The sequence below is a fragment of the Solanum lycopersicum genome, chromosome 3 (genome assembly GCF_036512215.1).
Source record: "Solanum lycopersicum chromosome 3, SLM_r2.1".
Lineage (NCBI taxonomy): Eukaryota > Viridiplantae > Streptophyta > Magnoliopsida > Solanales > Solanaceae > Solanum > Solanum lycopersicum.
The window spans coordinates 3414498-3558676 of record NC_090802.1 but is presented as its reverse complement, the minus strand read 5'-3'; the positions used below and the strand labels follow the sequence as shown (position 1 = coordinate 3558676).

Below are 144179 nucleotides of genomic sequence, written 5' to 3'. Positions count from 1 at the left end.
CAACCGTTCCCAATATAACACTACTAGTACTATAAGTAAATCACTATCTTGGCTCATTTTTCTATCTTGCAAAAAAAAACACACACCAAAAAAAAAAAAAAAAACTTTAGCCATGACAAAGGAGGAAATTGCCACTACAAATGTGAACATCTTGAAAAAATCAAATGTGAAGCCACAAAAACCACTAGGGAAAAAAGAATGTCAATTAGTAACATTTGATTTACCTTACTTAGCTTTTTATTATAACCAAAAGTTGATGGTTTACAAGTTAGGGGTTGAAAGCTTTGAGGAAACAGTAGAAAAATTGAAAGATGGTTTGGCTTTAGCGTTGGAAGATTTTTATCAACTTGCTGGAAAATTGGGAAAAGATGATGAAGGAGTATTTAAGGTGGAATATGATGATGATATGGATGGAGTTGAGGTAATTGTGGCTGAGGCTCAAGAAATTCAAGTTGCTAATCTTACTGATCATCATGAAGGGATCAATAAATTCCAAGATTTGATACCTTATAACAAAATCTTGAATTTAGAAGGGCTTCATAGGCCTCTACTCGCCGTACAGGTAAAAAAAATATATATTTATACAATCTAATCATACGTAACTTAGTACTAATGAAAGTAACAATTAATCTGTTAATGATACAAGTAAAAAAATATATTTATACAATCAGATCGTACTGACTTAGTAATGATGAAAGTGATAATTAATCTTGTTAATTATAACATGTAATTGCATTATAACTTTATTACTCCTAATTTATTATTATTTATAACTATTTTTTTTTTGTGAATTGAGTTTCAGCTAGCTAGTCACGTCTACGTTACATTTATTAATGCACTTTTATTAGTTCGGCTGTGACAGAAAATTAGTTGTGGGGTATTTAGTATGGTTTTTGAAAAATAGGTTATTCGGTTTATTTTTATTTGATTATAATTGGATTTTGACATATTTATTAAATAAAAAATAATAATTAAAATGATTATTTAGTCATATTATTTTTATTAATTAATATTTAGTATTAGATATTGAAAAAATAATTACTCTCTCCGTTCAGAAATATTCGTCATGTTGAGTTTATAGAAAGTTAATTTGATTAATTTTCAAAGGTAAATTAAATCACATTAATTCGATATTTTAAACAAAAAAATTAGATAGTTTAAAACTATATGAAAAATACTATAAATTACAATTTCTTTTTCATATTCATATAATTAAAAGATGCATATTAAAATGTTAGTCAAAGTTTTTATAGTTTAACTCTAAAAATAAAAATCATAACAAACAATACCGAACTAAGAGAGTAATAGTAAAGGTAAAATAAGATTTTAAAAAATCTTTTTTAATATATTAAAAATCAAGTGAATTATTACTTTTGAAATAGTAAAAATGTCTTGATTTTCTAAAATTAAATTTAAATTAATCATAAGATAATCGATACGGAATTAATTTTTTTTTGTCTCCTGGTCCAAACAAATAATCATATTCCATAGGATCTCACATGGTATGTTAGCCCATTTTTTTGCTACATTAACATGCACTTTTTGTACAAATCGAACCTCACCATTTCACTTGCCGGTCTGTCTAAGTATATAGGAATGTCTATCCTCGTGTACAAAAAGTTATGGTTTATGTCCTCCTTCTATAAATTATATTTAGAATCGTCATCATCGTGGGTATATTTTTATTTTTTTTTATAAAATAAAAAAAGCTGTCCACAAATGGATGTACCAAATCTTACTTAGTACTAATTCTTGTAGTTAATTTTTAGAAACATACATTATATTGCTACTTTGGTTTCACCGTTGTTTGTTGTAATCTGATCTAACTCTATAAGTAATCTATCCTATTATTAAGATTACCAATTTAGAGTTATATGCTTCTTTGATGTATAATTTTTTTTGTCATTTTGTGTTGCATTTAATTTCAACTGAAAAAAATAGTTACGTAGTTAGGAGTAATTTATTAGTTGGACCCCATTCATCACTCTATTATTTTTGACAGCTCACCAAGCTTAAAGACGGGCTGGCAATGGGATTAGCATTTAATCATGCTGTGCTGGACGGTACTTCCACGTGGCACTTCATGACTTCCTGGGCCCAGCTTTGTAGTGGGGCCACCTCCATCTCGGTCCCACCTTTCCTCGAAAGAACTAAAGCTCGTGACACTCGAGTCAAACTCAACCTATCTAAGCCATCCGACGCGCCGGAACATGCCAAGTCGGAAACGAACGGCGACGTTAGCGCCAGCGTGGATCCACCTATGCGTGACAGGGTGTTCAAGTTTTCCGAATCAGCAATTGATCAAATCAAGTCAAAAGTCAATACTAACCCAGGAGAAGGCGCAAATAATACGACGCCGTTCTCTACTTTCCAATCCCTCTCCGCGCACGTGTGGCTAGCTGTCACGCGTGCGAGGCAGCTCAAACCGGAGGAATACACGGTTTACACCGTGTTCGCTGATTGCCGTAAAAGAGTCGATCCGCCGATGCCGGAGAGTTACTTCGGAAACCTAATTCAGGCGATTTTCACTGTAACGGCGGCGGGATTGCTGCTATCGAATCCGATTGAGTTTGCGGCAGGGATGATTCAGCAAGCCATAGCGAAGCACGATGCGAAGGCGATTGAAGAAAGGAACAAGGAATGGGAGAGTAGTCCGAAGATATTTGCGTACAAAGATGCCGGAGTGAACTGTGTGGCGGTGGGGAGTTCGCCGAGGTTTAAGGTGTATGAGGTTGATTTTGGATGGGGAAAAGCGGAGATCGTGAGGAGTGGGTTGAACAATAGATTTGACGGGATGGTGTATTTGTATCCAGAGAAAAATGGAGGAAGAGGAATTGATGTGGAGATTAGCTTGGAAGCAAATGCCATGGAGAGGTTGGAGAAGGATAAGGAGTTTCTTATGGAAGCTTAATCCATTTGCTTTTGCTTAATTGTGTTATGTTTTTTGTTGTTTGAGTTTAATTATTATTGTTTTACCATGTGGTATGTTTCTGGTTTTTTTTTTTTTTCTTCTCTGTGGTATAAAGGAATAATGTTCCTTAATGTATATCATGTGTTTGATGATTTTGTTTTTTACAAATAGTCAAAAATCAAAATAGAGGTGACTACAAAATATGTACTATATCTTCTGTTTTTTTTTTTTAAAAAAAAATAAATGACTATATAATAAAAAAATATGAAAAAGGGTTAAAAATATCTTTAACTATATCCTTACTGTACTATAGGGTTAAAAATACATTTCTCACTAATGGAATCTGTTAAACATTATTTGGATGTCACATGGCATGCCATACAAGACAATAGAGTTGCATTAATGCTACATAGACTAATAAACTTTTCCCTAATTTCTCCCAATTTTCTCCATTTCCTTTAGAATTTAAAAACGATTTCAATAAAAAAACATGATAACTTTTTCCCTCATTTCACCATTTCCTTAGAGACGATTTTGTGGTTAAGGTTCAAAGTACATAACTTCTTAATTCTAATTTTGGTTTTATGTCATAACAGTGGTCACTCAACCCATCCATGAACAACCATTCAATAAAAATAGTTTTCTTTCAAATGGAATTGGAATGAAGCAAAGTAAATAAACAAAGTAGTGCCTTGATTCAAGTAGTATTTCTGATGCCGTGTACCATAATGTCACCACCTGAAACAGTGAAGTCTGCTGTTGGAAGTCAAAAGAAACAAGCTCAAAAGGGTTAACGATATGCGAGAAATAGAGAAATGAGAGAAAGGGGTTCTATGTTTTTTAGTGATATCGTTTATAAATTCTAAGGGAAATGGAGAAAATTCGAGGAAATTAGGGATAAGTTTATTAGCCTACGTGGCATGAGTGAAACTCTATTGGCTTAAATGGCATCCAAGTGGCGTTTAACAAATTCTGTTAATGAGAAGGGTGTTTTCTATACTTTGATAGAAAGCGTATACTTAAGCCGAAATATAGTTGAAAGGCATATTTAAGCTATTTTCAGATAGTTCAAGATATTTTTAACCCTTTTCGGAAAAAATATAATCACATATGAATACATTATAAGAAATTTGACGAACAACGAAAAAGCAATAAAAATATTTTCATATCTGAAAAAATAATTACACGGTGCAAAATCAAGATGAAATTATCACGATCTAAAAATTAAAGATCGTGATAACATTTATCTGCAAACATACTGATACTCTAAAAATATTTTATCTATTTGCGAGTTCAATTATTATTTTCTCTTCTTCTTTTGATCTAGTTATCTCTCCGACTTTACGGCATAACATCTACTTATATATATGTATTTGTATTTGATGCAAATATATTGACACTAACGGTGTATTTAAGTTGAAAAAAACATTTCTTAAAATAAAAAAAAAATTAGAATCTTCAACTAAAATAAGTCATTATTAAAATTAATTTACTTAAATAGTATATTTTTATTTTTTCTTTACGAAATTGATATAAACGTGAAGTTTTAGTTTTATTTAATTGAAAAAAATAATTGACAAAAAGATGGACGGATAACTTTAACTTAAGCCAAATATAAAATATTACAAAAATGTTCCCATGAGTTCAACTGTTACGAGGTACATCTTAGAGAATGACCAATGAACAATACAAAACCAAATCTTATGTTGTGCATCCACTAATAAAAAAGAAGTCTCACACGACTCGTGTCAATTGGGTATATAATACGGGAGAGAGTTAGCGTTAACATAATCAGTATCGACTATCGCGTGTGAGTATAATCTTTAGTTTATACAATACAACAGAGGAGGAATAATTAAGTACAACACTATTCAATGGCTCTAATGTACAAAATTGTTACTCCGAAGCAGAACAGTCCAAGTTCATCAAGCATTTTAAGAATAACACTACAAATATTCAATGATTTTAAGAACAAGACCTATGTCTCACTTTCGGGATTCGTGGAAGAAGAGATCATCGAGGCAGCTTCTCCAGGAGCTTCTGGGGTGTAATGCAGTTACAGAAAACATCAGAACAGAGGAAGAGAGAGAGAGAGGGAGAGAGCATACTGTGTGCACAAATTACTAACCTTGCGACTGGCTTTCAGCATTTGAGGGGCTTTGTTGGGAAGAAGACAGATTCTGCTGAGCAGCTGCCTTTGAAAGATCTTCAGTTGAGTATGCTCCATCTGCTGAAGAAGCACTATCTGCTATTTTAGAACAATACCAGTTAGTTCCCTATGGATAAAGAAAACAACCAATCAGGTCGAAAAGTTTGGAAGTGCCTCCTGTGAATAGAATAGAATAGAATATCAGCTCTGGTTGCACAACACAACTAGTATTAATGTTAATAAAGAAATAGATTTCTGAGTCTAATTCAACCTCAAAAGCTAGGACATGAGGGAGAACTGCCCAAGACCAACTAAGTAGTCCATGTTACCGTCCCACAAACAATGTGGGACTCCAACCCACCCCACTACCACATGCCCAGGACCGGACGTGTGGACCGTGAATAATATAAGACTGGGTTTTGGGGGGGGGGGGGGGGGGGAGGGGGGGAACATTGGAAACAATAAAAAGGATGAGCGTCACACTGATACCATAATAAAGAAATGGACCTTGAGCCTAACTCAGCTTCAAAAGTATGCTCATGAAATGGAGGGTTACCCAAGACCTTATAAGAAGTCTGTGATCTCATCCTACAAATGATATGGGACTCCAACAAATGTACACCCTGCTTTTGTAACAAAATATTAATGGTAAACGAGAAAAGAATTCAAGCAGTGGATCTATCATTGTACTATTGAGGCAATAAGTATCTAAATCGAACTAGACCACTTTTGGGCAACTCCAATAAGAGCACAGCAAGAGAGACCAGGTTTTGTGACTTCACCAATTTAAGAGATGGCTTAGCAAATAGGTGTTTTCTATGTCCGCATATTACTAACCTTGCGACAGGCTTTGGGTATTGAAGGGGATTTGCTCGGGCGTAGATGTCTCACTCTGCTTCTGAGCGGCAGCTTTTAGCTGTTCCTCACTGATCTTCAAGTACTCTTCAGTTGAGTATGCTCTATCTGAGGAAGAAGAATTATCTGCTACTTCTGAAACATTAACACTGATTAGTTCCTTAAGGATGAATAACAGAATAAAATAACAATTGGATCAAAATGTTCTAAAATGCATCCCATGAATAGAATGTGTCATAACAGCTCGAGTGGATCTGCGGAAAACACCTAGTAGAAATGCACCCTGCTTCATACCATGATGGTAAAGGTTAAAAAAACTCAAGAAGTGGATTGCTTCTTCTGCTAATGAGAGCAACAAATATCCAAATAGAAGAAGAGCACTTTTGTGCAGTCCAATCAGGAGCTAAGAAAAATCAGGCATCTTGAGTTCAGCAATTTAAGAGATGGAAAATGGTTGCTACAGAGTAGCTAAATGAACGGTTATCTGAACTTTATTTTGTATATCTACTTACCTTGTGACACGGTTTGGGATTCAGACCGACTTTCAAGTAAGGCTGCAAGGTCTTTCTCTGCTTGCTTTTCAGCATCAGCGATTCTCATCATCCTTTCCAAGTCGTCTTCAGCTGTGGAAGCTAATTTTGGTGATGGAGAACCATCTGCCAATTTTGTAAGAGTTATATAGTGACACTCTTTACAGGATAGGTAACTATTCAGTCTGCTAACACAAATGAGCATGGGAAAGTGATTTGCTTCTTCAATGATGTAATGCTAAAAATAATAATTGCAGAAGACGACTATGGATAATAGTAGGTAAAAATGGTCCAAGATAAGGGACCAAAAAACGACTTATCGATTTGCAATAGTGGATATCTTGCAGGTACTAAGCAGCAACAACCATGGATTGGAAGGCTAGAATATATGATTGAAAAGGCCCTAGATAAGGAATAAATATTCTTGCAATTTTGGGCCTTCCGCTATACTAAAAAGCAATGAGCAGTGATTATGTCATTAGGAGGTAGAAATGCAAACATGAATGCACGGTTGTCCTTCCTCTAGTTATCAGATGTAAACATTTCTTCAGCAAAAACATGTTTCATGCTAGTCTTGCGCTCTAAATAGCTAAAATTTCCTCCAAATTCAGTTCTTCCTAGATAATCTTCTCCACAAAGGAACATAGCCGGTTATCGCACATTTTGATGATACGGCATCTTTTGAAATTTGCTTTTACTTCAGATAATTCACAAACATCAAACAGTTTTGAACATCTCTGATTATAGACGGTGAGTTTTCAAGTGTTTCATATAAATTCAGAAGAACTAAATTTGAATCCTCGAAAGGGCAATGTCTGTAATGAGCCCAAGGTTTCCATGAACTCTCCACGCACCTCTTAACATTTTGTACATGTACAACAAAAACTTGACTTCTGTCCCTCTCAAACACATGCCCGCTGTACAGAATTTCTTTAAACCAAGCGGTTATCCACAAAGTGCAATGAATGTAAAAGTAAGATTCAACACAATAGATTGAAAATTCAAGGAGTCCAGAGCATGTTCACCTTGTCACCATTCTATGGCCTACATTAATGTGGGTACAAATATGAACAAAAATGAGAGACCTTTATTATTTTTTGCTAAAGCCTGTCAGAGTGTTAAGCTCACAAGTGTCTTGTCAGTGTATGTCCAAAAGAGTGTGAGATGTTCTCATATAACTATTCTTAACAGTATGAATAGCATGCCTGAATCTAACTAAGGTTCGTGTTGGGGAAGATTTGGATCAAAAGAAAGAGGGTTTCAAGTTGTAATCTGATGAAATTGACATTGGAATTTCGATCTAATTCAAAGAGAAAGATCAGTAGTCTGGGTTAAAGACATAAACAGACTAATGGTATCCTTATGATTAAGGAGAAGAAGGTCCACCTCCAATGGGAAATCAAATAATGAAGGGAAAAAAGACATACACGCCAAGAAACTTCATTGTCAGACCGAACTTCTTTCACAATAGACACTCCAAAATTCGAGAACCCTAGAAAGTAATAGAAGTGCAGTTTTTTCTTAATCTATGCAAAAGGCAAACACATACTCGTCATGCACCTAGGTGGATTCATCATACCTTTGCTTTTCAATTTCAGTTTGGCCTTTTAAAGATCTTTCAATCCTACATCTTTGTCGACTAGACTACACTGAAAGTCACACTTAACATGGTGTGTTGATGTTAACTTTGGGTCAAACCTGCATGATTTTCTCCTAGAGACCTCACACCATTAATAGTATCTCTACACCTTATATATAACTTCTTTTTATCAATTTCCAATATGGGACTTTATTCGCTCACCCAATTATGCACTAACCTAGAGCTTCATTGTGAGCCACCTAATTAACTAACTATTTATCTACCAGAACCCACTACTGTTTCTCTTTGTGTGGATCTCCAAGGTACGGCCAAAGGTAGTAAACTGGCCCCTAAACACTCAACGGGAGTATACCAGCACATTCAACTCCGTCACTCAGTTGGGCTTTGTTTCTTAGTTCTCCAGGCAGCAATATGAGAGTTATCTTCATCATCTCCATACCCATTTCTTCAAACCATCAGCTCCTACACAATTGGGTGAGTTAAATAGGTCCAATTGAAATCATTACACGGTGTGATGTTCCACTTCCGCAAAGCCTTTACGATTTTCTCTAAAAGACCTCACACCAGGAAGAGTAACCCTATACATTATATGTAGTTTCTTTTTCTTATAGCAATGCTAAAGTGGTCTCCGTATGACCTATAGGTCACGGGTTCGAGTCGTGGAAGCAGCCACTAATGCTTGCATCAGGTTAGAATGTCTACATCACACCCCTTGGGGTGCAGCCTTCCCCAGAACCTGCTTTGTACACCGGGCTGCCCTTTTTTTCTTTTTTCTTATAACTTCCATTTTGAGAATTTGTTTGCACACCCAACAATGCAACAAAAATTATTACCGTGATTACTTTAGTTTCCTGCTTGTGAAAAGAAAGCTCAAAACCAAGCAAAAACTTCTGTAATGTCAATTGTTTGCAAGTCAACCAATTTTTAAGTTTCTTAGATAAAAAACGTATTAATTTATATGGATGAAAGTCAGAGATTATAGTACCAAAATCAATTCTTGAGAAACTACATGAAAGACCACGTCACCTAGGGTAGCTTTTAGAACAGCGCTGATTTTGATGGTTAAGGTCTTGGTAAGATTGGTTGTGGTTCTGATCAGCATTCACTTGCAAAAGATGTGCAAACACCAACAGTTCTTCAATTTGATAATACACTCATACACTTGGTTTTTTCTATAAGGCATTGATATAACCTCTGAACCATTAATATGATAATTAAAATGTCCAAGAAGTTAAGGACTGTTTGAATTAATGAAAAAAAACATACAATTAATTTTAGGAAACACAAATGGTATAAAGATGACTCACTGGGATCAGCCACTGAATTTTTATAGCTGCTATCTGATGAAGGACTCATGGTGCTAGAATTTCTTGTGTCTTGGACTGAACCTTTTATGTCATCAAGGCCAATCTCTCGTTCAAGTGTGCTCTTGAATTCCCTTGAAACATCCTTCATGCAGAAGACAAGAGCGCCATGAGAATCCAAAACATGCTTGTAGAATAAAGGAAACAAATAAACTTCGACAAATGTCACAGTCACACAGACCTACCTGAAGTTCTCTGATAGTAGGTTGAAATTCGCGCAAAGTTTTTCCCAGGTTACGAGCAACCTGACATGCAGAAAATCTTAAATTGAAAGATGATAAGTCAAGGTTTATGTTGTCAATAGATATTATAGTTGAATGAGACATGCTAGGTTCTCCTACTGAGATAACAACTAGTAGTACGACCAGGGTTTTCATTTACATTGTTATACTTGAACCCAACCTAAGGATTTGAAGTTTATAACTTCAAAATCTTCAAACTTTAGCTGCAGAACCAAAGTAGAAAGCATCAGTAGAATGTGATTTTTGCAGCGAAAATGGGACCAACAAAAGAGAGGCACATGATGCTCATACGAACATGCATGTATTCACTTTATAGCCTATACTGCTTATTTGTGTGGCCAGCCAGCCAGTCATTAACTAGTACCATCTAAGGGATTTCAGAGACTGATACCATCGAGAAGGTGCTGCATCAGTATTCACTTTACTCAGCATGCCAAGGAAGGCGCCAATCAGCAGGATTATTTTTCTTTTTCCAAAAAATTATGAGGACAGATGGATTGCCCAAAGATCCCTGAAACAATTATTCCCAGACTTATATACACTAAGCTTTCAACAAAATGCAACTGTGGCTGAAATGTGGACAGGACAGGGGTGGAACTTACATCTTAGGAGGAATCTAAATGATTGGGAGATGGGGAACATAGTGGCCTTCCATGATACAATGGCACAATTTAGTAATCTGACTAGGGAAGAAGACAAGGTTGTGTGGAAGATTGGCAGCAAAGAGGTTTCAAGTGTCAAGTCAGCTTACAAAGATCTCAATCATTCAAATTCAAATGACAGGATGGAGCTCTGGCATGGCAGATGATATCGAGACCTATAATCCCATACAAGGTAAATTTTTTGACATGGTTACTAGCAAAGGAAGCAGTGCTGACACAAGAAAATATAAAGAAGAGGAAGTTCCAACTATGCTCAAGATGCTATTTGTGTGAGGAACAGGCAGAGACAGTCAACCATCTCTTTTTGCATTGCAAATGGACAGATCAATTATGGAGAATATTCAGCAGCCTTAGGAAGATCACTTGGGTGAAACCAAGAAACATAGCACAACTCCTTAATTCTTGGATCAATATAGGCAATACTAGAATTAAGGAGGAGAGAGGGAGGATTGTCAAAGCTTGTATATGGTGGACAGCGTGGAAAGAAAAGGATCAAAGATGTTTTGAGGGCAAGAAGAACAATTTGCAGAATTTCAAGATGAATTGTATAGCTCTTTATTATTTTTGGTGTAAACAGAAAGTATTCTCCAGCGTTACCACAAAGAACTTCATCTCACTAGTTGAGTAACTTAAGTTAACTAGAGAGCCATGCCCATACCTAGGTTACAGAAAAAGCAAGCCTTCAGAATCCTAAGGGTAAAATGCTTGGAGATTCAAAGCAATTGGCAGCAATAGCACAAGACCTCATCATTAGATACCCATTAACCTCTTGACTGAGGTACTACGGGTGTCTACTTTCTGACTACTTGTATTCGCTCTTTTAGCACTCACTGAAATCCCACCCCATCCAGTAAACGCTGGCTTATCACTTCACCTGTAGCGATCACTGTCCCGAATGGGCAAGTGCTGTAAAAAGCCTATATGCAGTCATGATCTTAGGTGCATCTACCACTGCAACCCGTCTTAGTTTAGATGCTAGACCGCCCCTCCTAATCTTAAGCACATGAAAGGTCATTTATCTAATAACCGAGGCATATACGAAGAATTTTATAGGCATTTACACCAGAGAATATATTAACTACCAAGGAAGGTCCACTCCCTCCCTCCAAAACTAACAGACTTCCTACCCTCTTCTATGATGATATATTTTACCTCCCTTATATGTTACAGTCACCCCACCCCCCTCTTTTCCTCCCCAAATTAATTCAACGACTTCTTGCAGTAGTATAAGATAATATAAAACTCAGTTGAGGTGTTTCTAATCCTTCCATAAAGATCTAGCATTTGAAACTCACTCAAGCTAAGTGCATCTAAAAGACTAAAACTATCTAGCAATTTGAAGACATAATTTTCACATGACTAAATTCCAAATAAGCCTGAGGATTTTGAATGTAAGCAATCTAAGTAGTAGCTGTTAAACATTTTGTATCACGTCTAATTAGCTTTCATATTAGTGATAGAAATCATCTGCACAATTACATCTACAGTATGAGACTGCAAACTTGTTCCCTGGGAGCTCAATAGAAAGTAACTTAACCATAGTTTAAATTTATGTCATGCTATCAATTAGCCTGAGAGTTCATGTCGTAGACTCTCTGCTTTGAATAATTCAGCTGGCAAAAAAAAAAAACATCTTCCTGATTAATACTGTGATCTATGAGAAGAATAGAGTTGACTTAAGACTATTCTAAAAGAACTAAAATGGAATCAATGCCAGATATTTATGTACAAGGAAGAAGGCAAAACATACCTCAGCAAGACCTTTTGGGCCAAAAACTAGCAAAGCTACAACCCCAATCACTAGTGCCTCAGGTGCACCAACTCCAAATAAAGATGCATATACACCTTTTCCTTTGTTCTTTCTACTTCTTCCTGTAAACCAACCAATCACTTCAAGAATCAAATAAAGCAAATGCCAATTTGGCATTAAAAACAGGTGAATCAGCAAAGACCCATTAAAGAAAAAGTACCAATTTTTACTGAAAATTGAGATTTTGAAATACTCAGCTGCTTCAGTCCATTCCAAGAAGAGAGACCCGAGTAAGGAATCCATTTAAAGAAGTGAACTTTGGGGTTGTGGGTAACTGAAATGGAAGAAAATGAAAGGGCAGTCACAGAAACTCTTCTACTACTAGCTAGTGAAGAAGAAGAAGATGATAATGCAGAAGCCATGAGAGAACTGGTGGTCATTGAATCAAATTCAGCTAGCCTACATTCATATTGCTTTCTTCTCCATTGGTCTTGCAGATATATTGGTCTCACAAAGAAAATGGACCGACTCATGTTAATTTGGGCCATAAAGCCCTATTTTCTTTGATCATTTTCCTACGACTGTTTTCAATTTTGTTTGAATCAAATCTAATCGTGGAATGATAGATATTCTGTAAAATTAATTTAAAATAAAAGTCGATCGGAACATCACGAATGCATCGAGCAAAGGTGCGTGTCATATGAGAGAATTTATTATTTTTTTTCCACTGAATTGTTTGCAGATATTTTTTAGATTAAATTTTACTGTGTATCACATTGTGACTCGCTCTTTTCACCAAATCCAATATTGTCACACAAAATGTGTATAATGAATAATAAAAGTTCTACCAATTAATTTGATTTTGTATGTGATTTATGATGTATAATAAAAGTTCTACCAATTGATTTGGTTTGTATGTGATGAAGCCTATAACAAATCATGTCAATGGCAGTAGAATGTAAAATTGAATAGCTTTTAAATATAGAAATATGCCAATTTGTTTGAAATAGGCTAATTATAAGAAAAAATGCAGAAACCTTTTTTGGGCCTGGCAATTATATATAGAGAAAATCAGATAATGGCAAATGACAGAAATCGGCATACTTTTAATATAAAATTACAATTTTTTCCTTATAAGTTTATACCTACAAAAGTCCCTCAAATTGATACAATAATATAAGTGCTGATAACATTAATCTGATGCGCAAGATACACTAAAGGTAAAGTAAGATACATTATAATTTATCCATGATACACTAATCTGATGTACATTTTATATATGATACATTAATTTAATGCGCGAAATACATTAATTTGATGCGATGATACATTAATGTGATGCGTCAAAATGAGAGATTTTGAGAATTCGTAAAACTAATAAAAAATTATAGTAATAAGAGAACTTAAATGTGATTTTCCGTCATTTTTCCTAAAATAAAATATCCAAAAAGTTCAATTATCAAACAGAGCTACTATTGTACTGGCTTCATTTCTTCTATTGGTCTTGGGTACATTGGTCCTCTTAATGCGAGAAAAATGGGCCGAAATTTTAGTTTGGGCCACAAAGCCCAAATTTCTTCGTTCATATATGGGAAAATTAGAGGGAAACCAAGTAATATCCCATAAAAGTAAATAATTACAAATATATATCGTTTTAGATTCATATCCCACTAAATAATTACACTATATCTCTAATGAGTGGCGGATTCAGAATTTAGAGTTTGTGGGTGTCAAATAGATTTATCAATTCCAACTTCTAAAATCAGTTTTTGTGTAAAACTCACTCGTATTTCAATGAAAAAAAAGTCATTTTTGAATAAATTACAACATAGACAATAGACTGAATCTTTCTCCACGCTATACTCCAACCATTTATAAAATATGGACCTTGAAATCATCTTTTACAAAATTGAGCATTCTTTTTCCAATTTCAGTTGGAGGATATGAATCCATTTTAGGTTGACAAGGCTCTTTTTGAATATAATATTGAAAACTTCATCATTTATTCGAGGGTTATAGTGAGCAATTGGTACTCTTTTTCTTGGATCGACTTTAAGTGAATCCAAATTAAGGTCATCTATAAGATGAGAAGGATTGACATTCGAACTAGAACTTGCTTGAGATTGATTAAAATTCACAAGAAACTTCTTCATCTCAATCGACAAAATTAGAACACTTTTCTACAAAAAAATAAATTCAATTTTAGCTCACAATTAATTCAAATTTAATAGGATAAGTCATAGTTAATTTAAATTAACATGGTTCATATTACACAATTTTTAACCAACAATGTCTTACAAGTTACAATGTTCATTAGAAATTCAGAATATCAAAGTAAAATCAAAACTTATGTTTATTATGAAATCAATCATCACTCATTAAAACTTAAAAGAACTCAAGAAATAAAAATAAAAAAATCTTTTAAAAAATAGAATTACAAACTTACAATCTATAAAAGATTGTGGATGAATGGAGAAACGTGAAAATAATATCACCCAAACAGCGGGCGGCAAAGTGACCTGGCTCGGGTATCAGAATGGACAATGAACATATGGAGAAGTTGAATTTGGAGAAAGAAGGGTTTGCTAAAAGTTGAAGAGAAAGAGAACACCTTTTTTTAATGTTTAATCAAATAAAAGAAAAGTCAAAGAACTAGTAGTGATATTAAGGTCTTATTTGTTTCTACTAAGATTAAGACGTCTGAATTTGAATTTGAATGCGCATTTAAATATTAAAATGTGCATTAAGATCTAGATGTATAAATCTGAATAAACATCTGAATATTAAAATATTGTCTCTGAATCCGAACACTAAATTATTAGGACAATTTATTTTCAATATATGAATGCACATATTAAATTAAACGTTATATCAATAAAATATTATCAAAACCTTGTTAGTAAAATAATTTTTTTTATATAAAATAATATTTTGAACTTTTTTTTTACCGTAACAAGGTAATATGATTTATCTTTTAAGAACTCAACATCAAGTTACATCATTAATATGATTATTTTTTGCACTCAAATACTTTGAGAATCTAATATAATGCAATTTAAAATAGTTTATATAGAGTAGTAAATATATAGTTTAGGAAAATATTTTATTTTATTTTATTTTAAAAAATTATTATTGTTATCGATCAAATAACTAATACTTTCTTATTTTTTGAAACAGTGCTAAATATTATATCATGGGAGTGCTTATCAATTAAAATATTGATTAATTTTTGAAAGTAAAAAATGTATATTAAGTTAATATGAATAAAAGAAATTATTATGGCAAGCATGTAATTAAATATTAAATAAATAAGAAAATAACTTTTATGAGTTGTTGTGATTTAGTTGAATTAAGATAAGAGACTTATTTTTTAGTATGAATAGTGTTAAGGGTGTGTTACAGATCTGATTCATTCAGATATATCCAGACCCATTAAGAGGCTTATAAGAAAATAAAACAAACGAACTTAATGAACTGAATCTGAATAATTAAAATTCAGTTCTTAAAAACAAACACACTTAATGAGGCAAATCTGAATGATTAAGATTCAAACTCCATCAAGTGCAAACAAATGAGGTCTAACATAATATAATATTGTTTTGTCGATATTTATGATAATATTTTTAAATCATAATTTATAATTTAATTTAATAATTATAAAAAAAATAAAAAAGTGGCTGACCCAGCAAGCGTGTAGCCCACGTACTTGTGGGTTGGGCCGACCATTTTTTGGCCCACACAAAAAATGGGCTAGCCCAGCCTGGCCCGTAAAATGTCAAAGCCTGTATGGATTAGCCCGGATGGGGTGGGCTAGCCCATATTGATAGCTCTACAAAGAACTAATAATTTAATTTGAGTCAATAAAAATTATTTTTTTAAAAAAAAAGGAAAAAAGCAAACGGGAATCGAACCCTACATCAGGGTTCATGAGTTGCCCTTCTACCATGGCAGCACGAGCGTGTTTTGGTCTATGGGTGGTATGCTATATATTTATATAAATCTTATATATATAGAATTTTCGTCGAAGATCGTGGGTGGCGTGGCACCCCCACACCCCTTAGTAGGTCCGCCCCTGTCTCTAATTAATTTCACTTAACTAATACTAAACCAATATCATCGCTTCACTGATACTAAATCAATATCATATACTATATTGGTATCATTAAGATTGATTATTTCGCTTGATTGATACTCTCTCTCTCTCTCTCTCTCTCTATATATATATATATATATATATATATATATATAAAGAGAGAGAGAGAGAGAGAGAGAGAGAGAGAGAACTGTACCGGTATCATTAAGGTTTCTTGTTAAAAAATTACTCATAAGTCAATAATACCACAACATTATAATGATACCAATACCATATATAATTTATTGATTTAGTATCAGTTAAGCGAAAATATCACCCTTAATAATACTAATATAGTATATAATATGATTTAATATCGGTTAATGATACATCACTGCACATTAGGATACAAGGTTAGCGATGTATCAGAGAGGGGATAGGTAATTCGGTTATTTCACTGAACTTTCGAATATATAGTCAGACATCCTGATACATAGGTGAGGGATGTATCAAAAAAGAGGGGAGGAATGTATCCAAAAGGGATGGGACGTATCATCGAGAGGAGAGTGATATACCAGAGAGAGAATTTTGATTATTTTTTTAAAATGATAAGAAATTTTAGAAATTATAAAAAAAATGAAATGTGTATTTATTTTATACTTCTTTTTTTATAAAAAATAAATAAATACTATTACAACCCCACCTACGTAGATGATGATTAGAATCAACCCATGTGACACCAGCTATAAAATAGTACTACTACCATACATAAGCATTTAGTCAAATGAAATTAAAGGCATTATAACTCTAAGCCACTGGGTAAAACTTTGATACACGTGCAACCATTTAATTTTATATTACTATGCTTTAAATAAATTGATCATTTAATTAATCAAATTAAAATATGCTATAAGTATTCACAAATAGCCACTATAATAAATTTAATTATGTTTATAGCTATAGTTTAAATATTTATGGGTTGTGGATACAGTTTAAGCGGCATAGTTTGTATGATTCGTGGGTTTGCATAGTTTGTGCATGGGATTGTATAATTGAGTTATTTTTGTATAAACTTGAAATAACGAATTTATACAAATACAAATATCTGACATTTAAACAGTAATTATACAAACTCGAAATTTCTGCCCACATAATGATCACAAATGAAATTAACAAAAATTATAACTATGATGAGTAATTAATTAATATATGTTTGCTTAACCATATAATTTTTCCTTCAAACTTAATTTATACTATTAGATAAGAAAATAATTTGTGAAGAAAAAAATTATCAGATTAATCAAAGTAAAATAATTCCAACTTAATTAGTGTATCCTTACTTTTTAGTCGAGTGTTGTTGAAAATTGAAATATATCAATTTCTTTTAATATTCTTTCATATTCATATTTCAAAGTGAAGCGTAAATTGAATACATATAGGAGGAAGACACGATACGTAATTGTAATGGAGAACTAAAAAGATTAAAATATCTTCTAAAGCTATAAAACAGATACGTTGAAACGAAGTTTTAACTAAACTAAGTCATTATATAAAGTCATTCACCAAAATAATATGTTTTTTCTAAAATTTTACAAAACTAGTATAAACGTATTCCACAGTAACATTTTAGGATATATTTTATTTTTTAAAAGTTGATGGCGTCAGATTGATATACGTTACTCACAGTAACGTTTTACTCCTAAAACGTTATTACTGAAAATAACGTTTTAAAAGTAAAACGTTACTTAAAGTGACGTATATCAACCTAATGCTGTTAGTTTTTAAAAAATAAAATATACCCTAAAACGTTACCATGAAATACGTTTATACTAGTTTTGTAAAATTTTAGAAAAATGTATTACTTTGGTAAATTGTTTTATATAATGACTTAGTTTGGTTAAAAATTCCAAATCTCATTTCTAATATAAACAAATTATATTCATCTTTAAGAAATTACTTCTTTTTCATATATAATGAGATAGAAATCTAAAGCAAATACTAATAGGATTATAAAATCATTATCTTAAACATGACATATAGTTTGATGATTTTTCAAAAGTTATAAAGTTATTAAAAATCAAGTAGCTAGACTTTTAAGGTACAATGCATCTAACACATGAATGAGTGTTAGAGCAAATAAAGAAAAGCATGACATTCCAAATATCTTAACTGTTGACAGAGAAGAAGGGATTGTTATTTCCTATTTATGTGATGTTTTTGGTAGGGATACCTTTAATTTACTCTTTATGTACCCTTCACAATTTTTTTATAAAATAAAGGAAAAAGGATCTGATATACCTTTTAATTTTGTTATTTGGAGCGGATATATCACTCGTTATGAAAGTGGCTCATATATGCTCTTACCGTTATACGAACGGCTCACATATACCCCTGTCGTTACAAAATGAGCTCACATATTATATTTATTATTTTTAATTTTTTTTAAAATTGTTTAGGGGTATATATGATTCTTCAATCAAAATTCAAGGTATATTTTAATTTTTTTAATACATAAATTATTTTTTGACTTCTTTTATTATAATTATTTGAGTTTCTTATTCTTATTTTGTTTTTTTCTTTCATTCCTTTGTTTAAAGAAACAAAATTTAAACTATTTTTTTTGTCTATATTGTAATTTGATTTTTGTATTGGAAGAAAAAAATTTGGTCATCTACAATAAGTTTTACAAGAATATTAGTGAAACATAAATAAATTTGATTATCAAAATAATAATTCTAAATTAGTCATTGAAACAAAAAGAAAGTCAAAAAAATATGTTTGACGAGGATTAAATTTACTCATATGGGATTATATATTGTAGAAAAAAATAATAAAAAGTTAGATTAAAATTATCTTTTTTTCATTTCCGTTAGAAGAAAAGGGTATATGTGAGCCATTTGTTTATAAGTAAAGGTATATATTTGTCACTTTTATAACAAGGGATATATCAGCTCCAAATAACAAAGATGAAAGCTATATCAGATCCTTTTTCCTAAAACAAATTAAGCAAGATGGTCTACTCTAATTCGATTTCAAAAGATTAACTTATAAGGTGAGAATTATTAAATATGATAAGAAAAAACCAAGTATTTTATCTACGGACAGCGTGGGGCTACTATCACACTACTAAAAAAAATTGGTCAAATATGAAGGACATGGTCGTTTTTTAAAAAATAAATATATATTTGTTTACAATTCAACCACCTATGCTCTTTGATAAAATATTTTCTATCGTTTTTATATGTAATTTTACACTTAGAAACCCGAAAATCCGATAGGACGATTGTGAATTTTTACTTTTTATTTTAAAGAAAGTTACTATTTTAAACTAAACTCTATTTGTTGGTGTAGACAGTGAAATTTTATTGATAAATTCATATTAAATTTTGAATTAAATCTATAAATTTCTTATATATTGACCAAGTCAAATTATTGGTTAATAAAATCGGATTAATATTTGAGTCAAAACATATTACTTAAATAAAGTTCAAATTATATTTGAATCAATCCATTAAGTTGACAAGACGAATCCAAATCAAGTTCTTCAAGCCCAAGCCCCCTGAAATTACTTGTAGACCAAGATACCTCAAAACCCTAGCTTACACCTATATAAAGGGGTCCTCATGAGACCAAAAGAAGAAGGAAGAAAAAGAAGAAGACACACACAAATACATAGAGAATCATTGCTCTTCGTGAGTCTTTAAAGTCTTCACCTCTAAGTGTTGAGCCGCAAGTATTTCATCAAATCAAGAACATCTGCGAAGGAAGAGAAGAATTATGAGATTACATATCTTTTCTTAAGAATTTTATAAAGATTGTAACCTTCGCATAAATTCAAATAGAAATACTATTATTTGCTTGCTATTTTTCTTTTTTATTTGCTAAATTTAAAAAAACTTTTGACGCATTTCTCACTAGTTTTGTTAGTAACATATTTGCATGCCAAAGATTGGATATATGGAGCATGAGCAACATTACATTAGGGTTCAGCGGGTAAGTCAATAATTGAGATGGATTTGATCACGATATCAAAATAAGAAATTGACATAGGGCAAGCTTAATTTAACCCTAAATAGATATCTTGTGAGGTGAAAATTCATAAAAATCGTGTATAATTTACTTAAATCTTTTTCAAATACATATATCCTCTTTACTTAAAATATCTTGATAAACTTGAAGTGGCTCCACACGCTTATTATAACTATGTCTTTCGACATTATGAAGATGACTAATCGAACTAATGATGATAGACAAGTAGCAACAAAAAATTTGCTCTAAAGAAATAGAGGATCATGAAGTTAAACTTCACATGATCATGTTAGCAAGTAACTACAACAAAATGTCCAATAAAACACAAAGGTTGAATGTGCTCTTGTCATAATACATCTATAGTTAAACCGTATAAATTGGTGCTTAGTACTCTCGATTCGATAAAGACATATATTTTAAATCATGAGATCGCTGATCAAAATTATCCGAAATCATATAAGCAGATCAAATCTCATCCCACGAATTAACATATATCATGAAATCGCTGATCAAAATTATCCAAAATCATATAAGGAGATCAAATCTCATCCCACGAATTAACAACGTGGCAAACTCAGTAACTTCAACATGTAATAGATATAAAACGTACAAGTTTGCAATTTCTTTCCACACAATTGATATATACAGTAACAACTTTATAATAATTGAATTGAAACTCTGAATTGTTATATATTGATAATGATAGAATCACATATATGTACTTTAATACATTTGATGTTTGCATGTGTATGGTGAGAGTGGAGTAGAAGACAATTTGAAGTAGAAATTTAAAGTGGGATGAATGAGGACAAACACATAAGGTAATGGCAAGTTGTTGACAAATGTTTTAAAGGGATAAATTATGAATTGTAGATAGTAGTAGAAATGTACACGAAAGGGGTTTAATTGGGAGGATCTAACGGCCACCTACTTGGAACATGTGATATGTTGGGCTAAACTTTAGTGTTGTAGGACCATTTACCCATACTCCCAAACTCCAAAACCACACACCAAAAAAGCTTTTAATCGAACTGATATGAATATCGAACATCAGATAAAAGAAAAAGATATAACTTAGCTTTTAAAACATATGTGATCGCGCTTAACTAAAATCAATTATACTTACGAAAGATTAAAAAAAAATTATTTATCAATTGATTATTATTTTGATGGACAACTATATATATCACGTAAAAGTTTTCGCGATAAAGCTAAGATAGTTGACAATATGATAGGCTAGTTTTCTTGAGGATACATGGAGTCCCAATATTGCAATTGGTGGTGGCATGTCTTCTTCACTTGTTGTCATGGACCCCCATCTAGCTATTTAACCCTATTAATTTTTATAGCCTTTTTTATCACTTAGCTTTCTAACCATCAAAATTAGGTCTTGCTTGAAATCTTGATCATCCTTTCTTTTCACGACATAGTGTCCGCCGGGTGCTCGAGCACTCAGTAATTTCGTTACGAAATATATATATCTCTGTAGAAATTGATAGGTATTTGTATAAAATTAACATAGAGCACCTAATGAATAAATCATATAGTTGGCCCAATGGTTCTAGGATGGGTACTTAAGACTTTTTTAATGTTGTTGTACCAAGGTTCGGATCTCATTGTTAACACATATTTTTTATAGTTTCACTTAGAGCACCCACAACCTTAAAATCCTTGATCCGCCACTGTTTTCACGTTAGGGTAGGGGCAAATCCAATGTTTCCATACTATAAAATCTTTTAATCTAAAAGTTATATAATATATTATTACGATACCAAAAAAAAAATGTTTAGTTAATGTTACCTGATAATGCAAAAATAATTTAGATTGCGAGTTTAAGTAACATAAACTCATAAATCTTATTATAAAAATAAAACATATTTAAGTTATATTCATCAATAGTATAACAAGTTTCTTGCACTATTAACTTGTTATAATGGGTTGCTTACCGTTTGTTTTAAGCTATTAACCAATATTTTAACTTTGAAATAGCAATTACCTTTTAATTATCACTCCTTTTCACCTTAATTGGGTAGGGCCAAATTCAATTTTCCCATACTAGTAGACACAACAAATACATAAAAAAAAAAAAAAAAAAAAAAAAAAAACTTTCCTTATAAAGTCATATAATTTTAACGATACCAATCCACATAATTTAAACTCTCAAAATCATTTACTTAGCATCTAGATCTACTTATATAATAGTGAAATTGTATTGACAGTGGAGAATCAGAATTTTTATTTAGAGGATTTAAAATATGAAAAGAAATTAAAAAACATCAAATTATAAAAGTCAAATATAGTACAGCATTTACTGTATATAACTAAAATAATATTTTTAATCATATATAAATAATACTCCATCTATCTCTTTTTACTTGTCATTTTTGAACTGACATACCTATTAAAAAAATAATTAATGACGTAGTGAATTTACTATTTTACCCCTATTAATTATGAAGATGAAAAGTTTTATATTTTTCAAAGTAATTAGTCATTTAATTGAGAGTATAATAGGTTTAAAAAAATTATCATTTTTTGATTTGTTAAAATAGATGAATAAATAGGGTCAACTATTTTTAAAAATAGACAAGTAAAAAAGGAACGAAGAAAGTATAATTTTTAGTTGATATAAACTCTGCAACTCTAGATTGAGCGTGAAAAGGCGAGAAGTGAAAGGAACCAAAAAAGAGTGAATAATTATTGACTTACTATTGATGTTGAAGTGGATTCACACTTCGTAATTTCCCACGTATGACGGTTTTGCCTAATTCTTCTTTATCTATGTTAATTATTAATTAACAATCATTATCTTCATCATTAAACAAAAAAGATTTGGTTAAACATGAAAAAGGCTATAATAACTATAATGTAAAGCTAATTAACTTCTTATATGGGAAAAAAAAAAGGTTAATGTAAAAAGTTAAGCATAAAGTTATTAGGAGTACTCCTTAATTAAGAAGCTTTTGCTTTCACAAGGAAAAAGGCAAATTGGTACTGTTTTTTTTTTCTTTTTTCATGAAAAAAGAATAATAAATACGTAAATTACTTTAAAAAGTGGGGGAGAATTTATTTTTATTTAATTTAGAAGAAAAAAAAAAAGGTCATTGTCCTAAACAGGAAGAGGCAAGCACACGAGGGCCTCCAAAAAGAACCAAAATTAAAAAAAAAAAAACAAAAGATGGGTGGTTCCCCGCACGTGTATTTAGCTTCCGTTATAATTATCTCGATTAAGTTATTTCGTAATTATAATTTTGATTTCTCTCGATCAAGATAAATTTAAATTAATTATATACGTGATATAAATAGTTGAAACATATTATCATATGTTTTAAGTTAAATTATAGTGTATTTTATTTATTTATGTTGTTAATATTTTCTTGTAAATAATTTATATTTGAAAATAATATTTTTTTTTTAATTCGAGGTCTCGTGTTCGAGCCCTAAGTATAAAAAAATCTTTCTGAATTAATCGAATTTTAATGCAGGCATCAAACACTGGGCGAAAAACTAATAACAAATTCTAAATTCTCGAATATTTTGATTATAAATTATGATTCATAGTGTTTAGATATATTTCTATAAATATTGTATATTTCAATTTAGAAAAATAAAAATATTGATATGGAATTTATATTAAAACAAGTTAACTCTTTGTTATAGCAATTGATATTATGTTAGTGGTAGATAATGATTGAATATTTTATTATAAAACTCGACTAATCAAGCATATTATAAGGAACAATCCAATAACTATAACATCACAAATTATAATTCCAATTTTTATCGAATCTTTATATTCAATTATGCCCTTTTTTTACTCTTTTAGTTACTAGTTTACTACAGTATAAATGATAAAAGAGAGGAAAAAATGCTTATTAAGCAATTAAGATTGAATAAAGTGCTTATATCCTTTTATTGGCGCATATTGTTCATGGAGATATTCTAAAAGTGAGTTGGCTAAAAATATTCCCAGTGTGTTACTGTCGTAATTTTTAATAATTCAAATTTTCTTTTATTTAATTTTTAAGATTAAATTATTATTTTTCATTATCTTGAATTGTTTTTAAAAATTACAAATACACTGTTATATACGAGAAAATTATTGAAAATAATTTTAAATTTAATGCGAATAATTAATTTTATATATAAACTATTGATCCTTTACATGATCAATTAGACTTAAATATACCTCAATCATGTATACTCATAAATTCTCGTCATGCTCATTTTTTATTAAGAGTCTTATACTCCTGCTACTTATTATATATGGCATGTTACATATTGAAAATGTTCTGAGTTTAGTTAATGGATAATTCAGAAACTAAACTAATAATTCGTGTTAAGTTAAAAATTGTCTTCAATACTTCTCTCTATTAAAATATAACACTAAAATAATTAAAATTCTCTCTTAAGACTGAAGAGTTAGGAAGGAAAAAAAATACGGATAATGCGCAAGTATCCTCTCAATCTATGTCCGAAATCTCAGATACACACTTATACTATACTAAGGTCCTATTACCCCCATGAATGTATTTTATTAATAATTTTCTACCCCTTTTAAGCCTACGTGACACAATCTTGTGGGCCCAATGTTGGTTGCCTTTTTTTTCAAGCTAGTGCTTCGTAGGCCGAAAAGGGATAGAAAATTACATATAAAATAAGTTCAGGGGTAATAGGACCTTAGTATAGTATAAGTGTGTCACTGAAATTTCGGACATAGGTTGAGGGGATACTTGTGTATTTTTTTTTAAAAATATAATATATAAATATACCTCTTTTAATTTAATTTCAACGAATTATGTATTCATCGGTTAAAATATAATAAAAATACATAAATTACTTACAAATGTTCTCCTACGTAACAAATCACATGAGATTTGTTACATAAACATGTATATTTATTCGTTCATATTTAAAATTAAAGTACGTAAATATTAATCGAATGCGTTTGCCAAAAAAAAAAAAGAAAATTAGAGAGTTAACAACAACTCAGAGATCACGACGGTCACGTGATCCAATTGAAAAACATCACGCGGTGGCACACTCTTCTGTCACCAAAAACAACATCCCCTTCCTTAAATGCGCATCCCTGGCGTCAGTTTAGCCATTAATAGCCAAACCTATTCTATCTTACGCCGCTTACACAAAATGGCACCTCATTAAATTCAACCACAAACCAAGGTCATTTCCGTCATTCCACCCCTTCACTAATAATTCCAACATTATCCACCCCCATCTTATACGTAATATAATACCACAGATCTTTGCTTTAATGTTATTTTTGACCCCACTTTCCCTACATAATTACAAAATAACAGCTAGAGAAGAGTTTTTAATTTTATTTTTTTAAAAAAAAATAAATTAAACTTTTCCTCTTTCCTTCTTCTTATTAATATAATAAATAAATCGCTGTCTTTTCTCGATTATTGTGTTTCTTCTTCTTCGAATGTCTCCTGATTTCTTTCTTAATTAAAAAAAAAAACTCCGGCGGTTCAGTTACCGGAAAATCTATAATTCTTCGCCGGAGAACAGAATTTGTATTTTTTAAAAAATTGTAGTTTTTTTTTTTCAAGGATGAGTAGCGTACAGAATACTGTAGATACTGTAAATGCTGCCGCTTCGGCTATAGTTAATGCAGAGAGTAGAGTTCAACCGTCTACAGTTCAGGTATATATATAATAATTATGTACTCTGTTTGTTTCCATACTATGTACTGTAACTTGTAATTATAGCTAAAAGGTAAAAAAAAAAATTGAGTTAATTTTTGTGCTGTATTTTTTTTTTTAATAATGATTTGATGCAAATTTCATGTTTTTGTGAAGTTGAAGGTATATGCTTCTTCTTTTTTTTAAAAAAAATAAAATTAAAACTAGTGTGTTTCTATTTGTGGACTGGATTGGAGATTTGGTGGTGTGACGGTTATCAGCTAAGATGATCGGAAATCATGAAACGAAGGGGAAAAAAGGAACAGATCGGGGAAGCTGTGTGAAGAAATGATTTATTTATGATAGGGAATTGTAGTTGTGCGTTGTGATGGAAGATCGTTTCGCGGTGATTCGATATGTAAAATTCAGTCCATTGTTGTGAATTTTGCTTCATCTGTAAATCTGTGACCTAGAAAAGTAGGTCTATTTGTTGAAAAGGTGATTTAGAGGATAGACAAACATGTTGAGGGAAAAGCTAGAGGGGTTGAATTTTGCTACAATCCTCGGGCTTTTAGGGAGTTGATTTCTCGTATGGTTGCTCAACTGATAGTTATTATCTCAAAAAGTGACCAACTTTGTTGATTAAAATTGGAATCAAGAAGAAAGGTGACTTTTTGAGGTAATAGTTATTAGTTGAATGGCTATTTGAGAAATTAACTCGGCTTTTTTGGATGTGGATTGGGTAAGATTAAGAAGTACTTTTATCACTTTTTAGCTAGGATCAACTTGTGGGTTGTGTAGAGAAGGGTGAAGACTTTTTCAGCATCTGGGTCCAGTTTTGGTGTCTTCTTTTTTCTCTATCTTGATAATAACTTTTAAGCAATAAGCAGTTCTCTTTTCGCCTCCGTAATTCTTGGTTTGTGACCTATTATGTGATCATCTGTAGTGCTGGATCATGTGATATAGATCAGTCAACAAGGGGAGCAGTGCCATGAAAAGAACATAGTATCCAACTGAAACAGCATATTTTCAAACCTGGCTTTAATAGAAGAATTGTTTGGATAAAAGAGAATTCTCTTTGATTCCATAGTTGTTTAACAGGACTTGCTGCCCTTTGAAAATAAGTCACTGATTGGAATTTGATTATTACTCTGATAATGAAATCATGTCTTTTAGCCTGGAGGATATTATAGGGGCTGCCATTGTAACTTCCAGGGAGAAGAAGTTGAAATCTACAGGCTATGTCTGTAACATAGGAGGAAGATTGAGGAATGACGAAGTAATTGTCTGCATCACTAGGTTTAATACAATTTTTTCGGAAAATAGTGAATAGGACCTGCATCATTACATTCTATTACATTAAATAATTCACTGTGAGTCTTTCTTAAAGTTTCAATTAAAGATATATAGTCATACTTGTAGTCTACTCCTATCTTTCTGATATGTAACCCAGCTTTTGGGATTAGAAACGGCCAATAGAAAATGAGAGTTTGCATAAGAAATATCTTGAAGCCGTGAGACTAAATAATGGGTAATCGTGGTCGGAGCATAGTAGTTGTATTCGAGTCAGTGTAGAGAAGTAGTAGGTTAGGATTTTCCTTGGAACTAAACTACTTTGACAATATAGCAGTTCTCTGAATGTTGTACAGTAACCACCTCTTCCTGTTCCACAATTATGATACCCCACATAGTTATAATTGGTTATTGTCTTGAAGCCATATTTATATTCTGAATCCATGCTGAAAGTTCGATTGATCTTTTATCTTGTGGGTGTTAGTAAACTCTATTCCATGTGGTTGTGCATTTAGGCAGCATTCAGCTGAGAAGTTGGTGCTCCAGTTTTCCTTCAAGAGTTCTTCCTACGGCTAAAGGTCTCTATGTTGCTAGAAAATTGGAACTGAAATACCAGCAAAAGTATAGAGTGACTTATCCTTCTACATAAATAAATAAAAATAAAAACTTATCCTTGTACACTTGCCAGATTGGCCTTTGCATATGCACTTTTTATTCGTGTTTCTTATTTATACAAGTTATGATTAGGAAAATGAGGCTGCATCGTTGTGAAAATGGTTGCACTCAAGTTGTGTCATACAACATCAACGTGCATAGTGTTTTTGAGAAGGGCGAGTACCTCTGCACCATAGCTTGTTTTGAGCTATGAGAACAAGAAGTAATCATTGATGTCATTTCTGATGTCCAAAGGATGTATTTGTTTGAAAATACTAGCTCTACCCATGTAATGTATGAAATTGCCAAAAAGTAGTAAAAGAGGGTGTTGATAGTTATAGATTGAGCAGTGTGAAATTTATAGAACGTCAAGTTTGAAATTTTTCTTGCATTCTCTTCACTTGCTTTCTCATTTTGGGTTAACTGACATGGATTGGCATGGATCTTACTCTGCTTGTTATAATGCTGAGTCGTACAGTTATCTAAATGTGTAAAATTGTGCACATAATTCTCCTTTGAGGATTTATTATTCACTAACTTTTAACTTTTTGGTTCCAGAAGAGAAGATGGGGAAGCTGCTGGAGTCTATACTGGTGTTTTGGTTCTCACAAGCACAGCAAAAGAATTGGTCATGCCGTCCTTGTTCCTGAACCTGTAGCACCTGGACCTGCTGTTCCAGTTACTGAAAATCCAAACCACTCAGCCACCATTGTAATTCCTTTTATAGCTCCTCCTTCTTCTCCTGCATCCTTTCTTCCGTCTGATCCTCCTTCTGCTACCCAGTCACCCGCTGGATTACTCTCTCTCAAAGCCCTCTCTATCAATGCATATTCTCCCGGTGGGACTGCGTCTATTTTTGCAATTGGTCCCTATGCTCATGAAACACAGTTAGTTTCCCCACCTGTTTTCTCAACCTTCACTACTGAACCATCTACTGCTAATTTTACTCCCCCACCTGAGCCGGTGCATATGACAACTCCACCTTCACCAGAAGTGCCTTTTGCGCAGCTTTTGACATCATCACTGGCCCGCAACAGAAGATATAGTGGGTCCAATTATAAGTTCCCGCTGTCCCAGTATGAGTTTGTGCCTTATCAAGATCCAGGAAGTCCAGGTAGTAATCTAATATCTCCTGGTTCAGTAGTATCAAATTCTGGCACCTCCTCACCTTTCCCTGGAAAATGCCCTATTATTGAGTTTCGCAAGGGGGAACCTCCGAAATTTCTTGGTTATGAACATTTCTCCACTCGCAAATGGGGTTCAAGGGTTGGCTCAGGATCATTAACTCCAAGTGGCTGGGGCTCTAGGCTAGGGTCTGGAACTTTGACTCCGAACGGTGGAATTTCAAGGCTAGGTTCTGGTACTGTGACTCCAAATGGTGGGGAACCTCCTTCCCGAGATAGTTATCTATTGGAGAACCAAATCTCCGAGGTAGCATCTCTTGCCAATTCTGATAATGGTTCTGAAATTGGGGAAGCTGTAATTGATCACAGAGTTTCATTTGAACTAACTGAAGAAGATGTCCCGAGTTGTAGAGAAAAGGAGCCCGTCATGTCGCATTCTCAACCAACTCTTCCAATGGATGTGTCCAATTTGTTAGCCAGTGAAATGAGAAGTGGTAGCTCTATGGCCGAAGAAAAAACCTATGGATCGCCTAGGAAAGCTTCAGAAAGTGGGGAAGATGAATGCCATAGAAAGCACCGGAATATCACCTTTGGCTCAAGCAAAGATTTTGATTTTGACAATGTGAAAATAGAAGTCTTGGAGAAGGACAGTATTGACTGTGAATGGTGGACAAGTGACAAGGCTGCTGTGAAGGAATCAGGTATTCAAAACAACTGGACTTTCTTTCCTGTGTTGCAACCAGGAGTCAGCTAATATCTTGAGACTAAAGGTTAAAAATCAACGTTAAAACGCACCGACGTTACTGCTTCTGGTAATATATATATTATATATATAAGCAAGCTGGGAATGCAATTTTCAGGCATAGAAATCTAATTGCAGCAAACTTAGCTTTAAAACTGAAGAGTTGGACAGACTTGTGCAGTAATTGGTGTTTAATTTGGTGCTCAGATAGTTGGTCGGTCGCCTGAAAATATTCCTTTGAATAAAGGACTTTTGTATACACCATAGAATATGTTTTGAAAAAGAGATGTAAATGATATTATTATTTCTTAAAAATGAGAATTTCTCACTTGTTTATGGTATCAAAGTAGTTAAGCAATGATTGGTGGTAATCTACTACTTACTACGTTGGTGTTTTAACTTGGGTCTCCCATCTTTTTGAACAAGTTACACACACTTGGTTAATAATAAATTGGGACACCAACAATATTGATAGCAACGTTGGTCCTCTCCTTTGCACAACCAAGTTGTCATGTCATCTACCCAGCCTCAAAAACTCTTTGTTCATCTACTTATGTTCCTCCTCGATCACCTGAACAACTATGTGAACTAGAACATGAAGATGAAATCTCTCAGCTTTGACACCTTCAGCCCCTTCTCCGTTCTCCAAGCTCCGCGGTCTAGTGATTCAACCCAACTAGCAAATAACTTCCCAAGTCCCTAGAGAATCTCATCTTTTCTGAGTATGTTCATCCAGACTTTGAATTTTGGGTTCTTTTCTGCTTCGTTTCTGTGGTAGCTTCCCTTCCATGACGAGGGTTGGCCAAGTCTCTTTTGAGTTTCTCCGCTTCAACTGAGAAGTAGGAGTCTCTCTATGAAAAATAAATAAATACATGATATGCCTAAATGCATGGTGAAAAACGACTTTCAGGTGCAATTGCTACCCAGATACCCTGAGTAAGGGCTACATAACAAGGGGCCATGTAAATGGAAACACATTCAGGAATAATTTGAGAAGATGAATGTTTTACCTCACACCTTTAATAACAGGGGACAAGCATGAAGCAACCAACAATACCATCTCAGACGGTACACTAATTAATGTAAAGGAGGTTACATGAAAGCTACGAACCACTAACTACTGAAGTCCAATATAGATAGATGAAAGGGTACAAAATCTCCAGTAAACGCATTAGCAAATGCAGGTAAAATCTGAAGCATAAAGTAAGATGTAGTTACAGCCGTTCATGAGATTCTCTGCAATTGTACAATTTACTAGACCATAGAGCTGAATATGGAAACATTGTTTTCTCTGTGTGGCGCATAGCATAGTGAATACCAAAAGAAGAGGACCTTACTTCAACGAGGATCATCGTGCAACCTTGCCACCCATCAAAGATAAAATGCTCAGATGCTCCTGTGCCGAGGAATGATAGTGCAACTACTCTGTATTTATGGTCATTTTGCACAGTGCATATGTATTCATCTGGCCCGTCTCCTTTCCCTAGATTTGTCTCTATCATGATCATCTCTCTCCCTGCTTCCACTCTTCCTTCCCCTATCACGACGCTTTTCTCTATCACTATCGCGGTCTCTGCTGGATGATTTCCACTGAGGGCTTCCACTTCTGCTCCTACTGCGCTGCCGCTTCCTTGAAGCTTCACGAGCATCGTCTCTTTTCTCTCTCCTCTCCGAAGATGACCTGCCTCCTGTTTTTATGAAAGCAGAAATATGAGACGATTTGAATACAGAAAAAAGAAATCAATAACTTAAGGTAAGATTGTTATTGTTGTAATAAAAGCTGCCTATCCAGTATCCTGCTCAACCAGATATCTAAGTCTTTTTTACTTTCTTTTTTAATAACCGACAAATCTCCAAGAACCAGCTAGCAAAAGTATAATACTCAGCGGATATAGGCCCACGCCTCTACCCTTCTCTACTTGAACACCAAATAGTCTCATCAAAGCTCGGGCTCGTGACATGCACCTAATCCATACAACAAGTCACCACTAAACCTAATCTTTTTGGAGCACAAGATACATAATCTTCACGTCAATATGATGATGACCAACTCTATCCAGCAATATGTGATTCATCTTATAGATGCTGAGAAAAAATGTTGTTAAAAGGACATTGCATCTAAAACATAATACTGTGACAGCTAAATCCTCACCAAAGTGCTTAAATGTGTGATATTATTTTCCTCGTTACATTACAAATTCTTGTACTAACGTCTAACAGAAACAGTTTCGGAAAAAATAGTCTAATAAGAAGCAGCTTAGTAACCTATGATCCAGAGAATGTCCTCATAGTGTTGTTTAAAGCAGTAAATATTAATTTTTTGAAACTGAAAGCAGTAAATATTAATATGAGCATATAAAACCAAACTGCTTCAGCTATTCTTTACTATAAAATGAAATATACATCGACAAAGGATCTGAGAACTGATTAAAGCAAAAAAATTCTACGAAAAAAACATTGAAAACAAAAAAGATAGGATTGAAGTATGATACAGCAGTATAAAGCTAAGATTTGACCTGCACATGCAATTAAATACACATTACTGCTGTTTATCAGCACTAAATGTTGATCTATTGGATTTAATTTTAAATAAATACACGGACATGTCAAACTACTGACAGGTTTAGAGCTTTACCTTTTTTTGATGTATCTTCGCTGAAATTCAATAAACCATATTCAGATTGTAGGCATTGCCGATGGATTTCAACTTTCCTCTCAATTTCATCCGGATTTTTTATTCCTTGTTCTTCAAGAGATTCACGATATTCAATCAATGCAACCTCAAGACGCCTCAGCTTTTGCCTGATAAATTAGTTATGGACCACCAATCAAAATCCAAACAGGAGAAAAACTGAGGAGAGCAAATTGAAAGCAAAAGATTGCACGCATGAGGCATAGAATCCCACAAAAATTTGAAACAGAAAGAGAATCTGCAGTATGGAAATAGGAAGTATCCTACGCTCCCAGCATTTGGCATATTAACATCCCTAATCCTAAGAATATTATAGAAGTCAACATGCAGAGTCTTTCATTTCGTAAAAGTGCACCCTCGTATCTTTCCACAGGAAATATAATAAAATCATAATGAAGAAACAAGAAATCCATTTGCTGGCCTTGAGAGGGTGGGGAGGTATGAAATTGTTTCTTGTTTTCTGGCAGATCAAACTAGAGTAGTTTCTAACTTTTAAAAAATTATCCTTCAATAATTTGAGATAAAAGTTAGCATGGTTGTTAAATGGATGAAAAAACAATAAGTAAAACCTATCTTTGGAAATAATCCCACAAGGAATGCTCAACTTCCCATACCTCAACTCTTCGTTCATTCCACTTTCCGGGTATGCTGAATTGCCTGTGTCCGTTGTAAGCTCTGCATCCTTGATCTTGCTAAGCCCATCACCAGCATTCTCACTTCCAGAAGATGAATATGTCAACCCCAGGTCCCTAGAACTTCTCTTTTGTTCATCATCACTTTCATCATCCTCTCTGGCCCATTTAGATGTAGGCAAAATTGTCTCACTTTTGCCGTCACTGGAGAAGTCAATTGAATTATAGTGTGGAGCAGAATTTATTTGGTGTGAAGATACAGACTCTCTTTGTTTGAGTTGTACGTCATAATCCATTTGACTGTTCCGTTCGGAAGGAGCCATCCTGTCCAACTCAAGGTTGCTATCTTTCCGAGTACTGGGAAACCTAGCAGAACTTGAATGGCTCGCAAATTTCAAATCTTCATCTAGTTCATGACCCCTCTGCTTTTCAGCTTCTTCCAGATAAAGTAACCGAGCAACCATCATTTCCCTACCACCTACGATAGATAAACCATTGTGCCTGCATCGTCTTTCTAGCTCCGTAAGTGGAAGGCTCAACAGTTCCTTCATCGCAGCTCCTTTGCCAATTGCCAAAGCACCATCTGGGTTAACTTTGCCGCCATCACCTGCATCATCAGAGCTGGTCCTTTGCTCCACGTCAGGTGCATCACCACACAGAGAATGGAAGGGGGTCACACCAGAGTTCCCGGTTCGAAGAAAGGTAGCTCGTAAACCATTGACATAGGCATCCGAAAACAAAAACCAATCAGCCCATACTTGAAGCACTTTCAGAACTCTCTCCTGTAACATGCAAGGAAAAATTAACCACACATTAAAGAGGAGCAAAAAAAGGATACAAAAGATGTAGCAAGTGCAAGTCAAATGTAGGTGACAGGCACAATTACTTTAAGTGCCTCGGCAGTAATTCGCCCTGTTATACTTCGATATAGATCATTGAAGCTTTCCATTATGTCTGGTAAAGAGGCTTCGAATTTGGTGCGATAAGCAGATGCATTCTTCACAGGAGCGCTACTATTATGAAGAATATCAGAGACAAGCATGAGCCTAGAAACTTTTGTTGGTATTGGAGTTTCCTTTAGTGTCAACGACTCTGTCAAAACTTCAACAACCTGCAAATTATAATCAGCAGTGCAACTGTGTTGGAAGAACCATCCGAAGTATACATGTAACAGATCATGCCAAAACAAGTGCAAAGGGGCAACGAGAAGCATTATGAACATTGACACAACACAATGCAAAATCAGCAATTTTGCCTCTGAAAAGTTAAATATGAAAGAAGAGCTTCATACACAAGTGAGCTATTCGACTGCTGCATGAAACCAGCTTAAAGTTACCTCTCCAGCAGCATCAGCGTTGTCCAAAGAAAAACCCATTGCTTCTTTTATTTGACTTCTTTCTAGTGTCAATGAACGGAGCATATCCTCAAATTCATCCCTCTGAGCATCAGTCAATGTCCGTTCAACATCCACTCGCTGAACAAGGTATAGTAGAAACATCATTTACAAAGAAACTTTTAATCAAGTTCCAAAGTCAAAATCCAAACTCTTAAATGCCTTAGAACAGAAAGCTAATCAAAAGGGCATACCCTGCTTCTTCCAGCAGCATATGTGCTCCCAGCTTCTTTTTCATGATCAGCTCCTTTCGGTGTTGGTAGAGAGGGTGGTATCCACCTGCATATGTGAATTTGTTATATTTGAAGAAAGAGCACTATATCAAGGAAACTTCTAAAAAGGCTGCATCAAAGCCTTGCAGAACTCAGCAGCCTTTGCAAAAATTGAATGATAAATTATATTTAGATGATTTCATTCTTTCACAGCAAACATTAACTCAGGGAAATATCGGTAGAAGCTTCCTAAGAAACTGAGTCAATAAGTGTTGCATTCAGGAACTGATATGCACATGCATCAAATATCTGACAGCAAGAGGAAAGGTAAATATGGAATTTGTAGTGAAAGATGATATAAGTTGGAACAATGCCTTACCTCCCACTACCAGTTATCATGATGAAAGGGACTGTCCTCCACCGTTGAAGAGTATCTCCCTGTTATTTTAAAATAAGGAAAGAAAACTTTATCAGTGAGGAAATAAAAGCATAAGAGGACAAAATGTCCCAATTCCTGCAAAGGGTATCAAATGAAGTATTTCACTGATTGATTATATCACAAGTACAATTAGTCGTATTGCTTTGCATAACATGGAAAGCAAAACAATAATTGACAAGAACAAAATTCTCGTCAGTTACAATTACATGAAACTATTGGCTCTTGCCATTGAAACATTGTTTGAAGTATCCACGTGGATTGTAGAAGTGGTCGATGGGGTTATGTCACGAGTACTATTAACTCCATTTAACAGGAAGAAATAATTGCAGTAACATTCATCCAGACTTTACTGCAGCAGCAAATTACCTGAGCAAAAGAATAGAGCCTCCAAACATAGTAAGTATGCTCCTTCGAGCCAAGCTCAAACAAGAAACTGAAGAGAGGATTTCCACGGCCTCGCTCCATTATGGCTTGTTCAAAAGCACAACCTCCGTCGAGAACACACAGAGCCATTGTATCAATAACATGGCGCAGATGATCATCCTCTGGTGGAATAACCATAATATCAGGTACATTTGGAGTGAGAACCTGCAGAACAAAAAAAACATCATATGAAATAGGAGAACGGTGCTTAATAATCATCTTCATTATAGATTGGAGATACTCAAGAATACTACATGTTTACAAAAGGACGCATCAGAAGACAGGCTGATTGTTATATCAGTCAAGTTTTTCTAGCTAACTTAAGGCCCTACAACTTATCAGAATATCTATTTTTCTGAAACTGAACTTATCAGAATATCTATTGAGAGTTGTATGTACCATCCCAACATATTGCCTCTCTTTACAAACTCTTTTTTCTAAAATAAAAGGTAATTGTTATATCGAAATAGCACTAGGAAAGTGCTTCAAAAAGTATGTACATCAGTAGTCGAGAAACAATGGTGAACTATTGTACCAACCTGTGTATGGTGGTCAATTTGGAGAGAAAGAAACTATAGGTGTTTTGAAAACATTTTAACACAATACAGAAAGTTAAAGAAAACTGCATGAACACTTTGTTTTTGGGTGTAAAGAAGATGGTATAGAAGACGTGGAACAGTTAGTAGATCTTTTAAGATTGGTAATTGCAGCAACTGGTTTGTAACTTTTTGGAGGTAGCCAACATACCCTTAATGCTGAAGAATACAACTATACCTTTTTCAAAAATAAAAGTATGTACATCAATAGTCAGCTTCCAAATGAAAAGCTGAATGTTCCTATTTATACAACCTAAGACATGGTTGTGATTGGTCCAAAGGGCAGGTCACAGACAGATCTCAGTTATCAAAAAAAGAAAAAAAAACTCATGCATGTAATCTATACTTTGAACCTTAAACATACTATTCCTTCATCAGACTTATTTCTCTATATCACATATATAAGCACTTTCTTGAAATGTACTATCTTCTTTTCATGCCTTGGAAATCTTAGGGAAGTCAAGGTCCACATCACACTTAACCTACTTCTCTGTCTAAACTGCTCTATTTCCATATCAAATACTCATGACGAGAATATACACTCAAGCATTTACTTTAATAAAAAGAGTACTCCCTAGTTCAACATAATGTATATACTAAGAAAACTTTCTTCTGATATCTTTTTAGTACAGTTCTATTCCTTGTTTGGTTACTAAAGGCCCGTTTGACCATAAATTTTCCAAATAATATTTGAAAAAAATTTGGCAAATAATGTTTGTCCATACAATTTGCCATTATTTGGCAAATATTTTTGGTAAATATCCCAAATTTCCAAATACTAGTTTTTTCTAGTATTTGGGCCAAATCTCATTATTTGGGATATTTTGAAAATTAAAATTTTACCCCAATCTTTTATCTTTTACAAAAACACCCTCTCTAGTAGTTGATTGCGTTGTATTACATAATTTTTTACGTGAATACCAAAATAGTGATGAAATATTTAGTGAATATATTAAATAACGATATGATTGTTGATGAAAATTATTAAAAATTAGCTCTAGGTAATAAAGTCATGTGCTTTGTCTACTTCACAATGTAAGAAATAATTTTTGTTGCACTCACTCCAAATTACCACATTGCTTTAGTGTCATAGACACTATTAGTTATTGTTGTAACGAACATCCAATTGACTTATAATACAAACTTTTAGTTAGTTTTGATAGTTTTTAAAACTTGTGTGTATAAATCCTATTTTTCTAAAAAGGTGAAATATATTTCCCAAATTCTATGGCCAAACACATGGTGAAATTTCACCCAAATTTTCACTCAAATAATATTTACCAAAAATATTTGGAAATCTATGGCCAAACACTAGCTAATTCTGGGATAAGTTAATACCAGGATTTGTTGGTAGTACCAGAATAAGTTATCCCTGGCACAGGATGGAAAAATATTGTTGGGATCAGTTATCCGGGATAAACAATGAAAATGACTAAAACACTCCCCTCAAACCCTTTCTACTAAATAAGGTAGAGTGTGTTTTTGTAACAGGAAACTTCTTAGAAATTATGCAATCCATGTTAATACAACAAACCAATCATGACACTAATATCAGTATAACTAATCCCAACATAAGTAATCCCAGCATAACTAATCTTAGCATAACATGTCTTCAAACCAAACGACCCCTTTATGAATACATATATAATATAACTTGTTTAGAAAGATAAATTTCAATATGCATGTGTGCCCACAAAAAGATGAACTTTTGTTGAGATTTTGTTCTTTTAAGATGTTTCTTAATTGAGTGCAAATGCAATATCACTTAACATAAATTATACAAAAATCTCAATAGTTCAGAAGACTAAAAATTTGAAGTAACAAGAGAAAAAGGTATAGAAGTAAGATGCTGGAAGTAAAATAGATTAAAAGCTGAAACTTAATTTCTTCGAATTGAAGGATAAGAAGAATTCTTTAACTATTTGATATCATCAAAATGTTATACTTTATAAATTCTAATAAGATATTTTAAGACCACACAAGTGCAGGGATACTACATAGTATTTAATAGTTGATACACATTTTTTAGGCAGAAGTCAGAAGGAGGGCAAATCTGTATCATTTCAAATAGGTTAAGGGATTTTTGACTCAATAAGTGGAAGGAAGGCTTTTTTGACCCAATAGGTGAAAAGGAGGACAAATTTGATCCAATAGGTGCAAGGCCTCATTTTTGAACCATTTCTAATATGTTAAGGGCATTTTTGACCCTTCTCCGTTTCGTACAATAAAATGTCAATCATACTAAATTCATTTTTTTAAAATGTAGTACGGTATTTCATTAAAAAGCATCTAGCAAGAACTACAGAATAGACAAAACGGTTAACAGAGGGCCTAAGCAAAAGGTGTTAGCTCCTTTATAATCTTCAAACTAGTGCTAAAGACTAGAGTTAACAAAGTCAAGATACTGTTCAGTGCTAAATACAGGAGTTAAATTAACCCAACTGAATAGAGCATAGGTAAACATTTAGCTTTGAGAGAGTGGTTTGGAGTTCAGATCCCATCAGAAGCATATACGGTTCCTTTCAGTCCATAAACACCAAAAAATAACTCCAGGGATCATCCCTTCACCTCTTGAAGGCCACTCATATGGAATGGGAAAGAAATTTCTTAATCTCCTATTATTGCAGTCCTGTAAACTTTTCTTATAAGCATGTGATTTCCTGGCTTTCTCATCGCAGATGGTCAAACACTATAGAATCCCTGTTAGTTACCATTCTCAAGTAAATGTTTCCTCTGGAGTGGCTCCAGCACGCCACTTGTCTTCCCAAAACCGAATACCCATGCTATTATCAATCGTGAATCCTCGACTGTAAAAATTTGTTCTTCCACAAACTAACTTCATTAGAGTTTGTCACATCTCCAGAGGACCATCAATTCTCTAAGAATCCATATTTAACAGTTATCAAGTTTCTGATCAATACATTCTTCTCCTAGGAAAATCTCCATGACTGCTTTTCACACAAATTTCATATCGAACATTGATAATCTTTGTATCCCTCTTCCCCGATTTTGTGTCCATTAATTGCATCCAATTTTCGAAATGATACTCTTTCACCCCCTCCTTTTCTTCCCACGGTAAATCCCTCATAATTTTTTCTAGTCTACCTAATGATGTACATGAACATTAGCAACAAAAAGAGGCCAACAAATTATCCACAGATTCTTGGAATTTAGATCATTCACCACACACGAGTTTTTTGCCGCATAAATTGTTTAAATGAGTTAAAAACAAGCCTAAAAATGTATACTGAGAATTTCTGAACTAAAAGAAGTAAATTCAGACTTGGTACAAATAAAATTCATGTGTTCACCTAAAAATAAAAATGATGAGCATAAATTGGCAGATTGGTCAAAAACTCAAAATCCCTCCTACTCATAGCACCCTACAACAGAATTGTTCACTGCTACACACAACTTCCTTCTAAAGTTGCACATATTTTGTACACTCTCCTCCATGTTTCTTGCCAAATAGTAAATACAGATCAATCCTCTTTGAGGTAATAAAATCCCGGGTTTCCTCTTCATACCGTCTCCTTTTTTATTCAAATAATAATCCATACCAAGTAAAATGCCTATTTTATAGATAAAGTATAAGTCAAAAATTATTATTTAAAAACAAAGCTGACAAGAACCATCTTAAATCTAACTCCAATAGACCTAAACTCTCTGAACATTTTGCTTCACTATTATGATATCTTTCACTAACACGGTAAAGAAGAGCTATAGAGATCTGATAATTATCCCAACAAAGAAAGAACGAACGAGGAAATATAGAAAGATCAACTAATCATCATACCAACTCAGAATTCTGGCCTGGAACAGTTGTAACTGGAGGACCTGATGGACCCGATAAGATAACAGTTGCACCCTGAAAAGCAAGAAGATAGATCTCTTGAATAAGTACATGAGCATAAGCTGATATCATAAAGAGAAACCGGGAGGTGACAATAAAAAGCATCTCTAGCTTGCTGAACTACAGCTATAACAGAAGACTATTACATGGGAAACATTTCCAAGGAAAAGGGTGAGATACACCACTACAGGATGTCTATACATATCAAACCAACAAATAAAGATGCAAGACACAACTTACTCCAACATGAACACATGCTTCAAACTATTGTCTTTGTTTATAACATTTATTCAACTGATCATACAATATTTTAACATACATAACTCATCAAACCATTCACTCTATCACTTACTGATTATTAATACAAAAACTCCTCGACTCGACCATTTATCAAATTCTTAACATGTATATAACAGAGCATTGTACTTAAAATAATAGACAAACCTCCTTACTCCTGATAGCCATATGTCCTGGAGGAGGAGCAGGGAGTGCTTGAGAAGGCAGAGAGACAGATTTACCCCACCCAATCTTCAACTCATATTCATAAACAATAACTCCTGGATAAGAATAACATGGTTTAGATAACAAAAATACATTCTTGCAAAAGATACAAAATGTTAAGCAATAGAGCGAGTACACACGGAATGAGTACACATGCTAGCATCCACATGCTCACGACTAATTAATTTCCAACTTCATACCAAAATGTACATAGGCCATGGAAAAGACACTTCTGCAATGAGTACATAGCTGAAACTAGAGGAGGCACCACCTAAGAAGCAAAGTTATTAAAGGCTCAGTTGAGGCGCTAATGCCTGAAGCTCAGTGAAAGGCAAGTTACGTGCTTTGCCACACTTGGGTGGTGTTTTAGTCTCAATCCTCACATGCTAAGACATACACCTCACACTATGACTTTGCCTAAAACAGGACAGCACTTTAGTTTATAGCTGGTAAACTAATTTATTAACTGTTCAAAAAGGTTCTGAACAAATATTTAGTGATCAGCAATTAGTTATTATAAATTTCGTACAAGAAAGCTAACCATACAAGTTAAACTACATTTTTTCCTTCTAAATCAGAATAAAATGGTTTTTAAACTTTGGACATGATTTTTACTTCCTATGTTTTGCTTAATTATAGCTTTTTCAATTATTTAGTCCAAATAATCATTGTTCGTGTTTGTAGATCTTTTTCCTTATATTATATACATATTTCTAGTTCTCTCTTCACAAGCGCTTCTTCATTAAAGTTGATACTTAGCTTGTGCTTTGCACCTATAATTGCAACAAACTTTAGTGCTTAGCTTTTTTAATATACATATAGTGGTGTCTGGGTCAGCTTGCGCGCACCTAAACTTCTGCAGTTCTCTTTTGACTACTTCGTGAAGAAGACAATCGACAAAACAAAGAATGTAGAATCACTGATCAAAACCTTGTTCCTTGTGAATATCCTTCTATTAAAAATGTATATCTCAAACAAATAAGGAATCAGAATAGACACAGAAAAAGGAGAGGAAACCCAAGAAAAGGACAGGGATGGAGACAGTCAACTAGAACAAATAAGATCAGCAACATTTGTTTGCATGTTTGAATACAGAATATAACAGCCTTTGGCTACAGAATTTTCTTCCTTTTCCGCTTCATACATTTACGCATAGTAGACTCCACATGTATGTTTTTCTTTTTCTTTACAGTTCGAAATCTTTCTTTTGCGGCAGGGTTTGAACCGCGACATGAGCCTACTGTACACATCACATGTAGCGGTCTTACCACTAGAACAAAGCCTTGGGAGCAACTCCGCGTGTATGTTTTTTAACAGACATATATCCTATTTAACTACTTACTGTCATCCTGATGCTACTGACCACTTGACATTGAGGATCCTATAACTCTGTACTTTAAAAAAAAAACCATACATAATGTCAACTTGGTCAATCACTAAGAACCTAATGAACAATTCCTAAGCGGCTGGAGGGAAAGAAAAAAGAAAAGGAGGGGACCTCAATAGAAGTGCTCTACAAAGAGCAAGACAATCACACTCATCAGATAAAAAAGAACAGATCAAGAAATAAATTACATTCAAATCAAGAAGCTGAAGCTAACCTTCCATCTCATCTTTTGCAGCCTGAGCATCAGCTCTATTCATGAAAGCTACAAAACCGCAATTCCTCTGTCGCCTTCTTTCCTCTTCAGTCCTTGGCCACATTATTTTTACACTTGCAATGGGGCCAAATCTCCCAAATGTGCGCAAAAGAAAATTCTCATCAACCTGCAAATAAATAAAATAAATAGGTATCAAACAAAAGAAACAGCTAAAGCAAAAAAACAATGATCTCAAAATAAAAAACAAGAACCTTACCTGAGGTGATAGATTTCCTACGTAGAGATTTGTCGTTTGTGGGTCTCCATCATCAAATGATCCAGGCCTTCCACTAGGATCAAAGTCATCGGGCAGTTCATCAAACCGACTAGATGGCTGAGGAAAGAGTAAGGTTTAAGGATATACAAATATCATCATTATGACACAACAAGATGCCATATCAAACCTCCATTTGGTTAGACATAACATATTTTAAATCACTACTTTTCCAAGTAAATTGACAAATGATCATTTCCTAAAACATTTTCATGTGTAGACCAGAATTAGACATTTGAGCCATGTTCTGATAGTAGAGGGCTGGGATAGGCCTTTGGGGTGTTTAGTGATCCAATGAGTAGCAGAGCAAGGAGTCTTATATTTTTGTGGATGAAAATGATACAGTTAAAGTAAGGATCATCAAAGATGTAATTGTCTTCCTCCATATAACATATCCATAAAGGAAAATCATCTTTGGATGCGCACAGGGTAACATAAAGGAAAATTCATCTTAAGATGGCCAAATCCCTGAATGCATGAAAGGATTGTTTTATGTTTTAGATGCCAGATGTTAAGAAAGGGAAATGGATTATAGATGCAAATAGTATGATAAATTGTGATAATGTGATAATATCATAGAAGTTCATAATTGTTGAAGTGTTGCTCTAGTTCAGAGAAAATTGATCGTGCTCACTCATAGCACATCAGCAATTACAACAAGATGTGTACATGTAAAACTCAATGCAAATCTTGTGTACCTACTCTAGAAGGGGTAAAGTAATCTTCTAAGTAATGTATTTAACTTCTCCAGTTCCCACAAAAGATTCAGATCCAAATATCATCGAGAGAACATGATGTAACAAACTGTATACAACTTTTTTAATGCATCCAACACTCCTTAAGTTTTAACGCATTCATACTAAATAGAAGCTATTACAACATACGTTATCACGTCTTTTTTCAAATCTCCTCGGATCTGATTCATGAATTCAAGCATAGAAACAGAAGATTAAAACAAATAATCTGAACATTTTTTCTTTGCTAATCATAAATCCACTTACAGCAGAATTTTCAGTATGACGATCACGCCACTGTTCACGGTCTTGGTTACGCCTTTCCCTCATTTCTTGCTCATGTTTCAGTTCCTCCATAAAATTATCAATGTTCCTAGCCTTGCCCTTCTCTTTTTCCCTCGGCTTGTCCTCCTTCTGCTAGAAGTAACCAACATATTTAGAAATCAACTATATACGTTTACAACTCTTGCACCAAAGAGATTTCAAACACCCACACCCACTAACCTTCTTCTCATGATCTCTGCCCTTAGTTGCCATAGGAGGTGGTAAGAAAGAAGGCACATACCTGCAGTTCACAAGATACATTCCAGAATCTTTGCTACCAATAATCTTATCCACGGTGACAGGACCAATAATTTAAAAGGGGAAGAAGGTAAGAGATAAAGGATCAAGGAGACGTGTTATAAGCTGAATTGTACATATATACAAGTAAACTGTAAGTAGCACCACATGATTACCACCCATGAGTAAGTACTATTTGTCTATACAGAGCAGCAACAAAGACGAGTAAACCATTAACGACACATTAATTTGCACCAATATAACCCCAATTAAAGAATAAAGAAGCCAGTGACCAGCACATCTAGTAACAAGCAAAACCTCTTTTAATCAATTCACTATGTTGCTTCTTATGGGCATAGAAAATTTATTGTTTTTTAACCTATTCTCAGATGTAGGGATATATTATCTTCCCTCACTACAGAATTTGTTTAAAAATCGTTCACTGAGTATTTAGGTAGATAGCAAAACCTACCACAGGGTCCAATGGGAACAATAAGGACAACATGGAAATGCCTCCAACTTTAGTAGTTAGTTAGCCTTCTCAGAAGAAATACACAGTGAATGCTATACTACACCTAAGTGACCATTTTGTAGCCAGACAAGGAACCAAATTATAGCAAAATGAACTCAAAATGGGACTAGATTTCAGATGCTAATTTGCTCATTTTGATACTAGTTTGAGTGTAAAAGGACATCAATGCAAGGTTACAGAACCATGGAATAAAGTTTTAAAAGACCATAATGTATTTCTGCGGAAGTAGAAATATGTGCAACCAGGTTTGATCTAGGAATGAACCCCCACCCCCCAACAAACTTCCCATGAAGTTAGAGGTCCGTATCTAACTAGAGATTACAGAAGTGGAAAAAGACGAAACAATTGTGGAGAAGGCATCAGGTAGAATGGAACAAGTTTGGATGTTCTATTATGACGGGTAAGTGGACGGCAAAAGCTGGAAAAATGATTTTCAACGTGTTGGTGAATTATCCAAAAGGAAGCTTAATTCTTGAATCCATTGATATGAGTGACTCATCCAATGATTCCATCAAAATGTTTTCCTTGTTTCAGAACACTATAGAGAAGGTCAGAGAAAAGAAAGTTGTTCAAGTTGTTACAAACAACACAAATGAAAATGCAAAAGCAGGTGATATGTTGAATTCAATGTTCTTGTTCATATATCAGACTCCATGTGCAGCTCATGGTATATATTTGATGTTTGGGAATATTTTCAAAAAAAAAACCTCTACAGGGTACATTTTTACATTGTTCAAAGGCCTTCATTATTAAATATGAGGATATCAACAAAACAAAAGAACTTGGTGAAACCAGGCAAGACTATATTTGTTGTTGTTTTCTTGACCTTTGATAGTATGCACATGCAAAAGGACAATTTGAGAAGCTTGTTCATTTCAGAAGAAGAATAAATTAGCAAAAGAGTCATGGGGAAAGAAGTTGCACGCATAACTGTTTCTTATTGAGTAATGTTTTTTATGCTCTTAAAATTGGTGGTCCCTTGATTAAAGTACTTTGTTTGGTGGATGGAGAGCAAAACCACCAATGGGCTATCTTTATAAAGCTACAGATAGGGCAAAGAGGCTACTCTCAAGCGTCACTTCTTGACAAGCAAAAGTATGTTAAAGTATTTGAGATCATTGATAAAAAGTTGATTGGATCAACTTCATCAATCTTTGCATGCAGCTGAAAATATTTGAGCCCATCAATATCATTTTTTATTTTTTATTTTTTATGACAAGGGAAACCCGCAGCCGCTACCTTTTGGGTCTGCACGGGCTAAAACCCGCTCCTATAAAATAACTAGCAAACCATACAGGAGAGGTAACCCACGCTAAGAAAGTCCGGTGTGACGAGCTTGACCCATAAGGCAAACCCCTAGCTTTCATTGGCAAGGGATTTGAAACTTGAGACCTCTATCATGGAAGTCCCAAGCCCAAACCACTGGGTCACCCCGAAGGCTCGAGCCCATCACTATTATGATAACTATAAGAAGGATTTACACAAGTATGGAAGAGATTCCATGGTTATGTTAGTAAGTCGGTCACCGATAAAGATGTGCAAGATACAATGGCACATCAGATTAGTACTTACAAGCTATGTTGCTCGGACTCTAGAGTTACAAAAGCTCTTCACCAAAGTTCTAAGTCTACCTTTTAGTTCATCTGGATGTGAGGAGAACTGGAGTATGTTTAGACAGGTAAGAACTAAGAAGAAAGATTTAGTATATTAGGATAAATTAAATTATCTCCACAACTTATCTGCAGATTCATACCAAGAAGAGGAATACACTAACCCTAAAGTACCTTAACAAGCTAGTGTTTATAAATACAATAGAACATTGAGTCGTCATTACAACATTTGTAATGTAATTAATACAATTGTTTTGGATAGTATTGATGATGCTAATGAATGGTTGACACGAGTCCCTCAAAATCATAGAGATGAAGCAATTTTTTAGGGAGATTCTAATTTCACTTGGAATGTTGTTGTGAAGGCAAGTGAGTAGGGGAGAACCATTATGGTTTAAGGGGGCATAACTCAAGCTTAGATAAGAGAAGAAAATAACTAGCTATAAGTTTATCCCTAGAAGATGAAGTTGAAGAAGATGATGATCAAGATAATGATAATAGTATAATACAATATTTTGACAACCTTGTAGAAATAGAAGAATCAGAATTAGATTTTGATCCATTAATAGCTTTGATTTAGTTTGTCCTATGGTCTGTGGAGGATTTGGTGATATCTACTTTTTAGTTTTAAATTTGAACTTTTGTTTGTAAATATAGTCTCTATTTATTTTGGCTTTTTTCTTTTAATTGTGTTTCACTTCAACAAAGCAAGGGCATTGGTCTTTTTCTCGATTTACGCTCTTACAAACACTGGGGAGATAGAGGGTCACCTTACCTTAGAGCCCTGAGAAAACTCTAACAGGTGTCTCATTTATCAAGATAGAGAATCTTACTGTTGATATACAAAATTTTATCCACTTTCTCCATCTATATTTGAAACCCGTGTTTTCTAATAGTCCATCAAGAAATCCCAATTAACATGATTATAGACTCTCTCTAACTCAAAATAAAACCTTGATCATTATGTCTTCTTCTAGATACAAAGCCTCATCCGCTATGAGTTTTATACATCTTTTATTTGACTTTCTTTGAAGAAAGTCATCTTGTTCATTTCCACCAGCTTGCTAACTACTTGTTTTAGTCTTGACGCCAACAACTTTCCTATAATTTTGTAAATGCTCCTAATTAGACTAATTGGCCTAATCTTTCAACACTTTCACTATGAACTATTTGTCAATCAATGCACTATAAGTGGTACTTACACATTTAACAAAATATTCATGCTCGTGAAAGTGATCTCAAGCTATCATTACTACTTCCTTGATCAGCATCCAGTCTAATGCCTTATTGCTTCCACTATGAGTCTATTCATAAGCTCTTTGGAGTAATTCGCTTTCCTCTCAATCTAGACATGGACATGCAATTCATCGCTCCCCAATTTGGTCTCTGGTTTTGGGTTTCAAAGTATAAAGACTTGTAGAATTATTTCATGTAATCATCATTCGGCTCTTCTTCTCCTTTTTATTTGATAACCGAGAAATCCCTCAGTGACCCGCCACCTTTTGGACCAATCACAGCCTTCAAACTCGGTGGATAATGGGCCCGCCCCTCTACCTTCTCCACTTAAAAATTGGGCTTCGCTTTGCATGGTATGGGGCTTGAACCGCGACCTAAGTCACAAATCCTCCACTTTTGCCACTCGAGCTAGGCCTTGGGGGCTACAACATCATTTTAAGATCGCATTGGAGATGTTATTATTTCTTTTTTTAAAAAAAAAACTAGCAATGTTATATTCCTACACATCAAGGTATGTTGGAGATCTCCAAAAAGGTAGCAACAAGCTGAAGTAAGTCTATATCAAGACAAACCAGTTAACACTTTTTTTTTTGAAACTGGTAACTTAAACAAACCAGTAACAATAAGACCCGCAAAAGCACGTATACCTTCCTCAATTGACAAAATGTTTTGCTACACACTTGAACAATAGGGTTATGCTTAATAATAAACTTGTTGGAGAGATACAACAAAGGTATCTAATTTTATCAGAGGTTGAATAGGTCTAAAATAAAAAATAGAAAGATGATCATCAAATTTTTGTTGATATTATCTGTATGTAAATTTCCAGTGTGATCAAACTCCTAATGTGTTCGCTCAAGGAAACTTAGTGACCCCCATCTATAGTTGACTTTTTCATAAGATATTGCCATATAGCAGATAATGGAGGCACCAAGCTCCCTCTCCATATACACATAGTACCAACATAATTTATCATTTGAAGGTAAGCCAAAGGTAGACTGAAATCAAATATCTAAAGAGACTAACTGACACATAACAATCTGGAAACATATAAAAGCCTAATAAGAACAGTGATGATCATGATGAAAAACTTGGTATTCAGTATCCTAAATTACAGTAACATTGCAACATGGTCAATCAAAAGCATTAGTTTACCTACTTCCCTTCTTTAAACCTGACCCCTCATCTTTAGAATTTCCACCTGCCATCCTCGAATGAATAGAAAAGGTCCATATGTTTAATAATTTGTTCATATAATTAAAAAAAGTCATATTTTATTTGTAAGAATTAATAAAACAAGAATCAAAGAAAGACGAATATCAAACATATATAGATTCTTGCAATGAACGGACCTTGAGAATCCATCTTCAATTTATCATTTGGATTGATGGTTCCTCCTCTAACAAATGCCTTAGAACCTGGTGTATTGTCCGCTTGGAACGATTCCACAAACTCTTGATACAGACGAGCTGTTTCATCTTCTGCCCTCTGCCAGTACAAGACATACATAGTGAGCTAAATGGGTAAGCGCCCATCTCCACAGAAAACAAAAATTGCTAAAGTTCATACCTTTTTCTTTGCCTCTTCCTCTTCTCTGTGCTTCTGGAAAGGGGTCTTCTTCCGAGCACTCATCTTCTCACCAGATACTACTCCTTCAATTGGAAAACAGAAATTCGGGTTTCGGTTCAGAAAAACATCAATGAACAAAGTATCAATCAAGCAATTAACTTGAATGGCACCCCTTTTGTTCTTCCAGAGTTTTTCTTTGATGAGATTTGTTCTTCAAAAGTTTCTACTAACCACAACAAGGGTTCTTCACCAGAGAACGGCTCAACCCTAGTGGCTTTAGGCCCCAAAAAAAAAAAAAACAAGTCCTCAAAATGTTTTTTTGTTTATTTTTTGGTCTCTCTCCTTTTTTTTCTTTAATATTCGATTAAATTTTACTTATCCTGATTAATTCTACGAAATATATGAAAGAACATCTTGGATATTTTAGGCATGTATTTTCAAGATTTTACTATTTGAATAAAATACAATTGATGTGATTATAATTAAAAGTTAGAGTAAATTTAATTGTATTTATTTTTTAATCTTGTTTTAGCATTAGTTTTATAAGATTGTCTTTTATTTTTTGGGTGTTTTCGTGATTATTCAAGCTCAAATCAATCAGATTTATGTAATAGAGATTTTATAACTTTGATTGTCTTCTAAAATTTAGTTATTGATGATTTAAATTTATGTTTAGAATTAAAAGTGTTATAACATATTATACAAGTGAAAATAATATTTTATTTAGCATAATCAATCATGTAAAGTTTTAAGAATATATCCTAATCAGTCTAAATTTGTTAAGTTTTATTTGAAGGGCACTTAAACTTTGCATTGACCTAATTATCTCCTTTGACTTGATAATTTGATAGTCACACTTCATATATCTTTAATAGGTCATGAATGTGTGACACATTCATTGTCATATATTTTTCTTTTTTGATTAAAAGGGATTTATTTATATAACAAACTAAGTAGTTGTTACATAGGAAATGCTTGCATTATCTGTTGCTTAGCGACTAAGCATATTAGCATCTAGGTTAGTTAGATGATGGTTTGTGATCGTTCCCTCTATATAAGGGTCATACTAGTGGCTATCACATTATAATTCAAAATACTTAGATAACCCATTATTGCTAGATTAATACAACTTAATAAATAGAGTTTTCTAGTTATATATCCTCTAAGAGAGTCATATCGCGTAATTGCTTTTGTTCATGACGGAGGTACCATCAAAAACTTCATTTTGGGACCTTCAATCGCTAATATGTGAGCCATGTTATTCCCTTCACGATAGTTGTGTTCGATTTGGAAATTTCCAACCTCCTCAAAGCAGACTTGCATTCATTAACAATATTAGTAAACAGAGGCAGGAGAGAGTTAACCATTTTAATCACCTCAGACGTATCTGTTTCAATCTCAGTAATGTGAAGGTTGTGCTCAATAACTAGCACCAAGCCTTGGTGGAGAGCTTGCAACTCCATACGGGTGTCGTTTATATCAATATTGTGCTTATAAAAATCATCAATCCAAGTGTTTCTAGTATTTCATAAAACATCACTTGTGCCATTATAAACTGACATGGGCTTGAAAGCTCCATTAATGTTGAATTTGATGTCGTCATCATAAGGTGGATACCATTTATCCATGACATTAATATTACTATTTTCCTCTTTTTTAGATTCCGTTGAGTACATGAATTCAAGTTTCGGACATTAGGTTAGGGATGTGGATAGGTCTAGAGGAGTTATTGAAAACGTTATGATTGTCGTTAAGTCAGATATGCCAAAGGATAAAAAGGTTTTCAGGTGAGAAGGAGACTTTCCAAGTTAGGGTTTCTCTCTCTAAGTCGGGTAAGCTAAAGAGGACCTAAGAAGGGAGAGACAATATTGAGGGATGACCAAAAGGTTGAATCAATGGGGCAATTAAGAAAAACATGTAACATTTTCTTCCTCTAGCCCCAACATATTATTCGATGAAGGAGAGAGTAACTCAGCAAGCAATTGTAATAACATTTCCAAAGGAAAATTTTTATTTTCCTAAGCGTATGATTTTTTTCCAGACCAGTTGCACTCTTCATGAGTCTTGTGATGTGGAAATATAATTTTATAAGTCGAGAAAGTGGAGAAAGTGTCATTAGTATGATTTTAAGGTTATTGGTGCTTCTATCAGACATAATACTATTGGTAATAGCATTAGTGAATACAAATGAAATATCATCGAGAATCCATGTATCGTTGGTAAAAACATCCCTAACCTTTTTGGTAAGGTCAGTCTTATTGATGGGATCATAAAATAAGGATCTATGATCATTGATATGAGAAATCTAATTAAATTTTCAAATGTTTAATACTTTGGTCATTAAACAAGTTTACAGATGTCTCGATCCTCTTTCACATTTTTCAAATAAAGGAGCAATTTGATATATTGCCGGAAGATCATATATGGCATACGACACTAAATTTTGAGGACAAATTTTAGAGAAGATAATCATAAATTTGGTTCAATTGATAGTTTGACACGAGAAGGAGCCAAAATTTAAAGATTGAATAAATAAGGTTTTAATCAAATATTTTATGTATTTAATTTGATCCAAAAAATGCACAATTGTATATAAAAAATGCACAATTTTTTCTTTTGTAGGAAACACCCGTTCGAACTTCACTATTTTAGATGAATCTTCTCTTAATTTGGAGATACCTACTTTCATGGTGAAGAAGAAACAACAATCTTAATACTTCAATCTCCAAAGAATTGACGTTGGTGGCAGGGAGGAGATAATCCACGAAGAATAGGAAGCCAAAGAACTAAGAAGATGAATTTACCGACAACTTTATAATCTTTCTTTTTCAAATTTTCTTCATAATTTACCTCAATTTTTATAATTTATACAAATCAAGCTTTCGATTTACTCAAAAACAAAAATTAAATACGTAATTTTATTTATACATAATTTACAATTGAGAAAAATAAAAAAATAAATTCAATTCCTTGTTCATCAAGATAGAAATGTTGATTTTTTTTTCTTAACCCATTTTATCAAGTTGGTTTCCAACAATATATATATTAATGATAAATTTCAAACATCTAATCCTCTTTTGTATTTTTAGCTATCACTAAATGAAGCTTTGATATTATTTTAATTGTGAAAAATAATAGATGATAATAAAATGAAGAAGAGCATAAAAAGTAAATAATAAATAAATTTAAATAGAAAATACACATATTAAACATGTGTTGGTACGTGTTTTACTTTACACAATAAATCTGAATATAACATTTTAGGGTGATCTTAATTTCATTTTGAAATAGTTCAAGAAGGTAATATGATTACTATAAAATATAAGTGTGTATCTCATATACATCAAGTTAAAATTAGATATAATTTGTTCTAGATACATATTCTCTAAGTGGTTCACATGTATCTGACTCTATTCTCTCTTACCTTTCCCCTATATTCTCTAAGTTAAAATTAGATATAATTTGTTGTAGTGTATCTTATAGCAAAAATACATATATATATAGATATAATTGACTTAAAACTATTAATTGATGAGACAATATGTAATTATTTCAAATTAAAAATGTTTGTCTAATTAAATAATTTTTCCTACAATTTTTTAGAGCAAAAATCTGAAGTGATTTAACCACTTACAATTTATCAACATAAACAATTATTAGGCATTTCTACACTTAATAAGTTAATTTACTACCAAATAAATATGTATAACTTATTTTAGATAAATTTTATAAAATTATTCAGCTAACACCACTTAGAAAATAATTTTATGGATAAATATTTGGAACTTGGGCACACGACACAAAATGAAATTTTCGTCACTAGTATATCATGAGAAAAAAGACTTTATGACACTTAAATTCTTTTTTAGAACAAAAAGTGCATTTTACAATATATAAATGATAACTTACCTAAACATGCTATATTAATAAAATATTTATCATTCATACCAATAACATTTATAATATAGTTTCAATATATATCGCAAAAAATAATTTATAAAATTATATAAATATAATTTATTGATAAATAATATATTTATCACATATTTTAATACATATATAATAAACATAATATTCAAAACACTAATAATATATCTATATTGCATAGTTTTAATACATAATGCATATTTATTATAGTATTGCTAGATAATATTAGAAATAGTAATAAATTAAAAACATTCACTAAATTAATAATTATTTATTAAAAAGATAAAAATAACACTACACACACATTTAAGATGTTAAATATCAAGTTATAAACAAACTTTTTAATAATAAACTACTTATAGCATATTATTATCATGTTATAGCATATCAAGAAATAATATATTATTCTCATTAATTTTTTAAAATAATAATTAACTTATTTAAATAATTCAATTACCATATTTAAACCAATGTAGTTAATTAAATTTATTATTTTAAGTTACCTTTTTTAAACAAAACTCTTAATTAATGTAATTTAAATTAAATATTATATAGTTACCTTTTTTAAGATAACTACAAAATAATAGGGATTTTATCAAAATCTAAAAAAATTACAGTTTTATTTTTAAAACGGTAAAACGTTATCTAAAAAAAAAAATTATATTCCCCAAATTTTTGTTCTTCCCCAACTCTTTTCAAAATCATTACATCTGCACGCCTATCAAAACTTTTCACCAAATTCGCACGCCTAAATTGTTACTTTCACCAAATTTTCTCTCAAAATAACTTCTCTCTTAACAGTCTTCTTCAAGAATTCTCAAATATTTGCATTCAAATCTTCATTTTTAGCACTCAAATCTTCAACTCTTGCGATAAACAAGCCGTACAATGTCGAAAATAGGCAACGAAACCCAGAGAAAAAGTAGAAGATTGAATGAAGAAGCAAGCTCAGACGATTTTCATGCTCCATCTTTCAAAATTTTATCACAAACACAATTTCAATCTCATCTGTTAAAGTTAAATCTAGATCAGGGAAATCAACAATAGAAAAAAAAACAAACAAACATCCAAAGGAAAACGAGAAGAAGAGAAAAGGGAAATAAAAGAAAAAAGTAGATGAATCTGAGAAAAGGACGAAAGAAAGAGGAAAGAAAAGGAAAGGAAAAGAAATCGAGGAATCATCAAATTCTGAATCTGATTTTGTGGAAGAGTTGATAAAATCAAAATCCAAAAAATCAAGAGCATCTGAAATCGGTACTTTACATTTACAAGAAGAAGAAGAAACAGTTAAACCCAAAAAAAGTTCAAAGGTTAGTAAAAGTTAATTTTTTAAAACTTTTTTATGTTCTGTTATTTTTATTTTCTGTTATTTGGGTATAAAATAGTTAAAATATAAATTTTGTGTAAATAAATAATGTATGAATTGTGTATGATTCACTGTATGAAATTTTTGTGTAAATAAATAATGTATTTTTTATGTATGATTCACTGTATGAATTTGTATGATTTATATATGAGTTGAGTTTTTAGTATTGTATATTATAATTATATACGAATATTGTATGATTTAATATTGTATGATTTGTGAATATATAATTGGATTACAACAAAGTATGATTTTTGATAAATAATAATGTATTAATGTTGTATGATTTTGTGTATAAAATAATTACTATATTTCATTATAGGAATGTATGCATTAATGTATTAACTTTGTATGCTATGTGTATGAAATGCTATATTGTCTATTACAATATCAGTGTATGAATAATGTATTAGTGTTGTATGTCGCATATTTTTTACTATTATTAAAAGTATTAAAGCTGTATATTTTTTATGTTCTGATTTTGATGTATGAATTAATGTAGTGGTACTGTTTGAGTAGTAGTTTATAGTTTAAAAGTCATAAATTGTTATTTTTAAAAAAATTAAATATGTATTAATATTGTATGCATTGTGTATGAACTGATGTACAATTTTTGTATGCATTGTGTATGAACTGATGTACAATTTTTGTATGCTTTGTGTATGAATTGAATTGAATGTCCATTTAACATACCAGTATATATATGATTTTATATGACATTATATAGTTTGATAAATGTATTAATTTAATTTACCAATTTTATAGGAGAAGAAGATACAAATACATTTGTCTTCATGTATTAACATGAATGTGTTTGCGGATCTGTTGACCTTCCTAGGTCAAGACAAGTTTCAACAATTCTTACAAGAAACACTGTTGTGAATTTTTTTATGATTTGCATGACATAAAAATCCAATGTCAGATGTTACGACATATATTTCTTCTTGAAACTAAAAATGACAGGGATGACATGTTTGTTGTGAATGTAAATGGTACAAAATTACATTTTGGGTTGAAAGAATTTGTTGCTGTAACCGGTCTAAAATGTGGACCAATTTCTGATTTTGTATCTGTACCTATCAAAATAATTCATACAAACTTCATACACATTTAATATATCATTCACTGACATATACACTATTTCAATTAAACAAAAAGAATATAGTTTCTATACAAAATTTATACAAAATATATATTATAATTTCAACAGAAACATATATTGTAAGTTTAACAAAATATAGATTTTCATACACAATTAATACAAGTTTCTTATAAATTTCATACACAATTAATACAATTTTCATACTTCACCGGTACACAGAATTATATCTTCTTACTTTTTGAATATTATCTGAGTATGTTTTACCATTAAATACAAATTTTATATAATTTTCAGACATTATTTATACATTTGTAATACTTCACCTGTACAAAGAATTATATCTAATTATTATTTATCCAGTTAATAAATGTACGTTTTTCTATTTTCTTCACAAATCAACTTACACGCGAATCTTCAATTTAATTACAACTCAAACACATTTATATTTACTTATCGTTTTTCAAAATGTCATACGTAACTTGATTGTTTATCCAAAAAAAAGAACATACAAACTATATTTTAGATCTAACAATAATAAAAAAAAAATCGAACACTTTTATACATGTACAAAACAATAAATATAATTAAAACCAACAATTCATAATTAAAACAACAAATTATAACAAAAATCAATATGATAAATTTCACTTTCCACCATGTTTTATTAATATCGACACATTGTTCTCCATCAAATCAAATCAAATCAAATTGTTTTCAACGCCAAAATTTATTCAACTACTAATAAAAAATGAAAGTAAAATCTGCAAATCTCAAAAAGATTGTGAAATTTTGGAAAACAAAATGACATGTACGTTCATGCCAATTTGGTAGAGCTTTTCAAGGAATTAAATCAAAAATTAATATCATTTAAACTAATTTGAGAGAATTAAGGCAACTGACTAATCTAAAAAAATTTAAAATCCATTAAAACGTGCTAATTATTAACAGTAATTAATAATTATATTTAATTTATTTAATAAAAGATCTCATTTTCCATTATTAATTTGTCTGTTTTTTTAATTTAGTTTTTATTTTAACAACTCTTTTTAATAATTTAAAATTAACATTATATATTTTTTTAGAATGCTATAACTTGAGATATTAAATGTTATACAAATGAAATTCAAACTGTAGTGCTATAACTTGAGAATATTATTATAAAAAATGCTATATACCTAATTTACACATTAAAAAGTGCTCACCCAGGTAATTTTTTCATATATAAATTAAGATTAAATCACATTTCATCATCAATCCAGGATTGGCCCATTATGAAAGCATATTGATTCGATTAAAAGGAGCCCATTAAGCTTCATATTTACGGCCCAAGCCCAACTGAGCAACCAAGTATTTCCTCTCGCAAAACCCTAAACCCTGATTAGCAGTATAAAATATCCGATAGACTGCAACTTCGATACTCAGCATTAGGGTTTTAGAGCTCTACTTGATAACTCTTCTCTGCTTCCATCAATATCCAGCAGCAGCAGCCATGGTTGCACCAACTAGAGGTATGAATATCTGGTTTTACGTAATTACTTCTAATGCTTGATTGTATGAATTGTGTTGAAATAAAGTTTTACTCAGCAGTGACAATAGTAGTTGTGCTTGTTTTAATATATGGTTTGTTTACTGACATTTGCAGGTCGTGGTGGTGGTGGATTCAGGGGAGGTAGAGGAGATGGAGGAGGAAGAGGAGGGCGAGGTGGTAGAGGTGGTTTCAGTGGTGGAAGAGGGGGTTTTGGAAGTGGAGGAAGTGGGATGAAGCGAGGAGGAGGTAGAGGAGGTAGAGGAGACAGAGGTGGAAGAGGTGGAGGAAGGGGACGTGGAGGAATGAAGGGTGGTAGTAAGGTTGTGGTCGAGCCTCATAGACATGGGGGCGTGTTCATTGCTAAGGGAAAAGAAGATGCTCTTTGTACTAAGAATTTGGTACCCGGTGAAGCTGTCTACAATGAAAAGAGAATTTCTGTTCAGGTGATAACCTTTTCTTATATCTTTAGGTTAAGACTTTTTACTGTTCTGTGTCTTTTTATGACTCTTGGTACCAAATGCTGGCAAGGTTCAGTCTTTCTTGTATGTGCATAGCTTAGTGCTAGGAACCTTTTTATTAAGTGGATCTAAAAGTGAGGTTTTGTTCATATAAATTACATTCAAAGTTATTTAAATGCAAGTTTATCTAATAGATGTATGTAGTTTATCCAAGTGTTGTTGTTCTTGCTCGTTTTTGAAAGAGCAAGAAATTTGAACAACTATAATGATTCTGTTACTGCGCTCATATTCCCGCTACATTGTGTTCTGTTGCGATTATCGTCCTTAATATATCCATAAAGTATAAACTTGTTAACTTCTGTATGTCAGAACAACTCAATAGCAGATTTTGTTTAATGCACAAGATTATTGACTTGTGTATTTGTTGTATTCTTAGAATGAAGATGGAACAAAGGTCGAATACAGAGTGTGGAATCCTTTCCGTTCTAAGTTAGCAGCTGCAATTCTTGGAGGAGTTGATGATATTTGGATTGTAAGTTTGTCTCCTGAGTCCTGTCAAATCATGAGCTTTAAAGTAGTTTTCTCTGTTTTGAGAATAACACACATTCTTTTTATGTTGAATTTCTTCCAGAAACCAGGTGCCCGTGTCCTTTACTTGGGTGCTGCTTCAGGAACAACAGTATCTCATGTCTCAGACCTTGTTGGTCCTGTAAGTATTTTTGTATGTGAGTCAGATCATATTTAGTGTTGATGGCAGTGCTGGTTTTTGATTAGATGCTCATTTCTTTGCAGGAAGGGGTTGTATATGCTGTTGAATTTTCTCACAGAAGTGGAAGGGACTTGGTGAACATGGCTAAGAAACGTACTAATGTTATTCCCATTATTGAGGATGCTAGACACCCAGCCAAATACAGAATGTTGGTTGGAATGGTGGATGTGATATTTTCTGATGTTGCTCAACCTGATCAGGTCTGACCCTTTATGACTGTTGATATCTAATAGTATTTTGCTGTGGCATGTGTTTTCTGAGACCATTTTCTGTCTATGGTAGTGGGTTTTATATCTCATTTACTTGATTACTTGATATCGACTTAATATCTTTTCTTTAATGAAACAATTATACTGCCCATCTCTTTGGTTGGGTCTTGTATTTCAGATTGTGATTGTCTACATTATGCAATGGCCTTCAACGAACCTGTGCTATTGTTGACTGGTTCTGTTTTTAGTGCCTTTTTTTATATTTCTAACTTCAATCCTCCCCCCAAATTTTTGATGTTTTTTTTAATGTTTTCTTGAACTTAATTTCCCCCAACTTTTAGATGTTTATCTTCATGTTTTCTGAGAAGTTCAAACCTTTTGAAAATGCTTCTCTGTCAATGCGATTTCTTTTCCTTTTGGTTCCACATTGAACTGATAAGCAGATGATGATTTACTCGGATTCCCCTTCAAGACTTCATGGATGATGTTAAACCGAGTTACTGATGCTGTCTTATTTATTTGAATTTTGAAATTTTAGCTTCAACTTTAATTACTTTCTTTGTTCTCCAATTTTCTTTCCATGGATCTTTTGTTTCTATTTGAATTAGATGAAACAGTACAATATTTTAGTTTTTCTTTTGCAAGACCTTTTCTGATCCTAAGTTCTTTTTTAAACATCACCTAATATTATCTTTTTTTCTTAAACCTATTTACTTTCCATTTTATGAGAAGAGTTACTTTGAATATGTAGTCTTTGTGGCTAGTCAAGTACTGTGCAGATATTTTATTCTAAAACAGGAGGGTTTGTCTGTGGCTCTCTTGGAGTTGATTTCATTGTTGTCCGGCAGTACAGTAGTATGTTGTGTATTGATTATATTGCACTGTTTAAATAAGTTTTGTTGTTAACAGGCAAGAATTTTAGCTCTGAATGCATCATACTTCTTGAAAGCTGGTGGTCACTTTGTTATCTCAATCAAGGTTTGTAGCCACTGCTCTATAATTGTTAAGCTGATGCAAAGATACTGTTGGAAGCATTAATTTTAGCTCGGGTATAGAGCCGTTGGGGTTTTAGCTCTTTCTTCTCTGTATTGTTTACATGGCTCCCCTGTATTTTTCCAGGCAAACTGTATTGATTCAACAGTACCAGCTGAAGCTGTGTTTGCTCAGGAAGTGAAGAAGCTACAAGCGGAGCAATTTAAACCAGTGGAGCAGGTTACTCTTGAACCATTTGAAAGAGACCACGCTTGTGTTGTTGGTGCCTATCGTGTACCAAAGAAGCAAAAGGCTGCTGCCTAGAAAATTTAAGCTTATGATTTTTGTTAGTCAATGTTTTTTCTAGGAGGTTTGTTACAAACTGTGACGACACTTGTTATATTTGATGGAAGTGTAATGGATTTTTGATTCTCTTATGTTATTGTTTATATATTTTGGTTCTCTTTTTATTCAGTACCTGTGGGGATTGACTAGGCTTTGTCAATGGTTCAGTTGGTCAAAAAGACGTACTCAAAATTGTGGCCATCTAATTAGTTTCTCTTTGCTATATCAAGTCCAACAAATTGTCAATGATGCTCTTCTTTCTACCTAAATTTGCGGCTTCTTTTCATTAAAGATATGCTTATTTTATAGCCTCTTATTATATGCGTTCCATTTTTTTTTTATCTTTGCGAAATGTAAATAAAACTAAAAGTATAATTTTAATTTCTATTATATGTTCATGTTTTCAAGAATGTAAACTGAGTGTCAAATTGACTAATCAATTATGTCTGATTAATAAATGATATGAATTAGTACTCTGTTAACTTCAAAATCAGAAAAAGAAGTTTAGAGACCAGAAAAAAAATACTTCTGATGTATTCATAAACAGTGTTTGTATTCGAAAACATTACAAAAAATGTGAAATATTTTCATCCTTCAACAACTAACTACACTAGAAAACTGATCAATGCTCATCTCGCGCTTCCTTTTGAAACCTTCTTTTCCGGTCTCATCATACTGTCCCCGAAATGTTTTGCCTGTGGTATTATGTGCAGGATAATAAGCAGCAACTCCCCAGTTCATGTTTACAACATCAACATCACATGGTTTCTTCCTTTTCTTCTGTTGTAACTCATCGACAGATGACTCCCCTGAAGTCTTTGTGGTCACCTTCACAAGATCTTGAACTCGAGGAAGAGGATCACTAACCCCATGCTCTGAACTACTGTTACTGGACTCCGACAACATTCTGTTCACTGTTCTCCTTAGAGTGAGATTAGGCAAGAGCGCATCAACAACTACATTTCTAGCCCCACAAACACAACTAGAGTTACACACAATATGATTCCTAATGCATTCGTCACAAAAACTACTGAAACAACATTTGCTTGCTATAACTGCATCTTTCATCATTTCTTTACACAATGGGCAATACAGCTCTCGTGGTATATCTCTAAAGGAACTCTTCGTTGAAGAAGAGGATGCAGACGACAAACCTTCAACACCCTTTGAAGATACACCAGCCTCATTATGCTTCAAAACTCCAACACTGCCACTGCCACTGCCACTTGGGGCTGGAGGCTTCACTTTCTTCATGTCATACCTGGGGTCACCATTTGTAGGGCAGTGCTGAATATAATGTCCAGGCACATTGCATCGATGACACACGTATCGAATAGGTGGTTTTTTCCATTCCGTTTCACCTGGACCAAAACCATAGCCATTAGAGAAGTGTTCAATGGCTGGTGTAGCAATTGAACTCTTGATCTTAGTGTCCTCATCATGTTTTGATTGAACAGGCAATATTTTTGGAATTGCATATACATCATCCCCAAAATCATCACATACAAAATCTAGACAACGAACAGACTCATGACTCTCCTCTTCATACACTTGCTTTGATTCAGTAAGAGATGGAATTACTATGGGCAAGAGAGGTGGCCCAGGAACACGACGAATCAAAACGCTAGTATTTTTAGCAATCAAAGCCTTTTCATCAACATATTGTTCGTTACTTTGTGAATTGGTAATAAGAAGATCGAAATCCTTACCTCTACCATAACGCTTCGATTCAAATATTTTTAATTTCAAATCCCAAACAGAGATAAATGGACGGACAATCGGAATAGAATCAAAACGCTTTGAACTTTTATACTTGAAATAAATTGCCATTACTGAATAACAATTCTATCAAATATACAACACAGTAACAGATCTAATCAACTATTGAATACAAAACAGAGAGTAAATTTGTACCAAAACAACACTAAACAAGCTAAATCAAAGAATCTTCAAACAGGCTTCAAATCGGCACTTTGCAGCTAGGGTTTCAAATCCGGACGGACGAACGAACAACCACGAAAACGCCGATGGTTCAAGACGGCGATTGAATCAACCACTGGTTCTTCAAAATCAGGAAAACATGATCGGATTTGAAATGGCGATTACGAGCAGCAGGAACCCTAGAGCAGATTGAAATTGCTAACGGAGAAAAAATTGCGAATTAAAGGAAGTTTTTTTTTAGGTTTATATAGATTTTCGGAAGGTGACTTAGCGTCAAAGAAAACAAATCCTTTACCAATTCCAACCGACTAAGATTTCCTTATTTTAGTTATTAATTATTCCTCTTTTTTCATTTTTTATACGAATTTTTACGTGGCAATTTAATAGTTGAAAATATCCTTATATTTATATGCCTAGAAATCTAAACAATCCTCGTAATTTAAGTTAAGCTTGGATTTAATGTGTTTGTTTATAGTTTTATTAAGTCTTTCAGTGTTTACAAGCTAACAACATGATTAGTTATGTAGGTGAGCTTAATGGGAGAAACGAGCAAAAAAAATGACAATGAGATACACAAAAGATTCTAGTCGAAAAAAAGCAAGGAAGAAGGTTGAAGAAATGTCACTTAAGCATCTCTGTATCCACTCCGTGTAGCAAAGAGGAATTATAATTTCGCTTGTGAATTCAAATTCTAGGAATTATAAATAATATTGATTAAATGATTCCTGATAAAAGTTGCAGCCCTGAACTTTACTCAATCACTCTTTCATTAACCCTTGAAATTGAGTCGCGTTTGTTACATTGTTCCTTACAACTTAAGAATTAGAAACTAAATTACTTTTAAAATTTTGAATACACTTGTGTTTTGAAAGTTAGAGAAATTGAGTGATTTTAAGCGTAAGTTTCTGTGGGCACAATATTCGGCTTTTAGAAAAAATCACTTTAATACTTAAACGATTACATGTATTTGCGTGTGCGATTTGAGCGCAACAAATTTTTGGATCACGACGCGCCAATCCTCCCCTTGAAAACTATTTTATTTTTCTTCCTTCTCACACGCATAAATGAGAGTGCATACATCAACATCTAAGAAGTAAGAAGGTTTAGACTACCAAATTACCAAATTAAGCCAACCTAAAATTTAGCTAGACATTAACCAAAACTAGACAATTTATAAGAGTTTCAACTATTCTACCTATAAATAGCATAATAACTTTTTAAATTGTCGTAATTTAACTAATCAAAATCAATGTAATTATATGTTTTTTATAATAGTCATGGAAGTACTCTTTTTATTTAAACAATTTTATCCTTTGTCCTTTGAGCATTTGTATTTGCAAAAATAAGTTATATTCGATTCTAAGTAATTGTTTTACATTCGTGATTATTATCAGAACAACTTATTTGTTTCCGTAATCACTTGAGCTATAGAAAACCAATTTCTTACCTTCACAATATAGAAAAAAGCTAGTTTTATATATTAAACCTCTAAAACTCTACACGTGAAATTACACCGAATATATTATTGTTGTCAAGAAAGGGGAAGGTTTACACCTAATTCATTGCCCCAAAAGAATGACACAAGTTATTTGAAAGGATATCTCTTAGTTGAATCAATTTTATATTTGAAAAATGGAGTTTGCGAATCAAAAGTGTGAGGATGGTGAAAGAGCAAAACAAACAAACATATTAGCCTAATGTTCTAAATTGCAGCTACATTCCTATTAAAACTAATAGCCCCAACTCACAAGTCACAATGTTAGAGTAAATACTAGCCTGGTCTAGTTGTCATTAACTGGTTAACAAAAAAACAAAGATAAAGACTCTTCATCCTCTGAAGTCACTGCAAAATCTCACTCTTATGGTAAGGCTTTCGTAGGCTCTGGAATAAGACTTTCCTCAGCTTCAAAGTCTTGACCTCCCCACTTGCGTAGGCGCTCTGCCGATTGCTCAACCTGCAGTTCATTTTTTCTATTATTACACATGACAGACTTCATCATACCGAAACACAATCTGCAACAAAATAAGTGCAACTAGTTTTGCTTCGTCTGCAACTTTTTTCAAAGAGAAGAGGAGAAATAGAAAATTCACCCTCTGTGCAGTGACTTTCAAACAAAATTCTTACGCTACGAGATAATCATTTTACAGAGGACGTGCATCTAATACCAAGCACAATTTTTTGGAGTTTAGTTAGAGAAAATCATCAACTGTTTAACTTACCTCTTTATTCCAATCAATTCTATAGAGTACAAAGGAGAGTAGCAGTGTCTGCAAAGCAAGTCCTGCTATCATTCCTGCCCATAGTCCCTGCAAGATAAATTCATAATTGGGATAAGTTAAATTTCTATCATAATTATTTTAGGTTCAAAAAGTTATGAGATGCTAAAACAAGGTGTTTCCTATAATAAGATGCTTATAAATGTCGAGTGAGATTAAAATTTGATGTATTTGTCATATGTAACTATCGGAACGAGAGTTTATTTACCACGACTCCATAGTCAGCCACATAACCAAGCAAATATCCCAGAGGAATACCAAAAACATAGTAGGATCCTAGATTGATATAGGCCACTAAACCTTGCCATCCACCTCCTATAGCAACACCTGTAAAACAATATATTTGCCACAATAAGGACTACAAAGACGAACACACTTCTAACCATAGAAACAGTGAAGTTGGAATAAAAGCAATACCTGATATTACAGGTTGAACACTGTTAAGAAGCATGGTTATTCCAAGAAGCCAAGCAAGATCTGCAACGGCTTGTTGCAAATCCTTGCTGTTTGTGAAAAAAATAGCTAGATGATTTTTTACGGCCAGTACAATTATCATGCAGAGTATCCCAATGAGGAGTGACTGAAACACTGTGATATATACACTATATTTGGTAGCCCAGGGATGACCTAGCCCAAGCTCATTAGAGACTCGAATACTGAGAGAGAGACAATGCATTAAAACAAACCCCAAAAATAAATGTAGTACATTTTGCCACAAGCTTTTAGACTTAATTACCTTATGGCAGCATTGATTCCAATAAACACCATCTCTTCCCATCCATCAACATTCATACTGAAAGACGAAAAGAAAGAGAACAAAAAGATTGATGCATGTTTAATAAAAGTAGTACAACATTTTCATCTTATTGAAATCTGTACACTAAACCACAAACTTAGCACAAGACAGTTAAACTTAGAATTCTTTCTATTCTCTAAATAAAGTGCCTGTTGATAAAAGTTGATGCTTCACTGTCAGTGAGTGTTAAAATTTATTTGAATGGGCTTAATCATTGAGAGGTTAATGTCGATAAACAAATGCAAAAATGAACTTTTACCCATCTGTCTAAGTCTTGTTAGACAGAGTTCTCGGCACATTGGTTAAACAGGCGATCTACACACAAGTTGGCTTTACACTGCCATTGTAAAAGAAAAGAGAAAAAGGACACAAATTCACCAAATAGAGAGGGATCCAACAGCAATAACTGCATCCTTGAGATGTCCAGTGAGTATAATAATACTCATCATGTACCACATTTCAAGGCATAACATGACAGCTGAAGCAACTGAGAGTCTAACAAATGCCCAAATCTCATTTAATGCCGACAAAGACCATCCCGTCCATGCATCCTTACACCAACCAACCACGTAAATAAATTGAGCTATTGCGTCCGCCCAGCCCGTAATATTAAATGCTAATGCAGCCCCATCTGTACCCAACTTGAATACATATATGAACAGCCATAGCAGAAGAGCATGGAGTAAGAGATCCACAAAACCAATCCAAGCCACCACACGAACTTTACTTTGGGCTTGGAGAAATTTTGAAGTGGGAATAGTGACCGCCAGTGAATACAACTCGGGAATTGACAACAGGACAAATTTCCCAGCAAGAACAGCCATTTCATGTTCTTGGCCTAAGAACTTAAGCAGCGGAGTTGCAAAAATATACATTGGCAACAGAAGGAATGTACTAAACAACAGAATAACCATCGACCGTTATGTGTAAATCCCAAGCATATGTATTTGCCCAGCACCAAATGCCTGTCCACACAGTGTCTCCAGCGCACTCCCCATGCCCAACTACACAAATTTTACCACAAATTCCCAAATAAGAAACTAGAATTACAGAATAATCAGTAGTAGCAAAGGAAAAACAGAAATACGATCCATGAAGCCGAAAGAGAATTGTTAAATTTTCTCAAATATTAACTCAAGTTGAATAAATTAGGAACCAAAGTGACTTTATATTGTTTCGTATTACACACACTCATTCAATTATACCGCTACATCTTAGAAAATCATTATTGCCGGAAAATTCACCGGAAATTGTTGTGAGCATGCATTTTAATTTCTAATTTATATAATCAACAATGAAAGTTGGATCGAGCAGATAATATATGAGAAGTTACGAACCATGAAGCCAAAAGAGAAAGTACCAATAACGTTTTGAGCAACAGAAATAGCAGAGAGCTCAACAGCACCAAGATGACCACAAAAAGCAACGGTAATGGAGTAGGTCCCGTATTGACAAAGGACATTGAAAGCAATTGGGCCTCCAATCTCCCATAGCTTCACTGTCTCGATCCAGAATACAATCCACCGTTCTTTCAGGTCTTTAACCGGTCGGTAATCACCGTCGTGACCAACAAGCCGGTTGTGGTAGCCGGAGAAGTCATGCAGAAATGGCGTTTCCATTACTTGGACGTTACGTTTTGCTTGTATTATATGTCATATTCAGCATTAAAGTGTTGAATTGTAACAAAGACGGAAGTTAATAGTACAAAAAAAGGCAACAAAAATATGTCAAAATAATTTATTTTTATAAAATATAATCGGTGGCGAAAAATGCTCCGCGCCTTCTTTACTTTGGTTTGGTTGTTTTGAAGTACTGGTTTCTTCTTTTTTTTTTCATTTTTCTCGAGTCAGATTGACTTATTTTAAATATTTAATCATTAAAATTAGTTTTGAATAAAATAGAAGATATTTTAAAAAATATATGAAATTTTTATACTTATTTTATAGAGTTTGAAAATGTGCAATAAATAAAAATATGATAAAATGTTCATATGTGTTTTAAATAGTTGTTTAGTCCTAACGATATGGAATTCAGCAAAGTTTGCTCCATGTTAAACATTATCCTTAAAAGTATTTCACTCGATATAAATATATCTTCTGTGATTTAATAAGTTTTTCAAATACCAAACAAAAAGCTAGAATTTAAATTAAATAGAAAGAAAATTAAGTACCAAAGAACGTTTAAGAGAGATGGAAGAAACTCAATTGAGAAATGGTGTTTAAATAATGGACAATCAGGGTCGCTTGGTGTGAGAGAATAAAAATAAATAATGATGAGATAAGAAAATTACTATTGATGGGATCAAGTTTCTGTTTCTTGTTTGGTTGTCATGTTTGAGATAACTTATCCAACCATTTATATCATACTTATGAGATAAGTTATCTCAGGATAGCTAATCCCATAATAATTTATCTTGAAATAGCTTATTTTCAATCAAACGACCCGTTAAAGGATAAAATATAAACGACGTTAATACAATCTTTTCTTAAAAGGCTATTCAACTGTAGAATCAAATTGTCTGTGATTTACAATAATTTCCCCTGTAATGTCAATACGCAAAATGTTAATTTGTTATGGCAAATGTAATAAGTCCTTCGCAGGCTCTGAATTAAGAGTTTTTTCAGCTTCTAAGTTTTGACCACCCCACCGGCGTAGGCGCTCTGCCGATTGCTCAACCTGCATATTTAAATTTTCATATTTATTACTACATACTGTTTTGCAATGAACTTTTTTTAAAAAAAATTAAAAAAATTGAACATAAAAACAAAATATCATTTCAGTTACCTCTTTGTTCCAATCAATTCTATAGATTACGAATGAAAGTATCAGTGTTTGCAAGGCAAGTCCTGCTATCATTCCTCCCCATAGACCCTGCTAGGTAAAAGTTTCTGTCAAAGTAAAAAAAAGTTGCATTGTGAGATATTAAAACAAAGTGGTTATTTACCACGACGCCAAAGTTAGCGACATAACCAAGCGCACATCCAAGAGGAATACCAAAAACGTAGTAGCATCCCAAATTGATATAAGCCACTGAACTTTGCCATCCACCTCCAATAGCAACACCTGCAAAACAATGTTAATAAGGGTTTAACACACACTTTTAACCATAGAAATAGTAAAAGCGAAATAAAAGCAAGACCTGATATTACAGGCTGAACACTATTAAGAACCATGGTTATTCCGAGAAGCCAAGCAAGGTCAGCAACGGCTCGTTGCAGATCCTTGCTATTTGTGAAAAGAACGGATAGATGATTTCTTACTACCAGTACTGATATCATGCAGAGTATTCCAATGAGGAGTGATTGGAACATTGTGATATATACACTATATTTCGTAGCCCTGGGGTGCCCTTGCCCGAGCTCATTTGAGACGCGAACACTGAGACAGAGAAAATGCATTAAAACAAACTCCGAAACATATGAAGTACATTTTTCTACAAGAATTTAGACTTAAATTACCTTATGGCAGCATTGATTCCAATGAACAACATTACTTCCCATCCATCAATATTCATGCTGAAAGACAAAAAAAAAAAGAACCGATACATGCTTGATGAAGGAGCTGAAGACATTTAATATCATCTATGCACATGACAATTTAGGCGACAATAAAAACTCACCAAATAGAGAGGGATCCAACACCAATAACCGCATCCTTGAGATGTCCGGTGAGGACAATAATACTCATCATGTACCAGGTTTCAAGGCATAACATAACAGCTGAGGCGATCGAGAGTCTAACAAATGCCCAAATCTCATTCAATGCCGACAAAGACCATCCCGTCCATCCATCTTTACACCAAACTATCACGTACACAAATTGAGCTATTGCATTGGCCCAACCTGTAATATTAAAGACTAACGCTGCCCCGTTTATGCCCAAGTTGAATACATATATGAACAACCATAGCAGAAAGGCATGGAGTAAAAGAACCACAAAACCAATACAAGCCAGCACACCAACTTTACTCTGTGATTGCAGAAATTTCGAGGCCGGAATAGCAACTGCCAGTGAAAATAACTCAGGGATTGACAACAGAGCAAATTTCCCAGCAATAACAGCCATTTCATGTTCTTGGCCAAAAAGTTCAAGTAACGGAGTTGCAAATATATAAATTGGTAATAGAAGGAATGTACTGAACAATAGAATAACCATCGACCGTTGTGTGTAAATTCCAAGCATATGAATTTGCCCAGCACCAAATGCCTGTCCACACAGTGTCTCCAGAGCACTCCCCATGCCCAACTGCACAAATTTTACAACAAATTTCACTTTATTTGAAAATCAAGTATTTGATAGTGAAAATTTTCAAATTTTGCAAAAACTTAATCAAACACAATTCTATGTTCAACTCTAACTTCAAAAGTTTCCAATAAAGTGAAAAGACTATTAATAATAATATGTAGTAGCTCGTATACAATCTATAACATAATATACCTTAGATATATATTACTACTTTTTTGTGTTTGGTAGAAAATATTTTCTAATTTTCTCATGTTTGGTTGAGTTAGAGGACTTAAATGTTTATCAAATCAACTTATTTTCTTCAAAATTAAGGAAAATGATTCATCTCCAAAAAAATTTAATAATAAGGAAAACATTGTACAACTTATTTTCAACCGCACACCTCAACTTTCCTCCCTAAGTCAAGTTTTGGGTATTGATTTCTGATACAAATTTGGAATCAAACTCATGATTCTTGAATTTTGGCCTCAAATGGAGTCTCAAATCGGATTAGATCCCGTTTTGGGTGTCGAGTCCCAGGTCAGGATTTGAGGTCTAATCCTAGTTCATATATCTAGGTCGAGTCTTGAGTCAGGTGTCAGGTTGGAGTTTTTGAGTTGGGTGTCAGAGTCGTAGTCAAGGTCGGGTCCCATGTTATATCTCAGGTTCGAGTCATAAAGAGATAGTTAGGTCAATGTTGAGGTCATATATTGAGGTAGCATTTCTGTTCCGAATTCGAGTCCCTGATATAATCTCGAGGTCATGTCTCGATTCAGAAATCAGGTTTTAGTCAGAGGCAGGTCCCATGTTGGGTGTAGGTATCGAGTCTCAGTTCGTAAGGCGAGTCTTAGGTCAAGAGTTGAGGTTGGCTCCAGGTCGAATGTCAGGTTCGGGATCCGAATTGATTGTCAGGGTGGTGGAGCTCAGATCCAAGTTCGGACGTCGAGGTTGGGTCATAGATCGAGAGTTGAGGTTAGATCTTAATTTGAAAGTTGGGTCCTACATCAAGTGTCGAAATTGAGTCCCGAGTCGGGTGTTGAGTTGGGTCTCTATTTGGAAATTATGTCATACATCGAGTTTCTAGGTCAAGTCTTGATTTAAAAATTAGGTCCCGGTTCAAAATTCGATCTTGGATCGGGTCTTGATTTGAAAGTTGAATCCCATGCCGAATGTCGAGGTTAGAGTCGGGTTCAGAAGTTCAGTGTTGGGTCCAAAATTGGGGTCGAATCCTAGGTCAGGTGTTGAGATCAGATCTTGAATCAATCCTTGCGGTCAGATGTGGATGTTAGAGGAGTTGGGTTTAAGGAACAAGACAATTGTTAATGTCGGTGGCAGATCAGAGTCAAGGTAAAATCCTTGGTCGGATCCTAGTTCAGTTATCGGGGCACAATCGAGAGTCGAGGTCAAGTCCTGGGTCACATCTTAGTGTTGGATCCTGGATCGATCGTCGGGGTCATGTTCTAAGTTCAAGTATCCGAGTTCATTCTCGGGTTAGAGTCTATTTTCCAAAAAAAATATTTTCTACTTTCTAGCAAAAAATAGAAGATATTTTCTAAAAAATATTTTTCATTCACCAACTAAATAATTAAAAATATTTTTCACTCACTAATGAGAAAATAAGTTAAAACCAACTTATTTTTCCAATATTATCTAGGAAAACATTTACCTTTTATACCAAACATTTGATTGCATGTATCATGCAAGTTATTTAAGTTTGCTACTTTTTAAAAGTTGAAACATTAGTCATATTTAGTGGATCAACATAAAATGGATAATAATTCAACCCATCCATATTTGATATGGGTAAAAATGAATTGGGTAATAAATGAGTTGGGTAAAATACTAGTTTACTCATATTTTCATGAGTAAATAGTACTCTACTTAAGAATTCAACATGGAGAAAATATTTTAGTCTTTTTTCAGATAAAAAATATTGAAAATGCTTCATTTAATTTTATTCTATCATAAAAGTAAAAAAAAAACTTAAATTTTTTTTTGGGTTGGGAGAGGGGGTAGGGTGAAAAAATAAAATTTTGAAATTAAAAATATTTTTTAAAAACAAACTTAAATTTTTTTTTTGGGGAATGAGGGGGCTGTTAGGGGGTGGGTAGGTGGGCGGGGGTTCAAGTATAGGGATGAAATTTGAAAGTTCAAAATATTTTTTAAAAATTAACTTAAATATTTCTTTTTTGGGGGTCGAGGCTAGTAAGGGGTGGAGGAGCAGGTCAAGGGTAGGGATGAAAATGTTTTCCTCAAACCAAACACACCCTAAAACATGTTTAACGCACTTTAAGCAATGTTTACTTATTTTTACACTATTCTTTCTTATTCGATATAAAATTAGACAAATAAAAAACAAAAGTAATTTCCATTTAAACCAAGAGAGGCAAAAAGTAATAAACAAAAAAATGTAACTTTCATGTCGAAGCAATAGAGAATAGGAACGAACCATGAAGCCAAAAGAGAAAGTTCCAATGACATTTTGAGCAATAGAAATAGCAGAGAGCTGAAGAGCACCAATATGACCACAAAAAGCAACGGTAATTGAGTAAATTCCGTATTGGCAAAGAATATTGAAAGCAATTGGGCCTCCAATCTTCCATAGCTTCACTGTCTCAATCCAAAATATGATCCACCATTGTTTCAGTCCGTTAACGGGTCGATAGTCGCCGTCATTGCCGATGAGCTGGTGGTGGTGATCGGCGGAGACCACCATCGCTTCCATGTATATATATATATATTTATATGGGTGGAGAAATAACATTTCTCGTTTCTACTTATATTGTTTATGTTTTCATCATCTTTTAATAAAAGTAGACAAAGCTTTAAAAGTAAAATAACACAACTAGTACGAAAAAATTTCACAAGTTTGAATTAGGTATACTAATATACTCCATTAGTTTAGCCTATGTACAGACGTGTGTGTCGTGCTAATTATAAAATAGTATGTAGTATATAAAATGTTTGTTGTTAAATTCGTCTCATTTAATGTGACATCTTTTTCAGAGTTCGAGATTCAAACAAGTCTATCTTTGATCGTAAATTTTTTCATAGATATTTTAAACATTTTGAATTATCAATTATTGTGAGTTATAGTATTTCTTTTTACGTAATTTACAAATATATGAATTTCATTTCAAAAAAAATTGAAGATTCCATGCGCAAATTTTTCGTCAAATTCAAACTGTTTGACTCTCGAAAAATGAAAAGTGCCGCATAAATTGAGAAAGATGAAGTATAAATTTTGTATAAATTACATAAACTAATAGTGTTAAGAGCTACTCCAATTATTTTTTTTTCTTTTTTTTTCAAATTACAAATTATGGATTTTGGATACGTTAGCAGATATCCGAATACAAATTATGGATTTTGGATACGTTAGCAGATGTTGAATAATATTTTTTAAATTATATTGATACAATTATTAATAAATTCATTATTTTTTGAGATACAAATGAAACTCTATTTTCTATGTATTATTTAAACACAAAAATACATTATCTAGAGTATAACAATTTAGCGTGTAGCTACAAACATAAAAAAAAAGATTTTCTCATTCATATTCTTTTGAGTTTTGATGAATACGTTACAATATGTGAAGAAGATTTTCAATTAGAAAATATTTGTTATTGTTTATATTTTAATTATTGTTATTTTGCTGTTTTTAATCATTTTTTGTTGTTTCTGTGTGGCTGTCTTTGGTTTATTTTTTGTTATGTTGTTCTATCAATTGTTGTTGTTTTGTTATTATTATTGCTGCTTTAATTTGTGTATGTCCTTATTGTTTATTTCTTTTTCTTTTTTCTATCAATTATTGCTACCTTTTTAGAATATTTTTTTAAAAAATAATAATTGTGTGTAACACAATGAACTTCATTGTTTGTCCAGATTAGGGGTGTGTATTCGGCTTTTCGATTTGGTTTTGTACTATTCGATTGAAATTCTCGGTTTTTTATTTTGAAGAAGTGTAACTCAATTCGAACCAAAATAAATTTGATTTGGTTTGATTTTTCTCTTTTTGGTTTGAGTTTTTCGATTTGGTTGATCGTTTATGTCAATAATTAGAAACATTACAAAGTTATATTGAAAATTTAAATATATATATATATATATATATATATATATATATTAATATTAAATTTCTTAAATATACTTTTTGATATAAATCACAAGTAAAACGTAAAACATAATACTTAAAAGTATATCAATTATAAACATAAGAAAATAAACTAAAATCATAATGAAAATAACTAAAAAGGAGCAAAAGTGGTCACACACAGGTTTTTCTATTATCATTTTTCTAAATCCGAAACAAACCAAATATCCAAACAAGGTAAATTATAAATTCAAAATCAAATCCAAAATCCAAAAAAATAATTCAAACTAGAATTTAATTTAATTTAGTTAAATTTTTTAATTTAATCCAAATAATGCACATCCCTAGTCCGAACAGCCTGTTTTAAGACATACTTTTGGATGATTTTTTCATTTTACATTATTATATGAATAATACACGAATCATTACATCAGCTGACAAATGAAAAAAAAATCATTGATTTTTGAGGCCTTTACATATTAAAAGACATAAATTTTATTTTAAGTTCTCATGGATTTTGCATTACAAATTAAAAATTACGGAACTAAAAATTGGTTTATGAAGAAATTTTTGTCTGACTTTTAAGGTTTTTCCATGTGTATTAAGACATACTTTTTTGAGTTATAATATATATCATTTGTTTTGATTTATATTTGTTTATTACAAATATTTTTATAAAGAATTGTTTAATCACGTCATATGAAATTGAAATTTTATGTAGATATGTGTTTTAGACTTTCATATGACATTTTTTTTATAAATATAAAAATTTCATTAATTGTAAAATTACTAAAATTATTTTGATGTTTACAATCTTACTAAATAAGTAAAAGTTTATAAAATCACATAATACATTATCACAAAGCTCTTTAAACATTGATTTGAATGAAGCGGTAATGAATTTAATGAAAAATAAGAAAATTGGTAAATTAAGAATTGATTTGAAATAAAAATAAATTTTAGCGAAAATAATTGTTATATCAGACATAAATAATTTAAAAAGTAATGATATGAACTGTAAATTTTATTTATAGATGAAATAAATGGCTAGTAAATTTAGATAAATTAAATATGTTATTTTTACAAAATATATACTTCTGAGTCAATTTTTGTATTTGAAAAAAAATTTCAAGTTATAATTTTTAGAGAATTTAAAATATCATGAGATAATGTCAACATAAAATAGCACGCTACAAATAATATTTCATCTCACTATATGAAATTACCTGATCAAATGCCTATTTAGTATTTTTACGCATACCCAAAGTTGCTTCCCAATTCCAAAAAAAAAAAAAAAAAGTTGCTTCCCAAGAAAAATATTTGAAAGAAATTTGAACATTTAATTTATTATTCATTATTCCGCTCTTTGTCCGGTATTGTTTGTAATGGTTTCTATTTTTAGAGTTAAATTATAAAATTTTTGATTAATATTTTAAGATGCATTTTTTCATCATATCAATATGAAAAAGTTGTAATTTATAGTAATTTCATATAGTTTTAGAACATCTAATTTTTTTGTTTAAAATATCGAATTAATGTGATCTAATTTACCTTTGAAAATTAGTCAAATTGACTTTCGATAAGCATAACATGACAAACATTTCTGAACGAACGGAGTATTGTTTATTCATATTATTGCCGAATGACAAACAATATTTGACCGTTTCTCAGGTTAATACGTTAGTTTATTTTTCGTATATTTCATGTTTATTACATTTTTGCAATATTTTGTTAGATCCTTCTCAATTGAATAAAAAAATTCAATCGAACTCATCGTTGTGTACACTACTCAAAAGTGTCTTCATAACACTTGGTTAATGGCTCAGAATTGAAACAAAAGCTCAATTAAGATTTTAGAGTTTCCAAAAAATACAAATTTAGAGTTGTTTTTCTTTAGATAAGAGTGATTATAATTGTTGTCTCAGTCCTTCACATAATTTTTATGTTTTGGTTGTAAATATACACTTTGAAATCATGCCTAAACCTTTTATCATAATGTGTTAAAAGAAGAAGATAAAGAGGTTTTCTGCAACAGGAAAGAAAATAGGAGCAACAAAGGTGTGAATTAACATCATGTTTAAATGTAATGTTACAAACTCAAAAGAGATAACAAAGGGAAGAGTAAGTGCACAACAACATACATCTTAGCCTACCGCTCTAAATCGCAGCTACGTTACTATTAAAACTAACAGTACTCCCAACTCACGATGTTAAGAGTATCTTTAGCCTGATCACCTACAAAATCAATTCACCTTTTTGATTCATATTTTACCCGTGTACGACTAATAATTTCCCCTTTGGCCTAGCTGTCATCCACCGTGGCATCTAACATGGATTTAGGCTCCACGTCTTACAACACGTAGATCCTATCCAAAAATCATCATTTGATATCACCACAAAATGTTTCTTTTATGGTAAGTCCTTCGTAGGCTCTGAAATAAGAGTTTTCTCAGATTCAAAGTCTTGACCTCCCCACTTGCGTAGGCGCTCTGCAGACTGCTCAACCTGCATTTCATTTTCTTATTATTACACATGACTTAATCATATCGAAAGGAAAGGGAAGGGAAGGTTCAACAAAATCTGTAACAAAATCTGTAACAAACTAAGAATTTAACTAGTATTGTTTCGTCTGTAATTTTCAAAGAAAGAGGAACGGATAATTTTATTTGTAACCAGAATGTTTCACTTACCTCTTTATTCCAATCGATTCTATAGAGTACAAATGAGAGAAGCAGTGTCTGCAAAGCAAGTCCTGCAATCATTCCTCCCCATAGTCCCTGCAAGACAATTAAAAAGTATGAGATACTAAAAGGAAGAGTTTCCTATAGAAGATGCCTCAAAATGTGGAGTGAAATTAAAAATTGTAACTTTCAAAATGGAAGTTTAATTACCATGACGCCAAAGTTAGCGACATAACCAAGTGTATATCCTAGAGGAATACCAAAAACATAGTAAGATCCCAAATTGATATATGCGACTAAACCTTGCCATCCACCTCCAATAGCAACACCTGCAAAACATTACTTGCCACAATAAGGACTACAAAGACGAACACACTTTAAACATAGAAACAGTAAAAATGGAATAAAAGCAACACCTGATATTACAGGCTGAACACTGTTAAGAACCATGGTTATTCCAAGAAGCCAAGCAAGGTCAGCAACGGCTCGTTGCAAATCCCTGCTGTTTGTGTAAAGAATGGCCAGATGATTTCTTACTGCTAGTACTGATATCATGCAGAATATCCCAATGAGGAGTGATTGAAACACTGCGATATATACACTGTATTTGGTCGCCCTGGGACGCCCTAACCCAAGCTCATTTGAGACTCGTACGCTGAGAGAGCAATGATGCATTAAAACAAACTCAAAAACAAATAGAGTACATTTTTCCACAAGAACTTAGACTTAATTACCTTATGGCAGCATTGATTCCTATGAACAACATTGCTTCCCATCCATCAATATTCATGCTGAAACACAAAACAGAAAGACAAAGGTTCGATTGATTCATGATAAAGGAGCTTTTCATCTCATCAAAAGCTATGCACAAAACCGCAAACTTTGTACATGACAATCTAATTTACAAATTCAATCAATTACACATTCCAGCTTAGAATTCAGTACTTTAAGTAAACTAAATCTTGATAAAGATGTAGGTCCAGCTAACTATTCTGTCCTAAAATTGTCAATTACAGATGAAAAAGAACAATGATAACCAAATACAAAATGAATTTTGTTATCTCGCTAAGCCTTGTTAGACAGAGCACTTGATACATGTGCTAATGAGAAGACAACAGGTGAGTTGCATGCAAGTTGGCTGGACACTACCATTATAAAAGAAAAGAAAAAGAAAGACGCAAAACTCACCAAATAGAGAGGGATCCAACAGCAATAACTGCATCCTTGAGTTGTCCGGTGAGAACAATAATACTCATCATGTACCAGATTTCAAGGCATAACATAACAGCCGAGGCAACCGAGAGTCTAACAAATGCCCAAATCTCATTCAATGCTGACAAAGACCATCCCGTCCATCCATCCTTACACCAAACTACCACGTAGACAAATTGAGCTATTGCATTGGCCCAACCTGTAATATTAAAGACTAACGCAGCCCCATTTATACCCAAGTTGAACACATATAAGAACAACCATAGCAGAAAGGCATGGAGTAAAAGAACCACAAAACCAATACAAGCCAGCACACCAACTTTACTCTGTGCTTGAAGAAATTTCGAGGTGGGAATACCAACCGCCAGTGAAAACAACTCAGGGATTGAAAACAGGGCAAATTTCCCAGCAAGAACAGCCATATCATGTTCTTGGCCTAAAAGCTTAAGCAGTGGAGTTGCAAAAATATAAATTGGCAACAAAAACAATGTACTAAACAATAGAATAACCATAGACCGTTGTGCGTAAATCCCAAGCATATGTATTTGCCCAGCACCAAATGCCTGTCCACACAGCGTCTCCAGAGCACTCCCCATGCCCAACTACACAAAATTTTATTTGAATATCAATGTTCGGCTATATGAAAATTTCAGATGATAATAGCTAGTATATTACTTTTCTTAGAGCATATTTGAAATAGTACATCCAAATTCTAAATATTCAGTACAACAAACACAATTCCAACTCAAAAGATAATACCAAATAAAGTAAAAAAGAAAAACATTTTCACTAGCAAAACTCCCAGAGCAACAGAGAGAATACAAACCATGAAGCCGAAAGAGAAAGTTCCAACGACATTTAGAGCAACAGAAACGGCAGAGAGCTGAACAGCACCAAGATGACCACAAAAAGCTACGGTAATTGAGTAGATCCCATACTGACAAAGAATATTGAAAGCAATTGGACCTCCAATCTCCCATAACTTCACTGTCTCGATCCAGAATACAGCCCTCCATTCTTTCAGTGCATTAATGGGTCGATAGTCGCCGTCAGCTCCAATGAGCTGCTGCTGATTGTCGACGCCGGACAGCAACGGCGATTCCATTTACCGCCGATTATGCTCCGACTTACTGTATTATATCAAAAAATCTCATACACAAACTATTAAAAAGTAAAATAATACAAATAGTACTAAAAGTTAAAAAGATAGTATACTACAGGACAATTCCGTAAATAAGTCAAAGTAGTAAAATAATACAAATAGTACTAAATATAAATCAATTTGATGTATTTTTTTATTGTTAATTAATTTCTTTTTTTAATTATATTGTTACGTAATAGGAGTATTATATAATTCTAGATTATTTAATTTAAGTAAAACTTCTTATACTAAAATAATTAAGAATTTTCAGTCAAATTAAATAATACAAATGTTATTAAATAATAACAAACAATACAATATAGCTAAACATTGTATCTACCGTATGATCCAAACATAGTGTTACTCTTTTATCTCTTATAATTATTTCATATTAGTCTATTAATTTATTAAATTAAAAATATTGATTAGGTTTTTTTTTTTATATCATTCTTATAATTAATTTCATTTTTAAAATATTTACATTTATTTGTAAAATTTCTAAAAAAAAAATTGAAAAGTAAATTTGTAAAATCATTTAAATAGTACTGGTACTAATAAAATCATAATGAAATTGACCACCAACGAATCTTTATCACGGACTACTCATCTTTAAAGCTGTTGACTACTCATCTTTAAAGCTGTTTACTGCATTTTAAGTAAGGCGCTGTCTTGGTTTGATTTGGTACAAAGATTAATAATATAAAAATTAATAATATATTATAATTTAAAATATTAAAAAAAAAGCTTAAAACATTTTTAAAATATCAAAAATGTTATAAAATTATCTTTCATTCACCAATTAATTTCAAAATATCCTTCTCGTTCATTTATTGGGTTCAAAATACCTTGTCATCTACTTTTTGGTTCAAAATACCTTGTCATCCACTTTTTGGTTCAAAATTGACTACTTATTTAATGGTTTTATATTTAAATTGTTTAAATATTTTTTAAAATACGTGGCGCTCAACTAGTTGTTATAATTTCAGTTATTAGTGTAATTTATAAATCAATTCACTACCCACTCATTACTAATTAAACCCTTCTAAATTAATAAATCCGTCACATTATTAATGCAAGCTACTGCCAATTGAATGTTTTTAAAAATTTGAGGCGAAAATATTTATCGAAGTAAATTATCATACATTCAAGTGTCTAATTTAAAAATCACCAATAAATTTAAAAATCTGACTATGTTCATCTTAATTATTGTTACGTCTCAATTATGTGATGTTACTTCATAGGTAACTTTTTTTCAAAATAATATATTAAAGGTTTTAAAACAAATCATAAATATTTATAAAATCATATTTTAAAAAAGTACATGAATTAATTCGGGATGTTACTTCTTTACCTTTAATCATAAATTTCTAATCAATTTTGAAAGAAAGTGTCTATCTAAGTAAGCGGCTCAACCTAAATTTAATTGAGGCTTCGATTTGGACTCGAATAATTTTGGATGTCATTTTCAGGAATTTATAATTTCATCATGTTTTAGTAGTGTTTATGGCGATTTTGATATTATAATTGGATTATTAATTGGGTGAGGTTTAGTTAGTAATGAGTGAATAGTGGGTTGGTTTATATATTATATTAATAAATTAAAATCATAATCAATAGTTGAACGCCAAGTATTTTAAATTTTTTTAAAGAGTTTAATTTTAAACAACTAAAAAAGTGGTCAATTTTGAACCAAAGGTGGATGACAAGGGAGTGTTTTGGAGCCAGTAGGTGGATGAAAAGGACATTTTGAAGCGAATAGGTAGATGAAAAATATTAAATATCATTTTCAACACTTTAAGTGTATTTTAGGCCATTTTCTGTTAAAATTTTTATAGTATAATTCTTTCATTGCTTTTAATTCTATCCGTGGATAAATTAAAACTTTAAAGAAAACCTTTTTCTTTATAAAATATTATGAAAGATTACATCTTTTGAAGTTTGAAAATATTTGAAGAAAAGGAGAAGTCATCTGCTATAAATCGTTCCCTAATAATGTCAAGTGTGTACCCATATATATTGACATACAAGTAACAAAATTGTGGATTTGGGTTATGCATACATCTTAGTTCTATAGAAATTTAGCGTTTAAATTTCTCCGTTTCTAATTCTTGATCTCCCCATATCCGCATCCGTTCTGTCGTCTGCTCAACCTGCATTTCCATTCCATTTTCTACACTATTACTTGCGATGATTTTGAAAAAGATTTGTTGTTGAGTTTAGGAGTGGATAAGAAATACGCAGTTGACGTACGTACCTCTTTATTCCAATCAATTCTATAGAGTACAATTGAGAGTAGCAATGTTTGCAAAGCAAGTCCAGCTATCATTCCTCCCCATAGTCCCTGCAACATAAAAAAATGTAACAAGAGAAGAAGAAACCAACAAAAGCAAATACAGACTTAAAAGTTAGTTACCATGACTCCCAAGTTAGCCACATAACCAAGAACATATCCGAGAGGAATAGCAAAAGCGTAGAAAGAACCCAAATTTATATAAGCCACTACACCTTGCAACCCACATCCAATAGCAACACCTGCAACCCAAAAAGATCATTGTCACACTATGGAGGTTTTTACTATAGGAACAAGAACAACGAAAGAGCAAACAAACCACACCTGATATCACAGGATGGACACTGCTGAGTAGCATTGCTAATCCAAGAAACTGAGCAAGCTCAGAAACAGATTTGATCAAAACCTTGTCGTCCGTGAAAAGAATGGCAAGATGATTTCTTACTGCCAATACTACAATCATGCAGAGAATCCCAATGAAAACTGACTGAGTTAGTGTGACATAGACACTATACTTGGTCGCCCTGGCATGTCCTAGCCCAAGCTCATTTGAGACCCGAACACTGGGAATACAACAATACATTAACCACAAACTCAAACAAATTACAACGCAAGGGTTTCATTACCTTATGGCAGCGTTGATTCCGACAAAAAACATTTCTTGCCATTCACTAAGAGTTGAACTGACAGATGACAAAAATTGATATGTTTGATCAGTTGTTCAAGTCAAGCAAATACAAAAGCATTGCAGAATAATCATAATAACTAAATGGGGAAAGAAATTAGACACAGGACTTCACCAAATAGAGAGGGATCCAACAGCAGTAACAGGATCTTTGAGATATCCAGCGATGAGAACCATACTCATGGGAAACCAAATTTCTAGGGATAGCATAAGAGCCGACTCAATTGACAGTTTAACAAACGGCCACATGTCATTGAATGCAGACGAAGACCATCCCTTCCACCCATCCTTGCACCAAACAACGACGTAAGCAAATTGAGCTAGGGCGTTGATCCAACATACAAGATTAAGGGACATAGCTGCCCCGGTTAAACCCCAATTGAACACATGAATGAAGAGCCAAAGGAGAAGAGCATGGAGTGATAGAGCCACAAAACCAATCCAAGCCAGCACGCCAACTTTACTCTGGGCTTGAAGAAATTTAGAAGTGGGAATAGTGATAGACAGGGAATATAATTCAGGTATGATTAATAGGGTGAACTTTCCAGCAACCACAGCAATATCATGATGTTGGCCTATGAACTTAAGTATAGGAGTCGCGAAAATATAGATTGGCAAGAGAAGGAAAGCACTCATCAATAGAATAATCATTGAGCGTTGTGTGTAAATCCCAAGCATGTGTATTTTCCCAGCACCAAATGCCTGCCCACAGAGCGTCTCCAAAGCACTCCCCATGCCCATCTACAAATGGATCCCATGTAACTATTACTGTAGTACTGGGGGCAACACTCGTAAAAGGAACGAGGGTACAAGGACTCACCATGAAGCCGTAACAGAAAGTAGCAATGACAGTTTGAGCAAGGGTAACAGCAGCGAGTTGTGTTGGTCCAAGATGACCACAGAAAACAACAGTGATAGCATAAAGTCCATATTGACACATGATATTCAAAGCAATTGGTCCTCCAATCTCCCATAGCTTTACTGTCTCCATCCAAAATACACCCAACAACTCATTCAAATTCATGCCAGAAATACGCCTGTAGTCACCATTGGACGCGATAAGATCGTATCTGGACAAGTCATATTCCAGCTCATCAACATCACTGGAAGAGTCATATTCCAGCGACAATGGTTCCATCGCTCTTCACTAAGCCTTTTGATTTTTTGTTGCAGTGTGAGAGCAACTACTTCTTTTCATGTATCTGCAGAAATGATCCAAGTGAACAGTTAATTAAATTGATAATGTTAATCACTATTACTCTTGATGTGCATTTCTAATTAATCTTCAAAATACCCAAATAATAAACAAATGTAAATCCCAAATATCATGTCTGTGAAGAGTAGAAGAATTCCACCTATAACTTTGTGATATATATACACAAATTTAATAATCCTACTCTGTTTTTTCATCTTCACATTAAACTTTTCATATTAATAAATCAAATTTGTCCCCTTTTTTTTCTTTCAAACGATAGAATCGTAGTAGAAAATTATTGAACAATGGAATACGAATTCAAGCTTCTTAAATCATAAGTTGATAAATGTAATAGAAGTCGAAATACTAAAAAAAATTTAAAAAATAAATAATTCAATGAAATTACCAGCTATGATAATTAACAGCCGCTTCATTAACATCGCCAAAAAGGGCAAAAATCATCTCTTCTTCTTATCTGCATTTGAGCAAACTGTTGGAATTTGGATGATCCATATAATTTTATCCAATTTTAACCATAATTTCAAAAGCAAATCTGTTCAAAAGAATAACAAAACACACACAAATTTTCTATTTAGAGTCATCGCTTCTTATATATGCTCTGTGATAAATCATTTGTTTTTATATATATGTTAGCTTTGAGAAGAGGGTTTGGATTTTCCAGTTAAGGATTGCGACTGGTATTGGTCATTAGTCGTGAGTCGTCATTATTGCATTTTAATTTAATTAATTAAAACATTTAGCTCGTGATTAAAATTAGGCTTAAAGATGAAATAAAAAGTAATTATCAAAAAGTGATAGATATATACAAACTATAAACATTATCAAATATTGATACAAAAGCACTTAATACCTTTCATACGGAAAAAATGGTCTTTCTTTAGGGGTAGGTATAGGAATGATTCATTATGAGGCCACTATAAATTTTTTTTATCAAAGAAATTCTACTAAGTGCAAAGTTAGTTGGATCCACTAAAACAACAAAAAGGTAGTATATAAATTTGAAATATAACATAGATACCAGTCTAGTACCAAAGTCAGATGCATTCATGGAAAGAAAGTCTTCGATATGGGCTAGGCCTGTTGATTTGGTTTAGCTTAATATGAAATTTAATAAGGTTGGATTAAGATTTATGAAGCTCAATTAAAAAAAAAAGTTTTTTAGCCCGATCTAAATAAGTTTGTTGATTTGTGAGGCTTGAAAAATATATGTAGGGTTAGCCAGTAGTCCAATAAAAAATAATTAAAAATAGGGAAAAGGGTCTGATATACCCCTCAACTTTGTCATTTGGAGTTGATATACCCCTCGTTATGAAAGTGACCTATATATGTCTTTACCGTTATACAAACGGCTCACATATACCTCTGCCGTTACAAAATGACTCACATATACCCTTCATTTAACGGAAGTTAAAAAAATTAGTTTTCAATTTATATTTACTACTCATATTTATATGTGTTCCGTTTGCAAAACGGTAAGGGCATATAATGAACCACTTTCATAACAAGCAGCCGTAAATGACAAAGTTGAGGGGTATATCAGACCCTTTTTCCTAAAAAATATAATATAATAATATTAAAATTTAAAATTAAAGAGAGTCCAAACTCAAAATAGTTAGGTTAATATTTCTATTTAAATATTTATACTTTTACTTGAAAAAAAAAACTTAATAAATATTATAAAGATAATTTTATTTGTGGATTTGATTAACAAATAGTAACAGTAACATCATGTAATATTGTTTTGTCGATATTTATGTTAATATTTTAAATTATAATTTATAATTTATTTATTATAAAAAAAATATAATTTTAAAAAAATAGACTGACCGACAAGCCTGTAGTCCACCTACTTATAGGTTGGATCGGCTGTTTATTGGCCCAAGCCAAAAATAGACCAACCCTCCGCTTAACAAAAAATAATTTTACCCATCCCACTTAGCCCTCCTCTTCCAAATTTTATTTCAGTATTTAAATATACAGATCAAAAATAATTTTTGCTTGCCTCCACGAGACTTTTTAAAATTTATTAGTTATTTATGTTACATTCGATATATTAGTGAAAAAATATATGTACGTACATATCTAACACAAAATGAAAAGAACGTAAAAAAAATAAAAATTAGAATCGGGTGATTAAATAGGATGGAGTAGCTTTTTATTTTTTAAAAATAAAATTACAACAAACAAATTATTAAGACAGTTAATAAATATTCCAATATGAAAATAAATTAGATTTTTTCGTCGGTGGCACATACTTTTAAGGCAAATTTTATTTTTATTATATGAGTTTAATTAATATTAATATTGGTGCATATTTTTTTTACTCCGGCACATACTTTAAGGCTAGTTTCTTTTTTAATATTAATTTTTTATATTTTATAAAATATAAATATCAATTTTAGTAATATAAAGTAATTAAGATTTTACTTTTATTTATCCATAAGTTTATGATTCTCATTCCTAACTAAAAAAAAATTACCATGTTTGTTTTATCTGTACATTTCTACAAAAAAAAATTTAAACTTAATGTTACTTTTCTTCTTTAATAGCAGCGAAACAAATTGCAAACATCTATCGTTAAAACAGTTTAAAGAGAAGGTAATTACTAATTATAATTTATGTAACTTTAACCCCTAATGTTGAAATGTAACCTCGAAGCATAATCTACCTCCGCTTAATACAACATTTTTATAACATTTTGTAGGCATGCATGCTTAAACAACATATGTAGAAGAATCCAAAATAAACTCTTGCTATTTCATAAATTTGTCATTTTGAAATACTCTAATAGGTAAAAGAACCCTAAATGAACTCATACTATTTCATAATTTTATTCATTCTCAAATATTGATAAATAAATACATTTGAATTAAATATTAAAATAGAAGATAAGAATAAAGAAATATTAATGCTATTAATAATAATAAAAATACCAATTTTAATAATAATAATAAGAGTAATATAAATATTAAATAGCAATAATAATAGTAGTATAAATATCTATATTATTATTATTATTGAAAATTAATCAGCAGAATCTTCATTATGCTCATCTTTGAACAGAAATGAAAAAATCCATGAAAGATTTTTTGAACTTAGTCGAATAACTTAACTATGCGCGTGTTTAACTTTAACTGCTCCTTTAATATCTTTGAAGTGAATTTTTTCATCTTTTGGCTATAATACTACTCCCACCTGTCACATTACAATTACGTAAGCGTCACATCGTTCATGTAGACATCATATCATTAATTTATATTTCTTTTTTAATTATTCACTATTTTTTTCTTAAACACTTTTTAAAAATTAATTATATCAATGGATTAATTTATAAATGCATACCTCACTTCATCCCTCTCTTTCATCTTCCTTGTTGTTCACCATTACTCCAACCTTCAATATTTTCTTTTTTTTCTTCATTATTCAACAATTTTTAGTCACTTTAAAGAAGTAAATTCATTATAATATTCACATTATCTTCTTCGAACCATCACAACGAACTTACCCACTTGGAAAATGAATTTTTTTGAAAATCAATTTTTTCTTGACAACTCAAATAAGAAGTGAAGATTGCATAAAATGGTTGATCCAAAAAAAATAAAAATTTATGAGAAATATTTGAACCGATCTATAAATCAAAATGCGTCAATCAAAATTTAAGAAAGTTTACATTTGCCAAATCAACATCAATAATATAGCATGAATTGACGTCAATAAAATGACATTGATATTAAATTTCACAGATAAATAAAAGACTAGTGAAATGAAAATCGTGAATAAAGGTGGAGATGAAGATAGAGAAGGACATATTTCAATGGAAAAAGATGTGCGTTGAGGAACACAATAAAATGAAATAAAAATTTAAGAAATTAAAAGGGAAACTCACTAATTTCATTCACCTCTTATTAAGAATATTTACACATTTTCAAGATTTAATATATAAAAAAAATATTTAAATAACTTATTCTATATAGGCTAGTAAAAAAACAATTTGTAGGGCTTTAAAAATTCAATTTTTTCTCTGTTTTCACCCACTTTCAAAAGAGTGCACTCACTCTTTCTGCCACATCATCCCTTAATAGTGATTTAATCACTTTGAGAGATGTTAAAGAGAGTATTTATACACATAATTTAAGTGTTAAAAAGTAAGTAATGCAACTAAATTTTGAAGTGTTTTATGTGTTTTCTCATCAATACAAATATACAATTGTGACTAGAACTTCATTTTGAATAATAGCGGTAAAGTACTATTTTCTTTTCTTATAGTGGGAAAATGAAAAAATAGAGTAAAAATTTACTCCTCGAGACCTTAACCCAATATGAAATTGCGGATCAAAAATTGGCATAATACATAAATGTGCTATTTAACTTGACTTCGAATCATATTTATGCCTTCAACTTGATGATTTCATATTTATGTCAAGTTACGTTGTGCTATGCATAGATCGTAGTTCTATAGCCATTCAGATTTTAATTTTCTCCGTTTCTAAGTCTTGATCTCCCCATATCTGCATCCGTTTCGTTGTCTGCTCAACCTGCATTTCCATTTTCTTATTACAACATAACGCTCATTTATACTAAGCATTCTTACTTCATTTCACCAAGTATTTCGGAAAAAAGAGACTATAGTACTTGCTGTCAGCAGAGATGATTTTGGACCAAAATGTCGAACAAGATTTGTTATGGAGTTCAACGATGAGAAATATCCGATAACCATTAGTTGACGTACCTCTTTATACCAATCAATTCTGTAGAGTACAATTGAGAGTAGCAATGTTTGCAAAGCAAGTCCAGCTATCATTCCTCCCCATAGTCCCTGCAAAACAACACCAGCAGATACTGTTGAAAACAAAATTATAGTATTGTTTCCTATTTCAACACAAGTAATTTTCATGAGAATTTAATCACCATGACTCCAAAATTAGCCACAGAACCAAGAACATATCCGAGAGGAATAGCAAAAGCATAGAAAGAACCCAAATTGATGTAAGCCACTAGACCTTGACAACCACATCCAATAGCAACACCTGCAACCCGAAAAGATCATTGTCATGAGACTACGGAGGCCTTAAGTATAGGAACAGAACAATGCAATTAATTAATTAAAGAGCAAACAACACCTGATATGACAGGATGAACACTGCTGAGAAGCATTGTTAATCCAAGAAACTGAGCAAGCTCAGAAACATATTTGATCAAAACCTCGTCGTCAGTGAAAAGAATGGCAAGATGATTTCTCACTGCCAATACTACAATCATGCAGAGAATCCCAATGAGAAATGACTGAAATAGTGTGACATATACACTATACTTGGTCGCCCTGGCATGTCCTAGCCCAAGCTCATTTGAGACCCGAACACTGGGAAAACAACAATACATTAACCACAAACTCAAACCAAATTACAACGCAAGGGTTTCATTACCTTATGGCAGCGTTGATTCCGACAAAAAACATTTCCTGCCATTCACTAAGAGTTGAGCTGAAAGATGACAAAAAATTGGTGTTCAACTCAATCAAATTACAAAGTTCAAGCTCGACTTGTCTATCCTGATTGAATTAAGCATTGTCAGAATAATAACAATAATTAGGTACAAAATTAGACTCGAGACTCACCAAATAGAGAGGGTTCCAACAGCAGTAACCGGATCTTTGAGATATCCTGCAATGAGAACCATACTCATGGGAAACCAAATTTCTAGGGATAGCATAAGAGCCGACTCAATTGACAGTTTAACAAACGGCCACATGTCATTGAATGCAGACCAAGACCATCCCATCCACCCATCCTTGCACTGAAAAACAACGTAACCAAATTGAGCTAGCGCGTTGATCCAGCATACTAGGTCAAGTGATATAGCTGCCCCGGTTAAACCCCAATCGAATACATAAATGAAGAGCCAAAGGAGAAGAGCATGGAGTGAGAGCGCGACAAAACCAATCCAAGCCAGCACGCCAACTTTACTCTGGGCTTGAAGAAATTTAGAAGTGGGAATAGTGATAGACAGGGAAAACAATTCAGGTATGATTAACATGGTGAACTCTCCAACAAGAAGCGCAGTATCATGATCTTGCCCTAACAACTGTAGTATAGGATTCGAAAAAACGTATGTTGGTAAGAGAAGGAAGGTAGTGAGCAATAGAACAATCATTGAGCGTTGTGTGTAAATCCCAAGCATGTGAATTTGCCCAGCACCAAATGCCTGTCCACACAGCGTCTCCAAAGCACTCCCCATGCCCATCTACAAGATTTGATCGTAACAAACAAATGAAAATTCTACAAAAACGCACATCAAGAGAAACAGGGGAGAAGGACTCACCATGAAGCCGTAACAGAAAGTAGCAACGACAGTCAGAGCAAGGGTAACAGCAGCGAGTTGTGTTGGTCCAAGATGACCACAGAAAACTACAGTGATAGCGTAAAATCCGTATTGACACATGATATTCAAAGCAATTGGTCCTCCAATCTCCCATAGCTTTACTGTTTCAATCCAAAACACACCCCACAATGCATTCAAATTCATGCCAGAAATATGCTTGTAGTCATCATCGGAGCCGATAAGATCGTGACCGGACAAGTCATATTCCAATAACCGTGATTCCATTAATTTGAAAAATGGTTGATGCTGCAGAGTAAGGGTTGGTTTTCATATATCTGATCTAAAGTGAAAGAGTTGAATAAACTCATTGATTTGTCTTATGATTTTTTTTCCACTGGCAGATTGGGAACACCTAAAATAATTAAAAAAAAAAAAATGTGAACAACATACTCTAATCATTAAGTCAATGGAAAAAATGTTTAGTATATTTGACAGATATTATGCGTGCATGTGTTTATTAATTATGGTTTCCACTTCAGAAATATAAAAAGTTTATAATATTTATTTTATTTAGAAATAATTAAAAAATTTAATCAAAAGATTTTAAAAATAAAAGGATAAAAATGTTAAAAAAAGTAAATAACATATTGTTATTCCGGCCAAATGAAAAGAATTCTTTCTTTCTTTCTAATTAAGCTTCTCGATTATTGTGTTTAAAGTACACGAAACTATTGAACAATGGAACGCAGATTGCTCCGTGTATTTGGAACTTGGAAGATGACTCTCTCCGTTCACTTTGTTTTTCTGAAAGTTAATTTAACTAATTTTTAAAGTTAAATTAGTTTACGTTAGTTTAATATTTTTTTAAAAAAAATTATATATAAAAAATATTATGTTTTTGCATATTAATATATAATATTATAATTGTGGACGAAGGAGGGAATACTATTTTTCTCTTTTGTCGGAGGAGATGAAAACAACGTTGTGGAAAAATAAATGGACAATTTTCACATATAGTAAATAAAAAATTCATATTTGTATGCTATAGCAAAGTTTGCATAATTGCGCTCCATAGCAAACATAAAACTGTATAATTCGCTATACATATACAATTGTATAATTCGCTGGCCTAAATTGTATAATTTGACGACCTATTTCGCTGTAATTGTATAATTCGCTATCCTATTTCACTGCAATTGTATAATGCACAATTGTATAATTCGTTGCCTATTTCGCTGCAATATTTTTATAAAATTTGTTTTGCATACAATTGAATCGAATTAAAATGTATGTATATTGCATTATTATAAGTGTATAGCAAGAATATATATATTTTTCTCTCACTTTACACAAAAACAGAAACACAATTTATACACTTCTGTTGTATAAAGCGAGAGAAAATTGTATTTCATTGCAATTGTATAATTCGCAATTGTATAATTCATTGGTCTTTTTCGCTGCAATATTTGTAAAAAATTTGCATTTGTCTACAATTGAATTGAAGTAAAATGTTTGTAAATTGTATAATTAAGTGTATAACACGAAGATATATGTTTTTGCATGTGTATATGCAATTTTCTCCCGCTTTATACAAAACAGAAACAGAATTTATACACTTCTGTGTATAAAGCGAGAGTGGCGAGCAAGAATGGGAGAGTGGCGAGCGAGATTTTTGAGAGAGAGGCGACTGGCAAACTTTGGCTAACGTTTGCTATGGAGCACAATTAAATCAAACCATAGCTACTCCATTTATTTTAAGTTATTAGTTTGATATTATATATAATTATCCCAAAATAATACATACATAGCCATGTTAATTGATTATGAATTATTTAAATAACAAATTAATTCAATTTAGTTTTACTTTAAAAATTAGCTAAATTAATCTTTGAAAAGCCAATTGAAATTAAAAGTGGACAATAATTTTATAGAAAACAAAACCTCACCTACCCACTCAGATTTCACTCCAAAATGGTTGCGTATATTTAAGGTCAACCTTAAAATCTGAAAGCTACTTAGATATGAATTAACTAATTTATAGGCAATAATTCCATGTTTGCCGCGTTTATCAGTAATTTATTGTCTTTTTAAAAATATTTTATTTTATTTATTTTTTCGATCTATTTTTTAAAATATGAACTCATGAATAATAATAATAATAATAATAATAATAATATTTATTCCATAAATTTATATATAAAAATGTAACAATAATATGTCTTTGCAATAAAATATATGTATACCATAAAAATACATGTTATATTTTAGATATAAAAAATTATACCGTGTATATACTAAAATATATGTTCACATTTAATAACAAAAACATCGCATTAAAAGTTTAGCTCATTTATATCACTGTTGTTAAAAAAAAAGGTTCATTCATATCATTTTTTTAAAGGGAAAATTTAATATATGGCAAACGGATCTTATGAAATTACATTCCATTGGTATAGTTTACATAATTACATTTCATGGGTATAGTTTAGTTTGTTAAATGACTTTAAATTTGTATAGGACGTTTTTTAAATTAAATTTATACAAAAAAATTATTTTTTCAATAAATGGTAACAATAGCACAAAATGTGGTAACAATAAATTCACATAATCACATGATTTAAGCAAAACATTCAAAATCAAATATATTTTCAAATATTTTTTTAGATAATATATATATATATATATATATATATATATATATATATATATATAGAGAGAGAGAGAGAGAGAGAGAGATTATATTTGAGAAATTGTATATAATTTTTATGCAATATTTGTGTGTAATTGATTTTGTGGTTTAACTGTATATGACCATCATAATATGTATTATTTTAATTTTTTTTGGGTGATATGTTTGTATACAATATTTTATTATGTTCTCATTTTTTCTTTTATATATATTAAGGAATTTGTATGATGTACAATAATTTTGGTATATATATTATAGTTATATATGTGCATTTGTGATTTCATGTTTTTTTTAAAAAAAAAAAATATTAATGATTAAACTGATTGTATAATATTCATTTGTCAATTGTATATATAGTAAGCTTGAAATCTGTTCGTATATTTGAGTGTGTAACGTTTATATATACAATATTTTATTATGTTCATAATTTTGTATACGTATAATAGAGTAAATTTAACAAATTTATTTTATACAAAATTAAATAATTGTATACAAATTCTATTGCCTCGTAAGACTTTGTATATGTTACCTTAATATATAACCCACTGTATATAGTTAACTTTAGTAATTGGTATACAACTAATAGAATATACAATTAAGAACTATCTCATAATATTTTGTATATATATTACCTTAATATACAACCCACTATATACATAACTTTGTAATTTGTATATAAATTACACTACATGATATTTCGATATTCTTCAGATTTGTCTCGTTCTGATGAGGCAGATTCGGTCTCCTCTGAATCAATGTTTATGATTTTTTCTCTTACTTCCACCTTCAATAATCTTAATGACGCTAGATTTCGCGTTGTTGATGACTTTATGAATTGCCATTGGGTCATTTTTTTCACGAATCTCAATTCTTCAATAGATTCTTGAACTTGAACTTGTTTATGTTTTGCCATAAAATCTACATTGACCCCAAAATCCCGAGTCAACTCAATTGAAACGAAGGTGGATTATCAATAACGTTGACATGCAATGATATACCTCTCGTAATTCTCATAAATGGAGAGGAATCACCCATTCTGATTTTGAAAGACATATAATCTGATAAGTAATAAAGATATATGAAAAAACTAACCATCATACTACATATACAATTGTTGAAGAAGAAATCAAGAAATTTTTTTTGGAATAATGCACAAGTACCTGCTCAACCTATGCCCGAAATTTCATAGATACACTTATACTATATAAAGGTCCTATTACCTCCCTGAATTTATTTTATTAATAATTTTCTACCCCTTTTTGGCCTACGTGGCACTGTCTTGTGGCATAACATTGGTTGACTTTTTTTTTCAAACTAGTGTCGCATAGGTCGAAAAGGATTAAAAAATATAAAATAAAATCAAAAAAATAATGTAACCTTAATATTGTATAAATATATCTCTATAATTTCGAATATAAATTAAAAAGGTACTTACGTATTTTTCCTAAAAATAATAAAATACGTGTCCAATCAAATATACGTGTAACTGAAAAGAAGGGACGTGAATCTCGTAAAATGCCTTCACAATTAATGATGGATCTGTCCATCTGTATATTAATTTATGGTTCCCACTTCCTAGACACTTTGATTATCATGGCCGAGTGTAACACTAAATAACATGAAATTAAGTATCTTATTGTATTTTTATTTTTGGCCAAATACATATGCAGATTTCTAAAGTTGTTGAGTTTTTTCTCTCATGTACTTCAACTACGTCATTTCCTATTGAATCATTGAATTCCCATAATTTGTTTCCTTTAAACAAACAATGTTGTTTGATGTGGAACCAGATTTATGAGGGGTATTGCTAGAGGATACATATATTGTTCCACAACTCATTAGTCCAATTGATTGTGAAAATGTTCGAGAATAATTGTGTTTTACTTAAGTCATTTGAACACATTAGAAAACAAATGAGATTAACACGGTTTGTATTCATTCCTTCAATCAAAATTATTATAATTCGAACACAATTAAAGGCATTTACAATAGAAAAGCCGATCAAAATCAACCAACAGTGTTTTAAAGGAATAAATTATGGGTGGTTCAATGATTCAATAGAAAAATGACTTAGTTAAGGTACCCGAGGGAAAAAACCCAACAAGTTTAGGAATTTGTTTATGTATTTGGCCTTTATTTTTAGTATTTTTTAACTAATTAAATATGAATTAATTAATTTGATAAATAAATATATATTAATTATTATTTCTATTTTATTTTATGTGGCATAATTTAACAAGTACGATTTTTAAAATTTGTGATCTAAAATAATCATTGAATATTTGTGTAGTGATAAATTGTTTCATCAAGGAAAAAAAATAATTTTTTAGTTGAATTATTTTCAATTATAGTAAAAGGACATTTTAAGGGCACAGAAAATGAGACAAAATGAGTACTTAGTTTCGGTGTTGGTTAAATGTAGAATTCCAAAACTAATAATTCTCAAGAATGAAATAGAAAGAACAAAGTTATTTATATATCATTTTTATAAAATGATAAATGTTAGAAACAAAAAACAAGAATGACACCTTGGCTAGAGTTAGTAAAAAATGAACCCAAACATAGATAATTGGTTTAATCCGTTCAGAATTTTAAGGGTTGGACTCAACATAATTTGAATTGGGCTCAATTTCAACTCATTCAAGCTTAACCCATTTGAACAGAGTTCTCAATTTAGCCCAATTCCATTTACAATTTCAACCCCTTTTAAAACTTTGTATTAAGATATGTTCCTATATTGAAGGTACAAATTATTATCTAGTTAACATCTTTTAGGATTTATCTATCCATCTTTTACTTTTTTAACAAAAAATTCTTGAACAGAAATATAAATTGTAATTATAAATGTTAAATATCAATATGTTAAATTATTGAGATTAATCAGATCAAATTGGGCGGATCAAGAGCCAACCCATTTTTTAGCCTATTTGAGCCCAAAGTAAACTTCGGTTGGTCAACACCCAACCGGTTTCTATTCAACTCATTATAATATTTCTAATTTCAACTCAACCCGCCATCTGACACCCTAAGCGCCGTAAAGCGAAAAACATATATTTCATCAATTTATTAATTGTTTTCTCGGGAAACAAAATTGGTTGGTAATTAAAATTTAAAAAGGAAAAAACCAATATCTTAGGGGAGATTTTTAAATCCACTTGGGTCAAAATTATGATACTAGTAACTTTTAACTACTTGTTGCAAACCTTTTGCAAGTATCCAACTCAAACATGTGGAAGAAATGATGGTGCTTTAACAAATTTGACCTCCAATACATAGGAAAATAAGTGCTTCCAGCTATTTTTTTATAGGATGAAGGATCTTCTACTAATAATCTTTGAAGATAATGACTTTGACATGCCAAATAATTTGAAGTGAAAAGACAAATCATTTGAACAAAAAAAGAGTAGAAGTTATACTATATATATGAAATAAAAATAACCAAATTGTCATTTGCTCACATTATGCAAGTTAAGCCTGTGGAAAAATCTTCTTTTTATCACACCAAAAAGGTAAACCCAAAATTTAATGGACTCAAAAATATTAGCTGTGTGAGGCACCTAATAAAGTTTTTTTTCAGCGCTTAATTAAGCCGTTGTGAAATTTGGGATTTGGAGGTTTTTCTCTGTTTCTAAGTCTTGACCTCCCCAGATTCGCATCCGTTCTGTTGTCTGCTCAACCTGCATTTTCATTTTCTCATTACTACTACTGAACACTTACTCATACTGAATGCACTACTTGTTGCGTATACAGTTATTTTGTATCGAGGACGTTCAACATCAAGTGTTCTGGAGTTTAAAACCATTATGTCACATACCTCTTTATTCCAGTCAATTCTGTAGAGTACAATTGAGAGTAGTAGTGTTTGCAAAGCTAGTCCACCTATCATTCCTCCCCATAGTCCCTTCAAGAGAAAATCCAAAACCGCGGTGTACATTAATGTATATTCATTTCATATACTAGTTTGAGAATGGAAGTTTTGTTTACCATGACTCCGAAGTTAGCCACATAGCCAAGAAGATATCCGAGAGGAATACCAAAAATGTAGTAAGAACCCAAATTGATGTAAGCTACGAGACCTTGCCATCCGCCTCCAACAGCAACACCTACAAGCAAAAGTTGGTCCCAGTAAGATTGCTGTGAGGACTATCGAGGAGTAAAACTCTCTTTGGAAACAGAACATTTTTAATAAAAGCAACACCTGATATCACAGGCTGAACACTGTTGAGAAGCATTGTTAACCCAAGAAACCAAGCAAGCTCAGAAACAGCTCGTTTCAAAAGCTCGCTATCGGTGAATAGAATGGCTAGATGACTTCTTAATGCAAGTACTACAATCATGCAGAGTATCCCAATGAGAAGTGACTGAAACACTGTAACGTATACACTACATTTGGTCGCCCTGGCACGTCCTAGCCCAAGCTCATTTGAGACCCGAACACTGCGAAAACAACAATACATTAACTCAAAACTCACACACAAATGAAGTGCATATTTGTGAAGCTTTAGGACTTCATTACCTTATGGCAGCATTGACTCCAATAAAAAACATTGCTTCCCATCCATCGACATTCATGCTGAAAGATGACAACAATTGACATGAATCACGAGCTCACACAAAACAATTGACATGAATCACGAGCTCACAAAAATTCATCTCATTCACAAAAAGAAAAATAACACAAACTTTCCGTTGCCCGTTTGAGTTGTTCAAGCCAACCAAATACACAGTTTAAGCTCAACTTGCCTACCCTGACTGGATGTTAGGTTGCGTTTTAACGAGCTTAAGCACTGCTATCTTATGCTAAATTTCTAAATAAATGGGAGAGACACAAGACTCACCAAATCGAGAGGGCTCCAACTGCAGTAACTGCATCTTTGAGATGACCAGTGAGGAGAATAATACTCACCATATACCAGGTTTCTAGGCATAGCATAACAGCCGATTCAATAGACAGTCTAACAAAGGCCCAAATCTCATTGAATGCAGACCAAGACCATCCCTTCCATCCATCTTTGCACCAAAAAACTACGTAAGCAAATTGAGCAAGTGCATTGACCCAGCCTACAAGATTAAAGGATATAGCTGCCCCGGTCAAACCCCAATTGAATACATAAATGAAGAGCCAAAGGAGAATAGCATGGAGTACGAGAGCCACAAAACCAATCCAGGCCAGCACACCAACTTTACTCTGGGCTTGAAGAAATTTTGAAGTGGGAATGTTAACAGACAGGGAATATAACTCGGGAATGGTTAACATGGCAAACTTCCCAGCAACAACAGCAATATCATGATCTTGGCCTAGGAACTTAAGTATAGGAGTCGCGAAAACATAGATTGGTAAGAGAAGGAAGCTACTCAGCAATAGAATTATCATTGAGCGTTGTGTGTAAACTCCTAGCATGTGTACTTGCCCAGCACCAAATGCCTGTCCACAGAGCGTCTCCAGTGCACTCCCCATGCCTATCTACACATAGATTACATATGCCCATGTAAGAAACTAAGGGATCATAATAACAGATTGAGAGTTCTGCATTACTGATACATCGTTCCATTTGTAACATAATTCTCAACTAGTTTAACAATTTATTACTCCACACAATCCAATTTTGACTATATTAAAGCTCAAAATATCCAATGCAATGTAATATCTTTCTCGAAATAGAATGTGAAATAAGATTACATTTGATAACAATAACTAAATTGTTGAGCTTAACCAACCCAAAGATACTCTTTAACTATTTTCTCTTTGGGTCAAACCCGCACAGATTTTGCTAATTAACCAATGTTTTCAACTACCAGTGCGGATTTTGTTAGCACACCCAACAGAACTAGTACGTAACAATCTTGTGTTAGGATCGAATTCACGCACACACTTACGAATGAAGAACACAAGAATTTTCAAGAGAAAGAGATGAGAGATATAGAGAGAGAAAGAGAAAACTCAATATTTCGTGGTAACACCTCGTAAGTAAACTTCCACGGCGGTGAGGTATATTTATATTGATAAATCAGAGTATTTTTTGTTACAGAGAATAAATAATAAAGCCTAAAATTTAGGCCGGGGCGCTGCCCCGAACCCCGCCTTCGGATGGAGGCTCCCGCCCCCATAACCCCTGGCAACCTCACCGCGCAGGTTAAACCGCGTAAACAATTATATATATTAATCAGGCTCCACAACCTAACATCTTGTATCACTTTTCAAAAAATTACTCCATTTTACCAATTAATCCGATTTTAACAACAGAATTCAAAAGTTTCGTAATAATCTGTGAGTAAATCAGACAATGGAATGAATACAACTAGTAGTAGGAAATGCACATTAACAACGAAGTGGGAGTAAAAAGTGGAAAAGAGGAGGAAGACGAACCATGAAGCCATAAATGAAAGTGCCGAGAACAGTTTGAGCAAGGGTAACAGCAGAGAGCTCTGTAGGTCCAAGATGACCACAGAAAGCAACAGTGATAGCATAGAGTCCGTATTGACAGACGATGTTGAAAGCGATTGGGCCTCCAATCTCCCATAGCTTCACTGTCTCAATCCAGAATACATCCCACAATTCATTCATATTCATGCTAGAAATAGGCCGGTAGTCACCGTCGGAGCCGATAAGCTGCCAGTGCTCGCCGGAAAAATCATTTAGCAATGGTGATTGATCCATTACTCTCGTCTCTGACTAATTGCTTCTTACTTTTCACTTGTTATTGTAGCTAGAGTAGTCATCTAATTTTTTTCAACGGGGTAGACAGCCAAATAAATAAATAAATAAATATTTTGTTTGACGATTGAATTATTATTATTCATTGTATAGTATATTTTGATTGTTATTTAAAATATATTATATGTATTATTAATTTTTTTTATTATATAATAATAAAATTTCCATTTGTAAAATAATTAATTTCGTGTGTTTCTATTATTTTATGTTATTTTTAAATTTATTGAAAAACTTATAAATTTTAAGAAAATTCAAATTGACTTATTTTAACTTGTATGATATAATTTTATTGCACGTGTTTGGCGGGTACAATATTTCTATTTAGATCCAATCTTTTGAAAAAGTACCAAATCTTTTTACCCATTTCATTTTTTTTAGCTCACCCATCAAAAGCTTCTAGAAAACACTTTTTACTTCGATACTTTAACTAGATCAGAAAATTATTTAAATATATTATCATATTTTATATTAATTTTATTTTTTAAATATTTATGTCAATATATGGGTTATCTGAAAATTTATCTATTTTCGTAAAATAATTTTGTGCCTATGATTTCAGCCACATTTTTCTTCTTTTTTTTGTGTCAATTCTTTTAAATTGACTAAAAAACTGGGTCATATAAATTAAACGTATATTTTTGTGTCATATTAGGGATAAATAGTTTCAAAAATCTATGTTTGAGGGTAAAATATGGATTCGAAGCCAAAAGAATAGCAAAATTGAGTTAAAATTCCAAAAGAGTAACCCGAAAAAATTGAATCCATACCTAAGGAAACATGTTTTAGAATTTAGAAATATGTTACTCTTTTGATCTAATTTTTTTAAATCTGTCTCAAAAATAGTAAATTTTTCAATTTTAATATTTATAAAACAAATTTAAAATCACAAAATCTAAAAAAAAAATCTTATTTCATAAATTTCATGCATAATCAAATTGATAAATTAGACTTAGAAATACTTTTTAAATTTCGTGTATATAATTGAGAAGGATGAAGTATAAAAATAGGGATATTTGCACGTGAAACTGGTTAGACGGCCTCCACAAATAATAAATTTGTGTTCACACATCCCTCTAAGAAGACGGCGTTAGGTCCTTTATAACGTCCACCTACCTTCATCAATTCAGGTAAACTTTGTGCTATACAAATTTTATTTAATTACTTTTTTTTTTCATCGGGTGTTATATAAAGTCCGATTAAATTCTGATTGCTCATGGCAATATTAGAGGTCCGACTAACGCCTTTTACCAGAAAAGGATATAAAGAATTTACATACAAGCAGAATCTGTACTATTTGAAAATCCACATTTCTATTGCTGAGTGTATAACAAAAGAAACAGATTTTGCAAGTTACAAACTCAAACATAAACAAGAAAATATACATTATTTCAATGAATCAATCATAAACTTAAGCAACACCACCATTCTCAATAGTTAACTGCCCATCTGCAGATTTCTGTGTTTCAAAATCTTGACCTCCCCACTTGCGCATACGCTCCGTCGTGTCGTTAACCTGTAATTTAAAAACATTATAATTAATACTAGTAACATGTAGGGTGAATTTCATGGTTTTAAAAGTCCAAAACCATACCTCCTTGTTCCAGTTAGTCTTATACAGTATAATCAAGAGTAGAAGAGTCTGCAAAGCTGCCCCTGCTATCATCCCTAACCAAAGTCCCTGTACGACGCGCGTAACATAATTTGAAAGCTGTTAGTGAAGCAATGTGAACGAATTTTATTCACCTGTAAGTCAGTTCTCTTGTTGATTTCGATAATAACTGTTAGTTGAGTGATCATCTGAGAAAGAATATAGAAATATTGGTTACCTTTGTTCCTAATTTTGCTACATAACCAAGAAGATATCCAAGAGGGAGTCCAAAAACATAATAGCAACCAAGATTGATATAAGCTACTAAAGCTTGCCATCCACCTCCAACAGCAACCCCTGCAATCAGGATGAAAAAACACGATAATATTGGTGTTCCGAAGCATTAAAAACACAGAAATGCTGAAGCAAAGGAATACCTGATATAACCGGCTGAACGCTATTAAGGACCATGGTAATCCCTAGAAGGTAAGCAAGATCAGCAACAGCTTCTTGCATCTCCTTGCTGTTTGAAAAGATAATGGCCAGATGATCTCTAGCTACTAGTACAATTACCATGCAGAGTATCCCTATTAGGAGGGACTGAAACACCGTGATGTAGACCGAGTATTTGGTAGCTCTTGGATGTCCTTGCCCCAGTTCATTTGAGACTCGGATGCTGTTGGAAAATCAAATAGTCGTCAACGACAACAGTATACCAAATGTATTCCGACAGAGTGGGTCTGGAGAGGATAAAGTGTACGCAGACCTTACTTCTACCTCTGACTCTGCTCAGAAGGTTAGGTAGTCAATAGACCCTCGACTCAAAACAAAAACAGACTAAAAAGGCGCAATGAGAGTACAAGAGACAATATGTGTAGTAAACAAAACAACACATAGTAACAGAACAGTTGTAGAATACTACCATAGCACTATGACTACTTGTTCTATTAACCATCAAGATATGTTTATATTATTACCTTATGGCAGCATTAATTCCAATGAAAAGCATGCTCTCCCATCCATTGATGTTCATACTGTGTAAAATACGAAATTTAACATGAATCAGAAATGAACTTAAAAATCTCACCAATAGATGCACAACAAAGCTTGACTCGACTCAACGAAGCTTAAATGTATCTATCTATCTGTACTCACCAAATTGAAATGGAGCCAACTGCTATGACGGCGTTGTTAAGATGGCCAACAAGGAGAATAATACTCATCATGTACCAAATCTCAAGGCATAACATAACAGCTGAAGCAATAGAAAGTCTCACGAATGCCCAAATCTCATTGAACGCTGACCACGACAACCCTTTCCACCCATCCTTACACCATCCAACAACGTATGCTAATTGAGCCATCGCAGTAAGCCAATTCGTGAGGTCAAAGGCTATAGCAGCACCATTAGTACCCCATTCAAGTGTATATATAAAGAGCCAGAGGAACAAAGCGTGCACCAGCACAGCTGCGAATCCAATCCCAGCGAGAACATCCACTTTACTCTGAGCTTGAAGAAATTTGGAAGTAGGAAAATTGATAGCAAGTGAAAACAACTGTGGGATGAGTAACATGGTATATCTTCCAGAGAGGTCCGCTATTGCAGTTTCTTGGCCTAGCAACACGAGAAGTGGAGTGGTGAATAAGTAAATGGGCAATAGAAAGACACAAGTAGCTAGCAGGATTATGATGGATCGTTGCATATAAACGCCCAACATGTGAACTTGCCCTGCTCCATATGCCTGGCCACATAGTGTCTCCAATGCACTACCCATTCCCATCTGAAATCAAAGCAAATCACAAGATTATTCAACCATACATGATAGATACTGTTGGGTTTTAAAAGGTGCGACTTTTATGAAAAGTTTAACAACTTTTATGAAAAAATTGTGATTTTTATGAAATGTTGTGATCTTTTCGAAAGATTGTGACTTTTTCAAAGGTTTGTGACCTTTCCGGTAAAGCATGCACAATAAGAACCTTTTCACACTACCCTTTGTTTTCTATATATTGAGGGATTTCCTTTCATTTTAGCTGAACAAATTTTTCTCGACTTGTTCTACTACTATTAAATCTAGCGCTCAAAGTCTACTTTACTGTCGTTGAGTGGTTTGCTGACACCGTGATTTTAGGTACCGATACACCTATGAGTAAGATCGTTCTAATCCTGGAAGGATATATTCCGTTAACCTCAGGTATATGGGGGAATAATATTCTTAAGAGGACATTGTGCACTCAGTGGACTCAATTTTCTTTCTTTGAGAAAAATATTTTTATATTGTTTCTTCTATTTTCTCACCTAGTCTTAATTTTCTAGTTTTGAAAATACTCTTCAAACTTTGTTGTTTATTACCAAGTTCTTCAAAGTTTTGTTTTAAGTATCTTAGAAATACAAGACGAAAACAACATATACAACTATAATTGAATTTCAATTTAGTTTTGTCGGGTACAAATCTTTTGTTCTGTTCACGTAGAATTCATTTTAGTACTTAAATTTGTATTAAATTGAACAAATAGACACATATATGAACATATTTCAGGTAGAATGCCTTGTAGTACTTATATGTCTATTTATTCAATTATATACAAGTTTAAGCGTGCACACAGTTGGAGAACATAAATATCAAATGATTACGTATTATGTGTTTCAAGTAAGATGAGAAGGGAAATTAAAGAGAGAGCTAACCATGAAGCCAAAAGAAAAAGTACTAATAACAGTCTGAGCAATAGAAATAGCAGAGAGCTCAACATTTCCAAGATGTCCAACAAATATATTTGTAAGAGAATTCACTCCATATTGGCAGATTATGTTGAATGCTATAGGACCTCCAATTCTCCACAGTTTCAATGTCTCCACACAGAAAATTGCCCACCATTCCTTTGTACTTTTCGCCGGACGGTAGTCCCCGTCCGCCCCGATAAGGTCGTTGTGTTCGCCGGAGCCGGAGTAGCCATTCAGCAACGGTGTCTCCATTGTGAAGTAAGTAAACACTGCTTCACACTTTAAAATTTCAAATGATCTTCTAGGCTTGCATATCTTTAATATAAGCAACAAAGCTGTATGTTGATTGGTCCACGTCATTGCCACCTAGGATAAGTAAATGGGTCCCATGTATTTTTTATTTTAATTTATTGGGAGCGGGGGGTAATTTTAACGAGTTCTGATCTATTCCTGATGTTAATAATTAGGTTCTAAATTTTATATCTGTATAGGTACAGTTTCTCAAGCTTCGCTACTGATTATAAGATGATATTCAAATCCTTACTAAAAATATTAAAATTTAAATAATCGATCAATTATATCGTTAAAAATAGATCGAAATAGTTTTGTCCAACCCCCATAGTGCATTGAATGATTGTGGTGCGTGCTACTCACCATTCCACAAACTTCAGCCAACTAACATTTTAGGGGAATTCGGATATTGGGACTCACTTATGAACTACAAACATAAATAAAAAAATTATTTAACGTTTTATGTTATGATATTATGAAAAATATATAAATATATAAACGTTAAATTTGAATTTTGTGTTTTTTTAAATATTTTTAATTTATTGCTATAGATTATATTTTTATTTTTTATTGTTGTAATAGTTGGAGTGAGGGAAGAATGGGGAGTGCGCAACCTTTAAAGTCTGTGTCTGGTGAGTAGAAACAATAAAGTGTAAAATTTAATGATATATTGTGTATATTATCCCTCCAGTTTTTTCAATTTGATGTGTACATTTGTTTTGATTAGAGATTAAAAAGAAAAGGTGAAAAATAAACTATTTGATTTTGTTATAAAATTAATTAGTGTGCATGTTCATTATTTTTTTCAGTTTTATATTAGTTGATTATTTATTTTACACGTATATTAAGAAATTATGAACAAAAAATAATTTTACTAATTCACCAATTAAATAACTTTTTGCAATTTTACAAACAAATGTGGGCACTTTTAAAAAGAATTAATTGCAAGCGTAATTTATAAAAAATTTAATTAATATTTTCTTAATTTAATAAGGTGGACAACTAATATGGACAGTTATTTTTTTAGAAAAAATGAACAGAAATCTCACATTTAAGTTCTTTTATTACTATTATATCCTATTAGTTTTATAAATTTCCAAAATTTCTCATTTTCGCGCATCACATTAATGTATCAGCGCATCAGATTAGTATATCTCGGACATCATATTAGTGTATCTCGCGCATCAAATTATGTATCATGTATAAAATGTTCTTCAGATTAGTGTATCATGTATAAAATGTAATGTATCTTATTTAACAATTAATGTATCTCGCGTATCAGATTAATGTATCAATACTTATATTATTGTATCATCTTGAGGGATTTTTGTAATTATAAACTTATAAGGGACAAATGATAAATTTGCCTTAAAAATATGTGATTTCTGTCATTTGTCGTTATTTTTAATAAGATGATCAACTAATACGTGGACGAGAGACTACTACGGATATGGATAATTATCTTCCAAATGTGAATATTCAAATGTACCAAGTTAATTATCATTAATTGTCCTTAGATATATTTTAAGAGACAATTACTAGTAACAATTATATTTTAAAATAGGTATATATCATTAATTGTCATTTTTTTGTTCTATGCTGTATTAAGGTTAAAATTGGAAGTCAAGTTTAGGATCCAATATATGTATTATGTCTTTTTGTAAATATCGTTAATACCTATATATAGCAACATTGGATTTAATTATAATGAAGTAGGTATATTTGAATCAAATTGTACCTACTTAGCGCCTTTTTGGTTAATTTTTTTAAACTCAAATTGTGTGTAAATTTGCAGGATTATCGAATATACAAATCAATATATCCACAGCAAACATAAAATTTAATATGGAACGCAATTATACAAACTATATCTATAACATATAAATATGATTTTTACCTTTTTCTATATCTAAATAAGCAAACAAGGCCCCGCACAATTTTTTAAAATAATTAGCTACCTAAAAAAGAAGTGGCCAAAGCATTAAACGCATTAGTGAGATCGATTTTATGTAAAAAAAAAAAAATCAAAACCTTTTCATTTATTTTAGTTTATGATAGTTATAACTTATAAGCGTATTTCTACACAGTTAAAAATATGAAAAATTTATGTAGAATGTACATTATTTATTATATATATTTAATATTAAAAACATAATTATCTAAAAAAATTAAATAAAATGACATATTTATGTATTTTGCCAAAAACAAACTAGCGTAAATAAGTCTAGACTTTTGAGCCTTGAAGATGAAAACAACATGAGTTTAATATCTTTTGATTAGACATATTTATAGTAAGAATTCATTAAATATATATAAATATTGATTTATAAACCTAGTAACAGAATAACTATGATAATGTAAGGGTAACACTTCACAAGTCACAATTCTACTCCTAGAATTCGAATCGATTTTCATACGTATATCAACTTGGATCGAGTGATATACTATATGTTAAGGTTCATTCCTAAGCATTAGAATTGCTTTGGATGTGAGTTAAAGATCATAATGATCCTTTAGCACAAAGTCAATAGAGAAGTTCTCTAATGATACTTTACTATTTTTAGGTTTATTATTCAAATTATAGATTTGTGACATTATATATGTTAGGTTATGGAGCCTGATTAATATTTGATGTACTGTCATATATTAATATTTACACAGTTTAACCAAAAATACTTTGATTTATTAATATATATATACCCCACCGCCGTGGAAGTTTACTCACGGGGTGTTACCACGAAATATTGGTTTCTCTCTTTCTCTCTCTAGATCTCTCATCTCTTTCTCTCTAAAGTTTTTATGTTCTTTATTTATCAAGTGTGTGGGGATTCGACCCTAACAATATAACGATATAATTTGAATTATTACATTTCTTAAAAAATAGAAAACCATACAACGCAAAACAATATAATTTAATACGATACATTATGAAATAATTTGTAACAATCATTCGAACAAAATACAGTATCTTTTTTCAATAAAAATAATACTTACCACAAGTTAAGCGAAATTCTATTATTATTTTACACATGTAGCATATAAAACAATAAATTAAATACAACTAGTATCTTAAATGAAATAGTAAAATTGACAAGATTAATTCACATTACTGGCAAACAAAATTATTTCCTTAAGAAAAATAAACACGTATCTTGATCAAAATATATTGTATACTCTTTTTTAAGTATATTTCATTGAATATTCAATGAGTTCCTTCGTGGACATTCGATAAAATTGAATATTCAATGATAAAATCTTTAAATTCTATGATTATCCATTTATTTTTTACTTTTATATTTTTATTAAGGAATGATTGAAATATTTTCATCCTTAATAAATATGTTTTTTTAATATATATAAATATATGAATATCAATTGAAAGAAGCTAGGTTACAGCTTGTTGAGGTTAATATGAACTCCCTCTGTTTCAATTTAATTATTTTAATTTTCTTTTAATTAGTTCGTTTAAAAACACATGTATATTTTTTCCTTCCTATCAGTTCTTTCATTTAGATTTTTTTTACACCACATGTTTAAGATTATAAAAATTAAACGATATTTGGTACATTAAACATACTTTTAATTTTAAAAATATAAGATTCAAAAAAGTCTTTTTTAATTTTTTTTAAATTCTATATTAATCCAAAATAAGACAAACAAGACCCGACCCAATTCCAAAAAGGAAAAATTGTATGAAATAACAAATTATTAGTTCAAATTAAATGCTATAGCCATAGTTTCTTTTATTTCTAATTTGCAAGAAACATTCCTTATCTTTTTGTCATCACATTTGTATATCGTAATAATAGATCGAAATATACAAATGCAGGACTCATTGGAATACCAAAATATACAAATGCGGACTTATTTGTATACTAAAATATACAAATAGACCAAAATATACAAATGCAAGACCCATTTATATATCGAAATATACAAATGCATGATCCATTTGTATACCAAAATATACACATGCAGGACCCATTTATATACCAAAATATACAAAGACTCAAATACATATTGTTTTTATGAATATGTATACCGAAATATACAGATTAATAGTCAGAGCAAATATAAAATGTGTTATGGAGCGCAATTATATAAACTATAGCTATAGTATTTGCTAAGCCTAAAATTTACTCAAAATAAAATTACGTATACACTATTCTTTCAAATTTATTAATAAAATTATACTGAATTTGTTATTGATATTGATCATCTTGGGTGGATCATAGTGTATCTCTCTATCTCTTTTCTTTTTGGGTTTTCAATCTTATAGAGGAGTGAAAGTAGGAAGCCCATAAAGAAGGACCAATTCTTCAATATTGGGCCTCCAAAAACTAATAGAATGAAAATGAATTTTAGAATGTGTACATTTTTTAAGAAAGTTATGTTAGACATGAATTAAGAGTAATTTATTAATATTTTCTTTTTGATTTTTTCCAAAAAGAAAATTTTAAGAAAAAACACTAGAAACAGGTAATTCTTTAAAAAATAATTAATATATTTGATTTTGAATTTTCTTTTTTGTTTTGGACCACGGAAGAAGTGCGAGAAATTCGTTTATTTTGGATTAGAATATTTTCTCCGTCCACTATAAATTGCAATATTTTTCATTTTTAGAGTCAAACTGTAAAAAATTTGACTAACATTTTACGATATATTTTTTCATCATATTGATATGTAAAAAGATTTGCAACGTATAGTACTTTTCATATAGTTTTTGAACAATAAAATTTTTTATTTAAAATATCGAATTAATATAATCTAATTTAACTTTTAAAATTAGTCAAATTGACTTTCTACAACATGACATGACAAATAAAGAGGACGAAGAGAGTATTAATTAAGTAATTGAGAAATGCAGGTGCTTTAACATTTTGAATGTTTAAAATTAGATAATTACACAGCTTAAGATAATATTAAATCATGCATAGGTTCTGAATTTAATTCTCATAGTTATCTAAAAAAATGTAGGATATTAATACCTAATACTAACTAATTATAAAGTGATTTCTTTCTAAAATTAAACTTTTAGATAAATTGATCTCATAATATAAGTCAAATTGTTTTGTAATTTTTCTCAAAAGATTTATTAGGATATCAATTATCAAATAGAACTTGAAATGTCAGATATGTTGCTATATATGACATATAATTATTTTTTTAAAACTTTATATAAGTTTTAATGTATATTTATTCATATCTAAATATAAATATCAGTTAAAGTCAAGCTAAAAACTCGTTGACGTGTCATGCATTTCCGGAGAAAAATTATATATAAGTTAAATGGTCATACATACGATAGCATTCAGGTACAATAGTGGTTCAAATGTTCACATCCATTTTTTAATGCACCAAAAAAAAAAATGTATTTATACATGAATCTCAAAATCCCACACCTATTAACTTGTTAAATAAGTGAGTTTTTGTTTTATTTTTATGTTAAGTAATATAAATGAAATACATTTATATATTTGAGACAAAACTATGAGAAAATGATCAGTATTATACAAGTATTAGTAATACGTAAAAGCATTTGAAAGAATTACTAGTTGCAAAATTATTTCGAGTAACTGTTTGTATACATTAGACCTTGTGAGGATATATATTGACAAATGTATTTTTGCACAAGCAGTATCCAAGAACCTTCCTCCACAACTGTGTTAATCTTCTATATAGAAGTGTACCGACTAATTTCGAGTTTTTTAAATATCAAATTAAATTATTTGTGTTAGATTTGTAAATCTATAAATTAAATTAAATTGCTTTCTTTTTCTCAATTTTTATGTAGCACTTTTTCGTTTTTTTGAATGGCAAATAGTTTAAGTTTTTTGGTGAATTTACGTCTTCTTAGTCTCAATTTACGTAGCATTTTTTGTTTTTTCGAGAGGCAAACAGTTTAAGTTTTTTGGTGAATTTACGTCTGGAATCTTCAATATATTTGAAATGAAATTTATATATTTGTAAACTACGTAAAAATTAGCATAAGTCACAATAATTAATAATTCGAAATATTTTTAAAATATATAAAAAACTTATAATCATAAATAAATTAATTTAAGTCTCGAAATTTAAAAATGTCACATAAAATAAAACGGAGAAAACAAAAAAATTGAAATTGAAATTTTCAATCTCAAATTTATACCAGATAAAGTGTTATATATATAAATTTAGTTTAATAACTGATCCTATTAATTGTAACATTTTCTTTACCGTCTAATTCAATCTATTACGTTTGACGATGTTATTTTTATTTTCTTGTACGCTTTTATTTAAACAATTGTAAGTTCAACTTACAATATGCATCCTCACAATTTTGAGTATATAACAATATGCATGCAACCATATACAACTAACATTTTCAATAGCATACCAAAAGTAGCTACGCTAATATGTAATATATAATGGCGGAGTTAAAATTGGATTGAAAATATAAAAATTAGTTTTAATCTCCCTCGAACCCCTCGGTACTATCTGATTCCACATGTACTTACAAGTTACAAGTAGTTTTAGTCTTTCAGCTTATGCCAGTTGATATTTCATATGGTCATTCAATTTTCTAAGTTAAAAATTAATAGATGATTGATTTTTTAAGTGAAATATCAATAGTTGAATGACTTTTGAGTTTTAAAATAAAATTGAGTGACCAAATATCAACTTATCTTCTCTTTCGGGCACAAATTGAAAGACTAAAAATTATTTATAAGTTGAGTGACCATTTGAAATATCATTTTGATATTCTAACCATACTCATTACTTTGGCAAATTTTCTTTCCTTTTTTCAATTACAGAAATTGGTTCTTTTATCATCACGAAGAAAATCAATTTAGTTTTATGTGCGAAGATTTTTCGTCTTCTTTTAATATTTTAAAATTTTTTGGTACATTGTCTTTGTTAATATTATTGTTAATCACCGATACACTTTCTCTAGGCTAAGTTCAAGTTTTAGTGTGCGCTGGCCCCTATTTTCTTGGGTATTGTTTTTTTTTTTTTTTTGGTTTTATTTTTTTCAAATTAGATTTTGTATAAAATTATTTTATGTTATCTTTTATATTTAGGTTAGTCAAAAATATACAGAAACAGAATATAGTTGAAATAAACAGAATACTGTAAATTTGAGTACACAAAAGTCACTGTGTTTTCTTAAGAAAATTAATCCACTCACTGTATCTAAAGTTGCAGATTAATTTTTCACAAGATAACACGGATTAACCTATTAAAGAAGTAGCGGTACCTCAAACTTCAATAACTTCAGCGAACGCAAGAATAGTAACAAGAACACACACAGATCAGTCGATCGACAATCTTGTTTATGAGATAAAATGTATGCAGAGAGGTAACTTCAGCGAACGCAAGAATAGTAACAAGAACACACACAGATCAGTCGATCGACAATCTTGTTTATGAGATAAAATGTATGCAGAGAGGGAAAAAAATTTCAGTGTTTGAAAAAATGAAATAATCTCTTATTTATAGTCATTTTCAGCAAGGAAAGCGTTTGTTCAGACCATTTTGTTTTCAGAGCATTATGTCTTTTGGGAAAAGTAACAACTTTTCAAAAGGAGCAGGTCCGTTCAGATCGTTATTACCGTTAAACACGAATTTCAAATAAATTTTGTTGCGTCAAATTTAGGAATTAATTTATAAGAGAAAGACAATTAACAAAAATTGATTAAATAAATTTTGTCCAAAAATATTATCAATCAAATCATTTGCCAAATTTAAAGTCGAGCGAACACAACGGCGCGAGGGCACCTTCTTCTTAACCCTTTAAAAAACTTAATATAAGGACAACAATTTTCTTTCTTCTACCGATACAAAATAAATGAATTTTCATTTACACTTTGCGAATGACTTTTTCATTTTCCCTGCAAAATTGGTTCTCCCCATTTTTTCATTTTCTGTTCTCTTTTCACATTCACATTTTGCTAAAAACTCAACAATTTATCCAATCAAATATTTTAAAAAATATTCTCCGCCCTAAACACACCCTAAAAGAAGACTTAGAACATAAAAAATGTTATCCTTCACAAGCCTTTCTTATCTTTAGAAGTTGTAGGTATTTCTTTAAGTGATAGTGGAAATAGTTAAAGGATATATATTTTTGGTACTACTTGAAAAGAACAAGAAAGATTTGGACATTTCTTAATAAAGGATAAGTATATATGCTAACAAAGAAATTTCTTTAGAAAATAGGGAAACATAAGATGAAGATTAATACTCTATTGGTTTAGTCGAAGGCTAAAAAAAAAAAGAAAAATTCATTCGATACCTAAGCTTCTACATGTTTTTTTACTCCATTTGATATTTATAAAGTTATAAAAATAAAATTTTGTTTAAAGTATATTTTTAGTATAAAATGAAGAAATTAAGAAAAAATTCTTATGATCAAACGTCTTCTTAATATGTGCACCATTTCCTATTCTACTAAATTCTTCCTCAGTCTTGAATATTAGTATAATATATAGAAGAATTCATTTTGTGATCATTTAATTATGAGTTTTATTATATAAAAATACTCTATCTTTGAGTTTATGTGTTTCTTTTCGGCCGGTTTACAAAAAAATTAGAGTTGTCAATATGGGCTAACTTAGCTATACGAGTTAACTCATATAAGTTTTGATATTTTCCACGGTCTCACCCACAAGTACGTGGACTACAGGCTTGCCGGGTCAGTTTACTTTTGTAAAAATTATAATATTTTATAATTATTCAATAACATTATAAATTATAATTTTAAAATACTATCATAAATATCAATTTTGAACTCTCTTAAATTTTAAATTTCAATATTATATTATTTTTTTAATCAATTTTTATTGGCTCACGTGCTGGCCCTGTCGATATTTCTCAAGCTTCACAAATCAACATATTTATTCAGGCCGGGCTTAAAAGCCCTTTTTTAAATGAACTCCAAAAATTTTAGTTCAGCCCTATTAATTATCGATTTAAGTCATGCCGGCTCAACGGATCTAACCCATATTAATGGCTCTAAGAAAATGATACATAAATTAATTTATAATCACACAAATATCTTTCACTTTTTTTAGATCATACGTTTTAAAATTTTTCATATTTCTTTTTTAAATTCTATGCTGAGAAAAATAGAACGAAAAGAGTATTTTTTTTATAGTTTATGTTACATGAAAATCAATTTAATTTTAACTGAATATCTGTTAGGAGAAGCTGAAAATGACATGATATTAGTTTAAAGTAAATTAGATGACACGCAATTTACGAGTCAAGCTCAATTAAATTTTTCGACAATATCAAGTTAAGTCGATTTTGAGTGAATTTGATATTCATATTTAGTTTTATATAGTGTTAAATGTTATGTTATTAGACAATTAAATTTATAAAAAATTGATTTAAAAAGTATAAGCATTACTAGTTTGATCATTTAACTTAATAAAATTATAACGGTTTTAATCTAATTTAGAACTCAATTTGAAACATTTAGTAACACCTATCAAGTATTTTAAGTAAAAATTGTATAAAAAAAAACTAATTGCATCAAATTACCTTTAAAGATACAAAATTATATAAAATATACAAAAATAATTATTGAACTGATATTTTATCAACTTAATTAAGATTAACGAATTAATTTTAATTTTAAAATAATCTTATTATTTGACCAAAGCAAACCAATCGAATTGAACTATGCCGACTCAACAAGCTCAAGCCTTTATCGAGCCAAGCCAAGCTAAATACAAGTGAGCCAAGCTCTAATTGATCCAAGCCAAGCTAAATACAAGCGTGTCACTATGGGGTAGTTCACTCGTTTGGTAGACCGCTTTAATATAAAAAATGTATTATATAAGATATTATTTAGTATTATGTTCAGTAGGAATTTGGATCGACATGAATTAGTTATATATTCTACATGGTATATAGGATATACTTTTTCATTCTATTTTATATGTCATATTTTTATTTTGTACTTGTATTAAGAAATGATATAATTTTATCCTTCTGTCTTTACTTAATATTTTTTAAAAGTCAACTTTATTAATAAATGATAAGATTAATTAACTATTTTTTCAAGCGTAAAATAGGTAAAATATGGTAATTTATGTATAAATTTTATAAAATGGTGAGTATTGTGGTCCAACTATTTATATAAAAAGATGACGTATAAAATGAAACGAATGGGGTATTACAAGACCTTCCATTTGAAGGTATTAGTATAACACAATGAAATAAGTTCATGTAAAGATAAAAACATCTCTTAAATTATTTTAATTTTTTAATTTATTTTCTTGATTTTATTTTTATATTTGCACTAATAAATTTATTTATATAAATTAACTTATAAATTATTTAGAAATATTTGTTTCTTACTAAATAAATTCAATATTAAATTTAAAATGTGAACTATTTAATTTAAAAATTAATAATTAAAATTTATATATTTAAAAATTGTAGAAAGTACTACGAAGTTAAAAGAATTTTCTGATGTCAATTTAATGATTTTTTTAATAAAGTCCTAAAATGACATCCCAACAGAAGAGAAAACGAAAAAAAAAAATGCATAGCAAGAATGTGTTTGGTACGATGGAAATTGTTTTTAATTTTTTCATGTTTGAATAGGACAAAAGTTTTGAAAAATATTTTTTTAATTAATTTATTTTTTTAAAATTAAGAAAAATGACTTCTTTAAAAAATTAAGTAAAATATTTTTCAAAACTCTTTTCATTTTAAATTATATTTTTGGGAAAAATAACAATTCAAAAAATAATTTTAAAATTCAATTTTTTTACCCGATTTCTGACCTCCACCCACTCATCACCGGCTAGCCCCCACCCCTCCCAACCCCACTCCCTCCCCCAAAAAAATAATTTTGCTTCTTAAAATATTTTCAACTTTAAATTTTTATTTTTAAACTCCTACCCTCTCCCCGCCTCCCGTAGCCCCCCAATCCCGAAAAAATTAATTTTATTTTTTTAAAAATAATTTAAAGTTCAAATTTTTATTTTTTTTACTCCTACCCCTTCCCTTGGCCCCTCCCCCACCCCACCCCCACCCCCATTACCATCCCAAATTTTTATAAAATATTTTTAATTTCATAAATTATTTTCTACTCAAAAACATTCTTCATTCATAAATCAAACACTAAAAATTATTTTCAGAAAATATTTTCTACTCATCAACTAAACATAAAAAATTAATGCAAAATCTATTTATTTTCTAAAAAAATATTTTTTATGAAAAACATTTTCTTCGGTACCAAACAAACCTGAAAGGCAATTATTGGAAGACAGCTAATTCCGACAAAATACAATAGGTAATAAAATTTGAAGAAAATGTCAAAATTACAGAATATAAGATAGAGACTAATGACAAGAGCCAATTACTCGGAAACACTCCTTATTTTTAACTCAAAAATGACAAAATTTAAATTATTAAAAGAACAAAAAAGGGTGAAAGTTGTAAGAAAAGAATTATAAAAACGTTAAAAACATAAGACTAAGGCCTGATATAAAAAAAAAAAAAAAAAAAAAAACTAAGATGGAATTTAATTTGATATCATGTTGAAAATGAACCTAGGGCTGGTGGTATATGCAAAGAAAAAAAAAATATTTCATCTGTCTTAATTAATGCTATTTATTTTTTTAATTAATTTTAAAAAAATATAATTTTATACTAAGTAACAATTTAGATTTAAAGATATTTGATGAATGACGTTTTCAAAGAGAATTTCGTCATCTTAAGGCTTTAATCGAGACTACTGATTATGAGTGAAGCAGTTTTTTTTTAGAAATATCGGAACGTGTCATTGACGGATCTTCTTAACTAGTTATATTTTAACTAATTATAGTAGCATGTATGATGTAAATATCTTATTAATTATAGTTGTTATTAAAATATTGGATTGTAAGTATGTTTGCTTGATAGAATTGGATTTTCTCAATAGTTTTTAAAATTTATGATATAAGTCGTGTTTGATATTTTTCAAAATAAAATAAAAAGTGAAACATATTTTGAAATAACTATAGATAAAAACAATTTCAACTTTAATCCAAAATTCACCCAACACAATTTTTTTTTCGGAAAAAAAAAATATAATCTTTAGCTAAACATTAGCTTAATTTATAAAAATTATTTCATCTGATTTATCCATGTTTTTGGAAAATGATAAAAGTGGAAATACTTCTTCAATAATTATATTAATATTGAAAACAGACAGGGAAGGGAAAAGAAAAAAGGCATAAAGATTGGAACCATTCAAACAATCTAGACAGTATACTTCGTTAACGCGGGTTGTGGTGTACTGATAAAATTATTTTATTTTTAGTTAGATGTTTCAGGTTCAATTTTTTGATATTGAGAAAATCCATTAGAAGCATCTGTTTTCAATAAATTTAAACATATTGAAAAAAAATCAACCACGCAAATAAAATTTGAAAAAATATAAATATTTATTGATAATAGTGTGGGTATAATTCGGTTTCTCCATTAATTCTATTCTCCTAAGAATTTATCAATAATTAGAGTGTCATTAGTGATGTACTTTTTCGGATTACGATAATTAGATTTGATCTTTATATGAATAGTCCATGAATTTGCGGAATATTTGAGATGCCTCGCAATGGAATTTTGTCCTCTTTGTATAGATGTAAACTAAGATGCGGGATTGAGTAGCCTCTAAGAATTCTAATTGAAACTGAAGTACACTTTTTATTGAATCGAACATGTCTTATAGAGTCTCACAAAATTTTAATATCTACATCGTCACTCCTAAAGAGTCCTACACTATGCAATTCGAATTAATTAGAGCTTTAAAACAAACTACAAACACCGGGGTGAACTTTGTAAAGAATCTTTCTTTTAATATTTATTATGTAATTTAGGTAGGATCTACAATGTTACTGTTGTTTGTGGCATGTCGATAACTAATGATGCTTGAAATTAAATCGCAAAATTCTGAATTCTTTTTATTTATAATTGTCAAAAGTTGTATTAAATTAATTTTGTTTGTATATCTAATTTGTGATTGAAAATTGAAACCATCAATCAAGAAGTATCCAAGAACCTTCTTCCACAATCATACCTCTATTTTGTGGTCCTACGTATAAAAATAATCAACCTCTAAATTTTATTCTATGACGTTGTGTCTTTATTTTCTTAATTTTTTTAAATATTAATTATGAAACCTCCCTCCTTTCTTTTACGTTTTGTCTTCCCATGAAAGATTTAATTACTAATTTAGTGCATTTATAAGATATAAATTCTTATGATATGTACGTCTAACGTGTACCATAAAAGAACAAGATAACCATTTTATAATCTTTTATTTCCACTAGTTGACAATTAATTTAAGTCTAACATGTACCATAAAAGTTGTGATAGATTAATACTAGGAGTTCAATCTCTATGTTTTTAATCTGATGTATCGCTATAAGTCTTTTGAGTCTTGATAATGAGTGATTTTCCGTTTGAATAAATGTTATATGATATGAATTTATTGATCGAAACACAAACGAGGCATTAAATATTGACTCGAAAATAAGTATTGCATATATGCATAGTCAAAATTAAGTGCACTAAACTATCCTTTATTTGTATAGTTATCTTGTAGCATATGATTTTTAGTTATGTATTTGGATTGCCTAAAAACATATGGAATTTGTATAAGTAGAAGAAAAAAGAAGAAGTATAAAAAATAATTTAAATTTTACACTATCAAAACTCACAATCTACTAAACTTTATATTGATTCAAAATCAATCGCGACTGACAGAATATTTATGTAAGTTACGAATAAATAAATAAGCCCAATCATTGATTTATTGAAGCACGACTACCACAAAACTAACACAATCTTAAGATGCATATGACCAAACTGATACCCATAGAGTTAATATTATATACATAGTGATAATATATACATTTTCGTTTATATACGGTAATGAATTCAATTAATCATATTCATGTTACATATCTTCGATTATTCTGCTTGTAATTTATTTTTAAATATAGTATGATTGTACTAAAAAGGTTTAGCTTGCGTTTGGTTGTTATATAAAGTTGTGATTTAAAATTAGTGTTTTGATATACAATTTGAGATTATAGTTAAAAATCATCCAAATGTTAGTTTTTTCTTTTTTAAAAAAAAAAAATATAATTTGAGATTTCAAATTATGATTTCAACTTTTTTTAAGAAATGTAACACTTGACGAATGAGTTCATATTTCGTAAGAAAAGGCTCATCATTTTAAATTTTGTAAGATTAGAAATTCATGTTCAGCGTGAAGAAATTGTTCATACTATTTGAAGAAATTTTATTCAAGAATAACTAGTTAAGTTAATATTATTATTGGCTAATGAATCGTTATAAAATTATATTTATTTGAAAGTTTGCAATCACAGATATGCATTTTATCATTGCAACACTTAAAAAATGATATATTATTTATGAATCATGACGCGCTCATTTAATTGGATTGTATAAGAATTTGAGAAATTCTATAATTTTCACAATTTATTGAATTTCATATTTATATTGTGGACTTTTAGATTCTTGAACGTTTGGTTGGACTGAAGTTTAGAAGAGCCGTGCAAGCCTTCTCGACTGTCCCACGAGGTGCTGAAAATTGACCCCGTGACAAGTTGCTCAAAAAGAATACAGCATGAATAAATTTAATTCATATTTAGAAAAGCATCAATTTTGATTTAAGTTCAATCTATGTATATGTGTATAATTTCACAAACGGGCTGATTTTTCATTTGTTTGATTTATATAGTATCATAGTGAGTATTTAAAAAAATGTTCATAAGTTTATACATTTGATCAAACTTAAATTAAGAAAAAAAATCTAATTAGGATAAGAGGATCTACTACTTGTGTCATTTTCTATTTAATTATAACTATTTGATGTACTACCTAATTTTATTTATTTATTTATTTATTTTCCTTAAAAGAAAATCAAGTTGCTTCTTTTGCAAAAAAAAAATTGGTCCACAATTAGTCTACGTTAACATTATTCATATCACCAATAGTTTTTTTCTGGTAATATATATAAAAAAAAATGTGTGTTCACAACGTCGGCAAAATTGTTTTTACATATTGTTTGCACCATGACATATGTATAAAATATTAGATTTTCATATGTATTTACAAAAAAGTATTCATATAAATATTGTATCAGCTGCATAATTATCCCCATAAATTTATATAGGTTTTTTGGAGCCATTATTGTCCATCATATCCCCAAAAATAAAAATTATATGAAGAGAGTTTAAAAATAGTATCATACATGCTTTATTATTTATTAATACAAAATTTGCATATTTAGGAGAAATAGATTTTAATGTATGTCAAGATATTACTTAAAAAAAATTATTTAAAATCAACTATTAATAAATTTATGCTTTATACGATTAATAGATAAGAATAACATTAAAAAATATAAGAATAACATTAAAAAATATAGAAGAAAAACTTACTGGCAGTTATGCAACGATGTAGAAAGTTAAAACCAAGAAAAAAGAGCAAACGACAAAAAGTAAAAAAGTTGACTAGCACCGCTAATTTTTTTTATAAAAGCTCAAGTAATATATGATATTTATAGTTATAATAATGCCTTTGACATGGTAAATCTAGTACCTTACATGGTAATTGGTAAATCTAAATATAATATGTGTAATTATTAATCTTTATATAAATATATAAATAATTCATTTTTTTATTTTTTTTATTTTCCATTTTTTTAAAATTCGAAATCAAATAAAAAAGAACAAATAAAGTAACTTATAAATCCAAACTCAAACCAAAAATTCAAAAAAATTCAATTGAAACTACAATTGAATTTGAATTCGTTTGATTTTTTTGATTTAATCCAAATAGTGCATATCACTACCCTGAGCAATGCGCAGAGTCAAAAGTGTTTGATATTTTATATTTTGATTGAATTCAAATGCCTTATTAATTATAAGTAGTATAGCAAAGCTAAACTCGGCACAAAATAATAAATTATTTTATAGTTTTTCAAATAAAACAAATAAAATTGGATTGCTATTTTTAATATATTAAACAAATGCAAATAAGGAAAATACTTAAATATACATTTTCTTTTATCATAATCTCTAAAACTCTCAACTATTTTTTTAAAAAAATTCAAAATTCTCATTTCGTATACATCACTCTCCACTTTTCTATTAGGTACTTCTCTCCTTTTTTTTTTCTTTTTATACATCCCTCCATTATTATCCGAACCAGAATATATCTGATACGTACATTCTCTCTCTAATTCATCCCTTCTTTATATTTTCGAATAATTGTTGATATATTTGAAAGCCAGTGATTTAGCCAGAATACATAAATTCAAGGAATTTTTATAATTTAAAAGTTAATATAAAAATAATATATTGATATCTTAACACAATATAATTTAGATAAACTATACTACAAATAAATTAAAATAGTAGCTCAAAGAAAGAATAATTATCGCGCGTTGTATTTAAAAAAATACTTATCACTTATCTCATTAATCAAATTATTTGACTAATTCTTTTAGAAAAATTTGTATGCGGATCCATTAATTTTCCAACATGTGCACTTTTTCATGTTTTTTAACATTATCTGATTAAACCACAAAGGAGAGGACACGTATACTGATAACGTAATACTTCCTTCATCCAGAATTATTTATTATATTACGCTTATTAAAAGTTTATTTAATTAATTTTTAAAGGTAAATTAAATTATATTAATTTATTATTTTAAATAAAAAATTAAATATTTTAAAATTACATAAAAATTATTATAAATTAAATCTTTTACATATTAATATGATGTAAAAATACATGCTAGTAAAAAATTTTATAATTTAACTCTAAAAATAGAAATCATGACAAAGGAAATATAACTGATCAAGGATCTATTTTTTCAAACCTAAAAGAAAAATGGCTTTTTTTGTTGATAAAAGAACGGAAATAATAAAAATTGCATTCAAAATAAAATTTGGTTCACTTAACTAAGTAAAATATTCTATAATTCAGTACTCCACTAATCTTGTTATCTTCAATGTCTATACCAATTAAAGGTTATTTTAGTTGGTAAGTGTCCATCCATTATTAACATAAAAAAAATTCAGCATAAATTTAAATTTATTCTTAAAAGAATTATCTTATATCTAATAAATAATAATATATGAATATTTAAGATCGTAATATACATATTTTACCAAAAACATATGAAAAAAAGAAGATGATTTTTTTTTGTCCATGGTTACAAGTTCATACCGATGATAATTAAGTTGTTAATAATAGGTGTGAAAAAAAGGAAATATTTGGTAGTTTATTTTGAAGTTTTTAAGAATTAATCGTATTTGATTATAGAGAACAAAATGTTGTTAAACTGCTTTATTAGAGTAATTTTTGATTTAAAAAGAAAAGAGGAAGCTTCTCCAACATTATAGCAAATTCTATGATGTTAAATTTAAAGGACTAAAAAAAGTTCTATAAAATATGAAGAGAAAATAGATATAAATAAAAATAAACTATAGACAATAATTAATAATAATCTTAATAAAGGAAAAATTAAATAAGTAGCTAGATCGGAATGATTGCTATTGCCGACTAATATTAAAAAGGGAAAATAGTAATAGAGATTCAATATTATATGCCAATGAATTAATGATGCGTTGAAATTTTCCACTTTAATTTTTTTTTATTATAAAGCTTGTGTTAGAGTCTCGATTAATTTAATACGCGTTATATATTGAATCGTATAAAATGTGATGTACCACTTGATCCCAATCATGTTTTACTTTACTTCAATTCAGATTGTTATAAAATCGCATAACAAACTATTACAAATTATTTGTTATTCACTTAAGTAATTGTTATATTTAGCTTTAATTTAATAAAAAAAAAATTGAACATAAATTTTAGTGTACTAATTTTTAATTTAATTTTTCCACATAGTACAAACAATTTTCTCAAATTGAACTTGCATTTCTCGATCATGTGACTGAGAAGACGAACCAACATTGTTACATTGAGTCATTTGTTGATCAATATTATCTGCACCTATATTTTCATGTTTATAAACAATTAATATTTTGTCACTTTAACAATCGGTTTGGTGTGAGTTATAGTGAATATATGTTGGTGAGAATAATAAATTTTATATCGGTACGAATAATAAATTTTACAAAATAATGATGTGATCAGTAATTTTATTTACATATGAATCAATAAATGGTTAGTAGATACAAATGTGGAGTTGTTTTTTAAAAAATATTAACTTGTAGATCAATTTTTGTATTAAGGTATCTCAAATCATGATATGAAATCACAATGTAATTTCATTTCATGCTTTTTGGAGAATATGAAATCACATCTCATGATATGAAATCATGAGATGAAATCAGCGTGAAATTGCATGTCCAAATACAATATCGTGATATGGTATCATATCTTATAATATCGTATCGTAATGTGATATCGTATGGTCAAACACCTACTTTGTATTGCCAGATCATTTTTATTTTTTACACATATCTAAAAAAATAAAATGAGAAGATAATTTTATTAGTTTATCTCTTAAATGGTGTATTGAAAATTCTACAAACAAATGTAAACACACTGAAAATGTTTATACCATGTCAACAAATGAAATATATTAAAGAATTGATAAAATTATATAAAAATTGATTAAAAAATTTTATATTTTTTACAAAATAAAATTTATATATGTATAAAAAAATAACTTAACGAAATTCAAATTATATTCGAACAAGATCCAAACTTCAAATTCCTATAATTTTAAAAACCTAATATCAAGTCACTATTTAAAATCATATTTGAACATTTAAAATCGTTTCCCCAACAACCTCTTGTCATTTGTACTAATAACACATTGTCTACTTACCTAATTTTTTTCTTTATAACAACGACTAGGGGTGGAGCTAACAAGACTAGGAGCGAGCTAAAAAATATTAGGCGTTTTTTTTCTTTATAACAACAACTAGGGGCGGAGCTAACAAGACTAGGAGCGAGCTAAAAAATATTAGGCGAAAAATAATATATATATATATATATATATATATGGAATTTATACTATGTGTACTTTGAATCTATAGTAGAAATAGTAAAATTATTTTTGATATATTATTAGTTCAACAAAATAATCTTAAGTAATTCAACGAATAAAGTAACAAAAGTTTATGAAACAATAGCTAATTACAAAAATAACACATTGTAACAGAATAAGAAATTATAACCAAATAATATGATAAGAATAATAAAAAAATTTTATATATGTGAATTTACTCCTAACATTAATTAGTTTGATCATTATATTCGAATTGATTATTTGTGGCTAGAAAATCAAATTTGAATCAAGTGTTTAATATACTGATAATCATTTGCATAAAAAATTAGTCGAGACATGAAAATTTGAGAATATCCCAATATTTCTCGTCATTTCAAATTGTGAAGACCAATCAAAATAATTTTCTAGTCCAACAACAACAACAACAACAACAACAACAACATCATTTTAACAATGACTCATGTTAGAAAAATCAGTAGATTGAGTTATCGAAAATCTATCAACACTATTATGATTTTCAAATTGAGGATGAACATCGACCGATAAAGGAGTACATTGTTGGCTAGTCTTAGGCTCATTTCTAACATAGATTTCAAGTATTGCTAAACATGATTTGATCTATGTAATCATTTGGAATCCTCAACAAGTCGGTTAACGATTCGTCATTATAAATAATTCACTCTCCAAAATTTACTTGTATTTGTGAAAAAAATAAAGTAGATATTTTCTGACTATAATCATAATAATACTACTTATACCCATTCTTTTATAAATTGGTGAAAGAAATATATGATATCGAATATGAATTGAATATTTAACATTGTATTTGGAAGGACAATTATAATAAATAATATTTTCATCATGTATAATTTTATTATCCTAATAAGCTTGGATGAACTTTCAAAATAAAATAAAAAAACAAAAAAAAAACATTAGACTAATAATTTTTTTATTTTTATCATATATCAAATTAATATAATTGTGTGACAAATACTATCAAAATATCATAAGGAGCGCAAAACTTAAAAAATATGTAAAATGTAATTTTTTTTACTTTATAAAATGTAAGAAAAACTTACACTTTATAAAGTATTAAAAAATAAATTTATTATATATTATATTAAAATATATAACGTTATGGACTAATGAAAAACATGTTAAATTCAAATACTTCTAACTCTTTTGAGTATTAGATTCAATATAATTATGTTTTTCTTCAAGAAAGAAAAAATCTCTGTCTGAACTTTTGGTATTGATTCTTTAATTTTACTCTTTAGAATTTATTTGTTATTTGAGAATTGTTAATGACGTATTTTTTTGAATTAGGATAATTTAGATTTGACCCCTATATTATGAATATTCATTAATTTGTAAAGTATTCAAGATCTTGATCTCCTTATGAAATTTTCGAGATGCAAAGAATTTAGTATCCTTTATAGACATCAACTAGGATTTAAGATTGAGTAGCCTCCAAAAATCTTAACTTGAATTGAGTACATATTGTAGAGTCTCAACTTGAATTGAACACATCTTATAGAGTCCCACAAAATTTCAGTTATCTATAATTTCCTCTGTTTTATATTAGTTGAATATTTTTTATAATTATATATCAAAAATTATAAATAAAAACTAATCTTACTAATTCATTCTTTACGAAGTATCATGAGAATTTTATGAACAAATATAAATATATTCATAAATTATTAATTATGAAAATAACATTAAAAAATCAACCTAACAACTAATATGAAAAGAATTATTTTATAGACTAAAGATTTGGGAAATATTAGAGCCGCCTAAAGCATACGCCACGATTTTACGTAATTCATTCAACATGATACTAATGTCAAAATACCCTCTTCACACTCTAATTTTTATTACTTTTGACTCCCAAAATTTTTATTATTGCTATACATTTTGATTATCCACGTTCTCAGAAAAAAAAAACGTGTTTCATTTATTTTTATTATTATTTTAGTATAGAATAATGTGTGGGAAAAAAAACAATACTAAAATTAGTTATATAAACGCCGTTTTCTGATATAATAATATGGATTATTATGGTATTTATTCGTTTAAGAAATATTTTATTTTTTTATATTGTTTTAACTTTCTAGCGAACATTAAATAAATATGAGATTGTAAAACTTAAAAATTTTCTCAAAGTCGAGTAACAACAAATTAAGGAAAGGAATAAACAGATTTAATAACTAATTACTTTATTTTTAGTAATTAGTTATTTTATTTATTTTTTAAGAAAAGGACTTCCTAAATAACATGCTCATGTCTATTTGATTAATAAGATTAGATTGAAGCACAATTTAATTATTATAATTACCTCCGCCCTTAATTATTTGTCTACTTTTTTTTTATAATTATTCCGAAATATCTGCTTATTTTGACAAATCAAGATAGAATATTTTTTTACCTATTATATCCTCAATTTAATAACTAATTACTTTGGAAAAAACATGCAATTTTTTCATCCACTTCATAATTAAGGGTAAAATAATGAATTCATTACGTCATTAATTATTTTCTTATTAGATACAAGGAAGAATAAAACTTATTCGCATCGAATATTTATATCAATTCAATATATACATGTCATGTGTTTAATATTTATAATTTATTTTACTTAACTTTAATTAATTAATTATATTTTACTTAAGTAAATCACATAATAATAAAAAAAAATCGACTAAAGAGAACGTATTATTTTTTATTGAATTGAACAGATGATATGTTGCAAGTGCTATTTAATACTCTTTTTTAGTATCTATGAATTTTTTTAAAAAAAATTTTTAGGACACTTTTGTTTTCGCTGACTTTAATGCAACTACTAATATCTACACCGTTAGATTAAAGATGGAGTGATACTAACCGTTGGATGAATAAGATTAGGTGGGGCTTCAACCTGTCCACTCCCTCACCATATTCTACGAGACAAATTTCACAAAGTATTGCGCCTCTTTAAGAAAATTTTTAAAAATTATAATATTTTTTTATTTAAAAAAATTCATTTGTTAATTAAAAAGTTTTAAAATTAAAATAATTAAATATTTAAAAAATAAAATAATATTATATGAAATATGTTATTCTATCATCTGGCCAAAAGGATTTTTTATTTAAAATAATATTTCCTCTGACCTTTTTTATTTGTTCAGTTTTGAATTGATACACTTATTAAAAAAATAATTAATAATGTAGTGAGTTTATCATTTTATTCCTATTAATTATGAAGTGGATGAAAAAGAATTTCAAAGTAATTAGGCATTTAATTGTGAATATAATAGACAAAAAAATTGTTCTTTCTTGATTAATCAAAATGAACAAGTATTTAAAGACGAAGGTAATATATTATTCAACTATTTTTTATAAAAAATTCTAAAAAATGATATTTATTAATTTCTTAAAAGACATGAAATTAGGTGTAGATGACAATTATTTTAAACAAAAAAAGTATTACGATCTTATTCTACCTTTACACGCGCTTGTCTTAGCGCGTGAATTCTCAACTATTCGTCACTCTCGTTGGAATTTTTTCCTTTCTTTTTAATTAAATAATAGAATCTCCACGTAGATAGTTTAATTTAAAGAACCTTTTTAATTACACGTGGACAGTCCTATTCCCTAAGTAATTATCTGGGGATTTTAATTATTAATCTATCTAAAATTCAATAATACTGAAAAAATCAGTTTTTTTTTTTATCAAACTATATAATACAATAAAAAGAATAACATAGGATGAAAGAAAAGACTCTTAATTTCTCATAAAATAATATATTAAGGGATTGAGGTATAGTCATAGTTCAGTTACCTCTTTAGTATTAAGAAAAAATTAACTTGATCTTTAAATAACATTTCACTGAAATACAAATACTGAAAAATTCAATTTTTTTTTATCAAACTATAAAATATAATAAAAAGAATAACATAAGGTGAAAGAAAAGACTTCTAACTTCTTCTGAATAATATATTAAGGGATTGGTTCAGCTACATCATTAGTATTAAGGAAAAACTAACTTAATCTTTAAATAACATTTCACTGAAATACAAATACATTTATTACGGTGTTTAAATAATAAAATGTTATGTGAATAAGCAAATTAGTATGAAATTGATTTTGGGACCTTATGCCCTAAGGTTAGGCAGGGAACAAGTGGAACATATGCCCCATGAATACAAATTAAATTAAAAAAGTTTGGATGGAAATTGCAAAGCATCTATAGGAACATTATTAGAAAAAAAGTATAGATTAAAAGAATACTCAAAATATGTCTTCTTATGCAATAAACTCTAGTTTCTTACTCTCATATAATTTTTTTAAAATTTAATTATGTTGAAAGTTTGATTTTTTTGGGGTATATTTGTTAAAAGTATGTGGTGTAACAAGTGTGGTATATTTGTTAAATAAAAGCATGTGGTGTAACATGCAACTTGGAAGTAAAAAATAATATTTTTAGAAAAAATAATAAATTGGGGACCCATATGTGACATTGTGTGGATAATATGTGGTACGTACCCGAAAAAAAAATGAAAAAGAAATTGAGGATATTGAAAGAGAGATAATAATACTCACCATTATCGAGTTGTTAGATTAAATTTAAACTTCATTATAATTTATACATAATTTCAAAATGTAAAATCTTACGTATTAAATTGACCATTAGTCTTTCCACAGGAAAAAGTACTATTTTTAATTTCTTATTTTTAGCTAGTGTTTGATTATAAATTTAATAATTTTTTATACAAAAAAAATTTTGAGACTTGAAATTATATTTAAATATGTATTTTAATTTTTTAAAAACACTTAAAGTTTTGTAAGTAGGTATAAATTTCCTGTCAACCCTGAAATTTTGTTAGAATAATTTTTTTTAAAAAAATGAACAAATTTCATGGACTGTAAAGATAATTTTTTAATGTAAAATTACTTTTAAAATCTATGATCAGATGAGAGCCTAGTATCTTGTTTTGTCAATTCTCAGTAAGATTTTGCATCCGGATAGGGGCTAAAGAGTCTACAGTTTTGAAGAGGTTTATAGAAAACCCTAGAAGCCTCTAGATCTTTTTAGAAGGCTTTGGAGAATTCTATAAGGAAGACTAGATGTTTTTTAGGAAAACTTTGGAAAATACTAGAAAGTGTAGAATTCTCTAGAAAGGAGAACAAAGTGTAAATAACTAAATGACTTGTAAGTAATTATAAATTACAATTTAGCCCCTAGGAAGTAATATAAATAGAGGGGCTCTCATTTGTATATCATCCAAGCTTGAACGAAGCAATCAAACAAAGTTGTAAGCAATCTTTCAAGCAATATAAAGCTTTCTTCTAAATCTTCCTTTACATTCTCTTAGCGGTCTTAGCACAAAGAGCTTACTTGAGCTTGCGAGATCGTAATATATTTGTGAGTTAAGTTGTCAATTATCGTACGGAACTTTATTAAGACTCTAAGTCTGTGACAATGTGGCATCAAAGCAAAGGTTGATACTAAGGAATGGTTACTGAAGTAGACGTAAACGGCGCCGCACCACCAACGTCCGTGTGGATGGTGGAAAGAAGAACCGAAAGGGGAAGAAGCACCAAAAGATTACTGAGGAAATGCTACTCGATCCCACACCAAGCGAGGCGCTAACATCTTATCCACCTTCAACCACTGAAGCAAGTGACGATGACCGTGGCTATGAGCTTATTGACGTCACACCTGGAGAGGAGTGGATCACAAGGGTTGAAACGGCGAGGCAGACCGTGTAGATATTATACCAACGTTTGAATGTGGCCGATGGAAAATTCAAGACTCTCGAGGAGTTTTCCCTTGAGGAGACTGACAACATCCGCAAGGAGTTGGAGGTACGTTAGAAATGTTGAATTTGAGAGAAGAAGGCTATAACTTCCTTGATGAGTCGGCTCAGGGAAGCGTTGAGCACGATTGAGACCATGAAGGCTGAGATGAAAGCACTCAAGGAAGGCCAAGGTCGAGGCTCATAAGCCACATATGTTCAAAGGCGTCGGAGACGCGCAAGAGGTGGAGAATTTCTTGAGGCACTTGGAGAATTACTTCAAGCGTAACCAAGTAAAGAGCGACGAAAACAAAATCAACACTATTATGTTGTATCTTTTTGAGACGGCCATGCTGTGGTGAAAGCGTAAAAATTGAAAAATAGGGAAGGGGAATTGCACAATCAACACTTGGGAGCAATTCCAGGAAGAGTTCAAGAAGATATTTTTCCCTAGCAACGTCGCCTATAAGGTGAAGCGCTAGTTTTGGGAGTTTAAGCAAACGGGAAGCACACACGCATATGTGTAGGAGTTTACCACCCTCGCGCTTCAGATTCCCAAACTCACAGATGAAGATATATTATTCCACTTTATGGATGGGTTGAAGAGTTAAGCCAGGTGGAGTTGGAACGCCGAATGATCATAACGATTAATAAAGCCATCACGCAGGCTGAAGCTTTGATAGACTTCAGGCATGAGAAGCCCGTCAGAGCCAAAAGAAAGGAGATAAGAGGTGGTCATGACAATGGTGGGGGAGATCGTGGCAAAGGCCAGGAGAAGCGTCCACGTCTTAAGAATCATAACAGTTATAAGTCTAATGGCAAGAAGTTTGTATGTCATGATGACACAGAGAAAAAGACAGAGGTTGCCAAAAGAGGTGGTTCCTACATATGCGGTGGCCTGCATGGCTCGGCAAGGTGCCTTGAACTAAAGAGACTTGGTGCTATCCTGCGAGACAGAGAGAGAAGGAATCATATGAGAAAGAACAAGGCGCCGAGACGACGCAGTTGAGCTTAATAGGACTATGCGGAGCTATCACCAAATTAACTATATAAGTCGAGAGTTTGGAGCGTGCAGCATGTCGACATCACGATCAATGGAAAACCCGTTCATGTTATGATCGACACAGGTGCAGAGATCAATATCATGACCAAGATGTCAGTGACAAGGTTGGGGCTGTGTTGCAATCCAAGTAATGCTCAACTTAGGACGGTTAATGCACCACCGACTCCCGTAAGTAGAGTCGTGCATGGAGTAAGCATCACGCCAGGCGAGTGACAAAGTAAAACCAACTTCACTGTCGCTTCTTTAGATCTCGTTGACATTATTCTTAAACAAGAGTTCTTACAGCAGTGCCACACGATGATTTATCTTTACCTACAACGACTTCTGGTCATGGATCAAATGGTTCCCATGGTTAAGGCACCGAAGACAGAAGGGCAGGTCCGACTAACGGTCATACAACTCTAGAAAAGTCCTAAGAATGAGAAGTTGACATGTGTAGCCACCATTACAAGTTTGAAAGAAGACAATGGTTCTAAGAAGTTCTTGCCACAATGCACAAAGAAGGCTCTAAGAGGGAACAATGTCGTGATGTGAAAGAAACCGCTGAGGCGCTTGCCTCCTAGGAAGGAGGTAGATCGTGAGGCCGAGTTAAAAGAGATAAAGAAGCAATTGAAAGAGTTGCGCGAGGGAATTGATACAGTCAATGTACTATTGTTCGCGCATACGAGAAAGAAAAACTCAAACTCGGTCGCCGATGCAGTGACGATGCGACGCGGTCGTCACATCAGTAAGTGAGGGAGAGTGTCACGTTCTGCCAATTCTTAGTAAGATTTTGCATCTGGATAGGGACGGAAGAGTCTAGAGTTTTGGAATGGTTTATAGAAAAACTCTAGAAGCCCCTAGATCTTTCTAGAAGACTTTGGAGAGTTCTAGAAAGAAGATTAGACATTTTCTAGAAAAACCTTAGAAAATCCTAGAAAGTATAGAATTTTCTAGAATCGTCACCAAAGACTAAATTGAATTTTTACAGAAAAAAATACATGTTCGATAATTATACTTATGCCAAGTTATCTTAATTATATATATCATAAAATTTAGTTGAAAATATGAACCATTAAACTATTGTTTAAATTACAAAAAATAAGAATTAGAATATAGGCAATTTTTTTCGAAATTGACAACACAAATCTTCTTCATCATAAAGTGGTAGGGAATCAAAAAGCTCTACAAAAGCTAATTAAAAAGAAAAAAAAGTTTAATTTTCTTGTTTGATTTTTGCTCACTAAGTGAAAAAAAAAACTTGAAAATACGTTTATTTGTTGTCCTTTTCTATTATCTTATTCTTGAAAAAAGTATTATAAAATGTAATATAAAGTATATTGATGAGTAAATGTGGTCCAAGTACACTACAACACTATTATGAGATTGCGTGGGCAATAAAAAAAATCTAATTTTCTTGATGTTGTTATTAGTTGTTAATTAAGCAAAACCAATTGCTTGATACTTCAACTTAAATTACAAGACAATGATAATATGATACTTAAATAATTATACCATAACGTTATAAAAATTGGTTATCAATATATAGTTTCTACGTTTCAATTTAATATAATTTTGGTTTAACTCGATGTGCCTATTAATTTTATTTATAAATAAAGGTGTTGAAAATGTGAGTATTTCAGTTTAATGTTAACTTTATAAATTACTATTGAAATATGAAACTTAATAAATAGATAAATATTTGAGCAACAATGCAAATATATTGTGTTTGCAACAAAAAATTTTTTTTAAAAATAAATAAATAACACAAATAAAATCTGAAGAAACATGATTTTATTAATTAAAATTGTGAGTAGAATTCTGTAAATCCCTTGATTCTACTCTCTTAAATTACCCATGATTTGAGGCTATTAGTGGGATATTATTCGAACTAGGATAATTTAGATTTGACCTCTAATTCATCATTTGCAGAGTATTCGTGATCTTGATCTCTTTATGTAATTTCCAAGATGTTCTTAAGAGAATTTTGTATCCTTTATATAGGCATAAATTTGAGTTGAAGACAATTTGTAAAGTCTCATTATGGAATTTGCGAGATCTTTTAAGAGAATTTAGTATCCTTTTGTATAGAAATAAACTAGGGTTTAAAATTGATTAGCCTTCAAGAATCTTAATTTGAGTTGTACATAATTTATAAAGTCCAATTGTTTTTCGATATGTCTTTTAAGAAAATTTAGTATCCTTTTTTATTGGCATAAACTATTATTTAAAGTTGAGGCATACATGAGATATTTGAAGTTAACTTTGACAAATTTTATCAAACTTTATTAAAAATGTTTGATATTTTTTACTTTTATAATTACACACTTCTTGTAAAAAAAAAAAAACTAACTTTGAATATAAATACATGGTAGCCCTAAAAATGAATTTTTGAATTAGTTTTCATTAAAGTGTAAATATATCAATGTTGAATTGAATGAATTAAAAATGAATTTAATTCATGAAATAGATTAATTTAATTAAATTTTAATGTATCAAACACTAAATAAAAAAATAAAAAGCGATCCCTCCCATGCCTCCATTTTTTTCTCTTTTAATATTTACATAAAAGTAAAATGTGACTAAGTTATTTCTTATAATTAGTTTGAATTACACAACAATTAGGCTTGACTTTCTTCATATTTTACCCTATATGAATATGAATAATTGATGAATAAAAGAAAAGTATGTTGCAAGAATACCGACTTTGTCATTTGACAACTAATAAAAATTGACTATGAGCTCAAGTAACTAAAACAAAATAATATATCCAAAGTTGCTATTAATTTATTTTTATATATCTTGTACCGCACCAAATATTAGATGTCCATTTAAAATGTTGACTTATTGCAGCTTCACTTCAAGAATAAAGTATAACTTTCTTCGTTTTAAATTAATCTAGCTTTTTTTTTTCTTTTTTAAATTCACTTAGGAAAATATTTTTGTCTCAATTTATATAAAAAAAAAATCATATCAAAATTTAAACAAATTTATAATGATAAAAGAAATTTCATATATATTTTAAATTTTTTAAATTGTTAGTTATTGTAACTTATTGTAATTTTCACGTAGTTTACAAATATATAAGTTATAATTTTAACTTTTTTAAAAAAAGAAAATTGTATGTGTATATTTATGTTTGACTCTCAAAAAATAAAAAATAAAACTACATAAATTAGGACTATTAAAGTTGTTCTTTCGATTTTTAGTAATTTTTAATTTCAATTTTCTATCTAATATATTTGTACAAAATTGAATACATTTTAACTCTATATCAATTAAAATAAATCATATAAATTATAACGAAATAATTACTTTTCACCTAAAAATTGATTTTATTCGTTAGGTTCGAATATGAAACCTACCATTTTTTGGGCGGTGTATAACTTCTACTATGTTTTCTTCACAAAGTTCAATACGTAAAGAAAGTAAGGACGCGTGCCGGTGCTATTGAAAGAGTCAACCGGTGATAGGCTGTTGATGTGACTTAACCTTGATTTTATTTTTTAATTCGGTGATCGATATTTATATTGAATTTCGATTAAATCAATATTCACAAAGTAAAATCCATCGTTTGAGGATAATATGCTTTCAAATAAAAGGGATTTCGTATCCATAGGCCTTAAATTCAAAACCTTAATTACTGATGAAAAAATATTTATCACTCTACAACAACCTCGTGATACAATAATTTTACAAACCAATAAGATGGGTAGTCAAATATAATCAAGACAAATGAAAAAAAAATATAATCAAGTATTAGTAAAAAATGATTAACTTAGCTCAAAACTAAATACCAAATGACCCTTAGCTTTACAAATTAATTGAATTCTGCATTTTAAATACGAAATTTCAGTAAATAACATATCACAAATTCACAATTCTATTCTTAATGTAGAAAAAAAACAATAAAACAACAAACAAAAGAATACACAAATTCATGATTTAAAAGACTGAGAGCCTGTTTGGCTCAGCTTAAAAGTTAGTCAAACTGACTTAAAAGCTGGTTTTTGACTTATTTAGCTGTTTGGCAATACTCAAAATAACTTATTTTAAGTTTAAAAAAAATTTATTTTAAGTCAAAAATTAAAAGCTGGGGTAGATGTGTGTTTTTTTTTAGCTTATAAGCTGTTTTAAGTTGACCACATTTTTATCTTTTTGCCCTTAATATTTTTATACAATCTCCAAATTACCCACATAACCCTAACATCTCTTTTTTCTATTTTTCCCTTTTCACGTTTGGCATAGCAACTTCAGCACTTTTATACAAACACATAACTACTTATTTTAAAAGTAAGTTTCAGCATTTTCAAAAGTATTTTTTTAAAGCTACTTTTATTAAGCCCATACAAACGGACCCTGATGTAAAAAATTTTACTGTGTTAAAGAACTTTTTAAAGTATTGAATTTATTGAGTTGAAAAATCAGAGCACTAAAGTCACTATTCATTTTTTAAAAAAAATAAAAATATTATTAGTCATATAATGAAAAACATTTTAAAAGATTATATTAAAAAATATATCTTCATATTATTGAAATGGTATTATTTGAGAAAAATAAATAATTAAAAGGGAAAAGTATAAATGGAGGATTAAAGTGTAATTGTCCTTTGGCGTTTGACAAAAGGCGTCTCCATAAACTGTTGTGTTCAGGTGATCAAACTAAGTCTCACGCGCTGTATCCTCCACAATCTCACGCGCTTCCCTCTGTTTTTTCCTTTTTTTTTTAAAAAAAAAAAATGGGGTAGGGTCGTAGGGAAAAGAGTTTTGAATTCTTTCATGGTAATTTTTGTCTTTTCTCGTAAAAAAAAAAAAGAATTCCTTCATATTAGAAAAATAAATTAATCCATGAAGAAATATTAATAGGAAAAAAAAAATTTACACAGAATTTGATCGGAATAAGATTTTCTCTATGTAATTTTATTTTTAAAATTTTTTTTTTGCAAGATCGTCACGTTTTTAGAGAAAGAAAGTGTTATATCATATAATAACTACATGTATTATATATACTATACAAAGTTATAATTAAGAATGAACATTATCTTAATGAACCAACAAGTTGTTGTACAGACTCCATCTCCATCGATAAAAATGGTGATAGATGAAAATCTCGGACTTGAACAATTTTTAGACAGACATAATAAAATTAAGGAGAAAAATGCATTAATGTGAGCAACGTAATAATTTCAAAAATTGAATATTTATGTATTCGTATTTGACTTTTATTTGAATCTGTTCATAAATCAATATATTATATAATATTCATGCAATTTATGGTATTTAAAAATTTAGAATAAAATAATTTATATTATAAAAAAATAAGAATGAAATAGAAATAATAATATAATATTAAGAAGAGAGACAAAAAAAACTTGTTTTATAAAAGTAAAATAGAGAATTGAATTAAAGTTTATTGTCCGAAAAGATACAAAACTTTATTTTTTGAGAGTAAAATAGAGGGGAGAATTAGCGATGCCCCTCAATTAATTATCATCATTAACAGGTGGAAACCACTTATGATTAATAAAAATCAATGAATAAAATCATTTACTTTTTTCTTTAACATACTAAGCCGTGAGAAAAAAAAAATGTTTTCCTCATTATTCAAAAATTTTATGCACAATTTGAGAAGCAAGTATTTTTCCATTTCGATTAATCAATATGTATTTTTTTTTTTGTATTATATTTCAAAAATTATTATAGTTTTATAAAAATAATGTGATTTCAAATTTGTTATTTTGTCATTGACGTGTATATTTTTAAACATAAATATTTCTAAAGTTGTATGTGACCACAACTTTAATTTCATTCTTTTTCGTTTCCAATGAAATGAAAAAACACGGGGTTGTTGGTTGTTGATCAGAAAAAGAGGCATTTCCATTTTTATATTGATTATTTTATAGCTTTTATTTAATTTTAAAAAAAATATCATAAAATAATTTTCTAATTTTACTTTTTCACATTATATGTTTAATTTAAGATCATATAATACAAAGATAGTTTAATTTACTATATAATATCTTTAATTTAAAATTATATTATATATATCATACGAAAATGAAATAACTAATACAAAAATATTATGATAACAAATTTTACCTCTTCAATTAGGGGTAAGCTAGTTAATGAAAATATTTTTCTCTCAATACTCCAAATAAAATTATATAATGCATAATAATTTCAAACATAGTAAATTAAACATTTGAAGAAATAATCCAAACTCCCTATATCTAATTTTAATATGATTCTTATTTATTTATTTCTTCGTCTCAATATATAGTTTGTTTGATCATAAAATTTTAAAAATATGAAAAACAATTGTAATGTTTAAGAACTATTTAAGGTAAACTTTTTTTAAATAATAAGTGTATTTTTATGAAATTTTAAATAATAAACCTTACGAAACAAGTACATGTTAATAATATCATTAGACATTTATCTTTATCACTTAAAAGAATTAGAGTATGATAAGTTTTTGATCCTGTGTTCTCGTGGAATGAGGGCTAGAACTTGAAAATAAATCATTCGGTGATGGGGTGTTCATTGAACCAAACGCGTTGCCTCAAAAAATAACAAATTTAAATGGAATTTTCATAATAAATAATACTCGTAAAATTAAAAAAATTATTAATATCATAATTGTAATGGCGAAATGGTTTGGTGAACCTTTATAATTGTATCAGTTTGTATTTTGAATCCTTCTATTTATTTTTTGTCATCTGGACCCTTAAACTCAATTAAAATGAGACTTTTGAGCCACTCTACTATTTTTACACTCTAAATTGCCTATAAATACAATTTCACACCAATATATGTCATGAAACTTGTTGAAATTTACTCAAATATTACCTGAAATTTTCTTGAGTTATCAAAATTGATTGAAAAAGAAATGTTTAAGGGATTAGAAGGAGACTTGAAAGAGATTTCTTAAGTTATCAAAGAAGGTATCCAAAAATTGCAAGCGAAAGAGATTAGAAGAAGACAAGTTAAAGAAATTAGAAGAAGATTTTCTTGAGTTAAAAAATTCGTCCAGAAATTGCTGTGAAAGATTGAAAATATGAAGAAAAATAAAAGTTACAATTGTCAGGAAAGCAATTAGCTTTGGAGAAGAAAAAATATCTTTTTAATTAATTGTTTTTTTTAAAAGAAAATCCTTTTATAATTTTATTATTTTTTAACCTAAAAAATTGTTTACTCGCTTTAAAATGCGTAATGTCTCACACTTTTGTCAACTCAATCATTTTAAAGACACATTAACTTGGTCAATGGTCATCGAAATTTATTAAATTGTATTTTATTTAATTTAAGGATTCAGATGATCAAAGTATAAGCATGAGAGTTCAAAATACAAATCGATATAAGTTTATGGGTTTATCGGACTATTTTACCTAATAGTAATCAACAAATGCAAAATTTTTACTAATGTGATAACTCTAATCAATGACCAAAATGAACTCTCACTTCAATAGAATGATAAAGGTGGTATGCAGCTAGTGACATGCATGTTAAAACATGATAGCTACTTGACTTGTACCTTCTACCTATTTCATACTTTTATCTGCTTACTGATTTGACCACTACTCTTCTTTTTTTCAATTAACTAATTAAACTTTATTATTCAAAATATCCTCTCTAATTACTTCCACTCACCTCAGTAAACTTAATATAATTTCAAACACAGCCTGTTTAATTACCACTTTACATATGGGACACCAGCATGGTATCCTTTCATCTTTAATCGCGCGAATTTAAATTATTTTTATAAAATCCAAAATTTATAGAGTGCTTTATTGAATTTGAATTTAATCAGATTATAACGAGATGGGACCGATAAATAATTGAAATCACAAGCATCCTCTTTTTTTGCTTTTTGTTAAGATTTTAATAGACACTCTTATTAAAATTTAGTGTTGAAACCTTGGACATGATTAATTAACAACTTTGTCAGTTACACTGACTACTTAAACATCATTCCAGATTCTTAGTTTCTTTGCCTTTTTTCACATCGCGTGGCCTCCACGCTCTACAGTATCGCGCGTGGTTTACTGTGTCCTTATCCGGCCCCATATCCAAGGACCTTTGAAAGTTCAGTGAAGAACCCGTACATCTAACTTGTAAATCTGACCGTTGATCAGATATAGAATGAAATTAATGAGAAATTTTGAACGGTTGAGATTAAGAGAATAGCACCAAACACAAGGAATTTCAAATTAAATATGGCATACAAGAGACCACAAAACTACCCAACTTATAATCATGACAAGAATCAATCAAATTGCTTAACAATAAGCTAATTTTTTCTCTCTCTATAAGGAAATTACCTTTTCTCTGTAATGCAGAATTTTGTTAAAGATCCAAACTTTTGCTGATCATAAAGCTGTGTTGGCCGGAATTTTGTTGAAATATGTCGTCAGGTTTCTCCGGCGAGATTTACGGCGCCGGTGGGAGATCTACCATGAATAACAACAACTCACAAAGGCCTTATTCGTCGCCGCTATCGGGTATTTTGCCTGACCCGGTTACGCAGATGGTTCATCAAGGGAGACCTAATTTGATGGGGAAGCGATCTCTAGCGGAGTTTCAACAACAGCAGCAATTGCAGTTTCTACAACTTCAACAGCAGAAACAACAGCAGCAGCAGATGATGCTACTTCAACAGCAGCAGCAGCAGCAGCAAGGAATTGGGTTTTATCTCCGTAACGTAAAGCCTAGAAGTTATCAGCAGTCTTCTCCAATGTCTCCTCTTTCCCCTGTAGATTTTTCGATTGCCGCTGCTGCTGCTGCTGCTTCAATTTCATCTTCGAATTCAAATGTATCCACCATGATGAACACGCGCCAGGCTCTACCGGTTCTGCAGCAGCCTGCTAATATGGGTGGGTTTTTATCTCCGGGTATTCAGAATTATTCTACAGGGGTTTCGTCTCTAAATCCGGTTCAAAACGGAGCAACCATCGGAGTACAGGAATCTGATAAAAAAATGATGAATTGTCTTCAAGAGCTTGAGAAACAGCTCTTAGACGACAACGATGAAGAAGAAGGCGATACAGTTTCGGTCATCACCAACAACGAGTGGTCGGAGACGATACAGAATCTGATTAGCCCCTCTCAGAACCAAAACCAAATTCAGAAACTGGCATCACTATCTCCATCCTCTTCGACTTCTTCGTGTGCTTCTTCAACAGAATCTCCGGCAATATCTTGTCCCAAACAGTCTATAGTAGAAGCAGCCACAGCAATATACGATGGAAAAAACGACGTCGCACTGGAAATCCTCACGCGCCTATCACAAGTTGCCAATATCAGAGGCTCCTCCGACCAGCGGCTAACGGCATACATGGTCGCCGCTTTACGGTCGCGCTTGAACCCCGTCGATTACCCACCGCCGGTCCTGGAGCTGCAAAGCAAAGAACATACAGAGACTACTCACAATCTATACGAGGTATCTCCCTGTTTCAAGCTCGGTTTCATGGCTGCCAATCTAGCCATCCTTGAAGCTGTAGCTGACCACCCATTTAACAAGCTTCACGTCATTGATTTCGACATCGGCCAAGGCGGACAGTACTTGCATTTACTGCATGCACTGGCTGCCAAGAAATCAAACAACCCCGCCGTTTTAAAAATCACTGCTTTCACAGAACAAGCCGGCGGAGTTGACGAGAGACTCAATTCCATCCACATGGAGCTTAACTCCGTCGCTAATCGGCTCGGGGTCTGCTTATATTTCAACGTAATGTCCTGTAAAGTAGCCGATTTGAGCCGAGAAAACTTAGGCCTCGACCCTGATGATGCATTAGCAGTTAATTTCGCATTCAAATTATACAGATTACCCGACGAAAGCGTCACAACAGAGAATCTCCGCGACGAGCTTCTCCGTCGGGTAAAAGCGTTATCACCGAAGGTGGTAACGGTGGTGGAGCAAGATATGAACGGCAACACGGCGCCGTTTCTAGCGCGTGTGAACGAAGCGTGTGGGCATTACGGTGCGATATTCGACTCGCTGGATGCTACAGTTCCACGAGACAGCATGGACCGAGTCAGGATCGAAGAGGGACTGAGTCGCAAAATGTGTAATTCGGTAGCGTGCGAAGGGAGGGACCGCGTTGAAAGATGCGAGGTATTTGGGAAGTGGAGGGCCCGTATGAGCATGGCTGGGTTCGGGCCGAAGCCCGTTAGTCAAATCGTGGCGAATTCTTTGCGTTCGAAGCTTAATTCGGGTACACGTGGCAACCCGGGCTTCACCGTGAACGAACAAAGTGGAGGTATTTGCTTTGGTTGGATGGGACGGACTCTCACCGTCGCGTCAGCTTGGCGTTAACTTTTAGTATTATTATTTTCTAATCAAGAGAAAAATATTCTGATTATTATTAGCTTATGAATATTAATTTTCAATGTGATTTGCTGTATTAAGGGGTTTTCTTTAATTTTGGTTATTATTATTATTGTTAATTCATATAACGTCCCACATTCGAAAAAAAATATATTAATATTTAGATTCTCTTTTTGTAAATATATTTGTGCGAGTGCATGTATCGCTGTTGGATACAATTTTATTTTTAGGTTATGGTGTTTGGCAGAATGCGGACTTTGTGTTTGTATTATAAAAACGAATGGCTTTAGATGTTGAAAATTTTTGGGTCCACCAATAAGATTATTTTTCTAGGTACATATGGTTGGTCGTGTATTAATGAATTTCAATTTATGGTGCATCTTATTTGTTTATCGTCATTTCTCGCTGTTGAAATCTCGACTAAATTTAAATTACGTGACTTAATTGGGTGTATCTAGTCAAAATTGAAATTCAATACCTCTAATTGATGGTGAAATAATTTCATTACCGTACTGTGATTTCTATATCGTGTTGTTGGTGGTGGTGTAACGTTTAACTAATTGAGCTTGGAGAGAGGTTCACGTGTAAGAGTTGTTTTATCACATTAGCAAGTTGTCACCCAATATTTTTGCCAAAGGGGTTTGTTTCTTACTTACGCATTGAATAATTAGGTGGAAATATACCAAATTAACAATTAAACAAAACCAGTTTCATGTGAACTAGTTTTGCTTCATCTTTCTCCTTAAGATTAATTGCACCTTAATTTTTAATTAACTCTTACTTAAAACGGATTACTATATAAAAAGTTGAGGTGAGTATTATGATTAATGACTAACTAATTGGCTAATTTTAGGATTCAACTAATGTAGGCAAATAAATTTATCATATTAGTGACAATGTAGAATTATAATTTCGTTGAAAGCAATTAAGACTTAAATTATTTTGTACATTGATAATGTAAACATGGGTATAATATAATATTAATGTGGTTTATCATGTTGTGACATGTTATATGTTTAGGAAATCAGTATTTTTGATTCCTCAAATTTATTTAGATTTCGTAGTATTTGACTAAACATATTTAATAAGGGATAATTGTATATATATAATAGTAAACTAATAATAACCTAAAATAAATTGAATAGTTATTTTTTAATTTAATTGTGCTCCATAGCAAACGTTTGCTAAAGTTTGTCGATTGTCACTCTCTCTCTGCTTGCCTCTCTCGCTTTATACAATATAAATTGAGTTTCTGTTTTGTATAAAGCGAGAGAAAATTGTATATACACATGCAAAAACATATATCTTCGTGCTATACACTTAATTATACAATTTACAAATATTTTACTTTGATTCAATTGTATACAAATGCAAAATTGTAGCGAAAAGGCCATCGAATTATACAATTGTGAATTATACAATTACAGTGAAATACAATTTTCTTTCGCTTTATACAACAGAAATGTATAAATTATGTTTCTCTTTTTGTATAAAGCGAGAGAAAAACATATATATTCTTCCTATACACTTATAATTATAAAATATATAAATATTTTGCTTCGATTCAATTGTATGCAAAGCAAATTTTATACACATGTTGCAGCGAAATAGACCAACGAATTATACAATTGCAGTGAAATAGGCCAGCGAATTATACAATTGCAGTGAAATAGTCCAGCGAATTATACAATTTAGGCCAGCGAATCGTACAATTGTATATGTATAGCGCGGCCAGCGAATTATACAGTTGTATATGTATAACGAATTATACAGTTATATATGTTTGCAATAAAACACAATTATGCAAACTTTGTTATAGCATACAAATGTAGATTTTGTTTGCTATATGTGAAAGTTGACCTTTAACTTATCATTAATTGAAAAAAGTAGTTATTTTTATTCCATTTTTTGTGAATAAATAGAATTTTTCTTTATCAATTGTTCATTTTAATTAGTCATGTGTTATGTAATGCTAATCTCGTACTCTTACTTCATATTTATTTAATAGTAATATACTTTAAAAAAACTGTCAAATTTAATGTATTTCCTTATGTAAAAAGGATATGAATACGCACAATACATAATTGAAAATTAATTGTGCTTAATAATAGTGAAATACAAGAGGACTAAAATTAAAACTTACCAATAACAATTGAGTATAAAGCCAATGTATAACTTGTGGGTTCAATAGACGTCACTAAGTTTTGACGAAAATTCTATATTTATTTAAAAACTTATTAGTTATGTTTAAATTATTAATTTTAAAAATATCTTTATTTAATCAGAATTTTAAAAAATTTAGAATATTTTTTACTCGAAAATATTTTTTTTTATCTTTTGATTAAAAGATATTAAAATTAAAAAAATAAAAATATAAAAAATAATAAAATAACATAAATAAAATATCATTCTGATAAAATTTTATGGCAAATTTCTTTGTTCTAATATTAAATTCATATGAATAAAATTTTGTCTCCTATAAATAATATAATAGTAGTTCCGAAAGTGTTATTTATACCATGTCAAAAGAAGTAAAAGTAACGAAGAAAAAGGTCCATGTTCTTTTACCACCTTAGTAGTTAGAAATTTTTTTAAAAAATTATAGTATTTTTTAATTTTAAAATTAAGTAATTTTTTTCTATTTTCTAGTTAAAAGGTATTAAAATAAGAAAGGTAAAAATAATATAATAGAAAATCATTTTGATGAAATTTTTTGGCAAAATCATTATATTGAGTGTTGTTTGCGTTGGTTTGCCTTTTACCTTCATGAAAATTTCGAACTAATAACTTTTAGGATCCGTTTGATTCAAAATATATTTAAAAAAAAAGTTTAGGAAGTGGTGTTTGAAAGTTTTCATATTTCAGAATTTAAAAAAAAAATAAAAAATTATCACAAACTTTTATTTTAAAATAAAAGACTCATTATTTATTAATTTCAATCAATATTTATCACTATTTCTTCCGAAAAAATTGAGTTCTTGAGTAATAAAATTGAGAAAAAAGAAATAATTTGTGTTTAATGAGTTATAATTATAACTGAATTAGTGATAATTTTGAGTATGCGATTAATGTATTGTCTTGCCTCTATTGTTATGTTGTTATCCGTTATATTATAAGGTTATTTTTCAACAGAATATATTTATTATAAAATATTAATACAATTTCAGTTGTATTTTTAATAATTTTTAAAAATTATGGGTAGAAATTATTTTTTTGAAATAGTAAAACAAATTGAAAAAAATTATAAAAAATAGCAAACTATCATTTCAAATTAAATATTTTAACCACAATTTCATTTACTTATAATTCATAGCAAACACTTCGCCTCTTTATATTAATTCAAATTTTATGCACATATACAAACACAAACAACATATACATAAACATAAAATTTTCATAGACACAGTCGCTCGATTCATACAAATTGTTGTGATTTATACAAATCAGATGCCAACAATTTTTATACCGATCTGATGCAAACAACAAGACTATAGCTATAGAGCGCCAATATGATTTTTATGTTTGTTAAACCCTAAAATATACTCAATATAATTTACCAAAAATATTTGAAAACTTGAGACTAAACGCTAGCTAAAATTTAAGGTGAAAAGCGTTTCCCACCTACACAATTGTCTCTTGTCTTATATGTGGAGTTTGAGTAGCTTAGGTTATTATTATTTGATAGATGTATAGAAATCTAGGGTTAGAAGATCTAGTGAAGACAAGTTGTGATATGGAAGAAAAGAAAAAGTATATATATATGGACTAATGGAATCCACGAGGCAAAGCAAAAATAAACAAAAATGTATGTGGTGAAACTATAAATCAATTATGGATATAACACACTAAGGAGTGGGTACTATTACCCCATATTATGTTTTTTTTTTTTTATAATTATTATTATTAAACAAATTTATATTCACGACTTATATTAGCTCTGTCAAAATATGTCACAAATTAAATTATTGTAAAGTTCCAACAAACACTGCCAAATTAAAGCCTAATTCCTTATTCCTTTACCACATACATGGAATAAGATATTTAAGTTTGTTTTAAAGAGTAATTTTTTTTTATTATAAAGGTAGTCTGAAGAAGTATTAAGAATGGTGATTAGAGAAAATATGGCATATATGTAAGTTATTAATTATGTGACTTTAGATATGAGGATTCAGAAGTTCAGAATAGGATGACGGTTTAGTTGGAAGTAGCATATATATTAAGAAAAATTATTTAAATACAAATATTATTTTTTCATAATCTCGAAAATTGTCTATCATTTAAAAAAATTTAAAAAGTCCTCTCTCAGATACATCACTCACCTCTCTCTGATACATTCCTATCCTCCTCTCGGATACATCATTCCTCTATGTATTCGAATGTCTACTAATATATCTGAAAGTCTAGTGATGTATACATCTCTCTCGTTTTGAATATATCTCTTATCTATGTGTTCGGATGTTTGCTAATGTATCAAGAAGTCCAGTGATGTATCCGAAAATAAAGAGATGCATCTGAAATCAATAAAATTTAAGAAACTTTTGTAGTTTGAAAAAAAATAATGTAATTAATTCTTAACACTATAAAATTAGGTAAACTATACTATATATTATCTAGTTTTCTTTTTCAATATTACTATTGATCCATCCAAAAGCTATTGATGTTGTAATGAGTTAAAATGCAAATCATAATTCGACCAGCCTCAGTTTTTTTTTAAAAACAATTTTGTTATTATAACTTTATAAATTTTTAATATCTAATAAAATAATTATTTTCTTTATGATGATTATAAGAGATATTTCAATCGAACTTCAAATAAAAGAAGTAAATTTTATTATAAATAAACAGATCAATAAATTGTCTAAACTTTAACTATTTTTACGAATTGGATTTGATTTCGTTAACACTAATTTTTCATTAGCTTTATGTAGGGACCAATATGACCAATGTAGGGACCAATATGACCTCATTGAGGAATGAAATCTGAAAATACTTAGTAGTAGTACCTTTTTTTTCCAGAAAATTTACAGTCAAATATTTTAGGTAATTTAATTTATAAAATATATCTTTAATATATATATAAATAAACAGGATATATATATATATATACTGTATATTAATGTCTTTTAATTAATTAAATGATCTAATGGTATATATTGGCAACAATACATACCTCTTTTTCCTAATAGCAGATATATTATTTAGAATAAAACTTAAAAGTTTTCAAATATTTGACATCAAAAGCAATTTTTGAATCATTTTTGTTTGTATACGCAATTTTGAATCAAAAGCAATTTTCTAATAATTATTTTAAATTTTTCTTTGTCTATATGGAAAAGAAGTTTGTTTTTATCCTAATCACATAATTATTTATTGACGAAGGAATCCCAATATTTACATGTTGCTCTGACACTGAATCTAATATTTATATTGTTTTAATATTGAATCTATTATATCTTTAAAACTATAAATTCAAATTCAAATTTTATATTTAAGTGAAATCACAGTAGTTACATATATTTCTAGTTCCAAAACTAGAAAATTATGGTGTTGTTCGATTGATTCACTGTGTTTTATATGATTTATCATTAATTATTAACTTATAAATATATTAAATTGTAAATTGAATCAATATAAAATCACAAAGTAATGAAAACTCGTTATGGTTACAATACGAATAAATTAATAATTTTTATCTGATTTGATTTATCGATTAAATTAAAATTCGCTGACCCCAAATAGCTAATATGACTGCATACGTCCTTGTTTGTTCATTTATAAAATATATAATTCCCTTTCAGATGTCACAATAATTCCTGCTGAAATTAAATGCATCTATCGTAATACTTCTAAAACAATTTCAAAAAATATTATTAAAATTTAGTTATGATAAT

The 144179-nt window shown here is 31.0% G+C and overlaps 13 protein-coding genes, 1 long non-coding RNA gene, 1 other non-coding gene and 1 pseudogene across 50 annotated transcripts; 5 read left to right on the top strand and 11 right to left on the bottom strand.

Moving 5' to 3' along the window:
- The first annotated feature begins 101 nt into the window (after window positions 1-101).
- Window positions 102-2994, top strand: AAT2 (BAHD acyltransferase DCR-like). The gene is given in 2 exon segments (NM_001287358.2): window positions 102-562; window positions 2003-2994. Coding segments are annotated over 2 exon segments (1359 nt in total). The 5' UTR covers window positions 102-112; the 3' UTR covers window positions 2912-2994.
- Window positions 2995-4693: 1699 nt separating this feature from the next.
- LOC101260611 (sec-independent protein translocase protein TATB, chloroplastic) lies at window positions 4694-12735 on the bottom strand. Of its 33 annotated transcripts, none has more exons than XM_069296187.1 (8): window positions 12284-12735; window positions 12064-12185; window positions 9595-9654; window positions 9353-9494; window positions 6428-6571; window positions 5898-6050; window positions 5040-5156; window positions 4694-4948 (listed from the first exon to the last, which is right to left on the bottom strand). In XM_069296187.1, the coding sequence occupies exons 1-8, from the start codon at window positions 12609-12611 to the stop codon at window positions 4890-4892; spliced, it is 1125 nt and encodes a 374-aa protein (XP_069152288.1). In that variant the 5' UTR covers window positions 12612-12735; the 3' UTR covers window positions 4694-4889. The 33 variants fall into 33 exon arrangements, with proteins under 33 accessions (XP_069152288.1, XP_004234427.1, XP_069152286.1 ...); XM_004234379.5 differs by having other exon boundaries at window positions 4694-4951; window positions 5040-5159; window positions 12284-12703; XM_069296185.1 differs by having other exon boundaries at window positions 5040-5159; window positions 12284-12703.
- Window positions 12736-19773: 7038 nt separating this feature from the next.
- Window positions 19774-20977, bottom strand: LOC112941203 (uncharacterized). Its single transcript, XR_003246287.2, has 2 exons — window positions 20775-20977; window positions 19774-19891 (listed from the first exon to the last, which is right to left on the bottom strand). It is a non-coding gene; the product is annotated as an uncharacterized lncRNA (long non-coding RNA).
- A 4299-nt stretch (window positions 20978-25276) lies between these two features.
- LOC101260903 (uncharacterized) lies at window positions 25277-29950 on the top strand. Of its 4 annotated transcripts, none has more exons than XM_004234380.5 (2): window positions 25277-25831; window positions 28315-29950. In XM_004234380.5, exons 1-2 carry the CDS (start codon window positions 25739-25741, stop codon window positions 29632-29634), a joined length of 1413 nt encoding a protein of 470 aa, XP_004234428.2. In that variant the 5' UTR covers window positions 25277-25738; the 3' UTR covers window positions 29635-29950. The 4 variants fall into 4 exon arrangements, with proteins under 4 accessions (XP_004234428.2, XP_010317637.2, XP_019068344.2 ...); XM_010319335.4 differs by having other exon boundaries at window positions 25364-25831; window positions 28318-29950; XM_019212799.3 differs by lacking the exon at window positions 25277-25831 and adding an exon at window positions 25966-26227.
- A 660-nt stretch (window positions 29951-30610) lies between these two features.
- On the bottom strand, window positions 30611-48913 carry LOC101261199 (protein RRC1-like). The gene is given in 17 exon segments (XM_019212798.3): window positions 30611-31310; window positions 32258-32424; window positions 32929-33809; window positions 33812-34057; window positions 34283-34420; window positions 34534-34618; window positions 34931-34989; window positions 35357-35578; window positions 39806-39877; window positions 40307-40419; window positions 41965-42130; window positions 42221-42337; window positions 43279-43428; window positions 43516-43576; window positions 48106-48151; window positions 48303-48438; window positions 48520-48913. Coding segments are annotated over 17 exon segments (2949 nt in total). The 5' UTR covers window positions 48583-48913; the 3' UTR covers window positions 30611-31083.
- Window positions 48914-56236: 7323 nt separating this feature from the next.
- Window positions 56237-59287, top strand: LOC101261490 (rRNA 2'-O-methyltransferase fibrillarin 2-like). Its single transcript, XM_004234382.5, has 7 exons — window positions 56237-56422; window positions 56557-56885; window positions 57337-57432; window positions 57532-57609; window positions 57693-57869; window positions 58788-58856; window positions 58998-59287. Exons 1-7 carry the CDS (start codon window positions 56404-56406, stop codon window positions 59172-59174), a joined length of 945 nt encoding a protein of 314 aa, XP_004234430.1. The 5' UTR covers window positions 56237-56403; the 3' UTR covers window positions 59175-59287.
- On the top strand, window positions 58316-58386 carry LOC112941227 (small nucleolar RNA snoR60). The gene has a single exon (XR_003246324.1). It is a non-coding gene; the product is annotated as a small nucleolar RNA snoR60 (small nucleolar RNA).
- Window positions 59288-59698: 411 nt separating the features above from the next.
- Window positions 59699-61466, bottom strand: LOC101246898 (E3 ubiquitin ligase PARAQUAT TOLERANCE 3-like). Its single transcript, XM_004234414.5, has 2 exons — window positions 61110-61466; window positions 59699-60556 (listed from the first exon to the last, which is right to left on the bottom strand). The coding sequence occupies exon 2, from the start codon at window positions 60447-60449 to the stop codon at window positions 59790-59792; it is 660 nt and encodes a 219-aa protein (XP_004234462.3). The 5' UTR covers window positions 60450-60556; window positions 61110-61466; the 3' UTR covers window positions 59699-59789.
- Window positions 61467-62593: 1127 nt separating this feature from the next.
- On the bottom strand, window positions 62594-65929 carry LOC101261785 (protein DETOXIFICATION 35-like; annotated as a pseudogene).
- Window positions 65930-66653: 724 nt separating this feature from the next.
- Window positions 66654-71215, bottom strand: LOC101247190 (protein DETOXIFICATION 35-like). The gene is made up of 7 exons (XM_069296180.1): window positions 70883-71215; window positions 67829-68454; window positions 67668-67724; window positions 67349-67587; window positions 67154-67272; window positions 66994-67080; window positions 66654-66885 (listed from the first exon to the last, which is right to left on the bottom strand). The coding sequence occupies exons 1-7, from the start codon at window positions 71195-71197 to the stop codon at window positions 66781-66783; spliced, it is 1548 nt and encodes a 515-aa protein (XP_069152281.1). The 5' UTR covers window positions 71198-71215; the 3' UTR covers window positions 66654-66780.
- Window positions 71216-74573: 3358 nt separating this feature from the next.
- Window positions 74574-77600, bottom strand: LOC101262082 (protein DETOXIFICATION 35-like). Its single transcript, XM_004234384.5, has 7 exons — window positions 77249-77600; window positions 76399-77024; window positions 75945-76001; window positions 75627-75865; window positions 75421-75539; window positions 75220-75306; window positions 74574-75034 (listed from the first exon to the last, which is right to left on the bottom strand). Exons 1-7 carry the CDS (start codon window positions 77525-77527, stop codon window positions 74939-74941), a joined length of 1503 nt encoding a protein of 500 aa, XP_004234432.2. The 5' UTR covers window positions 77528-77600; the 3' UTR covers window positions 74574-74938.
- Window positions 77601-79438: 1838 nt separating this feature from the next.
- LOC101262386 (protein DETOXIFICATION 35) lies at window positions 79439-82429 on the bottom strand. Its single transcript, XM_004234385.5, has 8 exons — window positions 82140-82429; window positions 81359-81740; window positions 80654-81279; window positions 80480-80536; window positions 80178-80416; window positions 79977-80095; window positions 79818-79904; window positions 79439-79713 (listed from the first exon to the last, which is right to left on the bottom strand). The coding sequence occupies exons 2-8, from the start codon at window positions 81674-81676 to the stop codon at window positions 79642-79644; spliced, it is 1518 nt and encodes a 505-aa protein (XP_004234433.2). The 5' UTR covers window positions 81677-81740; window positions 82140-82429; the 3' UTR covers window positions 79439-79641.
- Window positions 82430-85884: 3455 nt separating this feature from the next.
- LOC101262692 (protein DETOXIFICATION 35-like) lies at window positions 85885-88529 on the bottom strand. The gene is made up of 7 exons (XM_004234386.5): window positions 88073-88529; window positions 87369-87994; window positions 87178-87234; window positions 86875-87113; window positions 86663-86781; window positions 86484-86570; window positions 85885-86289 (listed from the first exon to the last, which is right to left on the bottom strand). Exons 1-7 carry the CDS (start codon window positions 88355-88357, stop codon window positions 86218-86220), a joined length of 1485 nt encoding a protein of 494 aa, XP_004234434.2. The 5' UTR covers window positions 88358-88529; the 3' UTR covers window positions 85885-86217.
- A 5619-nt stretch (window positions 88530-94148) lies between these two features.
- LOC101262995 (protein DETOXIFICATION 35) lies at window positions 94149-97548 on the bottom strand. Its single transcript, XM_004234387.5, has 7 exons — window positions 97129-97548; window positions 95600-96225; window positions 95278-95334; window positions 94960-95198; window positions 94746-94864; window positions 94576-94662; window positions 94149-94438 (listed from the first exon to the last, which is right to left on the bottom strand). The coding sequence occupies exons 1-7, from the start codon at window positions 97417-97419 to the stop codon at window positions 94346-94348; spliced, it is 1512 nt and encodes a 503-aa protein (XP_004234435.2). The 5' UTR covers window positions 97420-97548; the 3' UTR covers window positions 94149-94345.
- Window positions 97549-98768: 1220 nt separating this feature from the next.
- LOC543899 (uncharacterized) lies at window positions 98769-102075 on the bottom strand. Its single transcript, NM_001247495.3, is given in 7 exon segments — window positions 98769-98989; window positions 99068-99154; window positions 99303-99421; window positions 99502-99740; window positions 100042-100098; window positions 100220-100845; window positions 101751-102075. Coding segments are annotated over 7 exon segments (1521 nt in total). The 5' UTR covers window positions 102039-102075; the 3' UTR covers window positions 98769-98884.
- Window positions 102076-136261: 34186 nt separating this feature from the next.
- GRAS10 (protein) lies at window positions 136262-138411 on the top strand. The gene is given in 1 exon segment (NM_001247398.1): window positions 136262-138411. A coding segment is annotated over 1 exon segment (1911 nt). The 5' UTR covers window positions 136262-136365; the 3' UTR covers window positions 138277-138411.
- The last annotated feature ends 5768 nt before the right edge of the window (window positions 138412-144179 follow it).

Bases quoted from the DNA above. Each gene is read 5' to 3' on its own strand.
- LOC101260611 (XM_026030386.2), bottom strand. From the start codon at position 12,611: ATGGCCCAAATTAACATGAGTCGGTCCATTTTCTTTGTGAGACCAATA. The intron at 5,160-5,897 runs GTTAGTAATATG...GTTCTAAAATAG, and splicing joins TACCCAAAGCCTGTCGCAAG to CAGATAGTGCTTCTTCAGCA. The intron at 4,952-5,039 runs GTTAGTAATTTG...ATTACACCCCAG, and splicing joins TGCTGAAAGCCAGTCGCAAG to AAGCTCCTGGAGAAGCTGCC.
- LOC101261490 (XM_004234382.5), top strand. The intron at 56,886-57,336 runs GTGATAACCTTT...TTGTATTCTTAG, and splicing joins AAAAGAGAATTTCTGTTCAG to AATGAAGATGGAACAAAGGT. The intron at 58,857-58,997 runs GTTTGTAGCCAC...GTATTTTTCCAG, and splicing joins ACTTTGTTATCTCAATCAAG to GCAAACTGTATTGATTCAAC.
- LOC101262082 (XM_004234384.5), bottom strand. From the start codon at position 77,527: ATGGAATCGCCGTTGCTGTCCGGCGTCGACAATCAGCAGCAGCTCATT. The intron at 75,866-75,944 runs GTAATTAAGTCT...TTGCTCTCTCAG, and splicing joins GGAATCAATGCTGCCATAAG to CGTACGAGTCTCAAATGAGC. The intron at 75,035-75,219 runs GTAAGTGAAACA...AATGAAATGCAG, and splicing joins GAATCGATTGGAATAAAGAG to GTTGAGCAGTCTGCAGAGCG.
- LOC101260903 (XM_026030385.2), top strand. From the start codon at position 26,975: ATGTCTTTTAGCCTGGAGGATATTATAGGGGCTGCCATTGTAACTTCC. The intron at 27,089-28,314 runs GTAATTGTCTGC...TTTTGGTTCCAG, and splicing joins GAAGATTGAGGAATGACGAA to AAGAGAAGATGGGGAAGCTG.
- LOC101262692 (XM_004234386.5), bottom strand. From the start codon at position 88,357: ATGGAATCACGGTTATTGGAATATGACTTGTCCGGTCACGATCTTATC. The intron at 87,995-88,072 runs GTGAGTCCTTCT...CAAATCTTGTAG, and splicing joins CTTTCTGTTACGGCTTCATG to ATGGGCATGGGGAGTGCTTT. The intron at 86,571-86,662 runs GTGATTAAATTC...GTTGTTTTGCAG, and splicing joins TGGCTAATTTTGGAGTCATG to GGACTATGGGGAGGAATGAT.
- LOC101262995 (XM_004234387.5), bottom strand. From the start codon at position 97,419: ATGGATCAATCACCATTGCTAAATGATTTTTCCGGCGAGCACTGGCAG. The intron at 96,226-97,128 runs GTTCGTCTTCCT...ATCTATGTGTAG, and splicing joins CTTTCATTTATGGCTTCATG to ATAGGCATGGGGAGTGCACT. The intron at 94,439-94,575 runs GTATGTGACATA...ATGAAAATGCAG, and splicing joins GAATTGACTGGAATAAAGAG to GTTGAGCAGACAACAGAACG.
- LOC101262386 (XM_004234385.5), bottom strand. From the start codon at position 81,676: ATGGAACCATTGTCGCTGGAATATGACTCTTCCAGTGATGTTGATGAG. The intron at 81,280-81,358 runs GTGAGTCCTTGT...ATCCATTTGTAG, and splicing joins CTTTCTGTTACGGCTTCATG to ATGGGCATGGGGAGTGCTTT. The intron at 80,537-80,653 runs GTGAAGTCCTGT...GTCATCTGTCAG, and splicing joins GTTGGATCCCTCTCTATTTG to TTCAACTCTTAGTGAATGGC.
- LOC101246898 (XM_004234414.5), bottom strand. From the start codon at position 60,449: ATGAAGAAAGTGAAGCCTCCAGCCCCAAGTGGCAGTGGCAGTGGCAGT.
- LOC101247190 (XM_069296180.1), bottom strand. From the start codon at position 71,197: ATGTTATTTCTCCACCCATATAAATATATATATATATACATGGAAGCG. The intron at 67,588-67,667 runs GTAATTTAAGTC...TCTCTGTCTCAG, and splicing joins GGAATCAATGCTGCCATAAG to TGTTCGCGTCTCAAATGAGC. The intron at 67,081-67,153 runs GTAAATAACCAC...TTTACCTAGCAG, and splicing joins TCGCTAACTTTGGCGTCGTG to GGTCTATGGGGAGGAATGAT.